This window comes from Perognathus longimembris, chromosome 23, assembly GCF_023159225.1.
Source record: "Perognathus longimembris pacificus isolate PPM17 chromosome 23, ASM2315922v1, whole genome shotgun sequence".
Lineage (NCBI taxonomy): Eukaryota > Metazoa > Chordata > Mammalia > Rodentia > Heteromyidae > Perognathus > Perognathus longimembris.
The window spans coordinates 7,161,377-7,283,272 of NC_063183.1; the positions used below are offsets into that span (position 1 = coordinate 7,161,377).

At 48.6% G+C, this 121,896-nt stretch overlaps 4 protein-coding genes and 1 non-coding gene across 5 annotated transcripts in view; all 5 read left to right on the plus strand.

Annotated features, from left to right (window-relative positions):
- The window catches only part of Trim72 (tripartite motif containing 72), an 8,864-nt gene extending 2,017 nt beyond the window's left edge, over positions 1 to 6,847 (plus strand). Inside the window, exons 3-7 of the mRNA XM_048332536.1 lie at positions 1,323 to 1,418; positions 1,515 to 1,745; positions 2,610 to 2,632; positions 4,145 to 4,263; positions 5,734 to 6,847. Of these exons, the coding sequence (XP_048188493.1) occupies positions 1,323 to 1,418; positions 1,515 to 1,745; positions 2,610 to 2,632; positions 4,145 to 4,263; positions 5,734 to 6,311 (1,047 nt within the window). The 3' untranslated portion in view covers positions 6,312 to 6,847. The remainder of the gene's footprint in view (positions 1 to 1,322; positions 1,419 to 1,514; positions 1,746 to 2,609; positions 2,633 to 4,144; positions 4,264 to 5,733) is intronic.
- Positions 6,848 to 7,014: 167 nt separating this feature from the next.
- On the plus strand, positions 7,015 to 7,121 carry LOC125341250. The gene has a single exon (XR_007208932.1). It is a non-coding gene; the product is annotated as a U6 spliceosomal RNA (small nuclear RNA).
- A 10,288-nt stretch (positions 7,122 to 17,409) lies between these two features.
- LOC125340317 (integrin alpha-M-like) lies at positions 17,410 to 42,358 on the plus strand. The gene is made up of 30 exons (XM_048331784.1): positions 17,410 to 17,510; positions 19,656 to 19,761; positions 21,218 to 21,321; positions 21,632 to 21,702; positions 22,080 to 22,197; positions 23,810 to 23,940; positions 24,676 to 24,821; positions 25,608 to 25,761; positions 26,550 to 26,700; positions 26,963 to 27,039; positions 27,491 to 27,620; positions 28,380 to 28,522; positions 29,559 to 29,699; positions 29,785 to 29,994; positions 31,845 to 31,975; positions 32,074 to 32,237; positions 33,112 to 33,260; positions 33,344 to 33,475; positions 33,861 to 33,934; positions 34,817 to 34,955; positions 35,065 to 35,172; positions 36,370 to 36,449; positions 37,782 to 37,865; positions 38,048 to 38,123; positions 38,318 to 38,425; positions 38,606 to 38,689; positions 38,859 to 38,972; positions 39,263 to 39,364; positions 39,542 to 39,652; positions 41,327 to 42,358. The coding sequence occupies exons 1-30, from the start codon at positions 17,483 to 17,485 to the stop codon at positions 41,396 to 41,398; spliced, it is 3,438 nt and encodes a 1,145-aa protein (XP_048187741.1). The 5' UTR covers positions 17,410 to 17,482; the 3' UTR covers positions 41,399 to 42,358.
- Positions 42,359 to 42,762: 404 nt separating this feature from the next.
- LOC125341064 (integrin alpha-X-like) lies at positions 42,763 to 81,346 on the plus strand. The gene is made up of 32 exons (XM_048333071.1): positions 42,763 to 42,769; positions 47,826 to 48,108; positions 53,635 to 53,717; positions 55,841 to 55,946; positions 57,245 to 57,348; positions 57,595 to 57,665; positions 57,795 to 57,909; positions 59,102 to 59,232; positions 59,336 to 59,481; positions 61,168 to 61,321; positions 62,007 to 62,157; positions 62,312 to 62,385; positions 62,531 to 62,660; positions 62,731 to 62,873; positions 62,984 to 63,124; positions 63,209 to 63,418; positions 65,883 to 66,013; positions 66,143 to 66,300; positions 66,412 to 66,566; positions 66,822 to 66,953; positions 67,050 to 67,123; positions 67,336 to 67,507; positions 67,992 to 68,108; positions 68,195 to 68,274; positions 68,396 to 68,479; positions 69,312 to 69,390; positions 69,495 to 69,599; positions 69,729 to 69,812; positions 70,003 to 70,116; positions 70,231 to 70,332; positions 70,555 to 70,665; positions 80,367 to 81,346. Exons 1-32 carry the CDS (start codon positions 42,763 to 42,765, stop codon positions 80,436 to 80,438), a joined length of 3,819 nt encoding a protein of 1,272 aa, XP_048189028.1. The 3' UTR covers positions 80,439 to 81,346.
- A 7,945-nt stretch (positions 81,347 to 89,291) lies between these two features.
- On the plus strand, positions 89,292 to 121,596 carry LOC125341065 (integrin alpha-X-like). The gene is made up of 31 exons (XM_048333072.1): positions 89,292 to 89,328; positions 90,273 to 90,378; positions 91,900 to 92,003; positions 92,250 to 92,320; positions 92,450 to 92,564; positions 93,746 to 93,876; positions 93,980 to 94,125; positions 95,619 to 95,772; positions 96,269 to 96,419; positions 96,573 to 96,646; positions 96,792 to 96,921; positions 96,992 to 97,134; positions 97,244 to 97,384; positions 97,470 to 97,679; positions 99,375 to 99,505; positions 99,635 to 99,792; positions 99,904 to 100,058; positions 100,306 to 100,437; positions 100,534 to 100,607; positions 100,820 to 100,961; positions 101,477 to 101,593; positions 101,680 to 101,759; positions 101,881 to 101,964; positions 102,831 to 102,909; positions 103,007 to 103,111; positions 103,243 to 103,326; positions 103,517 to 103,630; positions 103,745 to 103,846; positions 104,069 to 104,179; positions 105,209 to 105,313; positions 121,525 to 121,596. Exons 1-31 carry the CDS (start codon positions 89,292 to 89,294, stop codon positions 121,594 to 121,596), a joined length of 3,558 nt encoding a protein of 1,185 aa, XP_048189029.1.
- The last annotated feature ends 300 nt before the right edge of the window (positions 121,597 to 121,896 follow it).

A 121,896-nucleotide genomic window follows, 5' to 3' on the forward strand; every position in this document is an offset into this window, starting at 1 on the left:
GGCATGGAGTGGTCCTGGGTCCTCCTGGCCTCTCACCACTGCTGTGTGTACAGATGGAGGCTCCTCGGCATTGTGTGTCCTAGCGGGGCAGGATCCCTGGATCACTGTCCAGCCCAGGCCTGGCTGGTGGTCAGTGTCCTAGCAGAGGGCAGAACCTCCTCCAGGAAGCCCCAAGGACTGCCACCCCTGTCCATCTTTAGCTGAGATGAGAGATGTGAAATGGAACTAGGATGTCAGCTAGCCCAGCCATCAGAAAAGCTGGAGGTGGAGCTGTGGCTCAGGACTGGCCCCCAAAGAGAAAGAAACCCTGCCAGGTGCTGTTGGCTTCCCTCTGTAATCTTAGTTACTCAGGAGGTTGAGATCTGAGGAGCATGGTTCAAAGCCAGCCCAGGCAGGAAAGTCTGTGAAACTCTTATCTCCAATTAACTCCCAGTAATCCAGAAGTGGCACTGTGGCTCAAAGTTGTAGAGCACTGCCTTGAGCAAAAAATGCTCAGGGACAGTGCCCAGGCCCAAGCCACATGACTGACAAAAAAAAAAAAAAAAAGGAGGTGGAGAAGAAGGAGGAGGAAGAAGATGAAGAAGAAGAAGAAGAAGAAGAAGAAGAAGAAGAAGAAGAAGAAGAAGAAGAAGAAGAAGAAGAAGAAATAACCAGCCTGTCAGGCCCACCCCTCCCTCCTGCCCCTACCCCTCTCAGGGATGTGTTGGAAGCTCCTGGATGCAGGTTGAATTTTTTGTTGTTGTTGTTGTGGGGCTTGATCTCAGGGCCTGGCCACTGTCTCTGAACGTTTGCATTCAAGGCTAGCACTCTACCACTTTGAGCCACAGCATCACTTCCATTTTTCTGGTGGTTCATTGGAGATGAGAGTCTCATGGACTTTCCTTCCCTGTCTGGCTTTGAACCACAATCCTCAGATCTTAGCCTCTTGAGTAGCTAGGATTGCAGATGTATGCTGCTTCTTGGTGTTAATCATTATGGTGGTGTTACTCATTACACATAGAGATATATAATGTAAAGTATATAGCATCTCGTATGTTATTTATATTTATAACATTTAATATTTGATGTTTATATTTTCTTTATAGTTTGTAGAATTTTGTCTCAGTGTATATATACAGCATGTATGTACTACAGATAAACTATACATACATTATGTATTGTTTTAGTGTATATATATACATACATAGAAAACATTTGGCCCCTTCTATAATAACCACTTGCAATTGAACATTTATTTCTTGGCATATGTTAGCTACACAAGAGGGGATTTCACCATGTCCCCCCATACCCCCGTGACCTGTGCTCTGCCCCCCTCCCCGCAGAGCCAGCTCCCCCAGCAGAAGCTGCAGTTGCAGGAGGCGTGCATGCTCAAGGAGAAGAGCGTGTCTGTACTGGAGCATCAGCTGGCAGAGGTGGAGGTGAGGCCCGCGTGGCCCAGCCTGGGGACCAGGGGCTGGGTGGAGGAACCCCAGAGGTAAGTACTTTCCCCATCGATTCCCCTCATTGCCCTTCAGGAGACAGTGCGTCAGTTCCGGAGGTCAGTTGGGGAACAGCTGGGCAAGATGCGGGTGTTTCTGGCGGCCCTGGAGGATTCTTTAGACCAAGAGGCAGAGAGAGTTCGGGGCGATGCTGCTGTGGCGTTGAAGAGGGAGCTGTCCGCCTTGAAGTCTTACCTGGAGCAGCTGCGGCAGATGGAGAAGGTGCTGGAGGAGGTGGCCGACAAGCCACAGACCGAATTCCTCATGGTAAGGACTCCATGTCCTCCTGCCTCTCCCCCCTGTCTGGCCTTGGCTCAGAGTCCAGAGGCCTTGTCCACTGCTGGACAGAGACCCCGAGGCCTGCAGAGGGCTAGGGATGAGCCAGGTTGTCACATCCAAGTGATGTTCAGATTGGACACTGCTTAAGAATAGGAAAGCTGTCAGGGCGTTGGTAGTTCCCACCTGTGATCCTAGCCACTCAGGAAGATGTGATCTGAGGATTGCAGTTTGAAGTCAGCCAGGGAAGGAAAGTCCATGAGACTCTTATCTCCAGAAAACCCAGTACTGTGGCTCTAAGTGGTAGAGTTGCTAGCCTTGAGCAAAAGAGCTCAGTGACAGCACCTAGGCCCTGAGTTCAAGCCCCATGATCAGAGGGGTGGGACGGGGGAGGGGGAATGAAAGCTGATATGGCAGATATTATAGCCTTATTTATTCATTCATTGTCAGTACTGGGGCTTGAACTGAGGGTTCAGGCCCTATCCCTGAGCTTTTTTTTTTTTTTGCTTAAGGTGAGTATTCTAACATTTTGAGCCACAGCTCTCCTTCCAGCTTTTTAGTGATTTCTTAGAGATAAGAGCCTCACAGACTTCCCTGCTCCCTCTGGCTTTGAAGATCTCAAGATCCCCAACTCTCAGCCTCCTGAGTAGTTGGCATTATAGGCATGAACCTCAGCGTTCTATGGGAATTCTTTTTCTAATTCACGTAATGGTAAAGGACTAGGGAGGCCTTAACTCCTGGGTTTCTTTTGGCTTTTCTGATTCATTCTGCCCCATACATTGGCCACTCTCGTCCTGGGGTTCCCAGAGTCCTTCCTGCCTGCTTTATCTCTATTCTATTTCTGTCTCTCTCCAGAAATACTGCTTGGTGACCAGCAGGTGAGATCATCTTGGCTCCTTTCCCTAACTTGCTCCAGTCTCTGCCTGCAGTGTGCCTTCCTACCCAAATGGGCCCTCTGCTGTCACTTTGCCGCCATGGAAACTGAGCTGGCCCTTGGGGCCTCCCAGGCTGACTGTGATCAGATAGACATACCGACCAAGGTGGTCATGGCTCTGTGCTCAGTGCTGCTGGGGAGGGAAGGAGAGAGATGGAGGGAAGGCTTCCCAAAGCGGGGGTTGTTGTTACTGGATTCTGGAGAAATGGATGGGGTCTTAGGGAGAGCTGGGGTTGGGGACAAAATTGGAGACTGAGGGTGCAGCAAGTGTAGACTGGGAAAGACAAGCTGCACTGGTTGGGAAGTGCTGAGGTGCTTGGTGTGTGTGTGTGTGTGTGTGTGTGTGTGTGTGTGTGTGTGTGAAACAAAGTGTGGTAGAAAGCATGTCTTGCAAAGTAGATCATTTACAGCTCTTTGTTGTTGTCGTTCTGGGAATTGAACTCTGGGCCCTTGAATTCTCTTTTAGCTTTTTCACTCAAAGCCAGCTGTCTACCACTTGAGTCACACCTCCACTTCTGGCTTTTTGCTGGATAATTGGAAATAAGAGTCTCTTGGCTCAGTCTCTCTGGGCTGGGTTCAAACTTTGATCCTCAGTCTCCTGAGTAACTAGGATTATAGGTGTGAGCCACTGGTGCCTGGCGTGTGTGTGTGAGTGTGTGTGTGTGTGTGTATGCTTTTTTTTTTTTTTTTTTTTTTTGCCAGTCCTGGGCCTTGGACTCAGGGCCTGAGCACTGGCTTCCTTTTGCTCAAGGCTAGCACTCTGCCACTTGAGCCACAGCGCCACTTCTGGCCATTTTCTATATATGTGGTGCTGGGGAATCAAACTTAGGGCTTCATGTATATGAGGCCACTCTTGCCACTAGGCCATATGCCCAGCCCCGTGTGTGTGTGTGTGTGTGTGTGTGTGTGTGTGTGTGTGTGTGTGTGTGTTGGTACTGGGGTTTGAACTTAGCGCTTGGGTGCTGTTCCTTAGTTTTTTCACTGAAGGCTGGCCCTCTACTTAAACCACTTCTGGCTTTTTGGTAGTTAATTGGAGATAAGGCACTCATAGACTTTCCTACCCTGATTGGCTTCCAGCTACAATCCTCAGATCTCAGCCTCCTGAGTAGCTAGGATAGCAGGCACACGCCACTTGTGCCTAGCTTATATTTTATTTGTTGAGATGGAGTCTCTTTAACTTTGCTTGTGTTGCCCTCAAACTCTCTCAATCCTCTTGCCTCTGTATCTGGAGTAGCTCAGATTACAGGCAGGCACAACCACTGTAAGGCATATTTAAACATGTACACTGTATGTTCACTTACATAAAACAAATCACCTCCATCCACCTCTAGCTTTTTTTTTTCATATTCCCAAAGTAAAATCTAATGAACAAGTTTGAAGCAAAGGTATGATTTAGGGGAGATCCTGGATTCCCTTCCCCTCTACAGATACCTCCTCCTGCCCTGTCCATCTCTAGGCTGCAGAAGATTCTGTCCGAGTCGCCTCCGCCTGCCCGTCTGGACATCCAGTTGCCAGTCATCTCAGATGACTTCAAATTCCAGGTGTGGAAGAAGATGTTCCGGGCTCTGATGCCAGGTATGGGAGGGGCTGGCTCTGTGTGAGTTGGGGGTGGGGGGCACAGAGGGAGGCCTCCCGCCCCACTTCAGAGGGTCACTGTCTTGGGCCTCTGGGTCCCCATTGCAGCCCTCTTAGTCTGCACTTGGAGGACAATCTTAATGAATGGATGGGGGTTTGGGGGGTGGTGGTGACAAGTGACAGGACGGGGTGCTGTGGGCTTCAAGTGAAGATTAAGTCATGATGGACCCATTGACTCCTTGTGTGACCCTCTCAGGACAGACACACAACTCCCGCTGAGGCTGGCCAGGCTGGGAGAAGAAGGGGAGGGGGTAGCTCCAGGCCTCTGCCTTCCCGCACACAGCTGGGCTACACAGGGCTGGGGGGGGGGGTCTACACACTTTCTCTGAGGGCTGGGTAAGGTGGGAATGAAGGGGGACCTTTTTGTTTTCTTCCACCTTGGTGCTGGGTTTGAGGCTTGAACTCAGAGCCTGTCCCTGAGCTTTTTTGATCAAGGCTAGTGGTCTACCACTTGAGCCACGGCTCCACTTCCAGCTTTTTTTTTTTTTTCTTGGTGGTTTACTGGAGGTAAGGAGTCTCACAGGCTTTCCTGCCTGGGTTGACTTTGAACCCCGATCCTCAGATCTCAGCCTCCTGAGTAGCTAGGATTACAGTTTTGAGCCACCAGCGCCTTGGCTGAGACCTCCAATGATGCAAGAGAAAAGCAGGAGCAGGAGAGGGTGGACAGTCTAAATAGCAACTTGGAGCTTGTTTTTTTATTTCCTTTTTTATTGTTATTGTAAAGGTGATATAAAGAGGGCCTACAGTTACATAAGGTAGATAAAGAGTGCATTTGTTTTTGGACAATGTCACCCCTTCCCTAGCTCCCAGTTTTTCCCTCCCATCCCCACCCACAAGTTGTAGAGTTCATTTTCAACATAGTGTTCAGTGAGCACCACTGCTGCATTTGTTCACCCTTGGTCCCTCCATTTCTGTGTGACCCCTCCCCGCCAAAGAAAGATAAACGAACACACAGGAAAGAAAGATAACAAAATGGCAAGAAAGGCAAACACGTTTGTTTCCATTTCCTGGAGTTCCTTTTGATAAATGCTATTTTGTGCGATCCCAGGCACGGAGGCCTTGCGTCTTGGTGTTCCTCCCCTCCCTGAGGCGCGTCCTCCTTTGGCCTCACCGTGTGTGACTGCCGCCAGTCCCGTCTCATCGATCATGTCCCGGTGTATTTTAGGCACAGATGATCAGTCCCCTGGCCTTCGATCTCCTTTGACCAGCCTGTGTGTGTGTGTGTGGGGGGGGGGGGTAGGGGCTGTCATTCCCATGTGAGCCCACTGGAGCTTAGACAGGGCCTGGCATTAGGTGTGCCAAGGAAGCAACGGAGCTGTTTGGCCAGGGGGGCGCGTAGGAGGTGGGCAGGGCGCGGTGGAGCGGGATGGGGCCTGCCCATCGCCTCTCTCCCCCCACTCCCCCCCGCAGCCCTGGAGGAGCTGACGCTGGACCCCAGCTCTGCGCACCCCAGCCTGGTGGTGTCCCCCTCGGGCCGGCGCGTGCAGTGCGCGGCCGAGCAGAAGGCAGCGGCGGCGGCGGGCGAGGACGAGCGCCGCTTCGACAAGGCGGTGGCGGTGGTGGCGCGGCAGCGGCTGGCGGAGGGCGAGCATTACTGGGAGGTGGAGGTGGGCGACAAGCCGCGCTGGGCCCTGGGCGTCATGCTGGCCGACGCCCCGCGGCGGGGCCGGCTGCACGCGGTGCCCTCGCAGGGGCTGTGGCTGCTGGGGCTGCGCGATGGCAAAGTCCTGGAGGCGCACGTGGAGGCCAAGGAGCCGCGCGCGCTGCGCACCGAGGCGCGCCCGGCGCGCCTGGGCCTCTACCTGAGCTTCCCCGACGGCGTCCTGGCCTTCTACGACGCCGGCGACCCCGACGACCTCCAGCTGCTCTTCGCCTTCCGCGAGCGCCTGCCCGGCCCCGTCTACCCCTTCTTCGACGTGTGCTGGCACGACAAAGGCAAAAACGCCCAGCCGTTGGTGCTCGTGGGGCCTGAGGGCGAGGAGGCCTGACTCCGGGAGGCCGGGAGGCGGGAGGGAGGAGAAGGGGGGCATTGCCAGGGGTGACCTTGGACGTCCGGGGATGGGTGCTGGGGAAGGGGCTGGGTGACCTTGAGAACCAAATCCAATCCAAAAGGATGGGAAAAAATCAAAAGAGTCTGAGACTAGAAGGCCAGAGGATTGCAGGAGGAAGCAGAGGTCTGTGGGCTGATGGGAAGCGGGAAGAGGGGCAGGCATGGCAGGGCTGGAGGGAGGGGCAGAAGTCTGTAGAATCAACCCCTCCCCCCATCAATACTCCCCCCCCCCCCCCACTTCTGGAAGTCTTCCGGCCAGGGCCTGCTAAAGGCAATCCCTTCAGTGATCTTGCATCCAACTGCCTTTTGATTCTTATGTTTGCCCAGCCTGAGGCTTGAACTCAGGGACTGCAGGCATCTCTGAGTGTGTTTGTTTGCTCAGGGCCAGTGCTTTACCACTTTGAGCCACAGCTCCACTACAGGTTTTCCGGTGGCTCATTGAAGGTAAGCGTCTCACAGACTTTTTTTTTGCCTGGCCTCAGAGCTCAGCCTCCTGAGCAGACAGGATTAGAAACATGAACCACCAGTGCCTGGCTCCTGAGCTTCTTTTACTCCAGGTTAGTGATCTACCACTTGAACCACAGCTCCACCTCTGGCTTTTATTTTGGTGAATTATTGGAGGATAAGAGTTTCAGCGGTGCTTGCTTTGGTAGCAAATATACTAAAAAAAAATGTAGCAATACAGAGTAGATTAGCATGACCACTGCACAAAGATGACATACAAATTTGTGAAGTGTTCCATTAAAAGAAAAAAGAAAAAGATCTCAACCTCCTGAGTAACTGGGATTACAGGCATGAGCCACCAGCACCAAGCTTGCCTTTTTCTTTCTTTCTTTCTTTCTTTCTTTCTTCTTCTTTTTTTTTTTTTTGCCAGTCCTGGGTCTTGGACTCAGGGCCTGAGCACAGACTGTCCCTGGCTTCTTTTTGCTCAAGGCTAGCACTCTGCCACCTGAGCCACAGCATCACTTCTGGCCGTTTTCTATATATGTGGTGCTGGGGAATTGAACCCAGGGCTTCATGTATACGAGGCAAGCACTCTTGCCACTAGGCCATATTCCCAGCCCTTGCTTTTTTCTTTAAAAAAATGTTTTGATGGTACAGGGATTTGAACTGAAAGCTTTGCCTTTGCTAGGCTGGCATTCTGTTACTTGAGCCACACTTCCCACGCAGCTTCCATGCTGGTTATTTTGGAGATGGAGAAAACTGAACCAAGATCCTCCAGACTTCAGCCTCCTGAGTAGGTAGGACTACAACCACGGGTCATATTAAAGGCTTCCAGGCCTCCCCAGTCCTCTGGAGCTTTCAAGATTTGGGCAGGTGGAGCTGGAGGCAGCTCTGCTTTCTAGCCTGACTGCAGGAAATGCCTATCCTTCACTCTTACAGGCTGGCCTGGAGACCCCTAGCACCTGGCACTTGGGGGGGGCTTTTCTTAGAGCTGGTAGGTATGATGAGCCCGAATAAATCAGGTGACAGGAACGTCATGGGTAAGGTAAACAAGGCCTAAAGGTCTGGCCAGGGAGAGGGGATCTACTTCAAAGTGTCTTCCTGTTGGGTCTTGGCTTCAAGAGATAAAAGAGAGGATACATTTCAGTTCTTTCCTACTAGCAAATAAAGCAATAAAGAGAAAAGACCTTCTTGGTTGTAAACTCTAGCACCACTAATAAAATACTCTTCCAGTCTTGAGTCTTTGTTCCTTCAATTCGTTAGGCAGTAGACTCCTAATTGCTCTGTTAACCTTCGGGTTTTGATTCATCTAATCTTCCTTTCCCTTTTCTTTCTTGCTTTTTCTGCTCAAGGCTGATGATGCTCTCTACCACTTTAGCCACACCTCCACTTCTGGCTTTTTGTTGTTGATTAAGTGGAGGTAATAGTCTCTACCATTCAGGTTGATTTCAAAGCTTTATCTTCAGATCTCAGCCTCCTGAGTAGCTGGGATTATAAGCATGAGACACCAGCACATCTGGCTCATCTAATTTTTCTAAGAACACATGTGCTTAGTTTTCAGTGTGCAGTGGATGTGGTGTGTGTGTGTGTGTGTGTGTGTGTGTGTGTGTGTGTGTGTGTGTGTAGGGAACCAGCCACTCAATGGCTCAGAACTTTGAACACTTGTTCTGCAAGGTAAAGCAGAGTCTTTGAAGCTTCCTTTGAGCTGGCCACTGCCTTGTGTATGCCTGCAGTCTGGCCTCTCTGAACTCCTGGGGCCCCCTTACTGCCTCTGTCATGGAGCTGTTTTCTAAGAGCCTCTTTTGCTGGGCACCGATAGCTCATGCCTGTAATCCTTGCTACTCAGGAGGCTGAGATCTGAGGATCATGGTTTAAAGCCAGCCCAGGCAGGAAAGTCCATGAGACTCTAATCTCCAGTGAACCACTAGAAAACAGGAAGTAGCTCTGTGGGTCAAAGTGGTAGAGTGCTAGCCTTGAGCAGAAAAGCTCAGGGATGGCGTCCAGGCCCAGAGTTCAAGACTCCTGACCAACCATAGAAAAGAACCTCTTTTCCCTTTTGCTCATCTTTCTCTACTGGCTCTTGAAATACCACCATGTCTTCTCCTTGGCCTTCTAGGTCCCAGAGAGTTGTTAGTTACTACTCTCCACTTCAGACCAGCTAGCCCTGTATAATGCACGACCATGACATCCGGGTCCTGTCTGGGGAGGGGGCGGCTGTCCCAGAGCTCAGCGCCTCTCCCTTAGGAAATGGTTGCTCTGAGAGGCTAGAATGTGGGGACAGATGCCCGTGTGAAAGGAACTAGGAAGGGCTATGGGGCTGTGATAAAGTGTGATCCAGAGTGAGCGAGAGAAGGGGGCAATGAAGGGCTGAAGCAGCCAGGACTGTTGTGGGTGACTGCGGCGGCCAAAGCCACCTATCCCTGGATAGGCATGTCTCCTTGGACAGGCTTGCCTTCTTCTCTCTGATGCTGAGCCAGTGGCTGAACTCAGCCATTCATGTAGCCCGCGGCAGGAGTTCTTCGCTTCTATCCGGAAGCTTTCTTTTCATTACTTATTTGTTTATTTATTTTTTGTTGGGCATCATACAGCTACCTGAAGTCAAGTCTCTGCTGACCCAGATCTAGAGAGCATGAGCCTGGAATTTGAACTCAGGAATTTGAACGACAGCTTCACTGTCGAGTTTTGAGTGGTTAGTTAGAGATAAGTTGCAGGGAGACTTTTCTGCCTGGGCTGGCTTTGAAATGCTCTTCTCAGATATCAGCCTCCTGAGTAGCTAGGATTACGGGGTATGAGATACCAGTGTCTGGCTTGTTTTTGTTTTTGTTTGCTTAGTAACAGTTATCACTGTCACCATTTACTGTCTCTATCTCTCTGACAAGTGTCAGAATCTGCCTACAATGTGTCCATCAAGAGTTCCACCCAGGGCTGGGAATATGGCCTAGTGGCAAGAGTGCTTGCCTCGTTCGTATACATGAGGCCCTGGGTTCGATTCCTCAGCACCACATATACAGAAAATGGCCAGAAGTGGCGCTGTGGCTCAAGTGGCAGGGTGCTAGCCTTGAGCAAAAAGAAGCCAGGGACAGTGCTCACAGTGCTCAGGCCCTGAGTTCACGGCCCAGGACTGGCAAAAAAAAAAAAAAAAAAAAAGAGTTCTACCCAGGGGGCTGGGAATATGGCCTAGTGGTAGAGTGCTTGCCTTGTATACATGAAGCCCTGGGTTTGATTCCTCAGCCCCACATATATAGAAAGAGCCAGAAGTGGTGCTGTGGCTCAAGTGTAAGAGTGCTAGCCTTGAGCAAAAAGGAGCCAGGGACAGTGCTCAGGCCCTGAGTTCAAACCCCAAGACTGGCAAAAAGAAAAAAAAAAAGAGTTCCACCCATTACCATCTCATCTGCCTTTGTGGGTGCTGCCCTAGGGCAGTTCAGGAGGTGGAGTTCAAGAGGATTGTAGTTCATTGCTTACTCAAGCTACCACATAGTTTTCACCTTCCTGTTTCAATTGCTTTTCTGTGTAACCACATGCCCAGGATATGTCTCTGTTTTCAGCTTAATATCTAGCTGCCTATCACCTGGCTGACCTCTGGCTTCCTGCTGGCTTCCAGAAGCAGACTCTGAAGCAGGATGCAAGTAAAAAGTAGTTTACTTATTTTAGAGGTTTCGGGGGTTTAGGAACCACAGTGGAGAAGGGCACAAGAAAGTAGTTCATAAAGCCAGGCATCGGTGGCTCACACCTATAATCCTAGCTACTCAAAGAGCTGAGATCTGGGGATTGTGGTTCAAAGCCAGCCTGGGAAGAAAAGCTTGTGAGACTTTTATCTCCAGTTAACCAGCAAAAAGCTAGACATGGGGGTGTGGCTCAAGTTGTAGAGCACCAACCCTGAGTGGAAAAGCTAAGGGACAGTGCACAGGCCCTGAGTTCAAGCCCCAGTAACAGTGTGGGGCAGGAGGGGAAGCAGGCAGTAAAGGTGGGGGTGGAGTGGGGTGTGGCACAACACATATCCCAGAATTATTCCAGGTAAGGTATGTGAAAACATAATTAGTATTATTTTCTGGTAGTGGGATTTGAACTCAAGGCTTTATGCTTGCTTAGGTGGCTAGTGCTCCACCACATGAGCCAAGCTTCCAGTCTTATTCACCAAAATAAGAGAGTGCTTAAGAGATGCTTTGGTGGTAGGATGGGGAGGGTGTTAATTCTTGGGGCACTGTTGACTTGGTTGGGTACTTCAGCTGTCTAGAAGTTGACTGACAGGGTCTGAGGGGTGGGACCTGAGGCATGGAGGACAGGGTGCTGTCTATGGCACTCTCTAGAGAGAAGATAAAGTCCATGAGGGCTCTGTCTCCTTTTGGATCCCTGGCACATTGCAGTTGTTTCATGCACAAGGTTAAGGGACTTGGCTCAAATGGCAGGACACTTTTTGAGCAAGTCTGAGGCCTTGGGTTGAAACCACAGTACTTTTTCCCCCATATAAATGACTGAGTAAAGAATTCATTAAGTGAATTGTAAAGATCCTAAATGAACTGTGGTAGACTCTGGGGAATTTATTTGTTGGGTAAATGAATTTCACTTCCATGTAGAGGTATGAGGAAACTTGGCTATTCTCTTTGTGACATTTAAGTGACCTGAGTAAAATCATAGGGCTTGAACTCAGGGCAAGGCTGGCACTCTACCACTTGAACCATAGCTCCACTTCTGGCTTTTTGGGTGATTAATAGGAGATAAAAGTCTTATTTCTTCCTTAGGTGGCTTTGAACTGAGATCCTAAGATCTCAGCCTCCTGAGTAGCTAGGATTGCAGGCATGAGCCATGGGCACCTGGCTCTCTTAGTCTTCAGTACTGTCATTGAGCTTCTGAATGATCTAGCTTTTGAGTCTCATTCTAGTCTTGTTTACCAGCATAACTAAGAAATATAGTCTTTCTGGGGGCTGGGCACGAGCCACCCGCCCCTGGCTTTTTTTTTTTTTTGTGTGTGTGTGTGTAGAGGGTTAGTGACTTTCCTAGCTCTACCTCCCAATTGCTGGGGTTTCAGGCGTGCACCACCACACTGGGGTAATGCTACTTATTAGTTATGTTGTTCAGAATGTTTCTGTATCTATCAGAATAAGTCAGAATTTATCTACTCTTTTGAAATCTTCCCCAAAACTCTCCGGCTCCCTCTTATTCTCCTCACTGGGCATCATTCTAATCAACTTCTCAAGCTCCCTTTGGGTTTTAGACTCACTCTGAGACCTTCCTGTTCTCCACTCCCAAATAAGTTGCATTATTCAGATTCTGGAACAAGGTCTCCAACCACAGCCCTCCCAGCCCCACTGGGGGCCTGTTAGGCCACACTTCCTCTGGCTCTGTGAGCCGGAAGTGACCGAAACCAGACGTTCTTCTTTTAAGATGCTATCAAGATCTGGCTTCTCATCCTCCCCAGGCTTGCTTATTGCTCTGCTCTCAACTGTTATTTTTTTTTTCCTGTGGTACTGTGATTTGAACAACTGAGGGCCCAGCTGTCACCTAACAGGCATACACTCTTGCACTTGAGCCATGCCCCCATCCCTTTTTGCTGTAACAATTTTTTTTTTTGAAGGTGTCTTGTGTTTTGTGCCCAGACTGGTCTGGATTGTGACACTCCTACTTATGCCCCTATGACCTACCATGCCCATCTTATTGGTAGAGACGGGGTGTTACTTTTTGCCCAGCTGGCCTTGAATTTCCATCCTCCTGATCAATGACCTCCTGAGTCACTGGGATTATAGGCATGAGCCACCATGCTTGGCACACAGACAGACATTTTTTTTGTCATACGGATTGAATTCAGACCTGGTTGCTGTTCCTGGGCTCTTTTGCTAAAGGCTAGTGCTCTCCCACTTGGAGCCATAGCTGCACTCTGGTTTTCTGGTGATAAGAGTCTCTAGCTTGGGTTGGCTTCAAACTGCAGTCCTCAGCTTTTAGCCTCCCAAGTAGCTAGGATTACAGGAGTAAACCATCAGTGCCTGGCATGGCTTGGGACTCAGAGCCTGGGCACTGTCCCTGGCTTCTTTGGTTCAAAGCTAGCACTCTACCACTTGAGCCAGAGTTCCTCTTCTGGCTTTACCTTTTTATGTGATGCTGAGGAATCGAACCCAGGGCTTCATGCATGCTAGGCAAGCACTCTACCACTAAGCCACATTCTCAGCTCCTATATATATTTTTGACACAAGCTGGCCTAAAACTCTTGATTATCCTGCCTCTGCCTCCTCAGTGCTGGGATTATAGAGGGTTAACATTGGTTCTTTTCTCTTCTCTTCTCCCTTTTTTCTTCTCTTTTCTCTTTCTATTTCCCCCTCATTTGCACATCAGACAATCTTGCTCAGAGCTGAAATTTCGGTTATGTATTTATTCAACCCACGTTAGCTGAACTTTTTTTTGCATTCCTGGAATTTGAACTCAGGACCTTATGCTTATTAGGCTGGTACTATACTACTTGAGCCACACCTAAAAACAAACCAACCAACCTACAGGTAAAACACTAAAATTTCTCAACTTAATGGAATGAATTACACCCATGAAAATATAGTTATGACTCTAATAAAGCTACGTGAGGTATATTTATGCTAAAATGTTATATAGCAAAACCATGATGTACAATTAAAGCTATCTCATCTTGGCAGGCAGTAAACCATACCTGTGCAGGAATGAGGCCTGCGGGTTGGTGTCAGAGCTGATCTCTTGTGGTGGTGATGCTATGTGTGTGTTTTCTGTTTTCCGTAATATTGTCATAGCCAATACAACTGGGAAAGGAATAGAATTATAGTGGTTTCTTAGGCTTGGCTCAACCGTGAGGGGCCTTGCTATCTTTGGCTTTTTTTTTCCCCTCAAGGCTAATGCTTCTTGACTTGAGACCTCCACTTCCAGATTTTTTGTTGGTTAATTCAAGATAAGAAGCTCCTGGGCCGGGGATATAGCCTAGTGGCAAGAGTGCCTGCCTTGGATACACGAGGCCCTAGGTTCGATTCCCCAGCACCACATATACAGAAAACGGCCAGAAGCGGCGCTGTGGCTCAAGTGGCAGAGTGCTAGCCTTGAGCGGGAAGAAGCCAGGGACAGTGCTCAGGCCCTGAGTCCAAGGCCCAGGACTGGCCAAAAAAAAAAAGAAGCTCCTGGACTTGTCTGCCCAGGCTGGCTTTGAACCACGATCCTCAGATCTTAGCCTCTTGAGAATCTAGGGTTACAGATGTGAGCTATTGTCACCTGGCTCCATCGGTTGCTCTTAACATTGTGTTCATCCTGTTTAGCCCTAGAAGCAAGAAAATACACACAAAAGTTGTGGTTCTTATTCTCCACCGAGGTCACTTCATCCTGTCTTACTAAAGGAATTGGGCTCGGACTAGCCCCTCTGTTCAGGTCAGGCCCAAAGCTACTTCTGCCGCGTGTGCGGCGTGCGTGCGTGCGTGCGTGCGTGCGTGTGTGTGTGTGTTCCAGTGTTGAATTCAGGGCCTGGGCTCTGTCTGTGAACTTTTTTTGCTCAAGGTTGGCTCTCTACCACTTGAGCCACAGCTCCACATCTGGCTTTTTGGGGGGAAGAATGATTACTTGGCAATAAGAATCTCATGGGCTTTCCTGCCCGGGCTGGCTTCAAACCTTGATCCTCAGATCTCAGCTTCCTGACTAGCTAAGATGACAGTTGTGAGCCAGCAGTGTTTGGCCCCATTAGGAGCGTTGACAAGACAGTAGCCCTTCCTGAACAGGATACAAAGAGCAAACACAGCCTGGTCCTAGCCCTGATTGTGGACTGCTTCTTTCTCTGAGTCCTGACTTAGGTGAAAGGAGAAGGTACAAAGGAGAAGAGGAGCATGTCTCCCCCTTTGAGCAGCCTCCATGTCTGTTACCCCATTTTCTGGGACAATCTGTCTGTTTACTTCTTCCATCACGTCCTTGTACTGGTATTTGAAGAATCCCCTCTGGGGAGAGGAGGAAGAGAATCAGGAGGTCGAGAAACCAGGTGCTCCTAGCTACGTGGGAGGCTGAGATCTGAGGATCTGAGTTTGAAGGCAGCCTAGACAGACAAATCGGAAAGACTCCTATCTCCAACTAACTAGCAAAAAGCTGAAAGTGGAGGTATGGCTTAAGTGGTAGAGTGCTATCCTTGAGTAAAAAAGCTATGATTAGCCCAGAATTTAAGTCCCAGGATACACACACACAAAAAAAAAACAAAAAAAAGAAAAAAAAAAACAACAGAGGCTGATCCAGCTAGAAGATGGAGAGTGCCAGTGCCAGTCATTCTTCTATTGCTTCACTTTCTAGAGATACCTCATGCCCTTTCCTTCATGCATCATGGTCTGGTACCTTTCTGCAAGCTGTGGCTGAGGTCTTGGTCTGTGATGACTCATTTCATGTCCTCCAGCTTTGCGTCTCCTGAGCCCCCTTGCTTGGCCGGCCTGCTTGCCTCTCCCAGGGCTGCCACTCTTGTTTTGGCTCATCCAGCTGATGCTATTATTCTCTGGCTCTGTCTGCAGCTGTCTTTCTGCTTCTCTTTCTCGAGCAGCTGTGTGAACGGGTGTTGCCTCTGCCAAGATGGCGAGGAGGTAAAGGCAGAGGAAGATCCACCTCAAGAGGAAGCCAGGTGTTAGATCCTTGGACCTCTGTGGTCACATCTATGGTCCTCCCAAGAGTCATTACCTTGGCAGAATCCATCATGACCCATGGTCGGTGTTCAGGGTGTCCCCTCACCCCTCCATCTTTGTGGTACCCTCAGATGCTTCTCTGTCACTCACCATCCTGCAAGCACAGCCTCTGTCATAGACCCTCTGCCTCTGTTGCTGCCATGGGTCACCATCAACTTATTTATTGTTTGTTGGTTTGTGTTGGCCATGGGGTTTTGAACTCAGGGCCTGGATGCTATCTCTGAGTTTTTTTTTTTTTTTTTTTGGCTCAAGGCTAGCACTTTACCACTTGGAACCACAGCTCCACTTCCTGCTCAGGTTGGTTTTGAACCTTGATCTTCAGATCTCAACCTCCTGAAGTAGCTAGGATAACAGGCATGAGCCCCTGGTGTCTGGCTACATTCTCATCATGTCTGAGAGAAACTTCTTATCTGTGCCATCACCTCCACCCAGTTGACCAGTTGGGTGAGCAGGCACCTTCTCCACCCATGCCCCATCCTCAGCCAAATGTCGGGCCAGTAAGCCTGCCTCGCTTTCAGTTCATGCTAAGGCTGGTTTTGAATTTCAATCCTCAGATCTCAGGTTCCTGGGTAGCTAGGGTTCTAGACATGAGCCACCAGCACACAGCTCACAAAATTGTCCTTATATAATAATAGGTGTTAAAAAAGATAAAACAGTACCTTTGCGCTCCTGTCTGCAGGAGTCTCTGTAGCTTTGTTTTTGGTGCTTGTACCAGGCACTCCCTTAATCCTTTGGCTTTTTCTCTGTAGCATTTCTTTTTTTTTTTTTTTTTTTTGGCCAGTCCTGGGCCTTGGACTCAGGGCCTGAGCACTGTCCCTGGCTTCTTCCCGCTCAAGGCTAGCACTCTGCCACTTGAGCCACAGTGCCGCTTCTGGCCGTTCTGTATATGTGGTGCTGGGGAATCGAACCTAGGGCCTCGTGTATCCGAGGCAGGCACTCTTGCCACTAGGCCATATCCCCAGCCCCCTGTAGCATTTCTTGAAGGATAGGTCTAGTGGAGATGAATTTGCTTAGCTTTTGTCTATCAAAAATGGTATGAATTTTTTCTTTTCACTTTATTTTGGATAGTGATTGGGCTTGAACTCAGGGCCTCATGCTTTCTAGACAAATATTCTACTTCTTTTTTTTTTTTTTTGGCCAGTCCTGGGGCTTGGACTCAGGGCCTGAGCACTGTCCCTGGCTTCTTTTTGCTCAAAGCTAGCACTCTGCCACTTGAGCTACAGCGCCACTTCTGGCCATTTTCTGTATATGTGGTGCTGGGGAATCAAACCCAGGGCCTCACGTATATGAGGCAGGCACTCTAGCCACTAGGCCATATCCCCAGCCCAATATTCTACTTCTTAAGCTACATTCCAGTGTATTTTTATTTTAGTTATTTAGATTTATTTATTTATTTAGTTTTCTTGTAGGGTCTCAGGCCCAGAGTGGGTCTTGAACCATGATTCTCCTACCTCCACCTCTGAGTCACTGAGATTATAGGTGTGTACCATGATGTCCAGCTCTTGAGACTTAAAAAAAAACAACCCTAAAACACTGAGAAAGCACTACAGTTCTTTGCAAAATAGCTGCCCAGAACAGCTCTGGCAGGAGTGTGCCCCTGGGTCTTTAAGTGGAGTCGAGACATTTTGCAAAGTGTTTTTGAGAGACCCAGAGTCCTCTCTATAGGTGTTTGGTCTCTATATGACTGTTCTGACCACATGTTTGGGGAGGCAGATCCTAAAGGTATTTTCCTGCCTTTCCTCATACTTTGGCCAACCCTAGGAGCAAGTGAGTCACAAGTGACAGAGTACGTGATCTTGTGGATCCTGAGTGACCTTGGTGGTTTTTGAGTGGGCGAGTGCTGAACGCTATCCCTGGAGGAGGGCTGGGTCAAATGCTCTCTGAGCCCCCGCCCTCGCCCTCTTCCTTGAGCTACTTCTCGTTTTCTACCCTTCTAGACTTTAATGGCTTCTATGAAGGGGTTCAGTGGTGCCTGCTACCCAGGTTCTTCTCTCTCAGGTTCTTGCTGCTTTTAGCCATGACTTGGAGAATCTTTCTGTTGACAGGTACCCAGGGAATTGGGGGACCTCATTGTGTGTGTGTGTGTGTGTGTGTGTGTGTGTGTGTGTGTGTGTGTGTGTGTGTATTTAAATTTGGGGGTCTGTGAATGGAGAAAAAAGAAGCAGAAGATGCAGGAGTTGGATGGGGAAGGGCAAAGGGGATGGACGAGGATGGAAGATTCGAGAAGAAGCAGAAAATAAAGCTAGATGAAGCTGGGCTGGGCTGGGAGGCTTGGATGAATGACTTCATGAACTCTGTGAGGTTCTTTGGCACCCTTTGCTTTATAGATGAGGAAACCGAGGCTCAGAGAGGTGAAAGGACATGCCTGGTCTGCACAGCAAATTTACACCTTCATGTTTCCTCAGGGATCCTATCTCACTACTTTATTTTTGTGCTGGTCTTAGGGCTTGAAATCAGGGCCTAGGCGCTGTCCCTGTGCTTTTGTGCTCCAGGCTAGTGCTCTACCACTTTGAACCACAGTGCCATTTCTGGCTTTTTGGTGGTTACCTGGAGATAAGAGTCTAGTGGACTTTCCTGCTTGGGGCTGGCTTTGAACTGTGATCCTCAGATTTCAGCCTCCTGAGCAGATATAATTGCTGGCATGAGCCATCAATGCCTAGCTTAATTGATTGATTGATTGCCAGTCATGGGCTTGAACTCGGTCTGAGCGCTGTCTCTGAGCTCTTTTGCTCAAGGCTCGTGCTCTACCACTTGATCTACAGGACCACTTCTGGATTTTTCTTTTTTTGTGTGTGTGATTAGTTAGAGATAAGGGTTTTAGGGACTTACTTGCCCAGACTGGCTTTGAACCATGATCCTCAGATCTCAGCCTTCTGAATAGCTAGGATTTCAGGTGTGAGCTACTGGAGCCTGGCTTATTTTTTTTTAAATTGAATTTTACTTTAACTTTTTGGCAGTACTGAGGCTTGAACTCTTGCGCTCTTACTGGGCTGTTTTGCTCCAGGCTGATACTGTACCACTTGAGCCACAACTCTACTTCCAGATCGTTTTGGTAGTTAATTGGAGATAAGAGTCTCACAGACTTTTTTGCCCAGGCTGACTTCAAGCCAGGATCCTCAGGTCTCAGCCTTCTGAGTAGCAAGGATGATAGGCTTGAGCCTCTGGTGCCTGGTGATTTTGTTTCCTTTTATGCTTATGTTCTGTGGAAACTAAGTCAGGAAGGGAAGCAAATGCTTGAGAGTTCCGTAGGAAGGAAATTTTCTGCGCCTACAGGAACTTGATTGTTGAGCAAATCAGTGGTGGTGGTGGTGGCGAAAGAGGCCATTTGCGAGCGTATTGGCCAGGGTGGAGTTCGGGGGGGGGGTGTCTTACTACATACACCCCATGATGTGGCTCTGAGTCTGTGAGTCAGTTTGTGACAACCTACAAGCCATAGGCTGTAGGTGGCCATTTACATGCAGTCTGATCATAGCAAACACCATTTTGGTGCTGGTATTGGGGTTTGAACTCAGGGCCTCATGTTATCCCTTAACTTTTTCATTTAAGGCTGGTGCTCTATCACTTGAACCACAGCACCCAGCCTGTGAACACTAATGTTGAATCCCAGATAAGTGAAATGCCAACCTCACCTCAAAGAATTCCACTGTCTTATTAGTAAATCTGTATTATCAAAATGCTGTACTTGCTGTGCACCAGTGGCTCACACCTGTAATCCTAGCTACACAAGAGGCTGAGATCTGAGAATCATAGTGCAAAGTCAGCCAGAGCAGGCAAGTCTATGAGACTCTTACCTCCCACTCACCACTAAGGGGTTCAAGTGGAGCTGTGGCTCAAGTGGTAGAGTGCCACCCTTGAGTAGAAAAAGCTAGGAGGCAGTGTTCAGTCCCTGAGTTCAAGCCCCAATACTATCAATTTCCTTGATGATCAATTTAAGGACATATATTTTATCTTGTTGTATAAATACCTGCATAACATGTTCTGTTTGTCTCTGGGATTGAAGAAGTTTGAATTATACCCTCTCTGGCTGTCTAAAGACAAAGCATGCAATCCCTGAGCCAGCCATCCAAACTGAACCTGGAGGCAGACACACTAGATGCTGAGTTTGGTCAAATGGGGGCAGAAGAGGGCTTACTGCCTTCTTGCCTGTCCTGCTTCCCTGCTCAGCTTTTACCTGCTTCTCCTCCCTCTAGCTCTGGCATTGTGTCGCGGGTTCAACTTGGATATTGAAAATCCAATGACCTTTCAGGAGAATGCAAGGGGCTTCGGGCAGACTGTGGTCCAGTTTGAAGGGTCCCGGTAAGAGCTTCTGGAAGAGTCTTTGTTTTTCATGTGCGTTTCTAAATACCTGAAAAAGATAAATCAGTTTCTTTGCTTTTTCTGAACAAGGAGTAAAGAGACAATGTTTTAAATTCAAAGGATGCTGAAGTGTGTGTAACACTAAAAGAATAAAAAGTCCCAGTCATTCTTACCTTAGAGATGACTCCCTTTCAATCCACTGGGAGTGTCTTTCTTTCTTTCTTTCTTTTTTTTGGCCAGTCCTGGGCCTTGGACTCAGGGCCTGAGCACTGTCCCTGGCTTCCTTTTGCTCAAGGCTAGCACTCTGCCACTTGAGCCACAGCGCCACTTCTGGCCATTTTCTGTATATGTGGTGCTGGGGAATCGAACCCAGGGCCTCATGTATAGGAGGCAAGCACTCTTGCCACTAGGCCATATCCCCAGCCCTTGACTGACTTTTTGTTTTGTTTTGTTTTGTTGGTTGGGGAGCTTGAACTCGGGGCATGGGCACTATCTCTGAGCTCTTTTTGCTCAAGGCTAGCACTCTACCATTTGAGCCACAGCTCCACTTCCCATTTTTGAGTGGTTAATTGGAGATAAGAGTCTCACAGGGACTGTCCTGCCCAGGCTGGCTTTGCACTGTGATCCTCAGATCTCAGTCTCCTGAGTAGCTAAGATTATAGGCATGAGCCCCCAGTGCCTGGCTTTGTGACTTTTACTCCTCCTCATTTCCCTCCCTCCTTAGTCTCTCCCTCCCTCTTTTTCTCTCCGTCCCTCCCTTCCTCCTCCTCCTTCATTTCCTTCTCTTCCTCTTTTTGATTAGCTGCAAGAGCTTACCTCAAACTTGCTATGTAGCCCAAGCTGGCCTTGAACTTGAGATCGCATGCTTTAGCTTCCCAAGTGCTGGCATTACATGTGTGTGTCATCCTACCTGGTTTATGGCAGCTTCTGAGCTACGATGGCTGGATGGAGTAGTTGTGACAGTGATTGTATGGTTTACAAAGTGTAAAATGTTTACCTTTATGAAAGTATTTACAGAAATATTTCCCCTTCTCTCTCTTTTTTTTTTTTTTAAGAAAAAAAAGGTGGCAGAAAAAAAGGTGGAGGCAGACGCCTGTGGCTCACTCTTGTAATTCTGTTGTTGTTTTTTTTTTTGGCCAATCCTGGGGCTTGGACTCAGGGCCTGAGCACTGTCCCTGGCTTCTTTTTGCTCAAGGCTAGCACTCTGCCACTTGAGCCACAGCGCCACTTCTGGCCATTTTCTATATATATGGTGCTGGGGAATCGAACCCAGAGCTTCGTGTATGTGAGGCAAGCACTCTTGCCACTAGTTCATATTCCCAGCCCTCACTCTTATAATTCTAGCTACTCATTTTCTTTGCTAATCCTTGCTCCATTTCATGGGGATTTCCTTCATTTCTCCCATGGCTGCTTTCTCCACACCCACACATTTCTCTATTCCTATGTCTCCTTGCAGGGTGGTGGTTGGAGCCCCCCAAGAGATAAGGTCTACCAACCAAACAGGTGGCCTCTACCAGTGTGACTTCGGCACGGGCAGGTGTCAGCCGGTCCACCTGCAGGGTGAGCCACTGTCCCGGCCTGGCTGGCTGGGCTGGATTCCATGTTGGAGAAGACCCGCACTTAGCAAGCCTTCTGCACTGTGGGGAGGGGGCTGTAGTGGGGGGAGGGGGTGCTGGCTCCCCAGCCTCTGCTCTGCATGCACATCTCTCTCCAGCCACCCTCAGGTAGGCCCATCTCATCCCTTTCTCCTGATCTGGAGGCTCCCTTCACCTGCCAGGTTCCTCGTCCCCACGTCCAGGTGACCCCCATGCAGCTCTTGCACAGTTTCTTCTGTCTATGAGGGTAATTATGTGCCTATCTACCTCCTCAGTGCCCCCAGAGGCTGTGAACATGTCCCTGGGCCTGTCCTTGGCAGCTGCCACCAACCCCTCCCAGCTCCTGGTGAGTTGCCCTGGGTCACATGAGGGTCCTGTGGGGAAAGAGAGGGGACGTGGGCTACTGGAGATGAAGGAGCATGGAGGTGCTGGTAAGGACAGGAAGCAAAGCAGCTCCTTCATGGCCACACCCCCATCACTGTCCATGTCCCTCATTGGCCTTCCCCTCACCGGCCCTGCCCCTTCATGGCCACACCCCCATCACTGTCCTTGTCCTTCATTGGCTTCTCCCCTCACCAGCCCTGCCCCTTCATGGTCGCACCCCCATCACTGTCCATGTCCCTCATTGGCCTTCCCCTCACTGGCCCTGCCCCTTCATGGCCACACCCCCATCACTGTCCTTGTTCCTCTTTGGTCTCTCCCCTCACCGGCCCCACCCCTCAGGCCTGTGGCCCTACTGTGCATCAGACCTGCAAGGAGAACACATATGTGAATGGCTTCTGCTTCCTGTTTGGCTCCAACCTGCTACAGCAGCCTCAGCGGTTCCCAGAGTCCCTCAGAGGTGGGTCTTCTCTGGCAGAGACCAGAGGATGGGGGTCAGGACTGGGCTGTGACTCCTCATGGTCTAGGATCAGAGGGAGGAGAGACTTGGGAGTTGCACTTTAAGGAATGTTCCAGCCACATGCAGCTACTCACAGACCTGTAAATCTTAATTATTCTGGAGGCTGAGATGGGGGAGTATCAAGGTTTGAGGTGAGCCTAAGCAAAAAAGTTCTCAGGATCCCTTCTCAACAGAAAAAGCTGTATGTGGTGTCAGGCACCTGTCATCCCAGCTACAGCAGGAAGTGTAAATAGGAGGACTGTGGTCTAGGCCAGCTTGAGTAAAAAGGAGACCCTAGTTAAAACAAAAAAGGGCTGGAGGCTTGACTCAAGTGGTAGAGTGCCTGCCTAGCAAGTATGAGGACCTGAATTCAAGCCATAGTTTCATGTCTCCACCTAATACACACACACACACACACACATATACACACACACATACACACACAGAGAGAGACAGAGACAGAGACAGAGAGAGAATGAGAGACTCACTTCTGTGAGGCAAGAGAAGACTACCTGACCCCGAACTATTGTCTTTATAACAAGTGCCACGGTGGTGTTCTAGAAGGCTCAAGCCTCTGCAGACCTCTCCAGCTTCCTCTCATCCCTTCTACCTCAGTTTCCATTTTGCACCAGCTCCTCTGGCTGCATTTTCTCTCCAGGAATCACACCAAATTGTCCCGGCCTCTGGACCTTTGTACTGACTATTACTGGTTGCTTTGCCTCATAGCTCATCTAAGAGCCCATTCTAATCATCTCAGCTCAGATGTCACCTGTCCAAGAGGTGTGTTGCTTCTGATCATACCACCATCTACCTACCACCCATCCTTTGTTATCTCCTATTTGTGGACTCATAGTTTGCTTGTTTCTTATCTGTCCTTCATGCATTGCTGTATGTCCTTGTGTCTTTTGCCTATTTTTTTTTTTTTTTTTTTTTTGCCAGTCCTGGGCCTTGGACTCAGGGCCTGAGCACTGTCCCTGGCTTCTTTTTGCTCAAGGCTAGCACTCTGCCACTTGAGCCACAGCGCCCCTTCTGGCCGTTTTCCAGCGCCCCTTCTGGCCGTTTTCCGTATACGTGGTGCTGGGGAATTGAACCTAGGGCTGCATGTATGGGAGGCAAGCTCTCTTGCCACTAGGCCATATCCCCAGCCCTGTCTTTTGCCTCTTAACACATTTCCTTTAACAGCTTAAAACAACAAGCAATAGATCAAAATTCTATGTCAGAAAACTGCTTGTGGTTTTGCCTCTACTTGGGAGTCTCTCAAAAGATCAAAGTCAAGCCTGGTACTGGTGGCTCACATCTGTCATCCTAGCTACTCAGGAGGCTGACATCTGAGGACTGTGGTTCAAAGTTAGCTTGGGGTTGGAAAATCTGAGAGCCTCTTATCTCCAATAAACAACTAGTTGGAAGTGGAGCTATGTAGCTCAAGGGGTAGAGCCTTGAGTGGAAAAAGCTAAGGGACAGTACCCAGGTCCTGAGTTCAAGTTCCAGTATGGAAACAAACCGACAGGAAATGAAACAAAATGAGTAGGAGTCTCCATTTCATTACTTGGTCCATACTTGTTCTCTTCTCCAGGATGTCCTCAGCAGGAGAGCGACATTGTCTTCTTGATTGATGGTTCAGGTAGCATCCGGGGAAATGACTTTCAGAAGATGAAGGAATTTGTCTCAACTGTGATGAACCAATTCACAAACTCTAAAACCTTGGTGAGAGCCCATGGGTAGGTCTGGGAATTGTCTACAGGAAGCTGGCAAATGCTTGACAAACCAGACAACATTCCCTAGCAAAGCCTGATGGAGAAGTTGTATTTATGTTGTGTCGGTCCTGGGGCTTGAACGCTGGCCTTGAGCACTGCCCTTTAGCTTTCTTCTCTCAAGGCTGGCTCTCTATTACTTGAGCCACAGCTCTACTCCCAGATTTTTGGTGGTTCATTGTAAATAAGACTCTCAGAAGCCAGGCACTGGTGGCTTACTTCTGTCAGCCTAGTTACTCAGGAAGCTGAGATCTGAGGATTGTGGTTCAAAGCCAGCCTGGGTAGGAAAAGCCATGAGACTCTTCTCTTCAATGAGCCACCAGAAAACTGGAAGTAGAGCTGTGGCTCAAAGTGGTAGAGCGCTACCCTTGAGCAAAAGAACTCAGGGACAGTGTCCAGGCCCTGAGTTCAAGCACCGTGACCCCTCCCCCCCAAAAAAAGTCTCCTTGATTTTCCTTCTCAGCTTGGCTTTGAACCACCATACTCAGATCCTTCAGAATGGCTCAGATTTTAGGTATGAGCCATTGGTGCCCAGCTTGCTCTCATGGTTTTTCAGCTTAGCTGATAGGGATCTGGTGCCAGAGTTGAAGTATACACGGAGGACTAGGCGCTATGGAAAGAGTCACATACAGTATGCTGGGGACGAGGGGCGATTTCTCCTATGTAATGCCAGGTGCTGTGTTCCCAGTTCTCCTTAATGCAGTACTCTGAAAACTTCTGGACTCATTTCACCTTCAGCGATTTCAAGAATAACCCGAACCCACGATCACTGATAGCCCCAATCAGACAGCTCAATGGGAGGACGCACACGGCCACAGCAATCCTCAAAGTAGTGTGAGTAAGGAGACGTGGGTAGCTGGGCTGTACCTGGTGAGCATCAGTGAGGGTCTTTGCTCTGAAGGGGGTAGGGGTAAGTGTGTGGAGGGAAGGAAGCTTTGAAGGAGGGGCTGAGTAGGACATGGGCACAAAGCAGCAGGTGGCGATGGGGAGGCTGGGAAGATGGGTTGAGTTTGGACTGGGAGTGTTAAGGCCCTGGGTATCAAGCATGCATCAAGCATGGTACTACAAGACACACACACACACACACACACACACACACATATGTGAGTGCATGCAAAGGTGGGTTGGCAGATTGAGGAAAAACAAGTATTGCATGTTCTTTCTCACATGTGGACTGTAGGCTTAAAAAAAATGAATGATAGGTCAGGTGCTGGGGACTCATGCTTGTCATCCTAGCTACTCAAGAGGCTGAGATCTGAGGATCAAAGTTTGAAGCCATCTCGAGCAGGAAAGTCTGTGAGACTCTTATCTCCAGTTAACCACTCAAAAAAAGCTAGAAGTGGTGCTATGGCTCATGTGGTAGAGTGCTAGCCTTGAGCAAAAGAAGCTCAGGGACAGTGCTCGAGAGGTCCTGAGTTCAAGTCCCAGTACTGGCACAAATAAAAAGGGGAGGCTGAGGTATTGGGGTGGTCATGTTTGTGTAAGCAAGAGGGACCTCCCTTTTTCACAGTGCCTACCCTTGTCTGTGCTATCAACTGTGCTGACATTTCCTAAGGCTGGCAGCATCAACAGCATGGTGGTCTCCTTGCCCTTGTCCTTGTCTTCCCCTTTCCCACACAGAACAGAACTCTTCCAGAGCTCCCATGGGGCCCGCGAGAATGCTGTGAAGATCCTAGTCGTTATCACAGATGGGGAGAAGTATGGCGACCCCTTGGGCTATGAGGAAGTCATCCCTCAAGCTGACAAAGCAGGGGTCATTCGCTATGTCATTGGGGTAGGAAACACTGTTCTGTCCCCCCCCCCCCATTCTTCTAGATGCATTTTCTACTGGCAGGCAGCACAATGTAACGCGTTGTCAAATGAACCTGAAACCACGCCCCTGCTAGCTAGCCCTTAGACGCTTGTAATCATGGGTCTGTCGTTGTAATAATCACGTGGCTGAAGATAGGTAATCCCAGCTGGGCATGGTAGTGCCCACCTGTCACACAAGCTGCTCAGAGACTGAGAGCTGAGGGTCAGGGTTAGAAGCCAGCCTGAGCTGACAAATCTGAGAGGTGCTTATCTCCAGTTAACCAGCAAAAAGTCGAAAGTGGGGGTGTAGCTCAAGTGGTAGAGCACCATCTGCGAGCAAATAAACCAAGTTGAGCAAGAGGTTCGGAGTCCAAGGCTCAGCATGGGCACAAGAAATAAAGCAATAAAGAGTAGCAGGGTACAGTAAAGTTTTGGGAAAAGGATTTGGATCCAGGAAGAGCTAAAAGGTTAAGATACTTAGTACAGAAAAAGAGATCAATGCAAGTCCATGGCATGGCATGCAAGCAGCGCCTTCTATACAGACTCCCCCCACAGCTGAGAAGCTTTCAAGGCTGTGTTTTAGCCTTAATTGCTCCTTGTGCAGCGCACAGCCTGTCCAACTGTACATGGCAGCACAGTCTTGGGGTCTTCGGTTACATTCTTTCAGTTAACGAATCATACGTCAGGTTCTTTTTCCTTAGGGTTTGCTTTGCTAGCTGCTGCTGCCTCCCTCGCCAAGTGTCTGCTTTGGCCTTTGTTCCTTGGTACCAGGTGGGAGATGCGTTCAGAAGTGAGAAGAATAGAGAGGAGCTTAATACCATTGCTTCCAAGCCTTCTCGGGACCATGTATTCCGGGTGAATAACTTTGATGCTCTGAAGACCATTCAGGACCAACTGCAGGAAAAGATCTTTGCAATCGAAGGTGAGCCAAGGCATCCATCCTTGTTTCCAGAATAACCGGGAAGACAACACTGCCCCCCCCCACAAAACCCCCAGAAGGGGCTCCCCCTTGTTCTCCTTTGCAAAGCTTGATAATGTCTCTCGACACTTAAGTTGGGCTCTAGGATGATCAATGGCAGGCCCCATCTCGGCCTCCACCTCTCATCTGGGCAGCATTTAAGCATCCAGCCCCTGTTCGCATCACTTAGTGTTTGTCTGAATAAAGAAAGCATGTCTTCTCACAGGTACTCAGACAGGAAGTACTGCCAGCTCCTTCGAGCACGAGATGTCCCAGGAAGGGTTTAGCGCTGTTGTCACCTCTGTAAGTGGCCTGTCAGGAAGTTGGGGGAGGGGGAACAGCTCACAATGAAGAGAGAAGAGGTGCCAAGGCTTGGGGCTCTTCATGTGATGGGTTCTGTGTGTGTGTGTGTGTGTGTGTGTGTGTGTGTGTGTGTGTGTGTGGTATGGAGCTTGAATTCAGGGCCTGAGCACTAGTCCCTGAGCTTTTTCACTCAAGGCTGACACTCTACCACTGAAGCCGCACAGCTCTACTTGTGGCTTTTTATTGGGACATTGGAGAGAAGAGTCTCCTGGGCTTTCCTGCCTGGGCTGGCTTTGAGCTGGGATCCTCGGATTTCAGACTCCTTAGTTGCTAGGATGACAGGTGTCAGCCACCGATGCCTGGCTTCTGTCTTGTTTGTTTATTTATTTATTTATTTGTATATAGCACTTGTGTCTGCTTTCTCATCCTTCCTTTTCTTCCCTTCTCCCAGTATGGCCCCTTGCTGGGTTCCGTGGGGAGCTTTGACTGGGCAGGTGGGGCTTTTCTCTACGAATCCAAGGATCAAGTCACCTTCATTAACAAAACCAGGGTGAATTCAGACATGAATGATGCATACCTGGGTAAGTGGGGGAGAGTGGGGTTCTCTCAGAGAGTCAAGAGGCAATGTAACTCAACGAGTGTAGGTCCTGTGACTCTTCCACAGGATTTTGCATAACTGTAAAGACAGAAATCCTAACATTAACTAAATTTTGCTGGTACTAGGGCTTGAATTCAGGGCCTGGGTACAGTCATCTTGTTTTTTTTTTTTTTTTTTGCTCAAGGCTGGTATTATTCTACCACTTGAGCCATACTTCTTTTTTTTATTTTTTGCCAGTCCTGGGCCTTGGACTCAGGGCCTGAGCACTGTCCCTGGCTTCTTTTTGCTCAAGGCTAGCACTCTGCCACTTGAGCCACAGTGCCACTTCTGGCTGTTTTCTATATATGTGGTGCTGGGGAATCGAACCCAGGGCTTCATGTATAAGAGGCAAGCACTCTTGCCACTAGGCCATATCCCCAGCCCCTTGAGCCATACTTCTATTCTGGCTTTTCTGGCAGTTAGAGATAAGAGTCTGCCTAGACTTTTCTGCCCAGACTGGCTTCGAAGTGCGATCCTCAGGTCTCAGCCTCCTGTGTAGTTAGGATTACGGGTGTGAGCCACTGGCGCTTTGATACAATTTGGTTTTAGTTCTGCTCACAAAGAGGAATACAGTTCAGGGCTCAGTGACCCCAACCTACAGGAGCCTGGAGGGGCCCCCAGGGTCTCTACATCAGGATGGGCTAGTGGAAGGGGCCAGGGTTTGAGGTGGGAAACACTTTGCTTCTTGGGGCTCTGTTTCTAGGTTATGCTTCTGCAGTTATCTTGAGGAACAAGGTGCAAAGCCTGGTCCTGGGGGCACCCCGGTATCAGCACATTGGCCTGGTGGTGATGTTGAAGAGGAATTTTAGGGTCTGGGAGCCCAGCATGGAAATCAAGGGCAGCCAGGTAAGTGAAGAGTGTGGAGCTCAGAGATTGCAGGATGGACGTGGCCTGACCTCTTCTGTGGCACAATCTTCCCGCCTTCCCTCCTTCCTGTCTTCCTTCCCTTCCTCCCTCCCTCCCTCCCTCCGTCCCTCCCTCCCTTCTTTCTTTCTTTCCTTCTTTCTGTGTTCTGGTACTGAGGTTTGAACTGAGGTTCTGGGTGCTGTCCTTTACCTTTTCCTGTTCAAGTCTGGTGCTCTACCACTTGAGCCATGTTTCTACTTCTGGCTTTTTGGTGTTTCCTTGAAACTAAAAGTCTCACAGATTGTTTTTCTGCCTGGGCTGCTTCCAAAGCAGGCACATGTGAGGCCCTGGGTTCCTTCCTCAGCCAAACACACACATGTGTGTGCATGTTCTCTCTCTCACACACATACACACCCCCCCCCCACACAATCATTCATCAAGAATCATATAGGAAATCACATTGTCTCCATAAGATTTCCTCTAGTAGGGGTTGGGAATATGGCCTAGTGGCAAGAGTGCTTGCATCATATACATGAAGCCCTAGGTTTGATTCCCCAGCACCACATATAATGAAAATTGGCCAGAAGTGGCACTGTGGCTCAAGTGGCAGAGTGCTAGCCTTGTGCAAAAAAGAAGCCGGGGGCAGTCCTCAGGCTCTGAGTCCAAGGCCCAGGACTGGCCAAAAAAAAAAAAAAAAGAAGATTTCCTCTGGTTTCCTTCCTTCCTTCTCAGTCATAGGGCTTGAACTCAGGGCCTGGGCGCTGTCCCCGAGCTTTGTTTCTCAAGGCCGGCACTTTGCTGCTCTGAGCCACAGCTCCACTTCCAGGTTTTTAAGGTAGTTAATTGGAGACTAAGAGTGTCATGGGTTTGCCTGCCTGGGCTGGCTTTGAATCTCGAGCCTCACATCTCAGCCTCCTGAGTATCTAGGATTATAGGCGTGAGCCACTGGCATCTGGCTAGACATGTAGAGAACATCTCCTCTATACTCTGATGGAGGCAGGGGGAATCTATGTGATCTTGTCTCTGTCTCTTCCAGATTGGTTCCTATTTCGGGGCCACCCTTTGCTCTGTGGACCTGGACAGTGATAGCAACACCGACCTGGTCCTCATTGGGGCTCCCCATTACTATGAGCAGACCCGAGGGGGCCAGGTGTCTGTGTGCCCCATGCCCAAGGGGGTGAGTGGCAGATGGGGCAGGGCTGGGTGGGGGCAGGAGGGGATGGGCGGGCCTGGGGTGGGCTGACTCTGGTTGTATTGTGCAGAGGGCTCCGTGGCGGTGTGGGTCTGTTCTCCATGGGGAACAGGGCCATCCCTTGGGCCGCTTTGGGGCGGCCCTGACCGTGCTTGGGGACGTGAATGGGGACAAGCTGACAGACGTGGCTGTCGGGGCTCCAGGAGAGCAGGAGAACCGGGGTGCTGTTTACATCTTTCATGGATCATCAAAGTTGAACATCAAACCTACCTACAGCCAGGTAAGGCCTGGTCACTGCGCTGATCACAGTACTAACGGCTTTTCTGACCTTTTCCCTGGAAGTTATCAGTCCCACGGCTTCCCTGTTAGTTATCCCGGTATTCTCAGAATCTTCAAAAGAACAACTCGCAGCTGGGCACTGGTGGCTTATGCCTGTAATCCTAGCTACTCAGAAAGCTGAGACCTGAGGTTCGAGATTTGAAGCGAGCCCAAGCAGCAAAGTCCATGAGACTGTCTCCAGTTAATGACTAGATAACCAGAAGTGGAGCTGTGGCTCAAAGTGATAGAGCACTAGCCTTGAGCAAAAAGAGCTCAGGAACAGGACCTAGGCCCTAAGTTCAAGACACATGGCCACCACCAACAAAAAGAACAACTCACTCTTCCCAGGTACCACAGTAACTCTCTATAACATGGAATTTTTCTGTAACATGCTCTGGGGCCATTGGCATTCAGACTTTGAAGACATAGGGGAAGGGAATATGCCCTGACTAGACTGGGGAGGACGTGGAGACATTCCTGTTTTAGGTGGGAATGTCAGCTTAGGGAGTAGCCTCAAAAAGTTAAACCTAGATTGACTACACAATCTGTTACTCTCATTACTGGGAATATAGCTATAGAAAATGAAATCATCTCATTAAGAAGATCCCTTGGGCTGGGAATGTGGCTTAGTGGTAGAGTGCTTGCCTAGCATGCATGAAGTCCTGGGTTCGATTCCTCAGTACCACATACACAGAAAAAGCTAGAGGGGGTGCTGTGGCTAAAGTGCTAGAGTGCTAGCCTTGAGCAAAAGAAGCTCAGGGACAGTGCTCAGGCCCTGAGTTCAAGCCAAGGTATAGAGTTATTCATAAATGGACAGATATAGGAATTTTTTTTTTTTTTTGCCAGTCCTGGGCCTTGGACTCAGGGCCTGAGCACTGTCCTGGCTTATTTATTTATTTATTTTGCTCAAGGCTAGCACTCTACCACTTGAGCCACAGCGCCACTTCTGGCCATTTTCTATATATGTGGTGCTGGGTAATTGAACCCAGAGCATCATGTATACGAGGCAAGTGCTTTTGCTACTAGGCCATATTCCCAGCCCAGATACAGGAAATTTTGTTTCCTCCCCATTCCTTGTATTGTGTGAGTCCTGGGGCTTGAACTCAGGGCCTGAGCACTGTTCCTGATCTTTTACACTCAAGGCTGGCACTCTACCACTTGATCACCAATTCCTCTTCTGATTTTTTTTTGGGGGGTGGTTAGTTGGAGATAAGAGTCTTGTTGATTTTTTTTTCTGCCCTATCTGGCTGCAAACTAGGATCCTCAGATCTCAGCCTCCTGAGTAACTAGGATTATAGGCATGAGCCACTGGCACCTAGCTGTCTCTTGAGATTGAGATTTGTTTTAATATTGACTTTTCATAATCCAAAGTGAGGTTTGTTCTCTCTCACTCTCTCTCCCTTTCTTTTTCTCTTTCCCTTGTCACATAGTAAAACTCACTCCTTATATTTAGGTGATAATTTTGGCTAGACCAATGTTGCATGTTTGCCTCATTTTGGCCATATAAATGAGATTTGGTTCAGACAGTATACTTTTGATTTCTTTCATGTAAAAGTTTTTTCTTTCTTTAGAACATCAAGGTAAGTTCAAATATAGCCTTGAGGATGTGGTTCTAAGGTGAATAATTCATTCCTAAGTTGCTGTCATGTCTGAGAATTGTGGGAAATGAGACTGAGTGGGTCCTAGAGGAGGTGAACTTGGGTCATCCTGGTGATTAAGCCACACATTTTCTTATTGCTTTGTCCTTTCTTTCTCTCTCCTCCTCCTACTCTTCCTTCTCCTCTCGCTCTTCCTCCTCCTTCGTGACCTTAGCGGATCACAGGCTCCCAGCTCTCCCCCAAGCTCCAGTATTTTGGTCAGGCAGTGAGCGGGGGCCAGGATCTCACGATGGATGGGCTGATGGATTTGGCTGTAGGGGCCGAGGGTCACCTGCTTCTGCTCAGGTAAGAGCTCCTTTGGGAGCACAGGAGGGATTTTTTCCTTGAAGGAGCTGCTTCTTTGTGGTCTGAGGTTTTCTGATGGCCCTATGATGTCCCTACAGAGCCCAGCCAGTGCTAAGGGTTGAGGTGACCATGGAATTCAACCCCAGGGAAGTGGCGAGGGATGTGTTCGAGTGTGGCAACGGGAATGCCAGAAGCAAGGCTGCTGGAAAGGTCACCATCTGTCTCCGAGTCCGCAAGAACACAAGGGATCGGCTCAGAGAAGGTGAGGCATGATGGGTGAGTCTCTAGATGAAGTGACTGGGCATTCATGGCAGTCCAGGGAAAGTTCTCTTTTCCGTCTGGCTGCAGTGACATGGCCCCTCCCCTGCTAGGTGGGGAGCATAGGGCCCCATGTTGGTGCATAAAGTAGATTCTTCAACCTCTTCCTCCCTCCCGCCCTCCTCCTCCTCCTCCTCCTCCTCCTCCTCCTCCTCCTCTTCCTCCTCCTCCTCCTCCTCCTCCTCCTCCTCCTCCTCCTCCTCCTCCTCCTCCTCCTCCTCCTCCTCCTTTCTCCTCATTCTTCTCCTTTTTCTTGAATTGAACTGACCAGAAATCAAGAGAAACAGCACACAGTAGAAATAGACCTATGGCTTATTCAGGAATTACAGGGAGGAGAGAGGAATAAACTATACTCAAGAATAAAAAAAAACAAAAGCCAGAACCTGAAATTCAGAGAACAGCAGCAAACTGAAATTCTAGCACAGAAAACCAGTGACTGAAATTAAGAATTTAGCAGCATTACACTGGGTAGTGATGATCTACAGCTGTCATTCTAGCTACTCAGGAGGGTAAAATTCGGAGGATCAAGGCTTGAAGTCAACCTAGGCCAAAAAGGTCCACAAGACTCTCATCTCCAAAATAACCAGTAAAAAACCCCACATAGAGCTGGAGGCATGGCTCAAGTGGTAGAGCACCAGATAAGTAAGCAAATTGAGAGATCCCCTGTTCTGGCAAAAACCAAAAAAGAATGGAGACCCAGAAAGGTCAAGTAATACCTCCCAAATAATGTGGTTGGAGCTCAGAAGCCTGGGCATGGAAGTCCTGTCTGTCACGCTGGGAAGACAGGCTCCTCACCGCCAGCTCCTGCATCTCTCCAGAGGATATTCGGAGCATCATCACATACGACCTGATCCTGGATTCCACTCATTCACGGGCCATCTTTGCGGATACAGGAAAAAAGACGCGCACACGCACACAGACCTTGGGGCTGACACCAGCATGTGAAACCCTAAATCTACAGTTACCGGTGAGCAGTCCTCTGAACCACACATGGATGGGTGGGCCTGGGAAAGGAAGGAGGACAGATCATTAGCCCTTCTTATCTTCTAGAACTGTGTGCAAGATTCACTGAGACCCATCGTCCTGCGCCTCAACTATAGTCTGGTGGGGGTCCCCTTGGCCCATTTTGGGGGCCTTCGGCCGGTTCTGGCTGAAGATGCTCAGACCATCTTCACAGCCTCAGTGAGTCTTGAGTTGGGGCCCCACAAGGGTATGGAGAAGAGGCTAAGATAGTTTTGTTGTTGTTTGTTTTTTGGTTGGTCGTAGGGCTTGAACTCAGGGCTTGGGTGGTGTCCTGAGCTTTTTTTACTCCAGGCTAGTGCTCTACCGCTTTGAGCCTCAGCTCCACTTCTGATTTTCTGGTGGTTAATTGGAAGTAAGAGTCTCATGGACTTTTCTGCCAGACTGGTTTCAAACTGTGATCCTCAGATCTCAGCCTCCTGAGTAGCTAAGGTGACAGGTGTGATCCACCGGTGCCTGGTGTTAAGGCTTATTTTATTTCACCCAATTTTATTCCAACGCTTGATTGTTTCATGACTTCCTTTCCTCACATTCTGTTTTTTTACAGTTTCCCTTTGAGAAGAATTGTGGCAATGACAATGTTTGCCAGGATGACCTCAGTGTCTCCTTCAATTTTCTGGGGTGAGTTTCTTCTCCTCGTTGCTGCTCTGTTCTTTTCCTGATCCCCAAGAAAGCTTCATTGAGTCCATTAAAATATATATTGTTATTTTAAAGGTGATGTACAGAGAGGTTAAAGTTTCATAAGTCAGGTAAAGAGTACATTTCTTTTTGGACAATGTCACCCCTTCCTCTGCTCTCTCTGTTTTCTCCTCCCATCCCCACCCACAAAGTTGCACAGTTCATTTTCAACATAGTGTCTGGTGAACACCATTGCTACATTTGTTCACCCTCTGTCCCTTTATTTCTGTGTCCCCCCCTTACCCTCCCAAAGACGTATACATGAACAAACAGTAAAAAGAGGAAAGAAAATAAAAACAGCCAAAAAGAGAAAAAAACAAACCCTCTTGTTTTCATTTCCTGGAGTTCATTTTGGTAAATATGATTTTATATGGTTAGAGGCACCTAGGCATTGTGCCTTTCTGTTCCTCTCCTAAGAGTGTCCTCCTTTGGTCTCACTGTGTGTGCATGCCTAGAATCCTGTATCATTTATCGTGTCCCGGTGTATTTTAGATCTGGCCTCCAAATAGGACCGATGACATGCATGGTTGGTCTCTCTGAGCTTGGCTTGCCTCACTTAACATGATTTGTTCTAGGTCCATCCATTTCCCTGCAAATGACATCATAGTATTCCTTCTAATGGCTGTGCAAAATTCCTTTGTGTATAGGTACCACGTGTTTCAGATCCACTCCTGTACTGTATGGCCTCTGGGCTGTTTGAGTCCCTTTCTTGGGTGGTCGCCAGGTCCCTGTGGGAGCTCCATGCTTGCGTCCACTTCCACCCAAGCCCACTTAACCACAGGACAGCCCTCTGATGCTCCATGTCTGGTCTGGTTGCTCCCACAGCCTGGATTCCTTGGTGGTGGGAGACCCCCGAGACTTCAATGTGATGGTGACTGTGGGTAATGAAGGTGAGGACTCCTACAACACCGAGGTGACCTTCTACCACCCAGACGCCTTGTCCTTCCGGAATAAATTAACCCAGGTAGCAGAATCCTTCTCCACTGCATGTGCCTTGCGCCCTCCTCCACGCGCGGCTGGCAGTCCCGGAGGCCACAGCTGCCCACGTTGCCTTCCAGAACCAGCGCATCCAGATACCCTGGACCTTGTCTTGCACATCTGTGTCCCCCACTGATGAGCATGGGGCCTTGAAGAGCACTGTGTGCAGTGTCAGCAACCCCATCTTCCCTGGAAACTCAGAGGTCAGCATCCTTGACCTCCGCTCCTCTTCCCAATGCTCTTCCTCCTCAATTCATCTCTTCCTCTTCCTCCTGAGCCTTCTCTATCTTCTCTTCCTTGTCCCTTCCTTTCCTTCTTTCCTCCTTCCCTCTTTTCCTCCCCCTCCCTCCCCCTTCCCTCCCTCCCTCCCTTCCTTCCTTCTTTCCTCTTTCTTTTCTTCCCCCATCCCCTTTCTTTTCCCTTTCTCCTCCTCCTCCTCCTCCTCCTCCTCCTCCTCCTCCTCCTCCTCCTCCTCCTCTTCTTCCTCCTCCTCCTCTTCTTCCTCCTCCTCCTCCTCCTCTTCCTCCTCTTCTTCCTCCTCCTCCAAATTAGAGGGTTCTTTCTTACAAAACACCTTTATTGAGCTACAGCTCACATCCCATGAATGTACCCATTTACAGCCCAGTAGCTTTTCTTTTAAAAATTTAAAAATTGTTATTATAAAGATGATGTACAAGGCTGGGTGCCAGTGGCTACACAGGAGGCTGAGATCTGAGGATTGTGGTTCAAAGCCAGCCCGGGCAGGAAAGTCTGTGAGACTCTTATCTCCAATTAACCACCAGAAAACTGGAAGTGGCACTGTGGCTCAGGTGGTTGAGTGCTAGCCTTGGGCTGAAGAGCTCAGGGACAGCACCCAGGCCCCACGACCAGAAAAAAAAAAAAAAGGTGATGTGTAGTTACAGGGTCACAGTTACATAAGTCAGGTAAACAGTACATTTCTTTTTGGATAATGTCAGTCCTCCCTCCCTTGGTCCTAGTTTTTCCCTCTGATTCCCACTCACAAGTTGCACAGTTTATTTTCAACATAGTGTCCAGTGAGGACCAGCGCTGCATTGCGTCACCTTTTGTCCAGTGGCCTTTCATGGAATCACAGCTGTGCAGCCGTCACCCTGACTGACTTTAGGGACTTCGCAGTCTGCCCCATAGTCCCCATGCTCCCAGGTCCTGGCAACCACTCAGCTTTGTAGAGTTGCCTATCCTGGCTTCCTATAAATGCACACAGACAGTGTGTGGCCCTTGCTGAGCCACTTCTTCCCGCTAGGGAAAAAGTTTTCAAGGACCATAACTTTTTTAGTGCTGAGTCGTATTCCATTGGCTGGCAGGGTCATTCTTTATCCAGCCATTGTTTGTGGACATCATGTTCCTTCTTCTTCTCACCTCTCCGCTTTCTCCACCTCCAGGTCACCTTTAATGTCTTATTTTATGTGGACGTGTATGCTTTTCTTGGAAACAGACTACTCCTCAAGGCCAGCGTGACCAGGTGCCCTAATCCTACCCTGCCATGGGCATCCTCCCCTTTCAGGGCTCTGCCTCTTGTTCCACTCCACACTGGTCCTCAGATCAGACCATTCATTCATTCAACAAACACCAAGCACCTCCCCGTGTGCTAGATATTGTGATACGCGCTGGTGGACTGAGAGTGCTGTGGTTCCTGGAGGTTTGGAGGTTATGATTTAGTGCCATGGGTAGACAAGAAAACTGACTAGCAGGGGATATGCACTGTTCTTGGAGCTGGGTGACCAGAGAAGATCTCTGAAGGAAACATATTTAGGCTGTGAGTCTGCCGAGCAAAGATCTCCACGGAGGTGGGCATGGAGACAGACAGGAAAAAAGAAGCATGAACAAGGCAAAGCCCAGAGCCTGGCAAGACCAGCATGTGTTGAAGGCATGGTAGCACCTGCTTGTAATCCAGGCACTTGTGAGGTGGAAGCTGAAGGCTGGCCAGTTTTGAAGGCAACATGGGCCACATCAGTGACACTATCCCCCCAAACAAAATAACAGCCAGGCATCCGCCATTCCAGCTGCTCAGAAGGCTGAAATCTGAGGGCTGAGATTTGAAGCCAGCCTAGGCAGGAAAGTCTGTGGGACACTTATCTCCAATTAATTAAAAAAAAAGCCAGAAGTAAAGCTTGAGTGGTAGAATACCAGCCTTGAGCAAAAAATGCTCAGAGACAGTGCCTAGGCCCTGAATTCAAGCCCCAAGCCCCAAGTTCAAGACACAAACAGACATGAATAGGCTAAGCCCACGTAGCAGGATGTAAGGAGATGGAGGTCATACCAGGAAATGACTGATGGACGAGTTTAATCCGTAAGTGTGACAGGAGGGCTGAGGGGCAGTTCTGAGTTAGCAAGGATGGGTCTTGGGGGATGATTAGGGGTCTCTGTCTTGGGGGATGATTAGGGAAGGGGAGGTTTAGGATCCAGAGATAACAAACTTGCTGACTGAAGGAGAGAGAGAAGGAAAGACTGATTTCTTTCTTTCTTTTTTTTTTTGTCAGACATGGGGCTTGAACTCAGGGCCTAGGTGCTATCCCTAAGCTTTTCTGCTCAAGGCTAGCCCTCCTGCACTTGAGCCACAGCTCCACTTCTGGTTTTCTGGTGGTTCATTGGTGATAAGAGTCTCACAGACTATCCTGCCCAGGCTGGCTTTGAATTGTGATCGCAGATCTCAGCCTCCTGAGAAGCTAGGATGATGGGTGTGTGCCACCAGTGCCCGGTGGCTAATTTCTTAGATCTCAAGAGTTGGCTAATCTCTCTCTCTCTCTCTCCCCTCTCTCTGTCTCTGTGTGTGTGTCTTTTTCTCTCTCTCTAGTGAGAACAACATGCCTAGGACCAACAAAACTGAATTCCAACTGGCGCTGCCTGTAAAATACGCCGTGTACTTGGTGGTCACCAGGTGGGGGCTGGGGCCATGGCTGAGCTGTTGGCACTGGGCTGGACACAGCTGGTTGAGTTCGTGTGTGTGTGTGTGTGTGTGTGTGTGTGTGTGTGTGTCTGGCTCCTATGTGTCAGTTCGGTCCTGCATCGTCCTACAACCCCCCTCCTATTCTGTCATCTTCCATCTTCGTCTTTCCTCAGTGGCGAGAATTCGACCAGGTATTTCAACTTCACCGCCTCAGAGAAGAGCAGTCAGGTGATCAAGCATCAGTACCAGGTAGGGATGAGAGGATACTGGGAACAATAGGGAGAGCGGGGTGCACGCATGCGCACACTCAGGGTGCACCCTCACGCAGAGGATGAACTCCTTTCGCTTCTGGAAGGGACTGTGTGGGGAGGATGGAGGCTGGTTCTAGGAGGTGGGGGAGGCCAAAGGCCGGAGAGCCCTGACCACTACTTTTTCTTGGTTAGTTCAAAAATCTGGGCCACAGGAGCTTCCCCATGAGTGTGGTTTTCTGGGTTCCTGTCCGGTTGGCTAAGATGACCATATGGGACCGCCCCCAAGTCATCTTCTCTCAGGTGAGTCCAGTTGTATCTTAGAAGTAGCTCCAGTCTTCTCCCCACACCCCTCAGTCTGTCTTTTCCTGTTTGTCTCCTGAAGGGGACCCCTGAGCCTCTTCTGACCTCTCCGTGGGCCCAGGCTGCCTCGCCTGGAGGAGCCGCCATTTCCTTCCCTCCTTATGGTATTTCTTTCCTCAGAACCTCTCAAGCACCTGTCATACTGAAGAGAGACGCCCCCCTCAATCTGACTTCCAGGCTCAGCTCAGGAAGACCCCTGTGCTGGTGAGAAGATGCCTGTCCCCCACCCCCACCCCCCCGCCGGGGATCCACACACGACCCACCGCGATCCCATTCGATCTGCTCTCTGGAGCCCCATGTGGTCTATTCACTGAGAGGGCTGCGCATGTGTGTCACCTTCCTTCATCATCAGCCTCTTCTTCCTTCCTTCCAGAACTGTTCCATTGCTGTCTGCCACAGGATCCAGTGCGACATCCCTACCTTCAGCATGGAGGAAGAATTCGAGGTGGCCCTCATGGGCAATCTCTCATTTGACTGGTATATTGAGGTACGTGGCATGGCACTCGGGCCTGGCCAGGCACAGATAGGATCCTCTGGGCTTTTGCTTGCCATCACTGCATTTTTTTTTTTTTTGCCAGTCCTGGGTCTTGAACTTAGGGCCTGGGCACTGTCCCTGAGTTTCTTTTGCTCAAAGCTCTCCCACTGGAGCCACAGCGTCACTTCCAGCTTTTTCTCTGTGTATGTGGTGCTGAGGAATGGAACCCAGGGCTTCATGCGTGCTAGGCAAGCGCTGCACCACTAAGCCACATCCCCAGCCCACTGTGTTGTTTTCTGCAGAAGTCTCATGGCCACCTTCTGCTGGTGAGCTTGGCGGAGATTTTGTTCAATGATTCCGAGTTTGCACTGCTTCCAGGACAAGGCATGTTTGTAAAGTCCCAGGTAAGGTCTCAGGCACAGAGGGTGCCATCTGAGGGTGGAGGGAGGAGCAAGTGTGTGTGTCCCAGGAAGAATGAGGGCACATAGGGAGGTGCTGATCATTGAGTGGGGGGTATATGCAGGTTTGATTGGAAAAACATCCAACCATCTTTTCTTCTCTTCATGCTCCCCTCTCCTCAGACTGAGACTAAAGTGGAGCTGTATGAACTTCACGACCCTGTGCCACTGATAGTGGGTAGCACCATCGGGGGACTGGTCCTCCTGGCCCTGATCACTGCTGGTCTGTACAAGGTACCCAGGAGTCCACCTCCGTCCTGCCCCTCCCATGCTGCTGCCGCTTCTCACTCCGCGGCTACAGCAGTCGGTTCCATTCCTAGTTCATGTGGCCTTGGGAAAGTCAGGGCCTCTCTGTGCCTCAGTTCCTTCAGCTGGATATCATATTCAGTTTTATTTTATTTTATTTATTTTGTCGGTCAAGGGGTTTGAACTCAATATCTGGGCGCTGTCCCTCAGTTTCTTTTGCTGAAGGCTAATGCTTTATCACTCGAGCCATAGCATGACTTCTGGCTTCTCCTGAGAATAGTTTGTTGTAGATAAGAGTCTCACAGACTTTCTTGCCCAGGGCTGACTTCGAACAGGGATCCTCAGATCTCAGCCTCCAGAGTAGCTAGGATTACAGGGGTGAGCCATCAGTACCTGGCTACCCTGTAAGTTCTTGAGGGCAGGGAACAAGGGACACATTTTTCTGTCTTCTCCACATGTATTCCCAACCCTTAGTATAGATCAGAGCTCCTTGGAACTGCAGAGAAAATCTTTACTGCATGATCAAATGAGACGTAACCATCAGCTTATATGATCAAATGATGACATCAAGGATAGCACTCCACCCCTTGAGCCACCATGCCATTTCTGGCTTTTTCTGTTTATGTGGTACTGAGGAATCGAACCCAGGGCTTCATGCATGCTAGGCAAGCACTCTACCACTCGAGCCATATTCCCAGACCCCATGAGACTTTTTTTTTTTTTTTTTTGCCAGTCCTGGGGCTTGGACTCAGGGCCTGAGCTCTGTCCCTGGCTTTTTTGCTTAAGGCTAGCACTCTACCTCTTGAGCCACAGTGCCACTTACAGCTTTTTCTGTTTATATGTGGTGCTGAGGAATTGAACCCAGGGCTTCATGCCTGCTAGGCAAGTACTCTACTGCTAAGCCACATTCTCAGCCCCAAGACTTTTATCTCTAATGAAACAACAAGAAGCTGGAAGTAGAGCTGTGGCTCATGTGGTAGAGTTTAAGTTTTGAATGAAAAACGTAAGAGACAGCACTCAGGCTCTGAGTTCAAGCCCCAGTACTGGCACACACATACAAAATATAATGACAATGAAATAATAAAATATAATGTTAAATAATAATACAATGAAAATTAATAATAAATACACAATCTTGCCAGTTCTGGGGTTTGAACTCAAGGTATCATGCTTGCTAGGCAGGTATAACTCAACTCCCATCCTTTATGCTTTTGTCATTTTTGAGATAGGGTCTTGCAATGTAGCTTGGTTCAGCCTGGACTGCAGTCCCCCTATTATGCTGCCTGTGTGGCCAAGATGATAAGCATGAACCACCTTCCCTTGGTTTTTATTGTTGTGATGGGGTCTTACATACTTGCTACCGCAAGGTGGCCTTCCCTCTCTCTGAGTCTGTGACTCACATGGTTTTCCCTATCTCTGCCTTCCTACAAGCTGGGATCACAGGAATGAGCCACCCTACCTGGTTCTTGTTATACTTCCTAGCCCCAACACAACATTGATGCTATTTTCTCACTGCCTACACTCTGTGCCATTTGTTTTTGGCCCTTCTCAGCCCTTTTTGCCTTCCCTCCTGGTTTATCCAACCTTTACCTGTGGTGTCCCCCACCCCACCCCATTCCCTGCTTCTGAAGCTCTATTCTCTTTCTCTCTCTGTCCTGACAGCTCGGCTTCTTCAAGCGGCAGTACAAGGACATGATGGGTGAAGATGCTGTCCAAGAGACACCACCCCAGTAACAAGCCTTCCATGGAGTGGCCTTTCCAACAGCAAGCTAGGCTGTGGTCAGATGAGCATGTCAGTCTCCCAGGTTGCTAGACAGACATGTTCTAGAGGAGACTGGGTGTTGAGAAGGAACCTTCTTCAGCTCTCTATCCTGGAGACTGTGTGTGTGTGAGTGTGTGTGTGTGTGTGTGTGTGTGTGTCTGTGACTCACAAGTCTCTTGCCTGTGGGTTGTGTGGCCAGCACAGCCTGTTTTCTTGGGCAGAAGGAACTTGCTCGGCTTCCTTGTGTGTGGGTGAAGATGCTGCTGGTCTGTGTCTGAGGGCAGATCAGAGGGAAGTGAGCCTGTGCTGTCTACACAGAAGGAAGTGGAACTGGTGTGTGGGCCAATCTGCAGAAATGCAGGGGCCCATGGGGCCAGCCCTGTGGGGACCCAAGTGGCTAGAAGCAAGAACCCAGGAGCTGACCAGCCTCTGACTTATCCCAGAGTCTGTGGGCCCACAAAAGACATCTAGTGAAGAATGAGACATCTCCTTTTTACCTGTGCATCAGTCACCTTGGTGATACCTTTATCCTTCCAAAATCTGCCCATGGTTTAGAAATCAAAAGACATCCAGCCGCTGTGGCAAGCATTCTCCCTTCCTAGCTCTTCTAGTCTTCTTCGGACAGTAAGGGCGGTGTAGACTTGATTCTCCTTCAGAAAAGCTTAAGGCTCTGTGCAAATGGATACACCTGTACACACATACACACGAGCTGTTTTACACGCATGCTAGTAACTTTACCCTGTGCTGTATGTAGCTTGCATTTTTTTTGGTTCTTAATCTGGCTCAGATCATTTCACATCAAGACAGACTTTCTCATTCCTGCATATGACTGCATAGTATTCCATTGTGAATGTATAACATGCTACAAATAATCAGTCTCCTTTGGGTATATAACTTCCAGCATCTTATTGTGACTATGTAATACTGAATAAATAAATTAGATACATGTCATTTTTGCATATGTGCATAGATAATTTATAAGGTATGTTTCTAGAAGTTTGGGTTCTCCTTGAAGCAATTCTAAGATAAAAGTATGAATGAAAGAGCTGGGCTTAGCCTATGATTTGTGCCTATAATCCTAGCTACTCAGGAGGTTGAAATCTGAGGATCAAGATTGAAGCCAGCACAGGAAGAAAGTCTGGGAGACTCTTATCTCTAATTAACACACACACACACACACACACCCACACACACACCCACACACACCCCAGAAGTGGAGCTGTGGCTCACGTGGTAGAGCACTAGCCTTGAGTGAAAAAGCTTAGGGACATTGCCCAGGCCCTGAGTTCAAGCACAAAATAATTAAGTGCAGTAATTTGTGACAGTAGGGGTAGAAATGACCAGTAAGTAAGCTGGGCATATATGCATTGAAACCATACAAAAAATCCACAAATAAGTTTTGGTGTCAATTCAATTAAAAAAAATTTTGTGCCAGTACTGAGGCTTGAGTACTGAGCACTGAGGGCCTGAGTGTTCTCCCTTAGCATTTCTTTTTTTTTTTTTCTCTAGACTGGCACTCTATCTCTTGAGTCACACCTCCACTTCTGGCTTTTTGTGGTGAATTGGAGATAAGAATCTCAATTTTTCTACCCAGGCTGGCTTTGAACTTTGATCCTCAGATCTCAGCCTCTTTTTTTTTTTTTGGCCAGTCCTGGGCCTTGGACTCAGGGCCTGAGCACTTTCCCTGGCTTCTTCTTGCTCAAGGCTAGCACTCTGCCACTTGAGCCACAGCGCCACTTCTGGCTGTATATGTGGTGCTGGGGAATCAAACCCAGGGCCTCATATATACAAGGCAAGCACTCTTGCCACTAGGCCATATCCCCAGCCCGAGATCTCAGCCTCTTGAGTAGCTAGGATGACACCCATGAGCCATGGATATCTTGTCTTTCTAATTATATTTATAAAAAAAAAGGTATTAAAGAGATTAAAAGAAGACAGACGGATAGTGAAGTCTTCCTTTGCCCTTGGCTTCTCTCCACGTTCATGACAAGCAGTGGTCGGCACATTTTCTTAGGCCTGGAGCAGAGTGGCTGGGTAGAAATTCACTTGCCTGAGTAGCCTGCACAAGTCCCTCACCAGCCATTCACTGTGTGCCTCCCAGTGCTGAGTTCGGGACCATTAAGAGTTGAGGACACTGTCTCTGTGTGGAAAGAAACCTGTGGTCTCCACTCCTCACACACACTTGCTAGAGTCAAGTGTTCTATTATTGTTCCCCCCAGGCATCTCTGCCTGGAGACTCACTGAAGCAGATGTCACCACTTCCTTCCGGGGCCACTCTGCTGTCTAGGAAAACTTCTGGGGTGTGATCACTTTCCAGGGTGAGATTTCCCTGACAGCTGTGACCTTTTCCTGTTTATTTCCCAGAGCAGCAAATCCAGAAATTCTGAGCCTGGGTCATGTGGATCCTGTGTGTGTGTGTGTGTGTGTGTGTGTGTCTGTGTGTGTGTCTGTGTGTGTACGCATGTGTATGTACAATGAGTGTGATGGTTGTGTGACTCAGTGTTGCACAGGCAGTCAACAAGGAAGAGCAAAAAAAGAATATGGTTGGCAATGTCTGACAATAGCTGCCCCTTGAGTTCCTTCCTAATGTGACCCCAGAGCTTGGTGTCTCAGTTCTGCATTTGTCATATGGAGGATGTTAGAAATTCCCTTTAACACCTGCAGGGCTCTTGCAAGGATCCAATGAGCTAATGCAGTAAACAATGCCGGCCACCAGTGGCTCACATCTGTAAACCTAGTTACAGTTATTCAGGAGGCTGAGGATCTCAGGATCCTCTTGAATAATTAAGTTTACAGATGTGAGCTACCCACGCCTGGCTTTCAAGTTCAAAGCCAGCCCCAGGCAGGAAAGTCCCTGAGAATCCTATCTTCAATGAACCTCCAGAAAACTGGAAGTGAGCAGTGGCTCAAAGTGGTAGCGTGTTAGCCTTGAGCAAAAAGAAGCCAAACAGTGCTCAGGCTGTGAGTCCAAGGACCGCCCCCCCCCCAAAAAAAAAATACTGGAAGTGAATGGAGACATTGCAAGTGGTCAGAGGAATGGGAGAAACTTGGGAGTAACCCAGCTCTGGCTGTGGGGCTGAGCCTGGCTGAGAGATCCAAGCTAAGGGCTTTTGTCCTTGGGGTTTTAGTTTTCTTTCCCCCTTAGAAAGCACTCAGTGAGGGAACAGCCTCACGATCATCCAGTACTGAAGCGGGGAATGAAGAGTTAAAGTAAACCCCATTTTCAGGCAGCCCCAGTTTTGTTGTCTGTTTAAACTATGAGCAAACCCAGGGTAAGCTTATTAGGGCCCAGTCGGTCAAGAACTCTAACTGCCTGGGAATGCTTAACTCTAACCGCCCCCAGAATGCCTTGAGCCCTGAGCCAATCGGATTTGTACCCGTAATCTTGCTTGCTTGAACACCTGGTTGCTGTAACTTTGTTTTTTGCCTAATAAAGCCTTGCTTTTGCATTTCGGAATGTCTTTTTGTGCCAGGTCGCAAGACAACCACCAAGAAGGCCACCGAGACTCAGACGTTCCGAAATGCAAAAGCAAGGCAAGGCTTTATTCAAGCGAGCTGCAACTCAGGCCTCATCCTACCCACCGACACAGCGGAGGTTAGGAGGGAGCCTCGTGCTGTGATTACACAGGGCTTATAAAGGCAAAAAACAAAGTTACAGCAATCAGGTGTTCAAGCAAGCAAGATTAGGACACAGGTACAAATCTGATTGGCTCAGGGCTCGAGGCACAGGGTTCAAGGCATTCTAGGGGTGGTTAGAGTTAAGCATTCCCTGTGGTTAGAGTTCTTGATCGGCTGGGCCCTAATAAGCTTGCCCTGGGTCTGCAAACAGGGCCTGCTTATCTCAGGTTCACGTGGTAAAGTGGGGTTCACGTGGTAAAGTGGGGCCTGACTTCAAAGTCTGGCACTTCAGTCTGAGTCTCGGTGGCCTTCTTGGTGATCGTTTTGCGACTTGGCATAACATTTGGGGTTTCGTCTGGGATAGCCCCAGAGACCCCTGAGACCCCAGACTCCGAAGGTAAGAAAACAGCCCTGTTCATTTGTCTTGTCCTGTAATGTGTCTGTTTGTCTGTTTTGCTTTTGCTTATTTCTTGAAGGGGTTGTCGAAGCGGCCGTGCTTACTCGGCAATCCCGGGAGACTGGGGGACTCCCCAGACTCTCCACCCTTGAAAGGGGACCCCTGGAACCCCGCCTTCAACTTGGGTCCACTCCTGCACCCTTGCAGGAGGTTGTGGGCTAATTTGGGAAATTTCCATCTCCAACTCGTAGCTTTTCTTGTTCTCAGGCCTGCGTGTTTTCTTCCTTTTGTATTGTTATAATTGTTTTGTTTTTTGTAGCCTTTTGGACTGAACATCTGATCAGAGCTATGGGTAACATTCTATCATGGGAACCTCCATCTAGCCCCCTAGGCTTGAGTATGATAAATTAAGTTTAAGTTTAAATTCAAATGGTCATCAAGTTCGAGCATTACCAAATGTTTTAAAAGAACAGGAACTATAGTTAAAAAAATTGTTTAATTAAAAAAATCAGAGCTAAGTGTCAGAAATTTGGATGTAAAGGTTTATCACTGTTAAAAAAAATGCTTGGGTTTCTCAGTTCAAAGACCAATAGGAAAGGACAGGAAAAACCTGGGATGGGCCCGTGTGCCTATCCACAGGAGTGAGAGGTGATCTGGCAAAGGTGCAGCTTAGCCAGTCCACATGGTGGCACAGGCCCTGGAGGGAATCCACGTGGTGGGACAGCCATAAGGGGGTGTCCATTCATGGTGGAAGAGGACCAGCCGGCACCAAGACAGTTCATCAAGCTCTGAGGAGTAGGATGGAGATAGGCTGTTCGGTAGGACAGGCCAATGGAGGCCTCTCTTTTGTCTCTTGTTTTCTGGTGAACTTTGGAAACCTTGTGGTAAAAATGAATGATTTGACTGGAATTTCTAAAATTGTCCCTTGGGAGGTACTAAGAATTGGAAAAGTTTTTTAAATGGTTAGAAAGTTTATTTGATGTGATTCGATTCCTGTGCTATTTTTGTAATTTGGAAACTAATGGGGATAGGAGTAAACTCTCATTAACTCTATGTATGTAGGAAGAAATGGCAAAATGGGCCAATGTTTCTCACTAACTTATTGGAAAGCTGAATGGATAAGTATTTCTAATTCTGTAATTGTAATTCTTGCATCAAGGAAAAATTGTCATTTGAGTTCAAAGGTCTTCATGCCAAGTGGTAACTGGGACTGAAGAAAAAAAAAAGAGGCTCTTTTGAAACAAGCAGCTAGGAGGCAAAGGGCGGCACCTGGTTTCAGAATGCCTGTAAACTTCAGAGTTTTTCCAATGCAGATAAAAGCTAAAGTGTTGTGTTAGTGTTAAAGCAGAGGTTAGTAAAAAGGCTATGGAAATCAAGAATACATTTCTAAATAAGAAATTTGGAAGTAAAATTGTCCTAAATGATTATTGCAAAGTGAGAAAAGGAGAATTATGGCTACCAAAATGTATAATTGCCATTCCAGTTTCTTTGTAGGTTTTTTGTAACCGTTTCCAGCAGGCCTACAGAGAAGCACAGGTGATTCCTACAAGTTTGTCAAGATCTAATACTGGCTCTTAGTAAGTTCCAGGTAAGAGCATGCTTAAAAACTACTTCTGTGTGGGCTGGGAATATGGCCTAGTGGCAAGTGTGCTTGCCTCCTACACGTAAGCTCTCGGTTCTATTCCCCAGCACCACATATATGGAAACGGCCAGAAGGGGCGCTGTGGCTCAGGTGGCAGAGTGCTGCCCTTGAGCGGGAAGAAGCCAGGGAAGGTGCTCAGGCCCTGAGTCCAAGGCCCAGGACTGGCCAAAAAAACCCAAAAACAAAAAAAACTACTTCTGTGTGGACCACCTTGTTGCTTTTAATTGGAGTAAAGTGGCCTCTTGTAAGACTCATTGAGCTGAAATCTGCGGTTCGAAGCCAGCCCAGGCAAAGAAAGATCCCTGTGAGAGACTTGTCTCTAATCAGCCAGCAGAGTGCTGGGAACGGAGTTGTGTGGAGCTCAAAAGTGGTAGGGTGCTAGTCTTGAGCTGGAGAGCTGAGGGACGGCACTCAGGCCCTGAGTCCAAGTCCAGTGAAAAGTCACTCCTCCTGGGACAAAAGTGATGGAGCATCCCGAGGCAGTAAGCCGCTGCTTGGATGGTAGAGATGGTGTCAGATCCTAGAGCCACTCCAGTTTGGCCTTTCAAAAGTTAATCAAAGCTGGGAAGTCCTAGAAGAATAGTTCATAAGCATGCCTTTCCAATGCCCATGTCTGTCTACTGGGCAGGAACTTGCCAGTCATCTGTGATAGTGGGTAGTAAGGGTAAGTGTCAAATGAGAGGATAGTTTAAAATCCCAACCCCCAAATCACAAGCTCCTAAGGCCAATGACACCCCTGCAGTGACTGCTCAGAATGGAAAAGCAGGCAAGGACAGTGAGGAAGAGGAGGAAGAGAAAAAGGTAGCATTGTCAGTTTCCAAGCCAGGTTCAGGAAAGAAGCAGAAGCAGAATGAGACAACTAAGGATGCAGAGACTCCTCAAGCCAAGAAGCCTAAGCTCCAGACTCCCAACACATTTCCAAAAAGGAAGAAAGGAGAAAAAAGGGCATCTTCGCCATTCCGACGGGTGCGGGAGGAGGAAATTGAGGTGGATTCACAAGTGGCAGACAACTCATTTGATGCCAAGTGAGGTGCAGCTGGAGACTGGGGGGAACGAGCCAATGAGGTTCTGAAGTTTACCAAAGGCAAATCATTTCGGCATGAGAAAACCAAGAAGAAGCGGGGCAGCTACTGGGGAGGTTCCATCTCCGTCCAGGTCAATTCCATCAAGTTCGACAGCGAGTGACCCGGGGCCGCCCATAGCAAAGCAGGGAAGACCAGGGAGGCCACTCACCTGTGGTGGCCTGAGGAACTCTCGGCTCCGGTAGTGGGCAGTCTTGGTATGAACAGAGGTGTAGAGTAGGTCCTAAGACTTTGCAACATAACATTCTCTTAGGTCCTTTTTTATGTTCCAAGTTTTGTACAGATTTTTTTTTTTGAGTGTGGAGTATCAGGGACACGGTAAGAAGAATGTTGTTTTCTAGGAATCTGTTCTAGTTGTCCGTCTCTTATTCTTGTTCTGTGAAAGTCCTCATACTGAGAAATTTGTACATTTTATATTAAATCATTTCTTATTTTTGTTGTGGTCTTCAAAAAAATAAAATAAAATAAAATCCCAACCCCCGCATCTACTCAAAGCCCTATCTGGCAGTGAGAATTTTAAGCTGATACATCTGTTCAGGAAAGAAAGCTTGTAGACCTGCGATTTTGTCCTTACTGAGATCTGTTAAAGGCCTACAAAGGTAATGTAGGCATTTTTTTAGGTCATCAGAGATCAGTTCCCTAGCCAGTCAGGAAAAAACTTTTACAAACTAGAATGTTAAAAGGCTACACTGTGGTAGCCCAAAAAGAAGTCTGTATAGTTGAAAGTTAAAATGTTGAATGTAATTTCCAGTTTGGAGTAAAGCTCCTAATGGACATCTGAGCCTGCAGCCCCTTGGTAAAGTAGACTAAGGTTAAGTTTCCTGGCTAGGTAAGGTCAACGTCCCTGATTCAGCATGAAGAAGTTATAGAAGATGGATGATCTTCGCCCATCAGTCCCCCTTTTAGGACCAAGGGACCAGAGTTGTTTTTGGGAAGATGAGGCAGGATAAACTAGAGGCATGGAAAACAGAGGTAACAGTATACAGAGACTGCACTTGTGAGAAATGGTTACAGGCCAAGCCTTCTATGTTGGCTTAAAAAAAATCTTAGCCTTATTGGAAATATCTGATTTAAACTTATTGCCCTGGCAAAAATGACCCAAGGGCTATTGATTACCTAAACCTGTCTTGACATTTAGTGATGTGCCAGCCTACAAAAGCTAGTGTGCTTAAGAAGGAATCAGGAAAATACTAGGAAATTTGACTAAAGTTAGGCTTTAGGTTAACTTAGGTTAAGCTTCTCTAACCAGTCTATGGAGAAAGTTGCAGGTAACCTAGCAGAAGGTGTGACATTCTACTGGAACCACTGGGAGCCACTGCTGTTTGACACCACCATGGCCCCTGCCCATTGCATTTGAGTGAGGATCAAGGAGAGTCTAACAGTGATCTGGAAGAATCTACATCTTCAGATGGGACTCTATCACACACAGCTGATTTCTGCTGGAAAGTGCTTTGGATCTGCTAAAACAAATTTTGGGGGGACATTCTTGAGTTGACTGGAGTTAACTAGCTCTATTAAGAAAATTGGATATTGTAAGAAATTTTCAAGCAGACTGGCCTGCTGCTAAATTCAAAGCATGTATGACAGGCTGGAGAGTCACTTCCAGGAAATGCCTGGGGTGGGAGGTGTGTCCAAGAGTATTAGAATGTGACCAGATGAATTAGGGTGTGACCTCAGAAGAGAGGGAGGTAACTGCCATCAGGTGTGCTAGGTGCCAGGGTAACTGGACAGATTTAAACTGCCGTGGGCATCTTCATGGAGCCCTGCTGGGGTGAATCTTACAGATGTCACTGGCCAACCTTAGGCACTTAGAGGAACTGGAAACTGGAGAAATCCACTCTAGAATAGTTGGCTCATGATATAGAATATAGATATAGAATAGTTGGCTCTGGTCTGGCTTCTTAGAAGCAGCAGTCCTATTGGACTGACCATTGCCCCATCTTTGTTTTCCCCAACAGCCTGTGGGTAGAGTCACAGTAAATTGCCTTGATGTAGTTGAGATAAACCGGAAAATGTAGACAGTTTAAAACTCTAGCAGCAGGGGCTGGGAATATGGCCTAGTGGCAAGAGTGCTTGCCTCCTACACATGAAGCTCTCGGTTCGATTCCCCAGCACCACATATATGGAAAACGGCCAGAAGGGGCTCTGTGGCTCAGGTGGTAGAGTGCTAGCCTTGAGCGGGAAGAAGCCAGGGACGGTGCTCAGGCCCTGAGTCCAAGGCTCAGGACTGGCCAAAACAAAAACAAAACCTCTAGCAGCAAAGAAGCCCCAGGAAATGTAAAGAGGAAGGTTAGTATAGAAAGCCTTGGAGAAAGGGATAGAGAAATGGTTTCCTCTGGATAAGAAAGGGATTTAAAAAGTAAATTGTCACAGAATGTTCCAGTAAGTCACTGATGGTGTGAGGAAGTAGAAGATGGTGTGAGTGGGGATATGTTAAATTTTATAAGACACAGATTATAAAACTGTATAAGGAAAGACTTTAGATTAAAAGGTTTTGGTATGTTAAAAGTAAGACAATCCCTAGAAAGTTTGAGTATGTAACAAATGGTATCAGTATGTGTTAAAATTAGAGCATATGAGTAAAGTTGGTATGTAATCAAATTGGCTATAATATAAAGAGGGTCAGAATTGGGGCTTGGGTGTAAAACTATGTTTATCTGTACCTGTATCTACAGGGCTAGGGGACTTGTGTGATGTCATTAAATGTTATTCCTAACTTGCAATCACATTTGTTATGAGCTTTTATCGCCCCCTCAGAGCCCTATATAGCAAGTCCACCAAGAGATCTGGCTCAAGCTAAAGGCCCTTTATGAGACTGGACCTCCTCCTGAGCCACACCCGCTACCAACTGAGTAAAGCGCCACTGACAACTTATGGTATTGTGGGCAAAATGCCAATCTATCCCTACCCATTCTCAGTGAGAATCAAACTAATAAGCAAGGAGAACCACGATTGGTTCTCGAGTTACCTATCAGAAGGGGGAAATGAAGGGGGGAATGAAGAGTTAAAGTAAACCCCATTTTCAGGCAGCCCCCGTTTTGTTGTCTGTTTAAAGCAAACCCAGGGCAAGCTTATTAGGGCCCAGCCGGTCAAGAACTCTAACCGCCTGGGAATGCTTAACTCTAACCAACCCCAGAATGCCTCGAGCCCTGAGCCAATCAGATTTGTACCCGTAATCTTGCTTGCTTGAACACCTGATTGCTGTAACTTTGTTTTTTGTCTTGCTTGAACACCTGATTGCTGTAACTTTGTTTTTTGCCTTTATAAGCCCTGTGCAATCGCAGCTCGGGGCTTCCTCCTAACCTCCACTGTGTCGGTGGGTAGGACGAGGCCCGAGTTGCAGCTCGCCTGAATAAAGCCTTGCTTTTGCATTTCGGAATGTCTGAGTCTTGGTGGACTTCTTGGTGGTCGTTTCGCAACTTGGCATAAAAGTACCACTCAGCTAAGGCAAACCAGACCTGAATCCAACATTCAACATCCACTCTTTTCTTTTCCTTTTTTTTGTTGGTCCTGGGGCTTGAACTCAGGGCCTGGGCCTGTCCCTGAGCTCTTTTGCTCAAGGCTAGAGCTCTACCACTCTGAGTCACAGCTCCACTTCCCATTTTTTGGTGGCTCATTGGAGATAAGAGTCTTTTGGAGTTTCCTTCCTGGGATGGATGAACAAACAAACAAACAAATACATAAAGGCAAAGGAATATTAATTGAGTTTCCAAAGCAGCGGCCCCACAGGCTGGGGACATGGCTCAAGGGGTATAGCACCTGCTTAGCAAGTGTGGGACCCTGAGTTCAAACCTCAGTATCACCAAAGCATCAGGAGATCTAGAAATTGGCTCATCTTGAAAGCTGAGTATGTAATTCCAAGCCCTGGGCCTTATGTAGTCAATTAAAAAAAAGAAATACTTCCTAAAAACAACAACCAATACTAATAGCCCCCAGAGTAGTAAATTGCACGATAACATTTCCATTCCTGTATATAATCGCGCACACATGTCCTTTCATCATATTTGCCTCCTCCATTGCTGTTTCTTTTTAAAAAAATTATTAACTAATTAAAATTTTGTTGACAAGGAGTTGTGAAAAAGGGTTACAGTTATATCATAGGGCAGTGTATACATTTCCTGTGATATCTTACACCCTGTTTTTCTTTCCCTTCCCTAGATCAGGTAGACATAGGTACAATACACAGTGTACCAAAAACCTATACAGTAGCCACGTGGCATACACCAATGGAAATTCACCTAGGACTTTAAAGATAATGTCAACAATAGAGTTTGCTTATCCTTGTCTTATATAGTCATACATACATAGCTTTTGAGCTATTGTGATTCACTGAGAGGTCTATTTTTGACCTTTATATGTTGAGTAGTTGTTTGGTTTTAGTTACATAATGTAAGGTTGCTGACCTAAACCTGTAGGAAATACCATTTGACAAGAAGCTTTTTTGTTTCTCAGACTTGGTCTCTACTGTCTCCCCCTCCCCCCACCTTAACAGCCATATATTAAGGAGATCATGCCCCTTTGTTTTCTGTGTTCTAGGCTTGTCTCGCTCAACATTAATTGTTCAAGTTCTGACCATTTCCCTGCGAATACCAATATTTCACCATTTCTAATTGCTATGTAGTACTCCGTTGTGTATAGGTACCATATTTTTTGGATCCATTCATCTGTAGAGGGGCATCTGGGTTGTTTCCGTATTTTGGCTATTGTGAATTGTGCAGCGATAAACATGAAAGTGCAGATGTCTTTTTGATATCCTGAGACCTGTTGTTCTGGGTAGATGCCAAGGAGTGGTATGTCCATTGCCATTTCTTATCCCCCACTTTCCCTTTCCCTGTCCCACAGTGCTCCCACCCCTTTACTTTGATGCCTTTTCCTCCCCACCCTCAATTCCACATGAAAGAGAAAGTATGTCACACTTGACTCTCTGAATCTGGCTTATTTCTCAAAATATTATGATCTTCAGTTGTTTAGGTTTTCCTGAAATCAACATAACATTATTTTTTTGGTTGAATAAAACTTTCTTGTGCATAAATACACCACATTTTCTTTATCCAGTCGTGTGTGTGTGTGTGTGTGTGTGTGTGTGTGTGTGTGTGTATTGCCAGTACTGGGGCTGGAATGCTGGGCCTAGTGTTCCCACTTGGCCTTTTCTACTCACTGGCTGGCACTCTACCACTTGAGACACACCTCCATGTGTGGTGTTTTGCTCATTAATTGGAGATATGAGTCTGTTGGATTTGGCTGCCTGAGTCGGCCTCCAATGCCGATCCTCAGATGTCAGCCTCCTGAGTAGCTAGGATTATAGGCACGAATCACTAGCGCTCAGCCTAAACATTGATTGTTGACTGACTTCTAGGCTGTATCTGGAACCTGGCTCTGGATTGGGAGTCACTTTCCAGCCTTCTGAAAGGAGCATCTGAAGGTCCCCATCTGTGCGAATTCCCTTATATGCTCCCTTCTTGTCTGCAGAACAAAACCAAGGTGTCATATGAGTGGGGACTTCCAGGAGTCAAGGTTTGCTTTCTCCTCTTGGGCCAACCCCTCCATCCAAGGTGACCACATCTTCTACTGTCATGGCTGACAACACTGACCCCACACACAGCTCTCCATTTCATGCCTGGCCCACATCTGGAAGCCCCTTCTGAAACAAGCTCCCCCCGGGCTGGGAGGTAGCTCAATGGCAAAGCGCTTGCTTAGCAAGTGCAACGTCCTGGGTTCGATCCCCAGTACAAAAAAAAAATGACAAAAGACATACAGTTACCCCGCCCTCCCCAAATGCTGAAACATCCTCCCCTGTACCCTTTGACCCCTGGCTCTGGGGAGTCTTCCTGGAGGCCCCCGCCCTTGGCCTTTGCAGCAGAGGTGAGAGAACATCTGCTGTGTAGCAGCTGTGTGGCTTTTTACCCCCTAGGCTTCCCCACTGACCCCAGGGCCAACGTTGCACAATGAAAGGAGTTCTCACCTAGCAAAGGGCTCAGACCCTTGAGGCTTGAATTTGGCTTGTTGTAAATGGCCACCAATGGAGCGAGTGGGTGAACGAGCGAATGCCCGCTCTGTGCTCAACGTTTGGCCTAGAGACTTCTAGGCTAGGAGTGGAAGGTCCGGGACAGCTTGCGTGGGCCCCCTCCACTCCCCAGGTGGACTGGCACGAAAGATTAAAGGGAGCCTTCTGCCACTATGGGAGGCCACTGAGAGGGTAAAGTCAAGACCAGGAGTTGCGTCTCCTCAGCCCAGCCATGGCGAGTCATCCTGACGAGGAGCTCTCTGCGAGCAGAGTGTGTGGGCTGCTTTGGTCTCTTCTTTGTGCATTTTAGTCCTGCCTGGAGGGCAGGACTCTCACTTCTGACTCAATGACCACTTCCCTCTCAGCTCCAGCTTCCTCATCACCTCTCCACTCACTTCTTCCTCAGTCTTTCAGCCCAGATGCTCAGAGCATCCACCTCTGAGCTTGACGTTCCAGCCATGAGCGGGCTGTGCACTGCTCTCCTCCTGAGTATGGGTGAGTCTGCTTCTCCAGCAGGGGAACTTGGGTCCCAGCCCTACATAGCCAAGGCCTGTGGCTGGGAGCAGGGCCAGGGAGTGAGAGAGACTTGACATTGGAGTGACCTTGGAGGGTTGGGATCTGGAATTCGTAGAGGGAGTGGATGCTAAGGAAGTCATTCAGGAAGAGGTCAGTTGACTTGGCAGTTTAGAAGTTTCTTTCTTTCTTTTTTTTTTTTTCCAGTCCTGGGCCTTGGACTCAGGGCCTGAGCACTGTCCCTGGCTTCTTTTTGCTCAAGGCTAGCACTCTGCCACTTGAGCCACAGCGCCACTTCTTGCCGTTTTCTTTATATGTGCTGCTGGGTAATTGAACCCAGGGCTTCATGTATATGAGGCAAACACTCTTGCCACTAGGCCATATTCCCAGTCCTAGAAGTTTCTCTCTCTCTCTCTCTCTCTCTCTCTCTCTCTCTCTCTCTCTCTCTCTCTTTTCCTTCCTTTTCTTTTGTGCACCAGTACTAGGGCTTGAACTCAGTGCCTCTTACTTACCCTTGGCTATTTCCTGCTCAAGGCTGGTGCTTTACTAGTTGGAGCACATCTCTACTTCTGTCCCCCCTTTTTTATTTGCCAGTCCTGGGGCTTGAACTCAGGGCCTGAGTTGCTTTTGCTCAAGGCTAGCACTCTACTTGAGCCACAGCGCCACTTCTGGCTTTTTCTGCATATGTGGTGCTGAGGAATGGAATCCAGAACTTCATGCATGCCAGGCAAGCACACTCTACCACTAAGCCATATTCCCAGCCCCTACTTCTGCCCTTTTGTTAGTGAATTAGAGTAAGAGTGGCTCAGATTTGTCTGCCTGGTCTGGGTTCCAACTGTGATCATCAGATCTCAGCCTCTTGAGTAGCTAGGATGGCAGGCCTTAGCCAGGGGAAGTTGTGGGGGAGGGCTGTCTTCAGAGCCGGAGCAGAGGTCTGTAGAAAAGAATTGAAAGTTGACTGTAGATCTCAGGGTGGTGACACAGTTGTGCCTCATGTGGAGGAGAGAGGGAAGCCAGGAAAAGCCAGAGGACTCTGAGGGATTGGGCCTAGAAGAGAGCAGGAAGCGGGGTCCTGGGAGATGGAGCCCAGAGGGGAGGGGTCATGGTCAGGCAAGAGAAGATCCTTCTAAAGCTCTCTTCTTGCTCCTTGTCCCTAAGGTTTTGCTGTTTCTCTGGGCTTCAACCTGGAGGTAGAAAATCCGATGAGCTTTCAAATGGGAAGTGCCGGGTTTGGATACAGTGTGGTCCAATATGACAGTTCCTGGTAAGGACAAGGTGGTGAGCAAGCTCTCTGTGCAGAGAACCCCGTGCCTTCTCAGTTCTGCAACAATAGTCTGGTACTCTACCATTTGAGTCATGCCACCAGCCCAGGGTCTCGGTGGGTTATTTAGAGATAAGAATCTCATGGGCTCTTGAATTCATGGCTAACATTTATTGAGTGACTACTGAGTACCAATAGGTGGGCACTGAGTAAGTCCACACAGCAGTCTCAGAAGGAACTAGCCATTCAATAAATGTTTATTGGGCACCTACTATAATCTATCAGGTATATACTAGAGACAAAAAGAGGAAAAAAATTCCACAATTCCATCTCTGCGGAGTTCAACCTGTTGCTAATCTCCATATAAGGCTCAGAGGCTCAAGCAGTTGAGTTCTACTGTCTACCTCTCCCCACCCCGCTACCCTTTTAGTCAGTCAGTGGTGGGACCTGAAGTTAGGGCCTTGTGCTCCTATTTAACATTCTGTGCTCAAGGCTGTAACTTTATCACTGGAACCATATCTCTGGCTTCTGCTTTTTGCTAGTAGATAAAGAGACTTATGGACTTTTCTGCTTGGGCTGGCTTTGAATATTAATCATTAGATCTCAGACTCCTGAGTAGCTAGAATTATAGGTGTAAGCTACCAATGCTGGTTTGTCTGTATTTGTGTGTGTATGTGTGTGTGTGTGTGTGTGTGTGTATGTGTGTGTGTCCATGGGTGGGATGTTGAACTCATAATCTGGCCAGAATCTCTAAACTCTTTTGCTCAAGGCTGGCACTCTACCACTTTGAGCCGCAGCCCCGCTTTTATTTTCTGCTGGTTTATTAGAGATTAAGAGTCTCATAGACTTTCTTATCCTGGTTGGAGTTGAACCCTGATCCTCAGATCTTAGCCTTCTCAGTAGCAAGGATTATAGATCTGAATCACCAGCATCTGGCTGAGAGTCTTATGTACTTTTCTGTCTGGACTGGCTTTGAACTTCAATCATCAGATCTCACCCTCCTGAGTAGCTACAGTTACAGGTGTGAGTCACCAATGCCTGGTTTTTCTCTGAACTTTTTTTTGTTTTTGGCCATCCCTAGGGCTTGAACTCAAGGCCTGGGCATTGTCCCCAAGCCTCTCTGTGCTCAAGGCTAGCACTCTACCACTTGAGCCACAGTGCTACTTCTAGCTGTTTCTATGTATGTGGTATTGAGGAATCGAACCCAGGGCTTCATGCATGCTAGGCAAGCACTCTGCCACTAAGCCACATTCCCACTCCTGTCTGCAGTTTTACCAACAGTGTTCTTTTCTCCCTTGTAGGGTGGTGGTTGGAGCCCCCCATGAGATGAAGGCTGCCAACCAAAGAGGCGGCCTCTACAACTGTAGCTATGCCACAGGGCAGTGTCAGCCCATCCAGCTGCAGGGTGAGCCCCTGCCCCTGCCTGGGTCCTGGCTCCCAAGCCCTGGGGCCCAACACTCTTACTTCTGCTGTGTGCTGTCTGCAGACCCCCTTAGGCCTCTTACCACCACATCCCCCCACTTCCCTGGCTCCACTAGGACCCACGGGTCCTCTTGGCCTGCCAGGCTCCCTGTGTCTTGATCAGACCCACCCAGCTCTAACTCATTCTCCTGGGTCTCCGTGGTAACCACATGATTATCTATCTCCTCAGTGCCCCCTGAGGCTGTGAACATGTCCTTAGGCCTGTCCCTGGCAGCTGCCTCCAATGCCTCCCAGCTTCTGGTGAGTTGTCTTGGGTCACAGGAGGGTCCCTAGGCAGGTGTGTGTCTTGTGGAGGGTGGAGGTGCTGGGATAGGAGGTCGGGCTGGGGAGCAGAGGCAGCCCCCTTCTAGCATCTCCCTTTGTTTCTAGGCCTGTGGCCCCACGTTACAGAAGGAATGCAGAGAGAATATCCATTTGAACGGGTTATGCTTCCTGCTGGCCCCATCTTTCCAGCAGAAAGAAAGGCTCCCAATGTTCCAGCGGGGTGAGTGTTCTTGACCCCCAGCTCTTCTGGGGACCCCATATTACACATCCAATGGGGCTGCAGTGGAGTCAGAAGCACTTTTCCAGACTGGATAAAAGAAAGAAAGAATCTTTCTGGCCCTGGTGGCTCATGATTGTCTTCCTAGCTACTCAAGAGGCTGAGATCAGAGGAGCAAGGTTCAAAGCCAGCCCAGGCAGGAGAGTCAGTGAGACTCTTTTTTAAAAAAAAAAATTAAATTCTTTTTTTTTCTTTATTGTCAAAGTGAAGTTCAGCGAGTTTACAGTTTCATATGTAAGGCAATGAGTACATTTCTTGTGCAACTTCATACCCCCTCCCTCATTCCCCCACGGCCCCCACATTGCCCCAACCCTCTCCCTCTATCCCGCCATGAGTTGTACAGTTGTTTACACCAAATAGTTTTGTAAGTATTGCTTCTGTGTTTGTTTTTGTTTGTTTTTTGCCATTCCTTTGCCTTGAACTCAGGGGCTAAGCACTGTCCTGGCTTCTTTCTGCTCAAGGCTAGCACTCTGCCACTTGAACCACAGCGCCACTTCTGGCCTTTTCTATATATGTGCTGCTGAGGAATTGAACCTAGAGCTTCCCGTATACAAGGCAAGCAATCTTGCCACAAGGCCATATTCCCAGCCCCTCAGTAAATCAGGAAAAAGCTGAAAGTGGAGCTGTGCCTCAAGTGGTAGAGGGCTAGCCTTGAGTAAAACAGCTAAAGGACAGCACCCAGGCTCTGAGTTCAAGGTCCAGTATTGGTGCATGTGCCCGCGCACACACACAGACACAGACACAGACACAGAGTGTAGTTTGGCATTGACTGTCCCATGTGGACCGATGGGCAGAGCTGGTGCAGGTCCTATCCTGGAGGGACACTGAGGGTGTTTAGAAGAGATGGGATCAGGTTCAAGGAAAGGGGCACAATGGCAGTTGTGTAAGGAGGTGGCTTTGAGGCTGTCCTCCAGATGGGAGAAGCTGTCAGTGGTTGTGCAGGGTGAAGGAGTTGAGCCAGTTGTGGCCTCCTCTTGAGGCATAAAGAGACTGCCCTGCGTCTCAGCCAGGGGACTTGGAAACTGTGGCCCTGACAAGAAGACCCAGCTGGGCTGCTGAGCTTTGATCCCCAGAACGGGGCTGGAGAAGGCATAGGTTTTCCTGGCCTTGGAGTGTGATTTTTGGTCTTTTCCAGAGTGCCCCAAGCAGGAACAGGATATTGTATTCCTCATCGATGGCTCAGGAAGCATCCAGCCTAATGACTTCACCAAAATGCTAAACTTCGTGAAGTCTGTGATGAGCCAGTTTCAGGGATCTGGTGCTCAGGTGTGGCCTGGTGGGTGGGAAGGCAGTGCAAGAGGGCGTGGCTGGGCAGAGCTGGGGTGCTGTGGAAATCAGCTTGGTTTCTAGCATCCTGTGGTTCTCTCAGTTCTCCCTGGTGCAGTTCTCCTACAGCGTCCAGGTACACTTTACGTTCAGTGCCTACGCGGAAAGTTCAGACCCCCAGAGCCTGCTGAACAATATATATCAGGAAAAATCGAACACCAGAACTGCCACAGCAATTGATACAGTCAGGTGAGTCCAGACTTCTCCCTTCTCAAAGTACCCTCCCTGCACCCTCCCACATGAATTGCCAGCTTACCTACTCTGGGGCCCTTGAGTAGGACTGAGGTCTCCAGGGGAAAGGATGTGGCTACATTCTTTCAAAGGAGATTGAGGTCTCTAATGAGGTCTCTAGATCCTCTTTTAAAACTCTTCCTCCTCCTCCTTCTCCTCCTCCTCCTCCTCTCCTCCTCCTCCTCCTCCTCCTCCTCCTCCTCCTCCTCCTCCTCCTCCTCCTTCTCCTCCTCCTCCTCCTCCTCCTCCTCCTCCTCCTCCTCCTCCTCCTCCTCCTCCTCCTCCTCCTCATCCACTTCCTCCTCCTCCTCCTCCTCCTTTCTCCTCCTCCTCCTCCTCCACTTCCTCCTCCTCCTCCCCCTCCTCCTCCTCCTCCTCCTTCTCCTCCTCCTCCTCCTCCTCCTCCTCCTCCTCCTCCTCCTCCTTGTCATGTTGCTTAAGCTCATGGCCTAGGCACTGTCTCTGAGCTCTTTTGCACAAGGCTCTACCACTTTGAACCACCTTGCCAGTTCCAGTTTTTTTTTTTTGGCCTGTCCTGGGCCTTGAACTCAGGGCCTGAGCACTGTCCCTGGCTTCTTTTTTTTTTTTTTTTGCCAGTCCTGGGCCTTGGACTCAGGGCCTGAGCACCATCCCTGGCTTCTTCCCGCTCAAGGCTACCACTCTGCCACTTGAGCCACAGCCCCGCTTCTGGGCGTTTTCTGTATATGTGGTGCTGGGGAATCGAACCTAGGGCCTCGTGTATCCGAGGCAGGCACTCTTGCCACTAGGCCATATCCCCAGCCCCCCTGGCTTCTTTTTTGATCAAGGCTAGCACTCTGCCACTTGAGCCACAGCGCCACTTCTGACCGTTTTCTGTATATGTGGTGCTGGGGAATTGAACCCAGGGCCTCATGTACACGAGGGCAGGAACCCTTGTCACTAGGCCATATCCCCAGCCCCTGGTTCCAGGTTTTGAGTGGTTAACTGGAGATTAAATTCTCACAAGTGCTGAGCACCCTTGGCTCCCGCCTTTATTCCTAACTACTCAGGAAGCTGAGATCTGAGGATTACTGTTCAAAGAGCAGCCTAGGCAAGAAAGTCCAATAAAGTACTCAGAAAAGGCCAGAAGTGAAACTGTGACTCAAGTGGTAGAGCACTGGTTTTTAGCACAAAGAGGCTCAGGGATAGCACCCACGTCCTGAGTTCAAGTCCCAGGGCTGGCATTAAAAGCATAATAAAGCCTCACAAGACTTTTCTCTGTCCAGGCTGGCTTTGAACTGTGATCCTTAGATCTCAGCTTCCTAAGTAGCTAGGATTACAGGAGTGAACCACCATGCCTGCCTTAAATATATATATATGTATGTATGAATGTATATATATATATATATATTTTTTTTTTTCTGTGAGTTCTGGGGCTTGAATTCAAGGTCTGGGTGCTGTCCTTGAGCATTTTCATTCAAGGTTAGTGCTCTATCACTTGAGCCACAGTTCTGGCTTTTTTTCTTTTTTTTAAAATTAGGTGCAGGCAAGAGTATTGCAGACTTTGCAGCCTGAGCTGACTTTGAATGGATCCTGAGAGCTTGGCTTGCTGAGTAGGGAGGGTTGTAGGCATGAGCCACTGATGGCTGACCAGCACTCCCTCCCCACCTTTAAATTTCCTGACAGAAAGGACGTGTTCACTGCTGAGAAAGGAGCCCGCAAAGATGCCACCAAGATCCTCATCGTTATTACTGATGGCTGGAAATTTGGCGACAACAAGGAGTATTCCGAAGTGATACCTCTGGTCGAGGCTGCAGGCATCATCCGCTATGCCATCGGGGTAAACTCCAGCTTTCCACTGCCTCCCTCGTGTCCTTCTCCAGGAAGCTTCCTTTCAAGATTAGAAACCTCCGGCTCGCACATCTGTGGGGCAAGAAGTTCACTGTCCTCAGCCAGAGACTCATTGTCCTCTTTCTTCACCTCCTTGATGCTAGCCAAACACGTTTTCTTTCCCATGTCTTCTGCAAGATGAACCCTGTAGGGCTCATGGGTCTTTTTTTTTTTTTTTTGCCAGTCCTGGGTTTGGACTCGGCCTGAGCACTGTCCCTGGCTTCTTTTTGCTCAAGGCTAGCACTCTACCACTTGAGCCACAGCGCCACTTCTGGCCATTTTCTGTATATGTGGTGCTGGGGAATCGAGCCCAGGGCCTCATGTATACGAGGCAAGCACTCTTGCCACTAGGCCATATCCCCAGCCCAGGGCTCATGGGTCTTGAACTCAGGGCCTGGGTGCTGTCCTTGAGCTTTGCCACAGCTCCATTTCTGGCTTTTTGTGTGGTTCCTTTGAGATAAGGGTCTCGTAGACTTTACTGCACAGGCTGGCTTTAGGCAACAGTCCTCAGATCTCAGCTTCCTGTGCAGCTAGGATGACAGGCATGAGCCACTGGTCCCTAACTACACATGGGTTTCCCCCCCCCCCCACACCATGGGTGATTTTCATGGTGAATTGGTCTTTTCTGGGAGCAGGTTGGAGATGCTTTTCGTGCAACAACATCTAGGGATGAACTAAATATCATCGCCTCAAGTCCTCCCCAGGACTACGTATTTAATGTGGAGAACTTTGATGCACTGAAGCAGATTCAAAAACAGCTGAAAGACAAGATCTTTGCCATCGAGGGTATGTCAGACAGGGAGCTACTGGCTTTACATGTGCTCAGGCATCATGGCCTCTCCCTGGCTAATTTCCAGTATGATGCTGATCTTAAGTCTCCTCCTTGGACTTGGCCAATCCCATCTTTCTCCCTGAAGCCTCTGGCATTGTGTCTTTGCAGGTACAGGGACCGGGAGCAGTAGTTCCTTCGAACTGGAGATGTCCCAGGAAGGCTTCAGTGCGGCCTTCACCCCTGTGAGTGGTTTCTTTGTGGCTGAGGATGGAGGATGAGGGAGAGGAAGCGGAGGGGGTTGGTGGTATGAAGCTAGGGGCAGGTTCTCTTCAGACTAGGCTGTCTTCTTACTCCAGCCTGCTCAGTTCTGGAATCCTTTCCTCCCAGGATGGACCAGTTTTGGGGGCCGTGGGTAGCTTCGACTGGTCCGGAGGTGCCTTCCTGCACTCCCCCATTAGGGGTGCCACTTTCATCAACATGTCTAAGGAGAATGTGGACATGAGGGATGCCTACCTAGGTAAGGAAGGCCTGGACGGGCTGATGGGAAGTAGGGGAGTCGCCCTGGTGCTGAGGCCTGGTCCTTGCAGGTTACTCCACCCAGGTGGCCCTGTGGAAGGGGGCGCGGAGCCTGGTCATGGGGGCCCCTCGTTACCAGCACACGGGGAAGGTTGTCATGTTCACCCAGGAATCGGGGCAATGGCAGCCAAATGCTGAAGTCACAGGGACCCAGGTGGGTGTGTGGGGAGGAGTGGGGTGGACCCCAAGGGGGTGTGGTGACTGGGTGCAGAAGGGGAGGAGGCTGGGGGGGTCAGGCAGGTGACTTCAGGCTTTGCCCTCCAGATTGGCTCCTACTTTGGGGCCTCCCTGTGCTCTGTGGATGTCAATGGAGATGGCAACACTGACCTGATCCTCATTGGGGCCCCCCATTACTATGAGCAGACCCGAGGGGGCCAGGTGTCTGTGTGCCCCATGCCCAGGGGGGTGAGTGGCAGATGGGCAGCGCTGGGTGGGGGTAGGGGGTGGTGGTCCAGCCTGGGGTGGGCTGACACTGGTTGTATTGTGCAGAGGGCTCCGTGGCGGTGTGGGTCTGTTCTCCATGGGGAACAGGGCCATTTCTTGGGCCGCTTTGGGGCGGCCATGACCGTGCTTGGGGACGTGAACTGGGACATGCTGACAGACGTGGCCGTTGGGGCTCCAGGAGAGCAGGAGAACCGCGGTGCTGTTTACATCTTTCATGGCACCCCAGGCCTGGGCTTGGGCCCTGCACACACCCAGGTGAGGCCCTGTTGGTGTGCTTCATGACTGTGACAGTGTCTGTATGCTTCTTTTGCCTTTCTCACAGTCACCAGGAAGGTGACCCCCTTTTTTCCAGCACTCATCCCTTTTGTAGCAAGTTAAACCTTTGGCGTTAAGAAATGGCAACTCTGATCGATAGATGTACTGCTTCATAGCACAGCTCCATGATCCAGGAGTTTCCCATTCAGGCTTCTTTTTTAAAAAATTTATTTATTTATTAATTGAACACAAATTTTTTTGGCAAGGTGTCCAAAAAGGTTACAGTTACATAGTAGGGCAGTGTGTACATTTTTGGTGATATCTTACGCCCTGTTTTTCTTACGCACTGAGTTTCCCATTCAGGCTTCTTAATCACCCACCAATGTAAAAGATACATAGTCCCCAGCTCAGCAAGCCTATTTTGCCTTTGGGGTGTGTGTGTGTGTGTGTGTGTGTGTGTGTGTGTGTGTGTGTGTGTGTGTGTGTGTGTGTATTGGATTAGAGCTTGAATTCAGAGCCTCATGGTCTCTCAACTTAGCTTTTTTCCTCTCTCTCAAAGTTGTTGCTCTACCACTTGACCCATAGCCTTACTTCTATAGCAAACCTGTTTTCCAGGTGTAATTTGACCTGTCCAGGATCCAGAGGACTAGGAATGGTAACTTCTGACTCCTAACCCAGTGCTCCATCTCTCAGTGGTTTCCTGTTGCTCCTAAGTATAGGTTTCAGGACATGTGTCTTCTCATCCCTGGATGATATATGATTTTCATTGCATTCTTGCCATCCATGAAATATGCCTCTAGGATCTCTCTGCCCAGGAGGATAGCAATAGGAGTCACTAGGATAAATGGCTGCTTTCCTTGGCAAACATCAAGCAAATGCAAACTGAAAAAATACTTTCTGGTCACTGGTGGCTCATGCCTATAATCCTAGCTACTCAGGAGGTGGAGATCTGAGGATTGAGTTTTGAAGCCAGCTGGGCCAGGAAAGTTTGGGAGACTCTTATCTCCAAATGATAACAACAACAACAACAACAAAGCAGGAAGTGGAGCTGTGACTCAAATGATAGAGTGCTAGCCTTGAGCAAAAGAGCTAAGTGAGAATATGAGGCCCAGAATTCGAGCCCCAGCAGTCACACACACACACACAGACACACACACACAGACTCATGCATGCCAGCCGGCATACACACTCAAATATCTAAATAGATTTTTTTCCAAAGAAAATTAACAAGGGCCATTCAAAAGGAGCCTGGAAAAACAGGCAGGAAAAAAATGTCACATCCTGCAGAGTAATAAAGGTGTTCAGACAAAAAGAATTAACAAAGGCCAAAGAATACATTAAAAAGATGTTCAAAATTTTTTTTTCTTTTTTCTTTTTTTGCCAGTCCTGGGGCTTGGACTCAGGGCCTGAGCACTGTCTCTGGCTTCTTTTTGCTCAAGGCTAGCACTCTGCCACTTGAGCCACAGCGCCACTTCTGGCCATTTTCTGTATATGTGGTGCTGGGGAATTGAACCCAGGGCCTCATGTATAGGAGGCAAGCACTCTTGCTACTAGGCCATATCCCCAGCCCCTCAACTATTTTTTGATCAGGCACCAACAAATCAAAACCGCAATGAGGTACATAAAATTGCATGCTCACTAGATTATTTAAAAAAATTATATTGTAATGATGATGTACAGAGGGGTTATAGTAACATTAGTCAGGTATTGAGTACATTTATTTTTGAACAGTGTCACCTTATCCCTCATTTTCTGTCAAATTTTTTTTCCCGCCTGGCATTCTTCCTTTGCCGAGTTGTACAGTTGATTTTGACTTCCTTTCTTCCTTCCTTCCTCCTTCCTCCTTCCCTCCCTCCCTTCCTCCCTTCCTTCCTTCTTTTTTCCTCCTCTTCCTCCTCCTCCTTCTTTTTTTGCTGGTACTGGGGCTTGAACTGTGGGCCTGGTTGCTGTCCCTAAGCTTCTTGTACTCAAGGCTAGTGGTCTACCACTTGGGCCACAGAGATACTTGTGGATATTTCAAGTAGTTTATTGGAGATAAGAGTTTCATGGGGACTTTCCTGCCTGAGCTGGCTTCAAACTATGATCCTCAGATCTCAGCCTTCTGAGTAGCTAGGATTACAATCATGAGCCGCTGGCACCTGGTGTATAGTTCATTTTCAACGCAACGTGTAGTGAGTAACACTGTGGAATCAGATCTAGGTTCATATACATAAGTGTGTGTGTGTGTGTGTGTGTGTGTGTGTGTGTGTGTGAGTTGGGCATCAGTGGCTGGTGTCTATAATCCTAGCTACCCAGGAGGTGGAAATCTGAGAATCATAGTTCAAAACCAGACAACTCTGAGAGACCCTTATGTCTAGTTGAGCAGCCAAAAGCTGGGAGTGGATGTGTGGTTCATTTGGTGGTGCACCCACCTTGGCACTCTAATCAGAACCCTCCCCCTCTCCCCTCCTCCTCTTCTGGGCAGAGGATTGCAGCCTCCCAGCTCTCCTCCAGCCTCCAGTATTTTGGGCAGTCGCTGAGCGGGGGTCAGGACCTCACCCAGGATGGACTGGTGGACCTGGCCGTGGGGTCCCGGGGCCATGTGCTGCTGCTCAGGTGAGAACCTTCCTCAGACATTCCTCTTCCATCCAAGGTCTGGGTGTGGTCCCCCAGGCCTCCCCACTTGCAGGTTAGTGCTCCCAGGAAGTATCCTGGACAGCGTCTCAGCTTTGTGTTTGCCTACAGGACCAGACCCATCCTCCGGGTGTCTGCAAACATCCGCTTCTCACCTGCAGAGATCTCCAGGACTGTGTTCCAGTGTCAGAACCACCAAGCCACCGTCCAGACACTGGGCCGTGCCGATGTCTGCCTTCATGTTACTGAAAGTTCTAAGCAGCAGCTAGGTGAGTGACCCAGGATACCCCAAACTTCCGCAACCCCTGCCTCTGGAACCTCCAAACTTCCTGTTTGCTCACTTGTTGTCTGGTGCTCTCCTATTCTGCTTTCCCTTACAGGCAACCTTCAGAGCTCCATGACCTTTGACCTGGCCCTGGACCCTGGCCGTCCAATTCCCCGTGCCATCTTCAAGGACACAAAGACACGGATTCTGACCTGGAATGAAGTCCTTGGACTGAGCTCGCATTGCAAACAAGTGGAATTACTCCTCCCGGTAAGAGGGCCTTGTACGGACACGGGTGTGAGTGTAGGTGGGCATCATTGCTGGGGGGGGGGGTGGCTGGCAACAGGCTAGGCCAAGAAAAGAACAGGGTGTGTTTTCTGCCTGGGTGAGCAAGGTTTTGTGGGGCAGAGTAGCACTTGCTCATTGAGGCCGGAGTTGTCATCTCCCCCTTTACAGACAGGACGACTGGACAAAGTCACTGCTTGGTGATTTCCTAAGCACCTGCTTTCACTGCCCACCCTCTAGGACTGTGTGGAGGAGGCGGTGACCCCCATCACCTTGCGCCTCAACTTCTCTCTAGTGGGCCTGCCCCTGTCTTCCTTCAAAAATCTCACTCCTATGTTGGATAAGAACATGAAGACCTACTACACGGCTTCTGTGAGTTGGGCCTCCTGTGGTGTTGAGGCCTCCAGTCGGGGGGCAGAGGGAGCTGCCTCTAGATTTCCACACAACCTTTCCTTGCTTTTCTCTCAGCTCCCCTTTGAGAAGAACTGTGGAGCTGACCACATCTGCCAGGATGACCTTGGTGTCACCTTCGACTTCTCAGGGTGAACTTCTAGCCTCTAGATCTGCCTTCTGGCCACACCCTTCCTCCCAGGACCTGGCTCTGCTGCCTCTGCCCTGTCTCCCTTCCCCCATGGACTCAAATGTCCTCTCCCTTGCCTACCTAACACCCCCACCCCCACCTCATGGGTCACCCCCTAGACCATATCTGACCTCAGTCACAGAATCATCTCATCTTTTCACTCCCAACACTCAGCCTGCAGACTGTGGTGGTGGGAAGCACCCTAGACCTAAATGTGAACGTGACAGTGTCCAACGATGGCGAGGATTCCTACGGGACCACGGTCACCTTCATCTACCCAGCAGGGCTGTCCTATCGGCGAGTGACTGGCAGCCAGGTGCTTCCCCCTTGGGAAAGGATGAAGCCAGTGGGTTGTATTAGGTCAGAGCTCAGGCTAGGGGGTCATGGCTCATCAGTCTCTAATAGGCCACCAGGTCTAGGCTTGGCTGGGTGGGCTGGAAGGGCGAATACACTTCACTTTGAGCATTTAAAGACATGCCTATCAGAAATGAGTTCCTAGCTTGGCTCTGGTGGCTCACACCTGTCATCCTAGCTACTCAGGAGGCTGAGATCTGAGGACTGTGTTTTAAAGCCAGCCTGGTAGAAAAAACAAAGCTTGGGACTCCTATTGTCCCATTGATCAGCAAAAAGCTGGAAGTAAGGGTTTGGCTTCAGTGGCAGAGTTACTAGACCTGGGGTGGGGGGGAGCTAAAGGACAGTGCCCAGGCCCCATGTTTGAGCCCCCCCCAAAACATCCTAAGGTGGGTTCTAGGACAGTGTTCTTGGGATGCTGAGTCTCTCGGATCCCTAATCAATCCTCATCAGTGCTGTTCCACTTGCCTTTGCCTAAGAGCTCGCTGTATCAGCGCCCACTCACCCTGACCTGTGGCAGCGCCCAGACCCAGGATCTGAACATCAGGAGGACCAGCTGCCACATCGGCCATGTCATCTTCTACGGTGGCACACAGGTCAGCCTGGCTCCCATCCACCCCTCCTCCCTGCCCCCCTCCTGCCTCACCCCTACCTCACCTCCTCCTTCTGCCCTCTCGCTCAGATTTTCTTCTTGGCTACTTTTGATGTCTCCCCCAAAGCCATGTTGGGAGACAAGCTACTCATGACAGCCAATGTGACCAGGTGAGCGTGGCAAAAGATTCAGGGGAGCCACCTTGTCCCCTTGTCCCCGCTCCCCTGGGAGTCACTGTGTAGCCTGGCCTTCTGGGGCCCTTGCCCAAGGGGCTGTGTCCTCTTTCTCCAGTGAGAACAACTCACCCAGGACCAGCAAGAGCACCTTGCAGCAGGAGCTGCCGGTGAAGTACGCGGTCTATGCTGTGGTCAGCAGGTATGCGGTAGGCGTGTGGCGCCTGGAATCAAGCTTCTTCTCCACCTAACTAGGGCAGGAGGTGTGTGCGTGTGTGTGTGTGTGTGTGTGTGTGTGTGTGTGTGTGTGTGTGTGCGCGTGGGTGCAAGCCAGAACTGGAGACTGAACTTAGGGCTTTGTGCTCTTACTTAGCTTTTTTTTTGTTGTTATTCAAGGTGCACTACCATTTGGGTCATAACTGCATATCCTCTAGAATCTTCTTCTTTTTTTGTATTTTGGTCATGAGGAATGGGCCCTGTCCCTAACCTTTTCTACTCAAGGCCAGTGCTCTACTACTTTGAGCCACAGCTCCACTTCTGGTTCTAGTGGTTCTTTGGAGATAAGAATCTCATGGACTTTTCTGCCTGGGCTGGCTTTGAACCACGATGCTCAGATCTCAACTTCCTGAGTAGCTAGGGTTACATGCATGAGCTACCTGCACCTGGTTGTTTGTGGGTTTATATGTATATACACCTATATACATATATAATATAAAGGTATGTATTATATATATGTGAATATTGTATACATATACACAACATATACTATATTTGTATTCTATGTAGAGAGACAATATTGTCTATATATACACACATATATTCTCTTCTTTTTGGTACTGGGGATTGAACCCAGGACACTGCCACTGCTACATCCCAACCCTCCTAGAATCTTTATTATCCCAGCTCAGTCACAGGCCTCATTCCACATCATTCTAAGGCCTCCTGACTCCCTCTGTCCCATCATGACAGAGCCAGGCTCTCCTCAAGAGAGCTCCCTGGCACGTGAAAGTCACGCTCACCTCTTCTCTCTCCAGCTTGGAGGATTCCACCAAATACCTCAACTTCTCAGCCACAGAGCACGAGCTGAGCGGCATGGTGAAGCACGGATACCAGGCAGGTGGTGGCATCTCGCAGCTCAGGCTGAGCAGGACGCTGGGCCCTGGACAACAGGCTGAGCTGTGAGTCTGACGAAGGCCTCCGTTCTGATTTCTGAGCAGGCACATAACCTGGGACAGAGGGATCTGCCCGTGAGCATCCACTTCTGGGTACCTGTAGAAGTAGGCGGGACAGCTGTGTGGACGGAAGTGAAGCTACACCCCCAGGTACTCAAGACTGTGTGCTCCTTACTGCGCAGCTTTTTGCACTTAGGTTCCCACCTTCCTATCCATCATGGATCTCTGAGATCCCCCTCTGAGACATTATTCTCTCCATATCTTTTTTTTTTTTTCTAGAACCCATCTATCCAGTGCTCTTCAGAGAGAATAGTTCCCAAGCAGTCTGACTTCCGGGCTCGTATGAAGGAAGATCCCGTGCTGGTGAGGAGAGCTCTGGGCAGAGGGCTCCTGGCTATCGCCCACCTTGGGTCACACATCAGGGATTTTTGATTCAGGAATCACATGACAGCAGGTGGACTGCTCCTTCCCATCAATCTCACTGTTTAATGCTGTCTCTTACCTTAAAATTCACCTGCCTCTGGCTGGTCCAACATGGCATCTCTGTCCCCAGAACTGCTCCATCGCAGACTGCCTGAGGTTCCGCTGTGACATCCCCTCCTTCGGCATCCAGGAGCAGCTGGACTTCCTCCTGCAGGGCAACCTCAGCTTCGGCTGGGTCAGCAAGGTGTGTACACCTGTGCTCTGAGGCACGCGGGGCCGTCCTCAAGCCAGGGAAGTCCTGGAGCTCTGAGCTTGACGCCTCAGACCCAGCTCCCTCAGCAACTTCTCCCCTCGGCAGACATTGCAGAAGAAGGTGTTGGTCACAACGGTGGCTGAGATCACGTTCGACACAGCTGTGTATTCCCAGCTGCCAGGCCAGGAGGCGTTTCTGAGGGCCCAGGTAGTGACTTCATGGTGCTGGTTGGGGGATTTGCAGACCCAGAGGGAAGGATTTGGGGAGGGTCCCTGGCAGGACAATGTCCCTCAATGGATGAATGCTTTTGCATCTCAGCCCTGGGAGAGGGGCCTGGGACGAGAGGACAGGAGGGACCTAAAGGCTGGCCATCGGGGAAGCTGAGAATCTAGAGGCCTGCAATTCCCTGACATGTTCACCTCCCATCAGGTGAAGACAGTGCTGGAGAATTACGAGGTGCCCAACCCTATTCCCCTCATCGTGGGCAGTTCCGTGGGTGGGCTGCTGCTGCTGGCCCTCATCACAGCTGCCCTGTACAAGGTGAGTGTTTTAGGCCACTTCAAACCCCAGGCTCAGATCCTACTCTTCCTACCAGAAACAGAGAGGTGATTTGGGAGTCTAAGGCATATCCTAGGTCGCTTCCTATGAGAAACTCCCTTCCTCTTCCAAGGTCACTTCCTGTGAGAGATTCCTTCCTCCTTCCCAGGTCATTTCCTGTGGGAATCTCCTTGTCTTTACAAAGTCACTGTCTGTGAGAAACTCCCTCCTGCTTCCAAGGTCTCCAGTGTGTGTGTGTGTGTGTGTGTGTGTGTGTGTGTGTGTGTGTGTACACTCATGTGCACCCAAGCATTGTCCTCCCCTGGATCCCAGACCTCCTCTCACCTCTCTCCCTTTTCTACCAACTTCTCCCTCTGTGTGGTTGTGTTCCCCTTGCCCCAGACACAGCAGAAAGCAGGCCCAGGATTCAATATGGAGTCATCCCAGGTTTTGTTCACTTCATGCTTTCTTTCATGGAGTCCACTCTAGATCTTTGTGTCTTTCTGTGATGGCCATAAATGTTTCTTTCACTTGATAGCCATGTAGTCTTGTGTAACTACACAGTATACACAGCTTTCTAGTGCTAGGAACATAGCCAATGCTCCAGAAATGGTGACAGCTCCTTTTCCCTCAGTCACCTCTCCTCTCTTGTACTGGACCTTCTGATCATCATCATCATATTCCTCCTCCTCCTCCTCCTCCTCCTCCTCCTCCTCCTCCCCCCCCTTTTCTCCTCCTCCTCCCCCTTCTCTCCTCCTCCTTCTCTCTTCTTCTTCTCATTTATTTATGGTGCCAGTACTGCGGCTTGGATTTGAGGCCTGGCATTGTCCATTCACGTATTCCATTTAAAGCTAGCACTCTACTACTTGAGCCATGGTTCCATTTCTGGCTTTATTTCCTTTTTTTTCTAATGGTTAATTGGAGAATAACGATTCAGATTTTTCTGGGCTGGCTGGCTTCCACTCAGCCTCCTGAGTAGCTAGGATTACAGGTGTGAGCCATGGATGCTTGGCCTCTGATCTTCTCTTGATTTTCTCCTTCCTCTCCACAGGTGGGCTTCTTCAACCGTCAGTACAAGAAAATGATGGAGGAAGCAAATGGACAGCAGAAGGCTGTGCCAGAAAATGGGGTCGCAGAGGCTTTCACAGAAAATGGGGTAGCAGATACGTAGGCTGCTCAGGGAGGAGTCACCCCTCTCTTCTGCTTTGTACCTTCTTCCCGGAGAGCTTTCCTGGTCCTCTTCCTGTCCAAGTCAGGGAAAGGAGCATTCCACCGGGAAGAGCTGGGCCCAGGTTGTGCCTGCCCTTTGGGAAGAGAAGAGGCATTGTCTTGTCAAAACTCCAACTGGAGACTGGAGTCGGGACCCCAGCCACGGCCATGAACTTCCCTTGGAATTGCTACCTGGAAAACAGACCCGGGGCTCCCTACCTCCTCTAGGCTCTGGTTTCCCAGATGGAGACCTGAGTAAGCCACTGGTCCTCACACCCTTTCAGTGTCTCCCTATTCCTTTCGTGTGGGTAATGTGGGACCTCTATCTTGAAGTTCTGTCTCTGGAAGGTGGGTTTGAGGATCATGGTGTAAGCTGCTCGATACCTCCTTAGCTTTCTCATGTCTAGAAAATTCTTGTCAGTGCCAGCTCCTCACATTTTTTGGGAGTTATGGTTCAGATTTCTTGATGAACTGGAGTGAAATTGTCAGCACACTGGAGTTTGTAAAGTGGGATCCAGCCCAGATCAGCATGGCCAGTGGGGAGCACTGGAGTTCCCTCCCCTTGATGAAGGCTTGACCCTAGAACTCTGCAGCTCACCCAGCTTCAGCTCAAAAGAGGCTGGGCCGCCTCTCTTTTTTGAGACTCCAAATATAGTAAATAAAAAAAAATGACAGAAGATGATTGTGGGAAAAAAACCAGTGTATTTTAAATATTTGCCCTAATAAATTTAAAACATACACAGAGATGTTTGTGCTTTCACTGGAAGTAAATCAAAGTTCTGAAACTGGCTGGGTGCTGGTGTCTCATGTGTAATCTTCGCTACTCAGGAGGCTAAGCTCTGAGGACCAGGGTTGGAAGCCAGCCTGGGCAAGAAAGTCCATGAGACTCTTCTCATCAATAAACTAATAAAACCAACAAATAAACAAACAAACCCCAAACCAACTGGAGTGGGCCAGGAGTGGTAGAACACTAGCCATGGGCAAAAAGAAGCTCAGGGGGAGCACCCAGGCCCTGAGTTCAAGCCCCAGGACTGACACAGAAAAGAGAAAAAGGAAAAAGAAAAATCTGAAACGAAGACCTTTTGTTTCGTTTTGTTCTGGTCACAGGTGGACAAAAAGTTCTCCATAGTAAGGAAGAGAGGCTCAGTTCTGTTGGGTAAATAAATACTTGTTAGAAATAGCTAGGGATGTTGGGATGTCATGTAGGAATAAGGACACCAATTTGGAAGGAACATGGGGAGGCAAAGTTTACCTCCGCTGACAGGTCCGATGTCAGCCAAAAGTTTGGCAAACAAGTGCCCAGAGCAGGCAGGCTGCTCCTTTTTTATCCCTAACACAGCAGGCTCCACCCCTCCACTCCCATTGGCTGAGCTCAGGCTCACAATCTGCAAAAGGATGTGACTTCTGCCATGGCCCTCTGAAGGGACCAAGTTCCTCCATGCCCCCAGTCATCTTGGGGTTCCATATTAACTGAACCTGTGAAGTGTATGCCAGGAATGAGGGAATGGCAAAGGACCTGACCAGAGCCTCAGTCTGACATTCCAGATGGGATGGGGGGGAGATGTGGGAGCTGAGGCTGCCCAGGACCCCCTTCCTCGGATGCCCCCAGCTTCAGTTGCCCACTTTAATTTTCTACAGAAACCCCTCTCCCTACCTCATCTTACTATTTATTGCTGTAATTTATTGACCTAAAAATTGCTGCATAACAGACCTCAAATGGGACAGGGAGGGTCCCCAGGGTCCCTCCTCCACTTGGCAGGATCCTCTGGGGACAGTTGTTAAGGGGAGCCTCTCTACCCTACCCATCACTTGCTTCCCCCTGCCACCCCACCCCCCAGGGGCTGTAGATTGGGCTCTGGCTCATTTGCAAATACCTTGAGGGGGCAGGGGAAGCTGTTTTGTTTAATGGGAATTGGAAGAGGGATCATGTCCTACTTTACACCCTTCCCAAAGAGGGGGAGGGACACCAGGATCGCACTCCTGTACTGGCCACTGCCGTTGTCACTCATCACATTGAGTTCACATACCTGGAGAATTAGGGTAAAATTCAGGTCAGAGCTGCAGGTATGCAGTGCTCCAGTGTCATACACATGTGATTGACCGACGACTGATCTCCATTTAGAAGTGTGCAGTCTTACTGTACAGTGATGAGAAACTGTTATTTTATGATCTTTTCATTAAAAGCTTGATGGAAAACTTTAAAAAAATAGGATGTGACTTAATGAACAGGATGCAACTAAAGTTCAAGGAGTTTCTCACAGGGTGTCTTCATTGAAGTGATCAGGAAAAGTATGTATGTAACTAAAATGTAATTCAACAAGGGCTGAGCCACCTGGCCAAAGCGGGAACCCTTAAGAAAAAAACAATTCTCTCAAGATTCACAGAAATGAAGCAACTAGTGGGAGAGAAAAGATGCTTTTCTTACATATGAACTGAATGCTTTTGCTTCTATGGGGAGATCAGACGTAGATTTGGGTCAGTTCTGTGTTCTGTCATTTTCTGTGCGCTCACTTGACATTTAGTTTTTGCAAGGACTGGCAGTGTAGACAGAGGCTGGGTTGGAGTCACCTCCTGCTTTGACAAGGACGTGGACTGCATCATGATCAATCATCAGGGCCAAGGTCATTGAGGTCATCCAGGTCAGGTGGAGTCACCTCACCACATCTGGTCTCAACAGTGGATCACTGTAGTTCTGCCACTGTGTGTGAACACTTTCAGACATGTACACTTCCAGCCTGTCTGGCACTGACAGGCCTGAGTCACCACAGTACATGCCGGTGAATTGAGGGTAGACAGTGAGATGCACAGGGATCTGTGCCATCGTCTACTCATACGTGTCTTGTCGATCCCATAATGGATATTTTTGCTTGTCGTTCAAAATTTACTTTGTGTGTGTGTCCTGGAGTTTGAACCCAGGGCCTACGCGCTGTCCCTGAGCTCTTTTGCTCTAGGCTAGTGCTCTACCACTTGAGCCACACAGTGTCACTTCTGGTTTTCTGGTGGCTCATTAGAGATAAAAGTTTCTCTGACTTTCCTGCTGGGGCTGGCTTTGCACCACTCTCCTCAGATCTCAGCCTCCTGGGCTAGAAGTACAGACCTGAGCCACCAGTGCCTGGCCTCCTTGAACTTTCTTACTCAAGGCTAGTGCTTTGCCACTTGAGCCATAGCTCCATTTTAGACTTTCTTTTTTTGGTGGTTCATTGGAGGTAACTTTCTTGTCTGGGTTGCCTTCAAATCCTAATCCTCAGATTTCAGCCTCCTGAAGTAGCTACTATTAGAGGTGTGAGCCACAGCTATCTGGCTTAAATGTGTATTATCATCATGACGATTCACTTAACATAAATTTATATTGCTATGAAACAGTTCCTGGATGTATTGACTTTTAAGTTGCACCTGTTGGGTTGGCAGGGCTAGAGTAGATGTAGCCTACACTGGCCTTGATTTTTTGGATTCTCTTTTTTTCCCATTGCTGGGATTACAGGCCTCCCCCGCCCCCAACCCCATTGCCTGCTAGAGTCGGTGGTTCTCATCATGCGGTACCCAACAAGTTGGGGCCTCCTGAACATGCCTAATCTGAGGAACAGCAGTGACAGTGAATCTTGCTACCTTTCACCCTTATTTTTTCTCTGAAATGGAGTGGGAAACAAAACACTTCTGCTGTGTCAAGTGACACTACAACTGAGACAAAGTTGGAAACGTTCATTTTGTTGGAATCAGCAAAACATTGACCTCAAGCCTACTTGTTTTAGGAAGTCCAAAATAAAAGATGATGTATGAGATGTGATATTATGGAAGATTGGGTCTAAAAGACAAGAAATGGTGAAAATGGAAGAAATAGAGAATTAGTGTTATTATTTTTAAAATTACCTGTTGCTGAATGCTGGTGGCTCATGCCTATAATCTTTGCTACTCAGGAGGCTGAGATCTGAGGATCATGGTTTCAAGCCAGCCTGGGCAGGAAAGACCTTAAGACTTTTCTTTCCAATTAAGCGCACACGCATGCCCCCTCACCCCCACTCAGAAGTGGAGTGCTAACCTTAAATAAAAAAATCTCAGGGACAGTGCTAGGCCTCAGGCCTGGCAACAAAAAATACTTCAGGGTTCCAAACCCAGAGGGAAGTTCACAGAGGCACAGAATTGTTGACCACATGCTTCTTATACAGGGGGTGAGGTTTGCTGTTCAACTGCCAATATGATGCTTTTCAGGGGAGCCTCACTTCTACCCTTGGCTGAATTCCCTTCAAGAGTATCCTTGGTAAATCCAACATAATTTCTCTCTTTGTGCCAGTCCTGAGGCTTGAACTCAGGACCTGTACTCTGTCCCTGAGCTTCTTTTGCTTAAGGCTAGCACTCTACAACTTGAGCCACAGCACCACTTCTGGCCTTTTCTGTGTATGTGGTATTGAGGAGTCAAACCAGGGCTTTAGGCATGCTAAGCAAGCATTCTACCACTAAGACACATTCCCAGCCCCCAAATTAATTTCTTTAGTCCATTAAATTTTAACATTGAGGTTAAAATTTTGGTTTAGTGAACTTTTATAGGGTTGAGCATGCTGGTTCGTGCCTGTAATCCCAGCTTCACAAGACACATAGGTAGGAGGACCATAGTATAAGGCTAACCCTGGTAAAAACCTGTAGATTGTTTAAGAAAACTGGCTAAAAGCAGAAGAAGTAGAGTGGCTTCCATGATAGAACACTTTCTCAGTGAGCATGAGGTCCCATGTTCAAATTATAGTGCCATATAAAATCCCCCACAGTGCAGTGCACATTAAATACTTGACACTTAATCTTCACTTTAGATATTTTAAATAACTTTCACATATACAGAAACCAAATTATGCTGTAGGTATAGGTTTTGTCAAATAATTTAGCCTTCAAACTCTGTTCCTGGGTTCTTTCTTTATAGGATCATGTCTTTAATGCTTTAGTTTTGTTGTTGTTTTGATTATTATTACTATTGTCTTTTATTTATTTGTTGGTTGTGGGGCTTAACTGGGCACTATGAATGTCAAATGTTATTTGTACCAGATGGTTTTTTTTTTTTTTTTTTTTTTTGTTTTTTTTGGCCAGTCCTGGGCCTTGGACTCAGGGCCTAAGCACTGTCCCTGGCTTCTTCCCGCTCAAGGCTAGCACTCTGCCACTTGAGCCACAGCGCCGCTTCTGGCCGTTTTCTGTATATGTGGTACTGGGGAATCGAACCTAGGGCCTCGTGTATATGAGGCAGGCACTCTTGCCACTAGGCTATATCCCCAGCCCTGTACCAGATGTTTTAAGCATGTCTCTGATGGCCTGGGAGGGTCACTGTTCTGATTTCTAGCCTACCTAATTATTTTTTCCCTGTTCTTTAACTTTTTATGACATGACTGTACCTCATACAGTCTACTGTCTGTCTTTGACTTCAGGCAAGATTGAATTCAGCTGGGTGCCAGTGGCTCACATCTGTCATCCTAGCTACTCAGGAGGCTGAGATCTGAGGATCACAGTTCCAACCTGGCTAGCGCAGAAAGTACATGAGACACTTATCTCCAGTTAAGCAGAAAAAGCCTGAAGTGGAACTATGGCTCAAGTGGTGGAGATGGACTAACCTTGAGTGAAAAAACTAAGGGACAGCACCCAGCCGCTGTTCTAGTACAAAGGAAAGATTGGGTTCGGCCATGTGAATGCACTTTTTCAATCTGTTCTTACTGCTGAGCCTTTTGTATGTACTACCATTTTGTTGATCATGTATTTTTTTCTTTTCAGAACAAGGTGTTATTATGTAACCTAGGCTTGAACTCATAATCTGCCTGCCTCAGCAGAGTGCTACCATGCCTGGCAAGAAGAGAGGGGGAGGCTCTGCTTGTTACACAAACACCTTGACCATCTTCTCACACTCCTGACACACTCCAGCTTCCCTTTGGGGGCCTCTATTGCTGCTTGTCTAGCCTCCTTCCTCTCTACTTTTGTGCACCCAGAGAGCTCCAAGGCCCGGAAGAGCTATGGAAAACCAAGCACTGGAAAACCAAGGTCTTTAGGAGAAAGAATCCAGACCTTTGTAAATAGTGCTGGTTTGTCCAGGAGAACAGTAAGAGAGAATTTTCTAGCCTGTCTTTAGTGTTGTTTTAAGTTGGGCCAGTCCTGGGGCTTGACCTCTGTGTGGGGGTGCCGTCCCTTAGCTTTTTGTTTCTTCTCCTTCTCCTTCTCCTTCTTCTTTTGCTCAAGGCTGATGTTCTTCCACTTGAACCACACCTTCACTTCCATGTCTTGCTGATTCATTGGAGATGACAGTCTCATGGATTTTCCTGCCTGGACTGATTTTGAACCTTGAGCCTCAAATATCAGCTTCCTGAGTAGCTAGGATGACAGGCGTGAGCCACTGGTGCCCAGCCTCCCCTGTGTTCCGATTCACTGGGGCCTTCTTCCTTGCTTTACCCCGCCTCCTGCCCTTTGAGGCCCTGAGTCACTATTTTAACTACCCCCCACCCCAGGGAGGCTGAGCACCCCTCCACTTCCCTCCAGTGTGCTGCTTCGTGATGGCTTTGGCCTTGGGAGTTCAGCTCCTCCTGGGTGGTGAGTAGAGCCCCAGGGCTGGGGGGAAGCTGGGGGGACTGTGTGAATGTGGGGCTCCATCTGATGGGTTAGCTGTTTGGAGTCTCAGGAGCAGCTGGAGGCAGTCTGGCTTGAAAGGAGGGATGGCTTGGAAATTTGGGGTGTTGGGGGTGCTGTGATCTGAACACAGGTGAGGGGAGATGGGCTCTGTGGGAATGAGTTGTTCCTCCAAATGCTGGTTTTTTCCAGGGCCTCTTTGCCTCCTCTCTGGGAGACCCTGGTGTGGGTGCTGTGTGGGAGAGCCATGGGCCCTCCCGGAGGGGAAGGCTTACATGCCAACCAAGGAGAGAGGAAAGTTGGCTTCCCTTCTGTGGACTGTGATTTATCCCCGCTAGGCAGTGCACCCCCATCGCAGTCAGGAGATAAGTCTAGAACACAACAATTCTATCAAGACCACATTCATGTTTCATTAAGAATCAGATGGTGCTGGGCGCCAGTGGGTCACACCTGCAGTCCTAGCTACTCGGGACGCTGAGATCTGAGGATCATGGTTCAAAGCCAACCTGGGCAGGAAAGTGAGATTTGTAACTCCTGTTAACCATCAAAAAGCCAGAAATTGAGTTGTGGTTCAAATGGTAGCGTGCTAGCCTTGAGTGTAAAAGCTCAAGGACAGTTGCCCAGGCTCTGAGTTCAACTCCTAGGACTGGCATAAAGAGAAACAAAAAAGACACGGAGAAATACATGACTGAAAATAGTTAATTAAAGACTTGTCCTGGATTCCCTACTTTGTTATGAGGGTCACTCCCCGACATTCCCACCAGCATTTATTTGTTGTCTTTTTTCTTTTCCCTTTTTTTTTGCCAGTCTTGGGGCTTCAACTCAGGGCCTGAGGGCTATCCCTGAGCCTCTTTTTTTTTTCTGGCTTTTTCTGTTTATGTGGTTCTGAGGAATCAAACCCAGGGCTTCATGCATGCTAGGTAAGCACTCTACCACTGGAGCCATATTCCCAGACCCCATGAGACTTTTTTTTTTTGCCAGTCCTGGGGCTTGGACTCAGGGCCTGAGCTCTGTCCCTGGCTTTTTTGCTTAAGGCTAGCACTCTACCTCTTGAGCCACAGTGCCACTTACAGCTTTTTCTGTTTATATGTGGTGCTGAGGAATTGAACCCGGGGCTTCATGTCTGCTAGGCAAGTACTCTACTGCTAAGCCACATTCCAAGCCCCAAGACTTTTATCTCTAATGAAACAGCAAGAAACTGGAAGTAGAGCTGTGGCTCATGTGGTAGAGTTTAAGTTTTGAATGAAAAACGTAAGAGACAGCACTCAGGCTCTGAGTTCAAGCCCCAGTACTGACACACACACACAAAACATAATGACAATGAAATAATAAAATATAATGTTAAATAATAATACAATGAAAATTAATAATAAATACACAATCTTGCCAGTTCTGGGGTTTGAACTCAAGGTATCATGCTTGCTAGGCAGGTATAACTCAACTCCCGTCCTTTATGCTTTGGTCATTTTTGAGATAGGGTCTTGCATTGTAGCCTGGGTCAGCCTGGACTGCAGTCCCCCTATTATGCTGCCTGTGTGGCCAAGATGATAAGCATGAACCACCTTCCCTTGGTTTTTATTGTTGTGATGGAGTCTTACATACTTGCTACCTCAAGGTGGCCTTCCCTCTCTCTGAGTCTGTGACTCACATGGTTTTCCCTATCTCTGCCTTCCTACAAGCTGGGACCACAGGAACGAGCCACCCTACCTGGTTCTTGTTATACTTCCTAGCCCCAACACAACATTGATGCTATTTTCTCACTGCCTACACTCTGTGCCATTTGTTTTTGGCCCTTCTCAGCCCTTTTTGCCTTCCCTCCTGGTTTATCCAACCTTTACCTGTGGTGTCCCGCACCCCACCCCATTCCCTGCTTCTGAAGCCCGACTCTCTTTCTCTCTCTGTCCTGACAGCTCGGCTTCTTCAAGCGGCAGTACAAGGACGTGATGGGTGAAGATGCTGTCCAAGAGACACCACCCCAGTAACAAGCCTTCCATGGAGTGGCCTTTCCAACAGCAAGCTAGGCTGTGGTCAGATGAGCATGTCAGTCTCCCAGGCTGCTAGACAGACATGTTCTAGAGGAGACTGGGTGTTGAGAAGGAACCTTCTTCAGCTCTCTATCCTGGAGACTGTGTGTGAGTGTGTGTGTGTGTGTGTGTGTGTGTCTGTGACTCACAAGTCTCTTGCCTGTGGGTTGTGTGGCCAGCACAGCCTGTTCTCTTGGGCAGAAGGAACTTGCTTGGCTTCCTTGTGTGTGGGTGAAGATCCTGCTGGTCTGTGTCTGAGGGCAGATCAGAGGGAAGTGAGCCTGTGCTGTCTACACAGAAGGAAGTGGAACTGGTGTGTGGGCCAATCTGCAGAAATGCAGGGGCCCATGGGGCCAGCCCTGTGGGGACCCAAGTGGCTAGAAGCAAGAACCCAGGAGCTGACCAGCCTCTGACTTATCCCAGAGTCTGTGGGCCCACAAAAGACATCTAGTGAAGAATGAGACATCTCCTTTTGACCTGTGCATCAGTCACCTTGGTGATACCTTTATCCTTCCAAAATCTGCTCATTGTTTAGAAATCAAAAGACATCCAGCCGCTGTGGCAAGCATTCTCCCTTCCTAGCTCTTCTAGTCTTCTTCGGACAGTAAGGGCGGTGTAGACTTGATTCTCCTTCAGAAAAGCTTAAGGCTCTGTGCAAATGGATACACCTGTACACACATACACATGAGCTGTTTTACACGCATGCTAGTAACTTTACCCTGTGCTGTATGTAGCTTGCATTTTTTTTGGTTCTTAATCTGGCTCAGATCATTTCACATCAAGACAGACTTTCTCATTCCTGCATATGACTGCATAGTATTCCATTGTGAGTGTATAACATGCTACAAATAATCAGTCTCCTTTGGATGTATGACTTCTAGCATTTTATTTTGACTATATAATACTGAATAAATAAATTAGATATATGTCATTTTTGCATATGTGCATAGATAATTTATAAGGTATGTTTCTAGAAGTTTGGGTTCTCCTTGAAGCAATTCTAAGATAAAAGTGTGAATGAAAGAGCAGGGCTTAGCCCATGATTTTTTTTTCCAAATTTTTATTATCAAACTGATGTACAGAGAGGTTACAGTTTCATACGTTAGGCATTGGATACATTACTTGTACTGTTTGTTACCTTGTCCCTCATACCCCCCTCCCGTCTCCCCCTTTCCCTATCTCCCCCTGAGGTGTTCAGTTCACTTACACCAAACAGTTTTGCAAGTATTGCTTTTGTAGTTGTTTGTCGTTTTTTTACCCTGTGTCTCTCAATTTTGGTATTCCCTTTCAATTTCCTAGTTCCAATACCAGTATACACGGTTTCCAATAGACTCAGATAAGATTACAGAGATAGTGTAGGTACAACCACAGGAAAGTGATACAAGAACATCATCAATAATAGAAGCTACAGATACACATGGGATGTTGAAAGTAGTTACAACTGTGATATAACAATTGTCTCCATAACATGGAGTTCATTTCACTTAGCATCATCGTATGTGTTCATAAGGGTATAGCTATTGGGCCTTGTGGTGCTCTGCTATGACTTGCCTAAACCTGTACTAATTATTCCCAATAAGGGAGACCATAGAGTCCATGTTTCTTTGGGTCTGGCTCACTTCATTTAGTATAATTTTTTTCCAAGTGTTTCCATTTCCTTACAAATGGGACAATGTCATTCTTTCTGATAGAGGCATAAAATTCCATTGTGTATATGTACCACATTTTCCTGATCCATTCGTCTACTGAGGGGCATCTGGGTTGGTTCCAGATTCTCGCTATGACAAATTGTGCTGCAATGAACATTGTTGTGCTGGTGGCATTACTGTGATTTTGTTTGTGGTCTTTTGGATAGATACCCAAAAGTGGGGCTGCTGGGTCATAGGGGAGTTCTATATTTAGCCTTCTGAGGAATCTCCATACTGCTTGCCAGTGGCTGAACCAGTTTACATTCCCACCAACAGTGAAGTAGGGTTCCCTTTTGGCCACATCCCCTCGAACAATTGTTATTGTTAGTTTTCTTGATATATGACATTCTTACTGGGGTGAGATGGAATCTCGATGTTGTTTTGATTTGCATTTACTTTATGGCCAGTGATGTAGAGCATTTTTTCATATGTCTCTTGGCCATTCTCAATTCCTCATCAGAGAAGTCTCTTTGTAAGTCTTTAGCCCACTTGATGAGGGGGCTATTGGTTCTTTGCGGTTTTTTGTTTGGAAGAAGGTAATTTTTTTAGTTCTGTATATATTTTAGATATGAGGCCTTTGTCCGTTGAATGGCCGGTAAAGATCTTCTCCCAGTCTGTGGGCTTTCTGTTTATCTTGCGAGCTATGTCTTTTGCCGTGCAGAAGCTCTGAAGTTTGATGCAGTCCCATTTGTCCAACCTTTCTTTGATTTGTAGCCTTTCTGGGTCTTTGTTAAGGAAGTTCCGTCCTGCACCAAGGAGCTCAAGTGTTTCTCCTACTCCTGTGTTTTCAGGGTGTCTGTTTTGATTTCGAGGTCTTTAATCCATTTGGAATTGATTTTGGTGTAGGGTGATATATAAGGATCTAGTTTTAGTTTGTTGCATGTGTTGAGCCAGTTTTTCCAGCACAATTTGTTAAAGAGGCTATCTTTCTTCCAAACTATTGTTTTAGCTCCTTTATCAAAGATTAAATGGGCGTAGTTCTGTGGGATCATTTCTGGGTCTTCAATTCTGTTCCATTGGTCTTCAGGCCCGTTCCGGTGCCAATACCAAGCTGTTTTTATTACTATAGCTTTATAATACAGCTTGAAGTTGGGTATTGTAATTCCTCCAGCACTGTTCTTTCTGCTTAGGATTGTTTTTGCTATTCTAGGTCTTTTATTGTTCCATATGAATTTCTGGATTGCTTCCTCTATTTCATCAAAAAATGGTGTTGGGATATTAATGGGTATTGCATTGAATTTGTAGATAGTCTTTGGCAATATTGCCATTTTGATTATATTAATCCTCCCAATCCAGGAGCATGGGAGGTTTTTCCATTTCCTTAGTTCTGACTTAATTTCGTTTTTCAAGGTTTTAAAGTTCTCCTCAAAGAGGTCTTTCACTTCTTTGGTTAAGGTTATTCCTAGGCATTTTATGTTTTTGGGGGCTATTGCAAAGGGAGTTGCTTTCCTGATTTCAGCCTCAGTCTTCGGGTCGTTAGCATAGAGAAAGGCCGTTGATTTTTGAAGGTTTATTTTATATCCTGCAACTATGCCAAAGTTTTGGATCAGCTCTAGTAGCTTGGGGGTAGAGTCTATGGGATTCTTTAGGTATAGGATCATGTCATCTGTGAAGAGAGAAAGTTTAACTTCATCTTTTCCTACTTGGATCCCCTTTATATTTTCTTCTTGCCTGATTGCTCTGGCTAGGAATTCTAGTACTATGTTGAAGAGCTGGGGAGAGAGTGGACATCCCTGCCTTGTTCTTGATTTTAAAGAGAATTTAGCCCATGATTTGTGCCTATAATCCTAGCTACTCAGGAGGTTGAGATCTGAGGATCAAGATTGAAGCCAGCACAGGAAGAAAGTCTGGGAGACTCTTATCTCTAATTAACACACACACACACACACACACACACACACACACACACACACCCAGAAGTGGAGCTGTGGCTCACGTGGTAGAGCACCAGCCTTGAGTGAAAAAGCTTAGGGACATTGCCCAGGCCCTGAGTTCAAGCACAAAATAATTAAGTGCAGTAATTTGTGACAATAGGGGTAGAAATGACCAGTAAGTAAGCTGGGCATATATGCATTGAAACCATACAAAACATCTACAAATAAGTTTTTTTTTTTTTGCCAGTCCTGGGCTTTGGACTTTGGGCCTGAGCACTGTCCCTGGCTTCTTCTTGCTCAAGGCTAGCACTCTGCCACTTGAGCCACAGCACCACTTCTGGCCATTTTCTATAGATGTGGTGCTGGGGAATCGAACCCAGGGCCTCATGTATATGAGGCAGGCACTCTTGCCACTAGGCCATATCCCCAGCCCCACAAATAAGTTTTGGTGTCAATTCAATTAAAAAAAAATTTGTGCCAGTACTGAGGCTTGAGTACTGAGCACTGAGTACTGAGGGCCTGAGTGTTCTCCCTTAGCATTTCTTTTTTTTTTTTTTTTTCCTCCAGACTGGCACTCTACCTCTTGAGTCACACCTCCACTTCTGGCTTTTTGTGGTGAATTGGAGATAAGAATCTCAATTTTTCTACCCAGGCTGGCTTTGAACTTTGATCCTCAGATCTCAGCCTCTTGAGTAGCTAGGATCACACCTATGAGCCATGGATATCTTGTCTTTCTAATTATATTTATTAAAAAAAGGTATTAAAGAGATTTAAAGAAGACAGACGGATAGTGAAGTCTTCCCTTGCCCTTGGCTTCTCTCCATGTTCATGACAAGCAGTGGTCGGCACATTTTCTTAGGCCCGGAGCAGAGCGGCTGGGTAGAAATTCACTTGCCTGAGTAGCCTGCACAAGTCCCTCACCAGCCGTTCACTGTGTGCCTCCCAGTGCTGAGTTCGGGACCATTAAGAGTTGAGGACACTGTCTCTGTGTGGAAAGAAACCTGTGGTCTCCACTCCTCACACACACTTGCTAGAGTCAAGTGTTCTATTATTGTTCCCCCCAGGCATCTCTGCCTGGAGACTCACTGAAGCAGATGTCACCACTTCCTTCCGGGGCCACTCAGCTGTCTAGGAAAACTTCTAGGGTGTGGTCACTTTCCAGGGTGAGATTTCCCTGACAGCTGTGATCTTTTCCTGTTTATTTCCCAGAGTGGGGAATCCAGAAATCCAGAGCCTTGGTCATGTGACATGTGGATCCTGTGTGTGTGTGTGTGTGTGTGTGTGTGTGTGTGTGTGTGTGTGTATGTACAATGAGAGTGATGGTTGTGTGACTCAGTGTTGCACAGGCGGACGACAAGGAAGAGCAAAAAAAGAAAATGGTTGGCAATGTCTGACAATAGCTGCCCCTTGAGTTCCTTCCTAATGTGACCCCACTGCTCGGTGCCTCAGTTCTGCATTTGTCATATGGAGGATGTTAGAAATTCCCTTTAACACCTGCAGGGCTCTTGCAAGGATCCAATGAGCTAATGCAATTAGCAACGCCAGCCACCAGTGGCTCACGTCTGTAAACCTAGTTACAGTTATTCAGGAGGCTGAGGATCTCAGGATCCTCCTGAATAATTAAGTTTACAGACGTGAGCCACCCACAACTGGCTTTCAAGTTCAAAGCCAGCCCCAGGCAGGAAAGTTCCTGAGAATCCTATCTTCAGTGAACTTCTAGAAAACTGGAAGTGAGCAGTGGCTCAAAGTGTTAGAGTGCTAGCCTTGAGCAAAAAGAAGCCAGGGACAGTGCTCAGGCCGTGAGTCCAAGGACCGCCCCCCCCCCCCCACCAAAAAAAAAATACTGGAAGTGAATGGAGACATTGCAAGTGGTCAGAGGAAGGGAAGAAACTTGGGAGTAACCCCGTTGTGGCTGTGGGGCTGAGCCTGGCTGAGAGATCCAAGCTAAGGGCTTTTGTCCTTGGGGTTTCAGTTTTCTTTCCCCCTTAGAAAGCACTCAGTGAGGGAACAGCCTCACGATCATCCAGTATCACAAAGCTAAGGCAAACCAGACCTGAACCCAAACATTCAAGTGCCCACTCTTTTCTTTTCCTTTTTTTTTTTGTTGGTCCTGGGGCTTGAACTCAGGGCCTGGGCACTGTCCCTGAGCTCTTTTGCTCAAGGCTAGAGTTCTACCACTCTGAGTCACAGCTCCACTTCCAGTTTTTTGGTGACTCATTGAAGGTAAGAGTCTCCTGGACTTTCCTTTCTGAGCTGGATGAATAAATAATAAATAAATAAATAAATAAAGGCAAAGGAATATTAATTGAGTTTCCAAAGCAGTGGCCCCACAGGCTGGGAACATGGCTCAAGGGGAATAGCACCTGCTTAGCAAGTGTGGGACCCTGAGTTCAAACCTCAGTATCACCAAAGCATCAGGAGATCTAGAAAATAGGCTCATCTTGAAAGCTGAGTGCGTAATTCCAAGCCCTGGGCCTTATGTAGTCAATTAAAAAAAAGAAAGAAATACTTCCTAAAAACAACCACCAATACTAATAGCCCCCAGTGTAGTAAATCGCACGATGACATTTCCATTCCTGTATATAATCGTGCACTCATGTCCTTTCATCATATTTGCCTCCTCCATTGCTGTTTCTTTTTTTAAAAATTTATTAATTAATTAAAATTTTGTTGACAAGGAGTTGTGCAAAAGGGTTACAGTTATATCATAGGGCAGTGTGTACATTTCCTGTGATATCTTTTTTTTTTTTTGGCCAGTCCTGGGCCTTGGACTCAGGGCCTGAGTACTGTTCCTGGCTTCCTTTTGCTCAAGGCTAGCACTCTGCCACTTGAGCCACAGCGCCACTTCTGGCCATTTTCTGTATATGTGGTGCTGGGGAATCGAACCCAGGGCCTCATGTATACGAGGCAAACTCTCTTGCCACTAGGCCATATCCCCAGCCCCTCCTGTGATATCTTACACCCTGTTTTTCTTTCCCTTCCCTAGATCAGGTAGACATAGGTACAATACACAGTGTACCAAAAACCTATACAGTAGCCACGTGGCCTACCCCAAAGGAAATTCACCTAGGACTTTAAAGATAACGTCAACAATAGAGTTTGCTTATCCTTGTCTTATATGGTCATACATACATAGCTTTTGAGCTATTGTGATTCACTGAGAGGTCTATTTTTGACCTTTATATGTTGAGTAGTTGTTTGGTTTTAGTTACATAATGTAAGGTTGCTGACCCAAACCTGTAGGAAATACCATTTGACAAGAAGCTTTTTTGTTTCTCAGACTTGGTCTCTACTGTCTCCCCCTCCCCCCACCTTAACAGCCATATATTAAGGAGATCATGCCCCTTTGTTTTCTATGTTCTAGGCTTGTCTCGCTCAACATTAATTGTTCAAATTCTGACCATTTCCCTGCGAATACCAATATTTCACCATTTCTAATTGCTATGTAGTACTCCGTTGTGTATAGGTACCATATTTTTTGGATCCATTCGTCTGTAGAGGGGCATCTGGGTTGTTTCCGTATTTTGGCTATTGTGAATTGTGCAGCGATAAACACGAAAGTGCAGATGTCTTTTTGATATCCTGAGACCTGTTGTTCTGGGTAGATGCCAAGGAGTGGTATGTCCATTGCCATTTCTTATCCCCCACTTTCTCTTTCCCTGTCCCTAATTGCTCCCACCCCTTTACTTTGATGCCTTTTCCTCCCCACCCTCAATTCCACATGAAAGAGAAAGTATGTCACACTTCACTCTTTAAATCTGGCTTATTTCACGGGATATTATAATCTTCAGTTGTTTAGGTTTTCCTGAAAGCAACATAACATTTTTTTTGGTTGAATAAAACTTTCTTGTGCATAAATACACCACATTTTCTTTATCCAGTCATCTCTGTGTGTGTGCGTATGTGTGTATGTGTGTGTGTATTGCCAGTACTGGGGCTGGAATGCTGGGCCTAGTGTTCCCACTTGGCCTTTTCCACTCACTGGCTGGCACTCTACCACTTGAGACACACCTCCATGTGTGGTGTTTTGCTCATTAATTGGAGATATGAGTCTGTTGGATTTGGCTGCCTGAGTGGGCCTCCAATGCCGATCCTCAGATGTCAGCCTCCTGAGTAGCTAGGATTATAGGCATGAATCACTAGCGCTCAGCCTAAACATTGATTGTTGACTGACTTCTAGGCTGTATCTGGAACCTGGCTCTGGATTGGGAGTCACTTTCCAGCCTTCTGAAAGGAGCATCTGAAGGTCCCCATCTGTGCGAATTCCCTTATATGCTCCCTTCTTGTCTTCAGGACAAAACCAAGGTGTCATAAGGGAGGGGACTTCCAGGAGTCAAGGTTTGCTTTCTCCTCTTGGGCCAACCCCTCCATCCAAGGTGACCACATCTGACAAGGTGACCACGGCTGACAACACTGACCCCACACACAGCTCTCCATTTCATGCCTGGTCCACATCTGGAAGCCCCTTCTGAAACAAGCTCCCCCCGGGCTGGGAGGTAGCACAGTGGCAAAGCGCTTGCTTAGCAAGTGCAACGTCCTGGGTTCGATCCCCAGTACAAAAAAAAAAAAAAAAAAAAGGCCCCTGTACCCTTTGACCCCTGGCTCTGGGGAGTCTTCCTGGAGGCCCCCGCCCTTGGCCTTTGCAGCAGAGGTGAGAGAACATCTGCTCTGTAGCAGCTGTGTGGCTTTTTACCCCCTAGGCTTCCCCACTGACCCCAGGGCCAACGTTGCACAATGAAAGGAGTTCTCACCTAGCAAAGGGCTCAGACCCTTGAGGCTTGAATTTGGCTTGTTGAATAAATGGCCACCGATGGAGAGAGTGGGTGAACGAGCGAATGCCCGCTCTGTGCTCAACGTTTGGCCTAGAGACTTCTAGGCTAGGAGTGGAAGGTCCGGGACAGCTTGCGTGGGCCCCCTCCACTCCCCAGGTGGACTGGCACGAAAGATTAAGGGGAGCCTTCTGCCACTATGGGAGGCCACTGAGAGGGTGAAGTCAAGACCAGGAGTTGCGTCTCCTCAGCCCAGCCATGGCGAGTCATCCTGACGAGGAGCTGTCTGGGAGCAGAGTGTGTGGGCTGCTTTGGTCTCTTCTTTGTGCATTTTAGTCCTGCCTGGAGGGCAGGACTCAATGACTCAATGACCACTTCCCTCTCAGCTCCAGCTTCCTCATCACCTCTCCACTCACTTCTTCCTTCAGTCTTTCAGCCCAGATGCTCAGAGCATCCACCTCTGAGCTTGACGTTCCAGCCATGAGCGGGCTGTGCACTGCTCTCCTCCTGAGTATGGGTGAGTCTGCTTCTCCAGCAGGGGAATTGGGTCCCAGCCCTACATAGCCAAGGCCTGTGGCTGGGAGCAGGGCCAGGGAGTCAGAGAGACTTGATATTGGAGTGACCTTGGAGGGTTGGGATCTGGAATTCATAGAGGGAGTGGATGCTAAGGAAGTCATTCAGGAAGAGGTCAGTTGACTTGTCAGTTCAGAAGTTTCTCTGTCTCTCTCTCTCTCTCTGTCTCTCTCTCTTTTTCTTCCTTTTCTTTTGTGCACCAGTACTGGGGCTTGAACTCAGTGCCTCTTACTTACCCTTGGCTATTTCCTGCTCAAGGCTGGTGCGTTACTAGTTGGAGCCACATCTCTACTTCTGTCTGTTCCCCCTATTTTGCCAGTCCTGGGGCTTGAACTCAGGGCCTGAGCTGCTTTTGCTCAAGGCTAGCACTCTACCACTTGAGCCACAGCACCACTTCTGGCTTTTTCTGCATATGTGGTGCTGAGGAATGGAACCCAGAGCTTCATGCATGCCAGGCAAGCACACTCTACCACTAAGCCATATTCCCAGCCCCTACTTCTGCCCTTTTGTTAGTGAATTAGAGTAGGAGTGGCTCAGATTTGTCTGCCTTGTCTGGGTTCCAACTGTGATCATCAGATCTCAGCCTCTTGAGTAGCTAGGATGGCAGACCTGAGCCAGGGGAAGATGTGGGGGAGGGCTGTCTTCAGAGCCAGACCAAAGGTCTGTAGAAAAGAATTGAAAGTTGACTGCAGATCTAGGGGTGGTGACGCAGTTGTGCCTCATGTGGAGGAGAGAGGGAAGCTGGGTAAAGCCAGGGGACTCTGAGGTATTGGGCCTAGAGGAGAGCAGGAAGCGGGGTCCTGGGAGATGGAGCCCAGTGGGGAGGGGTCATGGTCAGGCAAGAGAAGATCCTTTTCTAAAGCTCTCTTCTTGCTCCTTGTTCCTAAGGTTTTGCTGTTTCTCTGGGCTTCAATCTGGAGGTAGAAAATCTGATGAGCTTTCAGATGGGAAGTACCGGGTTTGGATACAGTGTGGTCCAATATGACAGTTCCTGGTAAGGACAAGGTTGTGAGCAAGCTCTCTGTGCAGAGAATCCCGTGCCTTCTCAGTTCTGCAACAATAGTCTGGTGCTCTACCATTTGAGTCATGCCCCCAGCCCAGGGTTTCGGTGGGTTAATTAGAGATAAGAATCTCATGGACTCTTGAATTCACGGCTAACATTTATTGAGTGACTACTGAGTACCAATAGGTGGGCACTGAGTAAGTCCACACAGCAGTCTCAGAAGGAACTAGCCATTCAATAAATGTTTATTGGGCACCTACTATAATCTATCAGGTATATACTAGAGACAAAAAGAGGAAAAAAATTCCACCATTCCACCTCTGCAGAGTTCAACCTGTAGCTAATCTCCATATAAGGCTCAGAGGCTCAAGCAGTTGAGTTCTACTGTCTACCTCTCCCCACCCCCCTACCCTTTTGGTGTGTCAGTGGTGGGACCTGAAGTTAGGGCCTTGTGTTCCCAGTTGATATTCTGTGCTCAAGGCTGGAACTTTATCACTGGAGCCATATCTCTGGCTTCTGCTTTTTGCTAGTAGATAAAGAGTCTTATGGACTTTTCTGCTTGGGCTGGCTTTGAATATTAATCATTAGATCTCAGACTCCTGAGTAGCTATAATTATAGGTGTAAGCTACCAATGCTGGTTAGTCTGTACTTGTGTGTGTGTGTGTGTGTGTGTGTGTGTGTGTGTCTGTGTGTGTGTGTGTGTGTGTCCTGCTGGGGGGAGTGTTGAACTCATAATATGGTCAGAATCTCTTTTGCTCAAGGCTGGCACTTTACCACTTTGAGCCAGAGCTCCACTTCCGGTTTCTGCTGGTTTATTGGTGATAATAGTCTCATGGACTTTCTTTTTTTTTTTTTTTTTTTTTGGCCAGTCCTGGGCCTTGGACTCAGGGCCTGAGCACTGTCCCTGGCTTCTTCCCGCTCAAGGCTAGCACTCTGCCACTTGAGCCACAGCGCCGCTTCTGGCCGTTTTCTGTATATGTGGTGCTGGGGAATTGAACCTAGGGCCTCGTGTATCCGAGGCAGGCACTCTTGCCACTAGGCTATATCCCCAGCCCCTCTCATGGACTTTCTTATCCTGGTTGGAGTTGAACAATGAGCCTCAGATCTCAGCCTTCTCTGTAGCTAGGATTATAGGTCTGAGCCACCAGCATCTGGCTGAGAGTCTTATGTACTTTTCTGTCTGGACTGGCTTTGAACTTCAATCATCAGATCTTACCCTCTTGAGTAGCTACAGTTACAGGTGTGAGTCACCAATGCCTGGTTTTGTCTGAACTTTTTTTTTGGCAGCCCTAGGGCTCGAACTCAAGACCTGGGCATTTTCCCCAATCCTGTCTGTGCTCAAGGCTAGCACTCTACCACATGAGCTACAGCGCTAGTTCTACCTGTTTCTCTGTATGTGCTATTAAAATCAAACCCAGGGCTTCATGCATGCTAGGCAAGCACTCTGCCACTAAGCCACATTCCCAGTCCTGTCTGCACTTTTACCAACAGTGTTCTGTTCTCCCTTGTAGGGTGGTGGTTGGAGCCCCCCATGAGATGAAGGCCACCAACCAAAGAGGCGGCCTCTACAAGTGTGACTATGCCACAGGGCAGTGTCAGCCCATCCAGCTGCAGGGTGAGCCCCTGCCCCTGCCTGGGTCCTGGCTCCCAAGCCCTGGGGCCCAACACTCTTTCTTCTGCTGTGTGCTGTCTGCAGACCCCCTTAGGCCTCCCACCACCACTTCCCTGCACTTCCTAGGCTCCACTAGGACCCACGGGTCTCCCTGGCCTTCAAGGCTCCCTGTGCCTTGATAAGACCCACCCAGCTCTAACTCATTCTCCTGGGTCTCTGTGGTAACCACATGCCCATCTATCTCCTCAGTGCCCCCCGAGGCTGTGAACATGTCCTTAGGCCTGTCCCTGGCAGCTGCCTCCAATGCCTCCCAGCTTCTGGTGAGTTGTCTTGGGTCACAGGAGGGTCCCTAGGCAGGTGTGTGTCTTGTGGAGGGTGGAGGTGCTGGGATAGGAGGTCGGGCTGGGGAGCAGAGGCAGCCCCCTTCTAGGATCTCCCTTTGTTTCTAGGCCTGTGGCCCCACGTTACAGAAGGAATGCAGAGAGAATATCCATTTGAACGGGTTATGCTTCCTGCTGGCCCCATCTTTCCAGCAGAAAGAAAGGCTCCCAATGTTCCAGCGGGGTGAGTGTTCTTGACCTCCAGCTCTTCTGGGGACCCCATATTACACATCCAATGGGGCTGCAGTGGGGTCAGAAGTACTTTTCCAGACTGGATAAGAGAAAGAAAGAATCTTTCTGGCCCTGGTGGCTCATGATTGTCTTCCTAGCTACTCAAGAGGCTGAGATCAGAGGAGCAAGGTCCAAAGCCAGCCCAGGCAGGAGAGTCAGTGAGACTTTTTTTTTAAAATTTTAAATTCTTTTTTTTCTTTATTGTCAAAGTGAAGTACAGCGGGGTTACAGTTTCATATGTAAGGCAATGAGTACATTTCTTGTGCAACTTCTTACCCCCTCCCTCATTCCTCCACGGTCCCCACACACTTCACCCCTCTCCCTCCATCCCGCCATGAATTGTACAGTTGTTTACACCGAATAGTTTTGTAAGTATTGCTTCTGTGTTTGTTTTTTTGCCATTCCTTTGCCTTGAACTCAGGGGCTAAGCACTGTCCTGGCTTCTTTCTGCTCAAGGCTAGCACTCTGCCACTTGAACCACAGCGCCACTTCTGGCCTTTTCCATATATGTGATGCTGAGGAATCGAACCTAGGGTTTCATGTATACAAGGCAAGCAATCTTGCCACAAGGCCATATTCCCAGCCCCTCAGTAAATCAGGAAAAAGCTGGAAGTGGAGCTGTGCCTCAAGTGGTAGAGGGCTAGCCTTGAGTAAAACAGCTAAAGGACAGCACCCAGGCTCTGAGTTCAAGCTCCAGTATTGGTGCATGTGCCCGCGCCACACACACAGACACAGACACAGACACAGAGTGTAGTTTGGTATTGACTGTCCCATGTGGACCGATGGGCAGAGCTGGTGCAGGTCCTATCCTGGCGGGACACTGAGGGTGTTTAGAAGAGATGGGATCAGGTTCAAGGAAAGGGGCACAATGGCGGTTGTGTAAGGAGGTGGCTTTGAGGCTGTCCTCCAGATGGGAGAAGCTGTCAGTGGTTGTGCAGGGTGAAGGAGTTGAGCCAGTTGTGGCCTCCTCTTGAGGCATGAAGAGACTGCCTTGCGTCTCAGGCAGGGGACTTGGAAACTGTGGCCCTGACAAGGAGAAGACCCAGCTGGGCTGCTGAGCTTTGATCCCCAGATTGAGGCTGGAGAAGACATAGGTTTTCCTGGCCTTGGAGTGTGATTTTTGGTCTTTTCCAGAGTGTCCCAAGCAGGAACAGGATATTGTATTCCTCATCGATGGCTCTGGAAGCATCCAGCCTAATGACTTCACCAAAATGCTAAACTTCGTGAAGTCTGTGATGAGCCAGTTTCAGGGATCTGGTGCTCAGGTGTGGCCTGGTGGGTGGGAAGGCCATGCGAGAAGGCGTGGCTGGGCAGAGCTGGGGTGCTGTGGAAATCAGCTCGGTCTCTAGCATCCTGTGGTTCTCTCAGTTCTCCCTGGTGCAGTTCTCCTACAGCGTCCAGGTACACTTTACGTTCAGTGGGTATGCCAAAAGTTCAGACCCCCAGAGCCTGCTGAACAATATACATCAGCAAAAATCAAACACCAGAACTGCCACAGCAATTGATACAGTCAGGTGAGTCCAGACCTCTCCCATCTCAAAATACCCTCCCTAATCCCTCCCACATGAATTGCCAGCTTACCTACTCTGGGGCCCCTTAAGTAGGACTGAGGTCTCCAGGGGAAAGGATATGGCTACATTCTTTCAAAGGAGATTGAAGTCTCTAATGAGGTCTCTAGATCCTCTTTTAAGAACTCTTCCTCCTCCTCCTCCGCCTCCTCCTCCTCCTCCTCCTCCTCCTCCTCCTCTTCCTCCTCTTCTTCCTCCTCCTCCTCCTCCTGCTCATCCTCTTCCTCCCCCTCCTCTTCCTCCTCCTCCTCCTCCCCCCTCCTCTTCCTCTTCTTTTTCTCCTCCTCCTCCTCCCCCTCCTCCCCCTCCTCCCCCTCCTCCCCCTCCTCCCCCTCCTCTTCCTCCTCCTCTTCCTCCTCCTTCCTCCTCCTCCTCCTCCTCCTCCTCCTCCTCCTCCTCCTCCTCCTCCTCCTCCTCCTCCTCCTCCTCCTCCTCCTCCTTCTTGTCATGGTGCTTAAGCTCATGGCCTAGGCACTGTCTCTGAGCTCTTTTGCATCAGGCTAGTGCTCTACCATTTTGAACCACCTTGCCAGTTCCAGGTTTGAGTGGTTAATTGGAGATTAAATTCTCACAAGTGCTGAGCACCCTTGGCTCCCGTCTTTAATCCTAACTACTCAGGAAGCTGAGATTTGAGGATTACTGTTCAAAGAGCAGCCTAGGCAAGAAAGTCTAATAAAGTACTCAGAAAAGGCCAGAAGTGAAACTGTGACTCAAGTGGTAGAGCAGTGGTTTTTAGCACAAAGAGGCTCAGGGACAGCACCCAGGTCCTGAGTTCAAGCCCCAGGGCTGGCTTCAAAAGCATAATAAAGCCTCACAGGACTTTTCTGTTCAGGCTGGCTTTGAACTGTGATCCTTAGATCTCAGCTTCCTAAGTAGCTAGGATTACAGGAGCGAACCACCATGCCTGCCTTTAAAATATATATCTATATATGAATATATAGATCTATTTTTTTCTGTGAGTTCTGGGGCTTGAATTCAAGGTCTGTGTGCTGTCCTTGAGCATTTTTATTCAAGGTTAGTGCTCTATCACTTGAGCCACAGTTGCAGCATTTTTTTTTTTTTTTTTTGCCAGTCCTGGTCCTTGGACTCAGGGCCTGAGTACTGTCCCTGGCTTCTTTTTGCTCAAGGCTAGCACTCTGCCACTTGAGCCACAGCACCACTTCTGGCCGTTTTCTATATATGTGGTGCTAGGGAATCGAACCCAGGGCTTCATGTAAACAAGGCAAGCGCTTTTGCCACCAGGCCATATTCCCAGCCCGCAGCTTGCTTTTTTTTCTTTTTTTTAAAAATTAAGTGGAGGCTGGAGTCTTGCAGACTTTCCTGCCTGAGCTGACTTTGAATGGATCCTGAGAGCTCGGCTTGCTGAGTAGCTAGGGTTGTAGGCATGAGCCACTGATGGCTGACCAGCACTCCCTCCCCACCTTTAAATTTCCTGACAGAAAGGACGTGTTCAGTGCTGAAAAAGGAGCCCGCACAGATGCCACCAAGATCCTCATCGTTATTACAGATGGCAGGAAATATGGTGACAACAAGGAGTATTCCGAAGTGATACCTCCGGCCAACGCCGCGGGCATCATCCGCTATGCCATCGGGGTAAACTCTAGCTTTTCACTGCCTCCCTCGTGTCCTTCTCCAGGAAGCTTCCTTTCAAGATTAGAAACCTCCAGCTCTCAGATCTGTGGGGCAAGAAGTTCACAGTCCTCAGCTAGAGACTCATTGTCCTTTTTCTTCACCTCCTTGATGCTAGCCAATCTCATTTTCTTTCCCATGTCTCCTACAAGATGAACCCATTAGGGCTCATGGGTCTTGAACTCAGGACCTGGGAGCTGTCTTTGAGCTTTTGTGCTCAAGGCCAGTACTCTACCACGTTGGACCACAGCTCCATTTCTGGCTTTTTGTGTGCTTCCTTTGAGATAAAGGTCTTGTAGACTTTACTGCCCAGGCTGGCTTTAGGCAACAGTCCTCAGATCTCAGCTTCCTGTGCAGCTAGGATGACAGGCATGAGCCACTGGTCCCTAACTACACATAGGTTCCCCCTGCCCCCCACCATGGGTGATTTTCATGGTGAATTGGTCTTTTCTGAGAGCAGGTTGGAGAGGCTTTTCAAACGCCAGAATCTTGGAACGAGCTAAATACCATCGCCTCAAGTCCTCCCCAGGACTATGTATTTAATGTGGAGAACTTTGATGCACTGAAGCAGATTCAAAAACAGCTGAAAGACAAGATCTTTGCCATCGAGGGTATGTCAGACAGGGAGCTACTGGCTTTACATGTGCTCAGGCATCATGGCCTCTCCTGGCTACTTTCCAGTATGATGCTGACCCTAAGTCTCCTCCTTGGACTTGGCCAAGCGCATCTTTCTCCCTGTAGCCTCTGGCATTGTGTCTTTGCAGGTACAGGGACCGGGAGCAGTAGTTCCTTTGAACTGGAGATGTCCCAGGAAGGCTTCAGTGCGGCCTTCACCCCTGTGAGTGGTTTCTTTGTGGCTGAGGATGGAGGATGAGGGAGAGGAAGCGGAGGGGGTTGGTGGTGTGAAGCTAGGGGCAGGTTCTCTTCAGACTAGGCTGTCTTCTTACTCCAGCCTGCTCAGTTCTGGAATCCTTTCCTCCCAGGATGGACCAGTGTTGGGGGCCGTGGGTAGCTTCGACTGGTCCGGAGGTGCCTTCCTGCACTCCCCCACTAGGCCTGCCACTTTCATCAACATGTCTAAGGAGAATGTGGACATGAGGGATGCCTACCTAGGTAAGGAAGGCCTGGACGGGCTGCTGGGAAGAGGGGGAGATGCCCTGGTGCTGAGGCCTGGTCCCTGCAGGTTACTCCACCCAGGTGGTCCTGTGGAAGGGGGCGCGGAGCCTGGTCATGGGGGCCCCTCGTTACCAGCACACGGGGAAGGTTGTCATGTTCACCCAGGAATCGGGGCAATGGCAGCCAAATGCTGAAATCACAGGGACCCAGGTGGGTGTGTGGGGTGGAGTGGGGTGGACCCCAAAGGGGTGTGGTGACTGGGTGCAGAAGGGGAGGAGGCTGGGGGGTCAGGCAGGTGACTTCAGGCTTTGCCCTCCAGATTGGCTCCTACTTTGGAGCCTCCCTGTGCTCTGTGGATGTCAATGGAGATGGCAACACTGACCTGATCCTCATTGGGGCCCCCCATTACTATGAGCAGACCCGAGGGGGCCAGGTGTCTGTGTGCCCGATGCCCAGGGGGGTGAGTGGCAGATGGGGCAGCGCTGGGTGGGGGTAGGGGGTGGTGGTCCGGCCTGGGGTGGGCTGACTCTGGTTGTATTGTGCAGAGGGCTCCGTGGCGGTGTGTGTCTGTTCTCCGAGGGGAACAGGGCCATTTCTTGGGCCGCTTTGGCGCGGCCATGACCGTGCTTGGGGATGTGAACTGGGACAAGCTGACAGACGTGGCCGTTGGGGCTCCAGGAGAGCAGGAGAACCGCGGTGCTGTTTACATCTTTCATGGCACCCCAGGCCTGGGCTTGGGCCCTGCACACACCCAGGTGAGGCCCTGTTGGTGTGCTTCATGACTGTGACAGCGTCTGGATGCTTCTCTTGCCTTTCTCACAGTCACCAGGAAGGTGACCCCCTTTTTTCCAGCACTCATCCCTTTTGTAGCAAGTTAAACCTGTGGCATTAAGAAATGGAAACTCTGATGGATAGATGTACTGCTTCATAGCACAGCTCCATGATCCAGAATTGTCCCATTCAGGCTTCTTAATCACCACCAATGTAAAAGATACATAGGCCCCATCTCAGCAAGCCTATTTTGCTTTTGGGGTGTGTGTGTATATGTGTGTGTGTGTGTGTGTGTGTGTGTGTGTGTGTGTGTGTGTGTGTATTGGATTGGAGCTTGAATTCAGAGCCTCATGCTCTCTCAAATTAGCTTTTTTTCCTCTCTCTCAAAGTTGTTGCTCTACCACTTGACCCATAGCCTTACTTCTATAGCAAACCTGTTTTCCAGGTGTAATTTGACCTGTCCAGGATCCAGAGGACTAGGAATGGTAACTTCTGACTCCTAACCCAGTGCTCCGTCTCTCAGTGGTTTCCTGTTGCTCCTAAGTATAGGTTTCACGACATCTCTCCTCTCATCCCTGGATGATACGTGATTTTCATTCCATTCTTGCATGAAATATGCCTCTAGGATCTCTCTGCCCAGGGACATAGCAATAGGAGTCACTAGAATAAATGGCTGCTTTCCTTGGCAAACATCAAGCAAATGCAAACTGAAAAAATACTCTCTTGTCACTGGTGGCTCATGCCTGTAATCCTAGCTACTCATGAGGTGGAGATCTGAGGATTGAGTTTTGAAGCCAGCTGGGCCAGGAAAGTTTGGGAGACTCTTATCTCCAAATGATAACAACAACAACAACAACAAAGCAGGAAGTGGAGCTGTGACTCAATGATAGAGTGCTAGCCTTGAGCAAAAGAGCTAAGTGAGAATATGAGGCCCAGAATTCGAGCCCCAGCAGTCACACACACACACAGACACACAGACACACCCTTCCTTCCTTCCTTCCTTCCTTCCTTCCTTCCTTCCTTCCTTCCTTCCTTCCTTCCTTCCTTCCCTCCCTCCCTCCCTCCCTCCCTCCCTCCCTCCCTCCCTCCCTTCTTTTTACCTCCTCTTCCCTCCTCTTCCTCCTCCTCCTTTTTTTGCTGGTCCTGGGGCTTGAACTGAGGGCCTGGTCGCTGTCCCTAAGCTTCTTGTACTCAAGGCTAGTGGTCTACACGTGGGCCACAGAGTCACTAGTGGATATTTTGAGTAGTTTATTGGAGATAAGAGTCTCATGGGGACCTTCCTCCCTGAGCTGGCTTCAAACTATGATCCTCAGATCTCAGCCTTCTAAGTAGCTAGGATTACAATCATGAGCCGCTGGCACCTGGTGTATAGTTTATTTTCAACGCTATGCCTAGTGAGTAACACTGTGGAATCAGATCTAGGTTCATATATATACGTGTGTGTGTGTGTGTGCGTGTGTGTGTGTGAGCTGGGCATCAGTGGCTGGTGTCTATAATCTTAATTACTCAGGAGGGGGAGATCTGAGAATCATGGTTCAAAACCAGACAAATTTGAGAGACTCTTATGTCTAGTTGAGCAGCCAAAAGCTGGGAGTGGATGTGTGGTTCATTTGGTGGTGCACCCACCTTGGCACTCTAATCAGAACCCTCCCCCTCTCCCCTCCTCCTCTTCTGGGCAGAGGATTGCAGCCTCCCAGCTCTCCTCCAGCCTCCAGTATTTTGGGCAGTCGCTGAGCGGGGGTCAGGACCTCACCCGGGATGGACTGGTGGACCTGGCCGTGGGGTCCCGGGGCCGTGTGCTGCTGCTCAGGTGAGAACCTTCCTCAGACATTCCTCCTCCGCCCGAGGTCTGGGTGAGGGTCCCCAGGCCTCCCCACTTGCAGGTTAGTGCTCCCAGGAAGTATTCTGGACAGCGTCTCAGCTTTGTGTTTGCCTACAGGACCAGACCCATCCTCCGGGTGTCTGCAAACATCCGCTTCTCACCTGCAGAGATCTCCAGGACTGTGTTCCAGTGTCAGAACCACCAAGCCACCGTCCAGACACTGGGCCGTGCCGATGTCTGCCTTCATGTTACTGAAAGTTCTAAGCAGCAGCTAGGTGAGTGACCCAGGATACCCCAAACTTCCGCAACCCCTGCCTCTGGAACCTCCAAACTTCCTGTTTGCTCACTTGTTGTCTGGTGCTCTCCTATTCTGCTTTCCCTTACAGGCAACCTTCAGAGCTCCATGACCTTTGACCTGGCCTTGGACCCTGGCCGTCCAATTCCCCGTGCCATCTTCAAGGACACAAAGACACGGATTCTGACCTGGAATGAAGTCCTTGGACTGAGCTCGCATTGCAAACAAGTGGAATTACTCCTCCCGGTAAGAGGGCCTTGTACGGACACAGGCATGAGTGTAGGTGGGCATCATTGCTGGGGAGGCTGGCAACAGGGTGGGCCGAGAAAAGAACAGGGTGTGTTTTCTGCCTGGGTGAGCAAGGTTTTGTGGGGCAGAGTAGCACTTGCTCATTGAGGCCGAGTTGTCATCTCCCCCTTTACAGACAGGACGACTGGACAAAGTCACTGCTTGGTGATTTCCTAAGCACCTCCTTTTACTTTCCAACCTCTAGGACTGCGTGGAGGACGCGGTGACCCCCATCACCTTGCGCCTCAACTTCTCTCTAGTGGGCCTGCCCCTGTCTTCCTTCAAAAATCTCACTCCTATGTTGGATAAGAACATGAAGACCTACTACACGGCTTCTGTGAGTTGGGCCTCCTGTGGTGTTGAGGCTTCCAGTTGGCGGGCAGAGGGAGCTGCCTCTAGATTTCCACACAACCTTTCCTTGCTTTTCTCTCAGCTCCCCTTTGAGAAGAACTGTGGAGCTGACCACATCTGCCAGGATGACCTTGGTGTCACCTTCGACTTCTCAGGGTGAACTTCTAGCCCCTAGATCTGCCTTCTGGCCACACCCTTCCTCCCAGGACCTGGCTCTGCTGCCTCTGCCCTGTCTCCCTTCCCCCAGGGCCTCAAATGTCCTCTCCCTTGCCTACCTAACACCCCCACCCCCACCTCATGGGTCACCCCCTAGACCATATCTGACCTCAGTCACAGAATCATCTCATCTTTTCACTCCCAACACTCAGCCTGCAGACTGTGGTGGTGGGAAGCACCCTAGACCTAAATGTGAACGTGACAGTGTCCAACGATGGCGAGGATTCCTACGGGACCACGGTCACCTTCATCTACCCAGCAGGGCTGTCCTATCGGCGAGTGACTGGCAGCCAGGTGCTCCTCCCTGGGAAAGGATGAAGCCAGTGGGTTGTATTAGGTCAGAGCTCAGGCTAGGGGGTCATGGCTCATCAGTCTCTAATAGGCCACCAGGTCTAGGCTTGGCTGGGTGGGCTGGAAGGGCGAATACACTTCACTTTGGGCATTTAAAGACATGCCTATCAGAAATGAGTTCCTAGCTGGGCTCTGGTGGCTCACACCTGTCATCCTAGCTACTCAGGAGGCTGAGATCTGAGGACTGTGTTTTAAAGCCAGCCTGGTAGAAAAAAAAAGCATGGGACTCCTATTGTCCCATTGATCAGCAAAAAGCTGGAAGTAAGGGTTTGGCTTCAGTGGCAGAGTTACCAGACCTGCGGGTGGGGGGGAGCTAAAGGACAGTGCCCAGGCCCCATGTTTGAGCCCCCCCCCCCAAACATCCTAAGGTGTGTTCCAGGACAGTGTTCTTGGGATGCTGAGTCTCTCGGATACCTAATTAATCCTCATCAGTTCTGTTCCACTTGCCTTTGCCTAAGAGCTCGCTGCATCAGCGCCCACTCACCCTGACCTGTGGCAGCGCCCAGACCCAGGATCTGAACATCAGGAGGACCAGCTGCCACATCGGCCATGTCATCTTCTACGGTGGCACACAGGTCAGCCTGGCTCCCATCCACCCCTCCTCCCTGCCCCCCTCCTGCCTCACCCCTACCTCACCTCCTCCTTCTGCCCTCTCGCTCAGATTTTCTTCTTGGCTACTTTTGATGTCTCCCCCAAAGCCATGTTGGGAGACAAGCTACTCATGACAGCCAATGTGACCAGGTGAGCGTGGCAAAAGATTCAGGGGAGCCACCTTGTCCTCTTGTCCCCACTCCCCTGGGTGTCACAGTCTAGCCTGGCCTTCTGGGGCCCTTGCCCAAGGGGCTGTGTCCTCTTTCTCCAGTGAGAACAACTCACCCAGGACCAGCAAGAGCACCTTGCAGCAGGAGCTGCCGGTGAAGTACGCGGTCTATGCTGTGGTCAGCAGGTATGCAGTGGGCATGTGGTGCCTGGAACCAAACTTCTTCTCCACCTAACTAGGGCAGGAGGTGCGTTTGTATGTGTGTGTGTGTGTGTGTGTGTGTGTGTGTGTGTGTGTGTGTGTGTGTGTGCGCGTGGTTGCAAGCCAGAACTGGAGACTGAACTTAGGGCTTTGTGCTCTTACTTAGCTTTTTTTTTTTTGTTTTTGTTCAAGGTGCACTACCATTTGGGTCAGATCTGCACATCCTCTAGAATCTTCTTTTTTGTATTTTGGTCATGGGGCATGGACACTGTCCCTAAGCTTTTCTGCTCAAGGCCAGTGCCTTATCACTTTGATCCACTGCTCCACTTCTGGTTTTCTAGTGGTTCTTTGGAGATAAGAGTCTCAAGGACTTTTTTGCCTGGGCTGGCTTTGAACCATGGTCCTCAGATCTCAACTTCCTGAGTAGCTAGAGTTATAGGCATGAGCTAACAGCTCCTGGTTGTTTGTGGACATATATATATATATATATATATATATATATATACATACACACATATATATTATATAATATACAGTTATGTATTATATATACATGAATATTGTATATATATACACAACATATACTATATATATTATATGTAGAGAGACAATATTGTCTATATATACACACATATATTCTCTTCTTTTTGGTACTGGGGATTGAACCCAGGACACTGCCACTGCTACATCCCAACCCTCCTAGAACCTTTATTATCCCAGCTCAGTCACAGGCCTCATTCCACATCATTCTAAGGCCTCCTGACTCCCTCTGTCCCATCATGACAGAGCCAGGCTCTCCTCAAGAGAGCTCCCTGGCACGTGAAAGTCACGCTCACCTCTTCTCTCTCCAGCTTGGAGGATTCCACCAAATACCTCAACTTCTCAGCCACAGAGCACGAGCTGAGCGGCATGGTGAAGCACGGATACCAGGCAGGTGGTGGCATCTCGCAGCTCAGGCTGAGCAGGGCCCTGGACAACAGGCTGAGCTGTGAGTCTGACGAAGGCCTCCGTTCTGACTTCTGAGCAGGCACATAACCTGGGACAGAGGGATCTGCCCGTGAGCATCCACTTCTGGGTACCTGTAGAAGTAGGCGGGACAGCTGTGTGGACGGAAGTGAAGCTACACCCCCAGGTACTCAAGACTGTGTGCTCCTTACTGCGCAGCTTTTTGCACTTAGGTTCCCACCTTCCTATCCATCATGGATCTCTGAGATCCCCCTCTGAGACATTATTCTCTCCATATCTTTTTTTTTTTTTCTCTAGAACCCATCTATCCAGTGCTCTTCGGAGAGAATAGTTCCCAAGCAGTCTGACTTCCGGGCCAGTATGAAGGAAGATCCCGTGCTGGTGAGGAGAGCTCTGGGCAGAGGGCTCCTGGCTATCGCCCACCTTGGGTCACACATCAGGGATTTTTGATTCAGGAATCACATGACAGCAGGTGGACTGCTACTTCCCGTCAATCTCACTGTTTAATGCTGTCTCTTACCTTAAAATTCACCTGCCACCGGCTGGTCCAACATGTCTTCTCTGTCCCCAGAACTGCTCCATTGCAGACTGCCTGAGGTTCCGCTGTGACATCCCCTCCTTTGGCATCCAGGAGCAGCTGGACTTCCTCCTGCAGGGCAACCTCAGCTTTGGCTGGGTCAGCAAGGTGTGTACACCTGTGCTCTGAGGCACGAGGGGCCGTCCTCAAGCCGGGGCAGTCCTGGAGCTCTGAGCTTGATGCCTCAGACCCAGCTCCCTCAGCAACTTCTCCCCTCGGCAGACATTGCAGAAGAAGGTGTTGGTCACAACGGTGGCTGAGATCACGTTCGACACAGCCGTGTATTCCCAGCTCCCAGGCCAGGAGGCGTTTCTGAGGGCCCAGGTAGTGACTTCATGGTGCTGGTTGGGGGATTTGCAGACCCAGAGGGGAGGGTTTGGGGAGGGTCCCTGGCAGGACAGTGTCCCTCAATGGATGAATGCTTTTGCATCTCAGCCCTGGGAGAGGGGCCTGGGAGGAGAGGACGGGAGGGACCTAAAGGCTGGGCACCCGAGAAGCTGAGCTTCAAGAGGCCTGACATTCCCTGACATGTTCACCTCCCATCAGGTGAAGACAGTGCTGGAGAATTACGAGGTGCCCAACCCTATTCCCCTCATCGTGGGCAGTTCCGTGGGTGGGCTGCTGCTGCTGGCCCTCATCACAGCTGCCCTGTACAAGGTGAGTGTTTTAGGCCACTTCAAACCCCACGCTCGGATCCTACTCTTCCTACTGGAAGCAACGAGGTGATTTGGGAGTCTAAGGCACATCCTAGGTCACTTCCTATGAGAAACTCCCTTCCTCTTCCTAGGTCACTTCCTGTGAGAGATTCCTTCCTCCTTCCCAGGTCATTTCCTGTGGGGATCTCCCTTCTCTTTACAAAGTCACTTTCTGTGAGAGACTCCCTCCTGCTTCCAAGGTCTCCAGTGTGTGTGTGTGTGTGTGTGTGTGTGTGTGTGTGTGTGTACACTCATGTGCACCCATGCATTGTCCTCCCCTGGATCCCAGACCTCCTCTCACCTCTCTCCCTTTTCTACCAACTTCTCCCTCTGTGTGGTTGTGTTCCCCTTGCCCTAGACACAGCAGAAAGCAGGCCCAGGATTCAATATGGTGTCATACCAGGTTTTGTTCACTTCATGCTTTCTTTCATAGAGTCCACTCTAGATCTTTGTGTCTTTCTGTGATGGCCATAAATGTTTCTTTCACTTGATAGCCATGTAGTCTTGTGTAACTACACAGTTTACACAGGTTTCTAGTGCTAGAAACATAGCCAATGCTCCAGAAATGGTGACAGCTCCTTTTCCCTCAGTCACCTCTCCTCTCTTGTACTGGACCTTCTGATCATCATCATTATCATATTCCTCCTCCTCCTCCTCCTCCCCCCCATTTCTCCTCCTCCTCCCCCTTCTCTCCTCCTCCTTCTCTCTTCTTCTTCTCATTTATTTATGGTGCCAGTACTGCGGCTTGGATTTGAGGACTGGCATTCTCCATTAACGTATTCCATTTAAAGCTGGCACTCTACTACTTTAGCCATGTTTCCATTTCTGGCTTTATTTCCTTTTTTTTCTAATGGTTACTTGGAGAATAACAATTCAGATTTTTCTGTGCTGGCTGGCTTCCACTCAGCCTCCTGAGTAGCTAGGATTACAGGTGTGAGCCATGGATGCTTGGCCTCTGATCTTCTCTTGATTTTCTCCTTCCTCTCCACAGGTGGGCTTCTTCAACCGTCAGTACAAGAAAATGATGGAGGAAGCAAATGGACAGCAGAAGGCTGTGCCAGAAAATGGGGTCGCAGAGGCTTTCACAGAAAATGGGGTAGCAGATACGTAGGCTGCTCAGGGAGGAGCCACCCTCTCTTCTGCTTTGTACCTTCTTCCCGGAGAGCTTTCCTGGTCCTCTTCCTGTCCAAGTCAGGGAAAGAAGCATTCCACGGGGAAGAGCTGGGACCAGTCTGTGCCTGCCCTTTGGGAAGAGAAGAGGCATTGTCTTGTCAAAACTCCAACTGGAGACTGGAGTCGGGACCCCAGCCATGGCCCAGAGAACTTCCCTTGGAATTGCTACCTGGAAAACAGACCCGGGGCTCCCTTCCTCCTCTAGGCTCTGGTTTCCCAGATGGAGACCTGAGTAAGCCACTGGTCCTCACACCCTTTCAGTGGCTCCCTATTCCTCTCCTGTGGATAATGTGGGACCTCTATCTTGAAGTTCTGTTTCTGGAAGGTGGGTTTGAGGATCATGGTGTAAGCTGCTTGATACCTTCTTAGCTTTCTCATGTCTAGAAAATTCTTGTCAGCCTCAGCTCCTCGCTTCTTTTGGGAGTTATGGTTCAGATTTCTCGATGAACTGGAGTGAAATTGTCAGCACACTGGAGTTTGTAAAGCAGGATCCATCCTAGATCATCATGGCCAGTGGGGAGCACTGGAGTTCCCTTCCCTTGATGAAGGCTTGACCCTAGAACTCTGCAGCTCACCCAGCTTCAGCTCAAAAGCGGCTGGGCCGCCTCTCTTTTTTGAGACTCCAAATATAGTAAATTAAAAAAAATGCCAGAAGATGATTGTGGGAAAAAAACCAGTGTATTTTAAATGTTTTCCCTAATAAATTTAAAACATACACAGAAAGATGTTTGTGCTTTCACTGGGAAGTAAATCAAAGTTCTGAAACTGGCTGGGTGCTGGTGTCTCATGTGTAATCTTCGCTACTCAGGAGGCTAAGCTCTGAGGACCAGGGTTGGAAGCCAGCCTGGGCAAGAAAGTCCATGAGACTCTTCTCATCAATAAACTAGTAAAACCAACAAATAAACAAACAAACCCCAAACCAACTGGAGTGGGCCAGGAGTGGTAGAACACTAGCCATGGGCAATAAGAAGCTCAGGGGGAGCACCCAGGCCCTGAGTTCAAGCCCCAGGGCTGACACAGAAAAGAGAAAAAGGAAAAAGAAAAATCTGAAACGACCTTTTGTTTTGTTTTGTACTGGTCACACATGGACAAAAAGTTCTCCATAGTAAAGAAGAGAGGCTCAGTTCTGTTGGGTAAATAAATACTTGTTAGAAATAGCTAGGGATGTTGGGATGTCATGTAGGAATAAGACACCAATTTGGAAGGAACATGGGGAGGCAAAGTTTACCTCCGCTGACAGGTCTGATGTCAGCCAAAAGTTTGGCAAACAAGTGCCCAGAGCAGGCAGGCTGCTCCCCTTTTATCCCTAACACAGCAGGCTCCACCCCTCCACTCCCATTGGCTGAGCTCAGGCTCGCAATCTGCAAAAGGATGTGACTTCTGCCATGGCCCTCTGAAGGGACCAAGTTCCTCCATGCCCCCAGTCATCTTGGGTTCCATATTAACTGAACCTGTGAAGTGGATGCCAGGAATGAGGGAATGGCAAAGGACCTGACCAGAGCCTCAGTCTGACATTCCAGATGGGATGGGGGGGGGAGCTGTGGGAATTGAGGCTGCCCAGGACCCCTTCCTCGGATGCCCCCAGCTTCAGTTGCCCACTTTAATTTTCTACAGCAACCCCTCTCCCTACCTCATCTTACTATTTATTGCTGTAATTTATTGACCTAAAAATTGCTGCATAACAGACCTCAAATGGGACAGGGAGGGTCCCCAGGGTCCCTCCTCCACTTGGCAGGATCCTCTGGGGACAGTTGTTAAGGGGAGCCTCTCTACCCTACCCATCACTTGCTTCCCCCTGCCACCCCACCCCCCAGGGGCTGTAGATTGGGCTCTGGCTCATTTGCAAATACCTCGAGGGGCAGGGGAATGGATTGGGTCAAAGCTGTTTTGTTTAATGGGAATTGGAAGAGGGATCATGTCCTACTTTACACCCTTCCCAAAGAGGGGGAGGGACACCAGGATCGCACTCCTGTACTGGCCACTGCCGTTGTCACTCATCACATTGAGTTCACATACCTGGAGAATTAGGGTAAAATTCAGGTCAGAGCTGCAGGTATGCAGTGCTCCAGTGTCATACACAAGTGATTGACCGACGACTGATCTCCATTCAGAAGTGTGCAGTCTTACTGTACAGTGATGAGAAACTGTTATTTTATGATCTTTTCATTAAAAGCTTGATGGAAAACTTTAAAAAAAAAGGATGTGACTTAATGAACAGTATGCAACTAAACTTCAAGGAGTTTCTCACAGGGCATCTTCATTGAAGTGATCAGGAAAAGTGTGTATGTAACTAAAATGTAATTCAACAAGGGCTGAGCCACCTGGCCAAAGCGGGAACCCTTAAGAAAATATTTGTCAGGTCTGTGTTCTGTCATTTTCTGTGCTCTCACTTGACGTTTAGTTTTTTTTTTTTTGGCCAGTCCTGGGCCTTGGACTCCGGGCCTGAGCACTGTCCCTGGCTTCTTCCCGCTCAAGGCTAGCACTCCGCCACTTGAGCCACAGCGCCGCTTCTGGCCGTTTTCTGTATATGTGGTGCTGGGGAATCGAACCTAGGGCCTCTTGTATATGAGGCAGGCACTCTTGCCACTAGGTTATATCCCCAGCCCTGACATTTAGTTTTTGCAAGGATTTGCAGTAGTGGATGTGTGGACAGAGGCTGGGTTGGAGTCACCTCCTGCTTTGACAAGGAAGTCGATTGCATCACGACAAATCATCAGGGCCAAGGTCATTGAGGTCATCCAGGTCAGGTGGAGTCACCTTATCACATCTGGTCTCAACAGTGGATCACTGTAGTTCTGCCACTGTGTGTGAACACTTTCAAACATGTACACTTCCAGCCTGTCTGGCACTGACCGGCCTGAGTCACCACAGTACATGCAGGTGAATTGAGGGTAGACAGTGAGATGCACAGGGATCTGTACCATCATCTACTCATACGTGTCTTGTGTATCCCATAATGGATATTTTTGCTTGTTGTTCAAAATTTACTTGGTGTGTGTGTCCTGGAGTTTGAACCCAGGGCCTAGGCGCTGTCCCTGAGCTCTTTTGCTCTATGCTAGTGCTTTAACACTTGAGCCACACAGTGTCTCTTCTGGTTTTCTGGTGGCTCATTAGAGATAAAGGTTTCACTGACTTTCTTGCTGTGGCTGGCTTTGCACCACTCTCCTCAGATCTCAGCCTCCTGGGCTAGAAGTACAGACCTGAGCCACCAGTGCCTGGCCTCCTTGAACTTTCTTACTCAAGGCTAGTGCTTTGCCACTTGAGCCATAGCTCCATTTTAGACTTTTTTTCTTTTTTTTTTGGTGGTTCATTGGAGGTAACTTTCTTGTCTGGGTTGCCTTCAAATCCTAATCCTCAGATCTCAGCCTCCTGAAGTAGCTACTATTAGAGGTGTGAGCCACAGGTACCTGGCTTAAAATGTGTATTATCATCATGACGATTCACTTAACATAAATTTATATTGCTATGAAAATGTTCCTGGATGTATTGGCTTTTAAGTTGCACCTGTTGGGTTGGCAGGGCTAGAGTAGATGTAGCCTATGCTGGCCTTGATTTTTTGGATTCTCTTTTTTTCCCATTGCTGGGATTACAGGCCTCCCCCGCCCCCAACCCCATTGCCTGCTAGAGTTGGTGGTTCTCATCATGCGGTACCCAACAAGTTGGGGCCTCCTGAACATGCCTAAACTGAGGAACAGCAGTGACAGTGAATCTTGCTACCTTTCACCCTTATTTTTCCTCTGAAATGGAGTGGGAAACAAAACACTTCTGCTGTGTCAAGTGACACTACAACTGAGACAAAATTGGAAATGTTCACTTTTGTTGGAATCAGCAAAACATTGACCTCAAGCCTATTGTGGACGGAAGTCCAAAATAAAAGATGATGTATGAGATATGATATTATGGAAGATTGGGTCTAAAAGACAAGAAATGGTGAAAATGGAAGAAATAGAGAATTAGTGTTATTATTTTTAAAATTACCTTGTTGCTGAATGCTGGTGGCTCATGCCTATAATCTTTGCTACTCAGGAAGCTGATATCTGAGGATCATGGTTTGAATCCAGCCTGGGGAGGAAAGACCTTAAGACTTTTCTTTCCAATTAAGCACACATGCGCGCGCGTGCACGCGCGCGCGCACACACACACACACACACACACACTCAGAAGTGGAGTGCTAACCTTGAATAAAAAAATCTCAGGGACAGTGCTAGGCCTCAGGCCTGGCAACAAAAAATACTTTAGGGTTCCAAACCCAGAGGGAAGTTCACAGAGGCACAGAATTGTTGACCACATGCTTCTTATACAGGGGGTGAGGTTTGCTGTTCAACTGCCAACATGATGCTTTTCAGGGGAGCCTCACTTCTACCCTTGGCTGAATTCCCTTCAAGAGCATCCTTGGTAAACCCAAAATAGTTTCTTTCTTTGTGCCAGTCCTGAGGCTTTACCTCAGGGCCTCTACTCTGTCCTTGAGCTTCTTTTGCTTAAGGCTAGCACTCTACAACTTGAGCCACAGCACCACTTCTGGCTTTTTCTGTGTATGTGGTACTGAGGAATCGAACCAAGGGCTTTAGGCATGCTAAGCAAGCGTTCTACCACTGACACATTCCCAGCCCCCAAATTAATTTCTTTAGTCCATTAAATTTTAACATTGAGGTTAAAATTTTGGTGTAGAGAACTTTTATAGGGTTGAGCATGCTGGTTCGTGCCTGTAATCCCAGCTTCACAAGACACATAGGTAGGAGGACCATAGTATAAGGCTAACCCTGGTAAAAACCTGTAGATTCTTTCAGAAAAAATGGCTAAAGCAGAAGTAGAGTGGCTCCTTTGATAGAACACTTTCCCAGCGTGCATGAGGTCCCATGTTCAAATTATAGTGCCATATAAAATCCCCCACAGTGCAGTGCACATTAAATACTTGACACTTAATCTTCACTGTAGATATTTTAAATAACTTTCACATATACAAAAACCAAATTATGCTGTAGGTATAGGTTTTGTCAAATAATTTAGCCTTCAAACTCTGTTCCTGGGTTCTTTCTTTATAGGATCATGTCTTTAATGCTTTAGTTTTGTTGTTGTTTTGATTATTATTACTATTGTCTTTTATTTATTTGTTGGTTTTGGGGCTTAAACTCAGGGCCTGGACACTATGAAGTGTCAAATGATATTTGTACCAGATGTTTTAAGCATGTCTCTGATGGCCTGGGAGAGTCACTGCTCTGATTTCTAGCCTACCTTATTATTTTTTCCCTGTTCTTTAACTTTTTATGACTTGACTGTACCTCATACAGTCTACTGTCTGTCTTTGACTTCAGGCAAGATTGAATTCAGCTGGGTGCCAGTGGCTCACATCTGTCATCCTAGCTACTCAGGAGGCTGAGATCTGAGGAGCACAGTTCCAACCTGGCTAGCGCACAAAGTACATGAGACACTTATCTCCAGTTAAGCAGAAAAAGCCTGGAGTGGAACTATGGCTCAAGTGGAGGAGCTGGACTAACCTTGAGTGAAAAAACTAAGGGACAGTACCCAGCCCCTGAATTCAAGTTCTAGTACTGGCACAAAGGAAAGATTGGGTTCGGCCATGTGAATACACTTTTTCAATCTGTTCTTACTGCTGAGCCTTTTGTATGTACTACCATTTTGTTGATCATGTATGTTTTTCTCTTCAGAACAAGGTGTTATGTAACCTAGGTTAGAACTCATAATCCTCCTGCCTCAGCAGAGTGCTACCATGCCTGGCAAAAAGAGAGAGGGAGGCTCTGCTTGTTAAACAAACACCCTGACCATCTTCCCACACCCTTGACACACTCCAGCTTCCCTTTGGGGCTTCTATTGCTGCTTGTCTAGCCTCCTTCCTCTCTACTTTTGTGCACTCAGAGAGCCCCAAGGCCCAGAAGAGCTATGGACCCTGCTCACAGGCACTGGAAAACCAAGGTCTTTAGGAGAAAGAATCCAGACCTTTGTAAATAGTGCTGGTTTGTCCAGGAGAACAGTAAGAGAGAATTTTCTAGCAGTGTCTTTAGTGTTGTTTTAAGTTGGGCCAGTCCTGGGGCTTGACCTCTGTGTGGGGGTGCCGTCCCTTAGCTTTTTGTTTCTTCTCCTTCTCCTTCTCCTTCTTCTTTTGCTCAAGGCTGGTGTTCTTCCACTTGAACCACACCTTCACTTCCATGTCTTGCTGATTCATTGGAGATGACAGTCTCATGGATTTTCCTGCCTGGACTGATTTTGAACCTTGAGCCTCAAATATCAGCTTCCTGAGTAGCTAGGATGACAGGCGTGAGCCACTGGTGCCCAGCCTCCCCTGTGTTCCGATTCACCAGAGCCTTCTTCCTTGCTTTACCCCGCCTCCTGCCCTTTGAGGCCCTGAGTCACTATTTTAACTACCCCCCACCCCAGGGAGGCTGAGCACCCCTCCACTTCCCTCCAGTGTGCTGCTTCGTGATGGCTTTGGCCTTGGGAGTTCAGCTCCTCCTGGGTGGTGAGTAGAACCCCAGGGCTGGGGGAAGCTGGGGGGACTGTGTGAATGTGGGGCTCCATCTGATGGGTTAGCTGTTTGGAGTCTCAGGAGCAGCTGGAGGCAGTCTGGCTTGAAAGGAGGGATGGCTTGGAAATTTGGGGTGTTGGGGGTGCTGTGATCTGAACACAGGTGAGGGGAGATGGGCTCTGTGGGAATGAGTTGTTCCTCCAAATGCTGGTTTTTTCCAGGGCCTCTCTGCCTCCTCTCTGGGAGACCCTGGTGTGGGTGCTGTGTGGGAGAGCCATGGGCCCTCCCGGAGGGGAAGGCTTACATGCCAACCAAGGAGGGAGGAAAGTTGGCTTCCCTTCTGTGGACTGTGATTTATCCCCGCTAGGCAGTGCACCCCCATCGCAGTCAGGAGATAAGTCTAGAACACAACAATTCTATCAAGACCACATTCATGTTTCATTAAGAATCAGATGGTGCTGGGGGCCAGTGGGTCACACCTGCAGTCCTAGCTACTCGGGACGCTGAGATCTGAGGATCATGGTTCAAAGCCAACCTGGGCAGGAAAGTGAGATTCGTAACTCCCGTTAACCATCAAAAAGCCAGAAATTGAGTTGTGGTTCAAATGGTAGTGTGCTAGCCTTGAGTGTAAAAGCTCAAGGACAGTTGCCCAGGCCCTGAGTTCAAGCCCTAGGACTGGCATAAAGAGAAACAAAAAGACACGGAGAAATACATGGCTGAAAATAGTTAATTAAAGACTTGTCCTGGATTCCCTCCTTTGTTATGAGGGTCACTCCCCCACATTCCCACCAGCATTTGGTATTTGTTTTCTTTTTTCTTTTCCTTTTTTGCCAGTCTTGGGGCTTCAACTCAGGGCCTGAGGGCTATCCCTGAGCCTCTTTGTGCTATCATTTGAGTCAGAGCACCACTTCTGGCTTTTTTCTGAGTAGTTTATTGGAGATGAGAGTCTCATGGGCTTTCCTATCTAATGATCCTCAGATCTCAGCCTCCCCCTAAGTAGCTAGGATTACAGGTATACCCCACTGGCACCCTGCTTGTTATTTGTTTTCTTGATGATGGCCATTCTGACTGGGATGAGATGCAATCTCAATGTACTTTTGATTTGTATTCTCTTTATCTCCCTCTCCTTATTGGTTTAAGGCCTAGGTGCTGTCCCTGAGCTCCTTTGCTCAAGGCTAATGCTCTACCACATTGAGCCACAGCTCCACTTCTGGCTTTCTGGTGGTTACTTGGAGATAAGAGTTTCACAAACTTTTTTTTTTTTTTTTGGCCTGGGCTGGCTTTGGACTGTGATCCTCAGATCTCAGCTTCCTGAGTAGCTGGGATTACTGGTGAGAGCCACTGGTGTCTGGTGTGTTTGTTTTATTTATTTTTCTTGCCTTATTGCTCTGGTTATGAGTTCTAGGAGAAGATTAAGAGTGGAGAGAGTAGATGCCTTTGTCTTTCCTCACTGTAGAGAAGGTGGCCACAAATTTCCCCCATGTAGTACAAAGTTGGCTACTGGTATGTCACTTAAACTTAAAGCCTTCATTATGTTGACGTACCTCCCTCCCTTCCTCCCTCCCTCCCTCCTCTCCTCTCCTTCTTTCCATTCCTTCCCTTCCTTCCTTCCTTCCTTCCTTCCTTCCTTCCTTCCTTCCTTCCTTTCTTCTTTCCTTTCTTTCTTTCTTTCTTTCTTTCTTTCTTTCTTTCTTTCTTTCTTTCTTTCTTTCTTTCTTTCTTTCTCTCTTTCTCTCTTTCTCTCTCTCTCTCTTTCTTTCTTTCTTTCTTTCTTTCTTTCTTTCTTTCTTTCTTTCTCTCTTTCTTTCTCTCTCTCTTTCTCTCTCTCTTTCTTTCTTTCTTTCTTTCTTTCTTTCTTTCTTTCTTTCTTTCTTTCTTTCTTTCTTTCTCTCTTTCTCTCTTTCTTTCTCTCTTTCTCTCTTTCTTTCTTGTTTCTTTCGGCATGTGTGCTGTCCATGGGCCTTAAAGTCAGGGCCTAAGTTTTGTCCCTGAGATTTTTTTTTCTCGAGACCAGTGTTCTACCACTTGATCCCCAGTGCTACTTCTGACTTTTTCTGAATAATTCACTGGAGATGAGAGGCACACAATTTCCTTCCTGGGTCAGCTTTGAACTGCAATCCTCAGATCTCAGCCTCCTGAGTAGCTAGGATTACAGGTGTGAGCTACTGGTGTCCAGCTAATGGATGCTAAAATTTTAAAGACTTTTTGTATATTTATGGAGATGATCATGTGTTTGTTTTTTTTCCCTAGTACTGGGCCTTGGACTCAGGGCCTGAGCACTGTCCCTGGCTGCTTTTTTGCTTAAGGCCAGCACGCTACCTCTTTTTTTTTTTTTTTTTGGCCAGTCCTGGGCCTTGGACTCAGGGACTGAGCACTGTCCCTGGCTTCTTCCCGCTCAAGGCTAGCACTCTGCCACTTGAGCCACAGCGCCGCTTCTGGCCATTTTCTGTATATGTGGTGCTGGGGAATCGAACCTAGGGCCTCGTGTATCCGAGGCAGGCACTCTTGCCACTAGGCTATATCCCCAGCCCCAGCACGCTACCTCTTGAGCCACAGTGCCACTTACAGCTTTTTCTGTTTATATGTGGTGCTGAGGAATTGAAACCAGAGCTTCATGCCTGCTAGGCAAGCACCCTACTGCTAAGCCACATTCCCAGTTCCAAGACTTTTATCTCTAATGAAACAGGAAGAAGCTGGAAGTAGAGCTGTGGCTCATGTGGTAGAGTTTAAGTTTTGAATGAAAAACCTAAGAGACAGCACTCAGGCTCTGAGATCAAGCCCAAATACTGGCACACACATACAAAATATAATGACAATTGTTGGGGTTTGGACACCCCCTTTCTCCCCCCACGGGGAGAATGGTAACCACAAACTCTATGAAAGAGCACTCAGCCTGGCCCTCTGCCAGCGGAAGGCCAAAGGCTTGCTCACATGGGCAAGCGCTAAGTTGAGGAAGGGTTGCTGAAGCTTCCCCTCCCCCCAGTCCCCCCACATGTTACCAAGGGCGGAGGCGAAAAGGAAGGCATCAGGGACACGCTGCGGTGGTGGGAAGCGTCTCAAAGACTTTAATATGGAAGGGCACTTATATAGAAGTAATGGCGGGAAAGAAAGGGGGCTGGCCAAAGGACCAGTCATAGGCTAGGGGTCACGTTCATCAAGTGACCTCACAAAACTTCCCTTTGTGGGCGGGACAACCCCATCATGGTGGCACGCACGTGTTCACCTCCCAAGGGGTGGAGGCCAGAAGGTGGGAGGGACTTCCATTGTCCCAAGGCTGGTGGGAGGGCAGCCTTTCCCAGGCCATAATAATCCCCAACATCTCCCCCTTTTTGTTTTTTTAATGAGCAGGGGATGCTGTAAACACATGGCATGTGTGGGCATAAGGCAAATGCTGACATAAGATCTGTGGGGCCCCTTCCACAAAACTGGGGTGAGGGGTAGGTAAGGGTCCATCCATCTGGCTATGTCCAGAAGTCAGAATCCTCAGCTGGTTTCTGCCAAGGGCAGGAAGGTGCAGACAGCAGCCCTCTTTTGTTGGTGAGGTAGAAGCTGAAACTCTGGCATTCCCGGCAGTTCACAGTAGCTGATAACTCAAACATAAGTGATTAGTGAAACATTCTTTTATATAAACATTGAAGCCAAGGTGCTAAACCTTTGCGTTTACTTTTTTTAAACATTTCTATCATAAAACATTGGGGTTGAGTGTCAATACCCTCAGCTCCTATTTTCTTTCCAACGGGACTCCCCAAGTCTAGCAGCAGGGGGAGAGGAAAGGAAGAAGCATGGTGCAAAATTCCTTTAGTTTCTTTGTGTGACGCTGTAGGCAGTATTGCCACAGCAAAACATTGAGCCATGAGACGCTCAAGAAGGAATCTAGAAAGCAAACAAGGAAAGGAAGCTTGGTTGCTTCCTACCGTAGGCAGTCCTACTTTCCATATTTTCATGGGAGAGCAGAAGTCCAACATAGTCCTCCTTTTCCTGGAGAGAACAAGAAAACATTTCTCCAGAGCGGGTGCTCTGGGTTTAATTTTCCAATCTGGAAAAACACATATACAGTACTCCATCCCACACTGATTTGGGATGATTTAAAATTTCTTGATGATTAACATAAGCATAACCATCCTTAATTAATCCTAGGGAATCCTTAATTAATCCTGGGGAATACCTCCCCCCCCCTTTTTTTTTTTTAAATTATGACACCAGCGGCCACCAGGCAGGGAGTATGGGTGGAGGTCTCATCTTCTGTAGCTACTTCCTGCTGTCAAGGGGGCGACGTAAATCAAGGGCCCCTGGTCAGCCTGGCAGTCCGGTGTAGCTGGCAAAAAGTTCCCATCATTACCATGAGTATGGTCACTAGGGCCAGAGAGCGCTATGGTTTTCTCCAGCCCCCCCTGCGTCTTTGGCATACCCAGAAGTTTCCAAGGCTAGTGCCTCCAGGGTCCAGGCCTGTGTTAGGGTGATGACTGTGAACGGCAAATTTCCAATTGGTGATCTCAGCAAGAGATGTTACTCTGTCGAAAGACACTTTTGAAAAGGTCAGGCAAAGTATTGACAAGTTCTCAGAGTTGGTTGGCATGAATGGCATAGAACACACCCTGGGCATAAGCCAGGAACAGTTCCCTTTTGGAGCATAAACCCAATTGTAAAGTGAACGAGTAAGGAGAAACGACTGAAAGAAGTGTTTAATGATAGAAAACTGGTTTGGCATAGCCAGTCAGAGGCAAATATATATATATATATATATATATATATATATATATACCTATATACAACTGGCAGAAAAGAAGAAAATGGACAGGAATTATCTCTCTCGATTTCCTGGCTCTGATCCATTTTGAAAGGGTGAAACAAGGCAGCTCCCTTTAGGATAATATGGCACCATTCTCCTCTCACTCCACTCCACCTTTCCGTCTCCTGGACTGGCTAAGTCCCAGGAATTTTAACGTTTGTGGCTGGAATTGCATTTTCCCATCCGCGTTTGAACTCGGGGCCTGAGCATTGTCCATGAGCACTTTTGTTCAAGGCTAGTGCTCTACCACTTGAGTCACGGTGCTGCTTCAGCCTTTTGCTCACTCTCTGTGGTTGAGCTCTCAATCTGGCTCTTTGCTGTTTAACTGGGAGGTGGGATTTGGGAGAGATTTTTTCCTTTTGCCTGGGCTGGCTTTGAACTATCCAGGGAGTCATAGTCCTACAAGCCCTTTTTATTCCCAATTGAGCAACAAGGAAAAAACACAACAGAGATAATCCATTTGTAACTCGTTGAGAACTGACCAAAAACTGCTTGTGAAGGTTTGGCTATAACACTTAGAGAACATGAGATTTACATGCCATCAACTTGAATCACGCCATTGAATCCCACTGGCAAGTGAAAGAGAACACAGATAAATGACAACCAAGGGCAAAGGGTTAAAGCATTGTGGAATCCTCAGTCTCGGAAGTGGCTGCGTCCCTCATCCCCATTTGGCAAGTTCCATGCCATGCGATGGGGAACTCTAGGCAAGGCTGCAGTGGCATCTCTGGATAGACTGTCACATCTCGCTCTGGGTTGCCTGCAAAATTTCTATATAGATTGGTTAGGGTGTTCAAAATTTTTTCAGCATTTCTGGCTCTGGTATATCGATGCCCTTTTGGTTTAAGCAGGGTGAAAAGACTTTTTTAATCACAAAATTCAAAGACTTTCTTAATCACAAAATTTACCTGGCTAGCTGTGACCACTAACATAACTATGGTGATTTAACCTGGAGTAACTGTTAAGATGGAACTATTCACATCCTCACAAGGCTCATAAATCATTCGAGCAGCTTCCAATGGGAGAGAGAGCAAAGAATCATTAGTAGTGAAACAAGGCAGTTTGGGAACAGACTGTGGTGGCATCTTCCTATATCCAGGAGCTGCCACCCTCCAGGCGGCTAGCACATCTGTCCACCTGTATCCTATAAAGCAATATATTAATCCTGGGTCAGGAAAGCTGAGGTTAATAGTCACATTTGTATGAAGCAATCTCAATTCCTTGATCTTGAGAGTTTATGAGAACACAGGAGAGAAAAATGGGAAGGTAAAATCTTAATTTATGCCAAGAGTTGTTAAGACTACATGCACACTTAACTTTTAACACACTGAGTATAAAATAACATGCTGATTTTATACCATTGTACTTTTATCACATTTTGCATATTTGAACCTTATGGAAACACACTGAATATAAAATAACATACTGGTGTACTTTTACCACATGTTGCATATTTGAACCTTATGGAAATTTTTCATAGGCACCTTTATTTGCATCGAACATTGGGCTGAAAACCTATTGTTATGCTTTTAAATCTTACCAACAACCACACGCGTGCACACACACACACACACAAAAATACCTGAGCGCTCTTTAAAATTGCTTTGATTGGCCATTTAAATTTTCTGGAATTCCAGCGGCAAATGATATTAATTTGCCCATAATAGAACCACGTGGTTGAATAAAAAACAAAAGGGAAACCTGTTAATTACACACTCCCAACATGACAATTTTTTAAATCACAGTGGACAAGCAAACCCTTTTATTCATCTAGAAAAACTCCAGTTGATTTCATATCTTTGAACTGGTAAACATGGAAGGAAGTTCAGTCAAATTACCTATTGCTGTATCAAAACTCTTTGTTTTCCTTTTTTTTTTTTTTTTTTTTTGCCAGTCCTGGGCCTTGGACTCAGGGCCTGAGCACTGTCCCTGGCTTCTTCCCGCTCAAGGCTAGCACTCTGCCACCTGAGCCACAGCGCCGCTTCTGGCCGTTTTCTGTATATGTGGTGCTGGGGAATCGAACCTAGGGCCTCGTGTATCCAAGGCAGGCACTCTTGCCGCTAGGCTATATCCCCAGCCCCTTTGTTTTCCTTTTAATATTCCATTTTAGTTTATAATTTGAGACTTTCCTGGTTCCAACCCGTCTGCAGCTGTAAGTCTGACACAGAGAGAAAACGTGCAGGCAAGCACAGCGGGGTGCTAGCCCCTCTCAGCTGCAGCGCAATCGCTTGAGGCCTGTTAGTCTGAGTCCCCGCCCAGCCCAGGGGAGTCTGGCACGCCCCTCACCTGGGGGGAATTGGTGGGGCCCCGCCTCCAATATGGCGTACCCCATTGCGCTCCACGTGTGTGTTAAGTCAGAGAAATCAGGATTCAACCAACTCACCCTAATTTCTGAGCTTAACGACCATCGGCGGGCATAAAGCAGTTTGCCGGGCTGCAGCAGGTCCAGCCACTCCGGGGCTGCCGGCCCATGGCCTAAACTGCACGCCACGCCTTTTTTTTTTTTTTTTTTTTTTAACTCTATCCGCAGGCTGGGGCTGCAGGCAAGCTGCTGGCTCCAGCCCAGCCACTGTAAATACAAGCCTGGCCAAAGCAGCGCTCTGCCGCCGCCATGCCACAGCTTCCCACATGGCGGAACCGCGCTTCCGCCACGCCGTGCTCGGCCCGCCACACTCGGCTGCCCAAATGCTACCGCAAAAGACGCCTGGTGCCGCCCGGGGCCACGCGGGCCCCAGCGCACGCAGCTCGCAAACCCGGGGCCGCGCGGAGCCCAGTGTACTCACGCTCAGCCCGCGCAAGCCAAACCGCTCCGGCGCTCGGCCACCCACTGCTTCTCAAGCACCACTGCGAGTGCCGGGCTGTCTGGCTCGGGGCGCGCAGAGCAGAACCGACCCCAGCCCGGGGTCACCGTCCTCTCACTCCGGCACTGACACGTTTCCGCGGGAGGCGCGCCCTGCTCCCTCCGCCGCCTGGCGCCAAATCGCCATGGCGGGGCAACTCTCTGGCGCCGTGTCCCGCGAGCCCATGTCTGGCCTGTCTTGTCTCCATGCTTCTGCCCCATCTGGATGGGCAGGACCCTCCTCTAAAACCCTACTTAGCACAATCTGTGGGGATACTGTACCCCGAACTTCTCGGCCGTACGATTCGGTCCCCCTTCTGGGCGCCATTATGTTGGGGTTTGGACACCCCCTTTCTCCCCCCACGGGGAGAATGGTAACCTCAAACTCTATGAAAGAGCACTCAGCCTGGCCCTCTGCCAGCGGAAGGCCAAAGGCGTGCTCACATGGGCAAGCGCTAAGTTGAGGAAGGGTTGCTGAAGCTTCCCCTCCCCCCAGTCCCCCCACATGTTACCAAGGGCGGAGGCGAAAAGGAAGGCATCAGGGACACGCTGCGGTGGTGGGAAGCGTCTCAAAGACTTTAATATGGAAGGGCACTTATATAGAAGTAATGGCGGGAAAGAAAGGGGGGCTGGCCAAAGGGCCAGTCATAGGCTAGGGGTCACGTTCATCAAGTGACCTCACGAAACTTCCCTTTGTGGGCGGGACAACCCCATCATGGTGGCACGCACGTGTTCACCTCCCAAGGGGTGGAGGCCAGAAGGTGGGAGGGACTTCCATTGTCCCAAGGCTGGTGGAAGGGCAGCCTTTCCCAGGCCATAATAATCCCCAACATCTCCCCCTTTTTGTTTTTTTTAATGTGGGAAGTTTCGTGAGGTCACTTGATGAACGTGACCCCTAGCCTATGACTGGTCCTTTGGCCAGCCCCCCTTTCTTTCCCGCCATTACTTCTATATAAGTGCCCTTCCATATTAAAGTCTTTGAGACGCTTCCCACCACCGCAGCGTGTCCCTGATGCCTTCCTTTTCGACTCCGCCCTTGGTAACATGTGGGGGGGGTGGGGGGAGGGGAAGCTTCAGCAACCCTTCCTCAACTTAGCGCTTGCCCATGTGAGCACGCCTTTGGCCTTCTGCTGGCAGAGGGCCAGGCTGAGTGCTCTTTCATAGAGTTTGTGGTTACCATTCTCCCCGTGGGGGGAGAAAGGGGGTGTCCAAACCCCAACAGACAATGAAATAATAAAATATAATGTTAAATAATATTACAATTAAAATAAATAATAAATACACAATCTTGCCAGTCCTGGGGTTTGAACTCAAGGTATCATGCTTGCTAGGCAGGTATAGCTCAACTCCCATCCTTTATGCTTTGGACATTTTTTTGGCCAGTCCTGGGGCTTGGACTCAGGGCCTGAGCACCATCCCTGGCTTCTTCTTGCTCAAGGCTAGCACTCTGCCACTTGAGCCACAGCGCCACTTCTGGCCATTTTCTATACATGTGGTGCTGGGGAATCGAACCCAGGGCCTCATGTATACGAGGCAGGCACTCTTGCCACTAGGCCATATCCCCAGCCCCACTTTGGACATTTTTGAGATAGAGTTTTTCATTGTAGCCTGGGTCAGCCTGGACTGCAGTCCCCCTATTATGCTTCCTGTGTGGCCAAGGTGATAAGCATGAACCACCTTCCCTTGGTTTTTATTGTTGTGATGGGGTCTTACATACTTGCTACCTCAAGGTGGCCTTCCCTCTCTCTGAGTCTGTGACTCACATGGTTTTCCCTATCTCTGCCTTCCTACAAGCTGGGACCACAGGAATGAGCCACCCTACCTGGTTCTTGTTATACTTCCTAGCCCCAACACAACATTGATGCTATTTTCTCACTGCCTACACTCTGTGCCATTTGTTTTTGGCCCTTCTCAGCCCTTGTTGCCTTCCCTCCTGGTTTATACAACCTTTACCTGTGGTGTCCCCCACTCTACCCCATTCTCTGCTGCCGGAGCCCAACTCTCTTTCTCTCTCTGTCCTGACAGCTCGGCTTCTTCAAGCAGCAGTACAAGGACATGATGGGTGAAGATGCTGTCCAAGAGACACCACCCCAGTAACAAGCCTTCCATGGAGTGGCCTTTCCAACAGCAATCTAGGCTGTGGTCAGATGAGCATGTCAGTCTCCCAGGCTGCTAGACAGACATGTCCTAGAGGAGACTGGGTGTTGAGAAGGTGCTGTCTACACAGAAGCAAGTGGAACTGGTTTCTGGGCCAATCTGCAGAAATGCAGGGGCCCATGGGGCCAGCCCCGAGGGGTCCCAATGGCTTGAAGCAAGAACCCAGGAGCTGACCAGCCTCTGACTTATCTCAGATTCTGTGGGCCCAAAAAAGACATATAGTGAAGAATGAGACATCTC

Bases quoted from the DNA above. Each gene is read 5' to 3' on its own strand.
- LOC125341065 (XM_048333072.1), top strand. From the start codon at position 89,292: ATGAGCGGGCTGTGCACTGCTCTCCTCCTGAGTATGG. The intron at 97,385-97,469 runs GTGAGTGGCAGA...TGTATTGTGCAG, and splicing joins TGTGCCCGATGCCCAGGGGG to AGGGCTCCGTGGCGGTGTGT. The intron at 105,314-121,524 runs GTAGCAGATACG...CTGTCCTGACAG, and splicing joins AGGCTTTCACAGAAAATGGG to CTCGGCTTCTTCAAGCAGCA.
- LOC125340317 (XM_048331784.1), top strand. From the start codon at position 17,483: ATGACTTGGAGAATCTTTCTGTTGACAG. The intron at 35,173-36,369 runs GTCAGCATCCTT...CTCCACCTCCAG, and splicing joins TCTTCCCTGGAAACTCAGAG to GTCACCTTTAATGTCTTATT. The intron at 38,690-38,858 runs GTGAGAAGATGC...CCTTCCTTCCAG, and splicing joins TCAGGAAGACCCCTGTGCTG to AACTGTTCCATTGCTGTCTG.
- LOC125341064 (XM_048333071.1), top strand. The intron at 68,480-69,311 runs GTATGCGGTAGG...TTCTCTCTCCAG, and splicing joins GTCTATGCTGTGGTCAGCAG to CTTGGAGGATTCCACCAAAT. The intron at 69,813-70,002 runs GTGAGGAGAGCT...CTCTGTCCCCAG, and splicing joins TGAAGGAAGATCCCGTGCTG to AACTGCTCCATCGCAGACTG.